The following is a 144,179-nucleotide window of genomic DNA, read 5'->3' as shown; positions in this document are numbered from 1 at the left end:
GGTTTTGCTGTTGTAGACGAGTTGCTGTCATTTTAGTCTTGAAGAAGCTTCGATGTGATCACTGCTCATTCAATTTTCTTTTTGTTCCTATTCTTGTACAGGCTTGGGGAAAATTCGGATTAAAATGGACAAAAGTAGCTACCGTGCCGCAATGTATACCATGCTTGTCGAACGTTTGCTGAACGGCAGTGTTTCTTATATCCGTTCACGTGTGGTACGTTGACGACATGCCGCTGCAGCATCTACCTTCTGTGCTCTTTAATTTCGGGGCTGCACTCGCCACGAAACTCGCGAGCGACAGCGCGAAACCAGGCAAAAGCCGCCCGCCGCCGCTGAAGCAGACGCGGAGCGAACAGTGAGCAGGTCGCGCCCCTTGCGGTGGCGGAGAGCGTAACTCAAGGAAAAAAGTTCCCATTGTTCCCGCGGTGATTGAGAAGGCCGTAAGAAAGAGCGCGCGCTCTCTCCCTCGAGACCGGCCGTGGTTCAGCATGATGCCGGAGTTCAGTTTCATGGGAGACGTATGGGCGCAACGTCTACACTCACTGCAACATTCACAATATGCCCGAACTCTCCTTGATATAAAAATAAATTATGAAAAACTAAGCTTTCATGCCGGAAATGCTTGCATATTGATATCGGATCGATTCGAGAACTGTTCAGCAAGCTTTTTATCAGCTGACCTAAACAATCTTGAACATAAGAGGCAGTTAGTACATTTTAGATCTTTCTAAGGAAGCAGCTGGCGGAGACAAACGAAGAGCTATATGCCATACCATACCATACCATACCATACCATACCATACCCGCCGGAGTGGCGCAGTGGTTAGTGCGTTCGACTGCTGTGCCCAGTGTTGCGGGGTCGAATCCCGGCCATGGGGGATGCTTTTCGATGGAGGCGAAAAGCTATACGAATGTGTGTTGTGCGATGTCAGTGCACGTTAAAGAGCCCGGACGGGCCACTTTTCGATGGAGGCGAAAAGCAAGGCGCCCGTGTGCTGTGCGATGTCAGTGCACGTTAAAGAACCCCAGGTGGTCGAAATCTCCGGAGCCCTCCACTACGGCGTCTCTCATAGTGTGGGTAGCTTTGGGACGTTAAACACCTCAAACCATACCATACAAGAAAAAAAACTTAGGGGCTACTTAGGCTACGCAGTTAAAGACAATGCCGTATAACGAATCATAGCGTCCCTCGCGCTGTGACCCTTGTCTTCTTAATCCTTTGTTTGCACACCCATACTTCCTGAGCGAAGCGTAAGTAAATGCCTCCAGGGCACACCAGGTCAAACAGCACAGCTAATTCACTAGGTCCGCATTGAATCAGTTCGAGCCGACGAGCTATTAAACAAAAGAAAAGGCTATTGTGGCCTATGGGCAGCTAACCTGTCTCGCAAGCCGTTAGCCCTCGGTTAAAATCCCACAGCTCCCCTCAATTCTTTCCACTTGAATTACTTCTTTTCACTTGACTACAAGAATGAGTTCCCTGAGAATTTCGGAGCGATCAATAATTTTTTAACGTATTTCTGACTTTTATAATCATTTCCTTCCATCAAAATTTCTCGCTCAGGTCCATCAACGCTGACAATAAACAAAAAGCTCCAAAAGAAATAAAATATAGATTGCAATGTATCCCCAGTGAAATCATAGCAAGTTGCTCAAATATAATTGCGCAGTACTGGTTCAATTATCGAGTTGACGAAGCTGCTTGGTAATGTCTGCAGGAATGCAAAAATGCAAATTCTCTGGTTACGCCTGCTAGCGTCTGAAGAAAACGAGTGAACGACGTCATAGCACACCACCAATAGCTGCGCCTCACACAGCAGGCGCTAGCCTCAAAGGCACATTGTGACCAACTGATGTCAAAGTGAAACTACGTAGAATTGTGAGGTCGGAGTTCCAGAAGATATATGGCCCTAAAAGGCGACTGACTGCTGTAGTACTGAACGATGAAGTCTATCATTGAGTACTCTCTAGAATGACAGCACTTGGTGACAACAGAACAGTCAGTCACGCGTCGAGCGACAGAATATGGCACAAGCAACGTGTCACTGTTCCAGGTTACCCACGTCATACTACCCATTTGCAGAAGTCAGAATGTATAGTATAAAAAGAAATTGCGAAACTTCTATACAACGAAGAGGATCTTGAGTGTTAGATAATGCATGGTCTGCAGTGAAGTGGGAAATGCAGAACATGAAGCCATTACGAACCATAAGCATCTGGCGATTTCATTAGATAGTTCACCTTGAGTACATACTGTCACCTTCGCGTTTACAATACACTGCGTTCTGAATGTCGGCGTCCAAAAAGAAGAAAAAAAAAAAAAAGAAAGGTAAGACTACGGAGATGCACGTATCAATTATAATAGAGTCCTGGTTGCCTTTGAGAGTTACTTCCAGCAACGTTTAAAAATGTCGAAAGTCTACGGAAAGTGCATGACCACGATCAGGCTATGAACAACTCATAACAGTTTCGTCTACATATTCGACAGACTTGATCAGCGACACTGCATTGAATGTCCAATCAAATTACAGTAAGGGTGCCTATTATGCCCGGGTTTCGCGCGCATGACCAGCCTAAAGGGCGAGGGCCACACGAGCGCGACAACGTTTCATTGCAGAAGGTTACAAAATGAACTCTCACAAGTAAGCATGGGTCGGCGATGTCGGCATTTGAGTGTCACCACGGTATACGTCATCACTCACATTAAAGAGCTCTTTGCTAACCTGATATTGGTTTACAGTGCAGACAGACAAACACAGGAAGGAACGAAGTGACAGGCCATAGCGCACTATTCGGTCATTTTGTTCCTTCCTGTGTTTGTCTGTCTGCGCTGTAAACCAATTTCAATAATGCACCAACCTGCAAAAAACGTTCTTACTTTGCTAATTACCAATGTAAAATAAACGTCACAGCGCAGAGTATGGCTGCACTGCTAAAAAATCGTACCAAAAAAGTTTTCCATGAAGCTACGTACTCTACAGTACGGCAGCTACCATTACCACCACTCCAACTATACTTCTACCGTTATCGCGTAACTACTTTCCAGCTAGCAAGCTCGAAAACATCATGTCCAACAGTTACTACTTAGATAAGCAACCGTACTCATTTTTTCCCTCTTTTTGTTGTTACTTTCACATTCTTTTTGTTACACTGAACGCACGCGCCCAAAAGTGTACAGGCACACAAAGAATTTCTGAAATTCTTCCGATTTTAATGTTCTGCGAGCGAATGGAAAGGGAGAGATAAAGAAGGGTGAAAAAAAAATAAAGAAACAGGCTTGCGAAGAGCGGAACTCGATAAACAGGGCTGCAAAGCCACATGTGTCGCCGAAAGAGGAAGGCATATAGCGAATCACAGTCGCGCGGGTTTTATGGCATCACATGGGCACGTGTATGCCTATATATATGTACATTGTTCAGTCGCGTCCTTGCCCCGTTTTTACTTCGTTCAAAATCACAGGTTCTCGCCCAATAGTTCTTCTATATGCAACTAGTGTAGCGAAACCTCTTGATCGATGTTTCTTTATTGGGCATTTTTTTTTTTACAAAGTCATTAATATTAGTGGCGTAGTTCCAGACGCCAGGAAACGGGTGAATTATGTTGACTAGTCCCCGCAAACCTCCCCATTTCATGCTCCTACCTTGCTCTCCGACGTCCCATAAGATGCGCCTCCTTTCTCTTCAAATCCATCGCGTTACCCTCAAGGGGTCCTATAGGTTATATTGTCATGTAGTGGTGACAAGGCCGTAGACACCAAAAGAAGACACAGGCTTGATGGTACTAAAATTAACTCTTTATTGGGCTGACTTGCGCCCGCAAAAGAACTAAGCAACTCGGCGGCGGCGATAGCAACAAACGTGCTGGTCGATCGTCGAACAAAGAATGCCCGTCACACTCGTCAACGTTCAATTTAAAGGCTGCCCAGGACAATCTAGATAACGTCGCAAACTGCTACTAGCACAACCTGGAACATTGTACAAACATACGCGAGTGATCGGAATCTTCGAGACAGATCTCGGCGCATCTTGCCAGACAACGAAACTGATAAAGGTGCGCCTCGCGACATCGAGCATTAACAAACAAAGAATACAGAACTGATACGCGAGCCAGAATCCGAGTGATAAAGCCGCATGCCGGCGGCTGCCAAAAAAACAACAGACAGTTTTGTAGGTTTCGCGGCGTCACTTCCCCCTTAAAGAAACATCGCCTCGATGTTCCAAAATAAGCAAAGCAACCTAAATAGAAACATTACAAGGTTTTAAACACCACGGATTCTTTAACGCGCGTAATAAAGCTTCAGACGAACAAATTGTACGATTTTTGGGCGCGCGCGTCGCCGTTGTGATGCTGTCGTACTGTCGGAATAGACTTCATAGTCCAGTTGTCCGACGCGGCGAAGGATGGGCCCAGGAGCCGTTCTCGTCCAGAAGTGTGCCGGACTGGAGAAGGTTATCGCCTATGCTAGCCGTTCCCTGAAAGCTGAATCCAATTATTCGACGATGGAGAAAGAATGTCTTGCCATTATTTGGGCCACATCAGAATTTCGCCCATATTTATACAGACGACCATTCAGGGTTGTGAGCGATCACAATGCTCTCTGCTGGCTCGCCAACTTAAAAGATTCCTCCGGCCGCCTTGCGCAATGGAGCCTGCATCTTCAAGAAGCGACAAATCACGTGGGAATTCCGGAATAGACAGACGACCATTGACAACTGCCTAATGTCGCAGGGAATTTATAGCAAGCTCTCAAAAATGGAAATAGACGAAGAAGGGAAGTGTAGCCTGGGAGGTGATCATAAACGTATTAGTCCGCAGAAGGGGCCCTGGATGAAAAGAGAAATTAAGCATAGACAAAAAGTAAACGCAAAATTAAACGACGATCAAATAGCGCAAATAGCAGCAGGTATAGATGAAGCAATAGAGAAACGCTCCATAGAAGGCTGGGCTTATGACCAGGTAGAACTACACATAAGAACAAAAATTAAGGAGGTTTAAAGCAACAAACCGCTGGAATGGAAAGAGAAAGCCATGGAGCTGGTGCAATGAGGAAATCAGGGAAGCCATTGAGCAACGACGGGCAACTTCAAGGGAACGCCAACAGGCAAAGAAAGCACAGATGTATCAGGAGGAAATAGACCAAAAATTGGAATCGTATCGACTAAAGAAGCTTGATGTACAGGCCCTCGTCCAAAGTGAAATAAAGCAGTCCACCGATCGCTGGATGGATGAAACCCAAGATGCCACTAAAGGAGGACCAAGAAAATTCTGAAACCATATAAGCTGGCTAGGTAAAAGAAAGCAGGAACGGATTGAAGATGATGAAGGAAATTGTTTAAAGGGAGACAACGCAGTGAACTACATTATATCAGTTATAGCCGAGTCATTTAAGAACGACGATAGGGTAATATCCGCAAATCAGCGAGCAACCCAAGATAGCAGGATACAAAGCATTAGAACTTGCCAATCTAAACTGGAAAAAGGCGGAAATAAATATTCATAAAAGCACATTCATAGATATGGATGAAATTCCGATCAAGCTGATTATTGAACTTGGTCCAAAAAAATAAAGAAACGTTGTTGGAAGCTTTGGAAATGGTCATCACGAACAAGCAAATTCCGGACAACTGGCGGCAGAGCAAAATGAATTTGATTTATAAAGGGAAAGGAAATATGATGCACATAAAATCTTACAGGCCGATTACGATAACATCTGTTATATACAGGTTGGCCGTGCAGGCGGTGAAATTAAAGATGCAATCATGGGCAGAAAGTAAGAAGATACTCGAAGAACTTCAGAACGAGTTTACATAGACGCTTAGATGATAGCCTGTTCGGGCTTACCCAATGCATCGAAAGCTAGAGCTGAAAACAAACCTTTGTATTTAGCCTTTCTGGACATAAACCGGGCGTACAACAACGTAACCAGGGAACTCCTGTGGAACATACTAAAAGAAGTAGGTATTCGTTATGAGATAACAGATTTCCCACAGGAAATAGACCGAGATAACAAAGTAGAACTACATGGGAAGGGATAAGAAGTACGGACGCTGTCAAGTCAAGCTATGCAAAGGATTAAGACGAGGTTGCCCTCGATCACTGCTGCTGTTCATGCTTTATATGATAAATATGGAACGGGGGCTACAAGAAATAATCTAGGTTTTAACCTGTCATATAGATTAGACGGAAGGATCGTAGAGCAGCGCCTCCCCGGTTTAGTGTATGCAGACGATATTGTGCTGTTAGCAGGCAGCCAGGAAGACTTGCAAATTCTAGTTAAGTATTGCGGGGACGAAGGGCACACTTTAGGCTTCTGTTTTAGCGCATTTAAGTCGGGTCTGATGATTTTCAACGGCTCAACTGATCTGGGTCTTAAAATACAAGGCCATGAAATACCCAGAGTGGCAGAATATAAATATCTCGGTGTATGGGTAAACGAAGAATCGACATACATTGAAAAGCATGAGCAATCACGTAGGGCAAAAGGGCGAAGAGATTCCGGGATAATGAAGCATAGGGAATTATGGGGATACAACAGGTATCATATGCTGAAGGGTATTTGGAAAGGAATTATGGTGCCCGGGCTTACTTTCGGAAATGCAGTACTGTGCTTAAAAGCAAAGGTACAGTCGACATTATAAATAAATCAAAGAGCCGTCGGACGATTGGCACTGGGTGCCCACAGCAAAACCACAAATGAGGTGGTACAGGGAGATATGGGCTGGGCATCTTTCGAAGCACAGGAATATCAGCGTAAAATATTATATGAGTAACGCCTGAGGGAAATTTGACAGTAACAGGTGGGCAGCTAAAGTATTTAAGTACCTATACCTAAAAAGTTTTGACTCACAATGGAGGAATATAATTAGAAAACTAACCAGTACGTATGCTGGTCAGTGTCACAAGGACAAATAAATAAAGAGCGTTAAGCAACACGTGATAAACACAGACGGTAAAAATTGGATAAATTCGATGGAAAAGAAACAGAGTGTGGAATTATACCGAAAGTGGAAAAGGCAGATCAGGAAGGAAGCTTTGTTTGATAACTCACGAGGCAGTGCCCTACTTTTTGAAGCTAGATCAAGGGGCCTTAGAGCACGCAGCTACAAAAAAAAAAAAAAAAAAAAAATAATAATAACAATGAAGATGACGCATGTGCTGTATGTGGTAACTCCAGTGAAACAATTAACCATATCATACTCGAATGTAATGGTATCCATCCGGAAGATGATGCAGGCGCAGTCACTGTTCCTGAAGCTATGGGGTTTAGAGATGCCAGTGGCCGGGTGAATAAACCGGCGGTGGAAGCTAGCAAGAAACGATTGGAAGATTGGTGGCTTAAAAGCAGAAAAGTGACATAATGTTGGTAATGTAGAAATAAAAATTCAATAAATGAAATGGTGGTATAGTTAACTGATCTGAAACAATATTCAAAATATAGGAAAAAAAAAAAACGAGCAAGATAGCAACTGCTACCACCCCGTTTTAAAGGGGACGCTTCTATATTCCATCCATCCCTCGTTGGGAAGTGGCGAGGGAGTGGATGGCGCGTGGAGGAGAAGGTGGACAGGTATTGGAATGAGAAAGTGGATCAAAAATGGCAATGGGCAGCCCTCTATAACTCGGGTGCAGATGGCAGTGACTATGCAGCCAAGATTACAGAGGCGGGGCTTTCCTCACAGCTATACTTCAGGCATATCTGGCCTCAGTTGCGGTTTCGGTTGCAGTTATGACTTTATGTTGAAATACTATAGTTTTCGACTCGCCAACTACATAGAAGTGTGTTCTTCTACCTCCCTGAAAGCCTAAGTGAACGCAAATTCGCGACTAATCAATTGTCCACGCGGCGTACGTTGTCAAAACAAGCGCATTGCGAAAGCGTACATGCAGAAACCGAACGGTGGGAAGACGATAGACGGGCGCATGTACCCTTCGCGGAACTCCTCACAGGCAGCGCAGCCATCGGCATGTGCATGACGTATTGCACCAACGTTAAATGGCCCTGTGTTGAAGCTTACTGGTCGGTATTCTAATTTTAATGTAATAATAACGTTAACAATTTCATGATGGTATAATATTCCAAAGCGCACGACCCGCGCTCTCGTTCTAGTCGCCATTCGAGCAATCCTGTTCTAGTAATCTTGTCAGACTTACCCCTCAACACCTCATGTAATAAATACCCTTCACCCCTGCGGTCTTTGAGGAATGAAAAAAAAAAAAAAAATAAGCAAATAAATTTATGGAGGGACTATGTTTGGCTGAGCAGTGAGCTAGTAAATGTCGGCTCTGTAGATTTGGCTGCATTGTCACACGCTTGCCGACTGCTACTTCTAGGCTATGAAATCTGGGATCAGTATAGCTCCGCCGCGGTCTCCTAGGGGCGGCCGGAAGTGCAGCGATCCTCCTTGCGCAATAAAAAAGGCAATATTTTTGAAATATATTCCCTCTCGGACTAAGCAGCTACCTGTCTGTCCCCTGTGTTCTTGCTGCGCTATGGAATATAACTAAGCAGCTAGTTTGCCATCTCTCGTGAACTACAAAAACTGCGTTGTGTTTGTGTATCGATCGCACGCGGAAAGTGCCCACACTCAGTGCCGCTGAGTTCTCACTGGTTATTTTATTTGTCTTTTGGCCTGCTGGTCGGCTTTTGCTGGGAGAATGTGCATGAAAGATTAAAAAAAAAAATATTTTGACCTACAGGTCCATATAGATATAACCGACCGTGGCGCTTTTTCGCCGGGCTGTCATGCGACTGTTAAGAACAAAAATCACCATCAGAATCAATTTTGCTTCTCGCTTACTACCCGCGATTCTTGCTCCTGATGCAGCTTAAAGCCGTAAGTAAACAAAGATGGAGAAATAGTTAAAGCCAACATTCGAGCGTATATATGCACGGCCAAGAACGTGCAGAGAAAGCAATGAGAAGCGAGGCGGCCGCAGAGTGGGCCGATTTCGCAACGCCTTTTATCGGCGCTGCATTGCAATCAGTCCCGGAGCGACGGCACGCTTTTCCGCGCTTGTGTCGCTTCCCGTTGCGCGGGGCCCTTCCGGGGTGTTCTCGGAGCTGCCCTGTAGGCGCACGTGCCAATACTAGCGATACCGGGACCCTAGAGAGGCGGTGGTCGCACTCGAGTGAACATCGACGGCTTTTATGTAGGCGCTGCCTTATCGTGGGCCAGGCCTCTCGGCGACGCCGGCAAGAGGAGTAGATACAGATTAGCCGGGTTAAAAAACGCACGTACCATGACAAGTGCGGCACATTGCATAAGAAAAGGGGCAACTTGTACATGTCTGCGGAAGCTAGGAACGCATTTGAAAGTGTTTCTATTTTTTCGTGATCATTGGTGCTGTTTAGATACCGAAATTATTGCGTCAATCCCCCTACACAGAAGACCAAAATACAATGGCAAATTCCACTGAACATTCCAATCAACGATCCGGAGCACTTTCCAAACCCACGAACAAACAAGACGTCTAGGGAGTCTGGGGACCCTATACCGTCAAGGTCTGATCAGAATTCAAGGACTGAATAAAAAAAGGACGATTGAAACAGGTGTTCCGTTTCATTGGGCAAGAAAACTTGTTCCGGGTCGCTGATTGCGACCGGCCGTAAAGTATCTTTTTCGGCAAGAAAAACAAAAAAAGGGCAGTACTCCAGTACTTCATAACTGTATGCCATTGGTTTCAAGGACTCTTGTCTCCTTTCGCGCGTATTCTGATGAGCCCTTCTTTCTCTTTATTTCAGTACACTGCGTAAAGCATGGCGATTCTGCATGTGCATTAAGTGCACTAAGGTGTGCTATATAATATAAGCGGGAGCGAGAACGCCCGCCAAGAATGATTATTAGCTTCAACATAATAACCGAGCAACGCGAAAAAAAATAAGTAAATTTCCATTTTCGCCATGGTCTAACTGCAATAAATCAAGTGTGAAAAGCTGGCAAACACATTCGACAAAGTAATATAAATGCGCGATCGAAATTTGAAAATAAGCCATTTTATGTCTACGCATAAAATATTTAAGACTGCGAGCACATGCTCGGGCACAGACAAAATATATTGCGAAAATCAATCATTTCATTAGACGTTGATGTGGTAATACCATATATATCGAGATAGTGATATTTTAGGCTGTTTTTCAGGCGCTACGTCTCAAGCAGCTGGTGCATGACGTAGCTGGGAAGTACTAAATTGTGAAATGCGGTTTGTGCTACGGTTTGTAGATTTTAGATTAGTTTGCAGCCAGGAATAGAAAACAATGACGTTAGTACCATCCCCGTCATATGGGACACGCATGAGATTACGGAGTTCAGAAGAAACATAAAAAAGAAATTGAAAAAGAAGGATTCTGATGCCATTTTTTCTCTTCTTTTCTTGAAGTTGCATGTTTACTAACACCACGTTAAATAATGACGCTAGTGCTGTTATCATCATATGTGATATGCAGGGGATTAAGCAGTTAAGAACAAGCATAAAAATTTCAAAAAGGAGGGTTATGAGACAGCTGGACATTCTGATGCCCTTTTATCTCATCTATTCTTGAAGTTGTATGTTTACTAACACTGTTGTTAAATAATGACGCTAGTGCTGTTATTGTCATATGTGATACGCAGGGGACTAAGCAGTTAAGAACAAACATAAAAAAAAAAGTTGAAAAGGGAGGATTATGAGACAGCTGGAAATTCTGATGCCCTTTTTTCTCATCTATTCTTGAAGTTGTACGTTTACTAACACTATTGTTAAATAATGACGCTAGTGCTGTTATCGTCATAAGTGATACGAAGGGGATTACGCAGTCAAGAACAAACAAACATTTTAAAAGAAGGTGTTGGAGGCAGTTGTGAATTCGGATGGCCTTTCTTTCCCCTTACAATATTTTGAAGGTAAATGAGTATACCTAGCGTATAGTTGTTCTTCTATGCCACGTTTTCTTGTTTTGTTTTTTCCCTCTTAGCAGCAGCTGTCCGGACTGGTCCACTTATTCACATGACTGGCTGCCAGTTGGCAGCATTAACTTTTGCAGATCTTAGACAGCTTTGGAACAGGTTTAAAGATTATTGGCATAGCGGAGTATAGTAACAGCAGCGCGGGCGTACATCGAACCAGTCCAGTGGCAACCGCACATGACCAGCACCATAGCCTTCTTTATACACAGTACGCCTCAGCGCGTCCACCTGGCCTCACGAGGTATGCAGTTCGCCACGGCCACATCAACCATGCCTTTCTATACAATGGATGGTTCGTAGTCTGTATACGATTTAACGTCCCAAAGCGACTCATGCTACGATGGACGCCGTATAGTGTCGCCATGGAGGACCCCTGAAATTTCGACCACCTGGTGTTCTCACATTGCACATCTCCATCGAAAAGTGGCCGCCACGGCCGGGATTTGATCCCGCGTCCTTGTGCTCAGCAGCCGAGCGCCCTAACCACTGAGTCAACGCAGCGGGCTTCCCGTCCAATATGCTTTTGAATTCAATTCTATTCAGTCTTTTTATGCAGTTATATACTGGGACGTTCTGCGGGCCAAAATGGTCCGAATGGGGCCTTCAGCAACTCACTGAGATGCAATAGCCCCGCGGGCATCGCTATAATTGCTCGTTGGACTATCGCGTGCACTTATACTGCAAGCAAGCGCTTATTCGCAGCCATCACGATTCACGTTCAATCGCATTGTTGCATCATAGATCGCGATTAGGTATACAACGATATGAACCGCAATGGAATGACAATAGGTCAAATCCATTAGTTGCAGGGCCACCTTTGAGGAATACTCGCCGCTGCCGGAAGCCCCGAGTTCTTTCCGTCAAAGTTTCTTACACACAGCATAGTAGACGCGACTCCACAGTGAGGATGTGTAGCCTGCATTTGCAGCCTACCTTCCATAAACACCCTGCCTCCTCCAGGCACTCGGTCGACGGTTTACCGCAACAACACCGTTCCGGACTGCGCGCCACACGCGTGTACGGGTACGAACAGATGGCCACTAACGGGCGGCGCGGATAGATGCACGCCGGGTTGCTGCAGTGGCCACCGAGCGCAGGGTTGCTATTTTGGGCCCTCGAAAGCAGAGCACTCGGAAGAAGCAGGAGCTGTTTATGAAGTGACCGCGGGGAGCGCGCCCACGGCCCAGGCCAGGAAACGCGCGCTGACCGCGAGCGGAACAGCCACTGAGAATGCAGTGTGTGGAATAAGGGCGGTCGTCGCCCTTAACGCGCTCCTGTCAATGCCGTGCACTTACCTCTCTTCAAGCTGTCCACGTGATGTAATTGAAAGAGACCGTACGGAGAAATTTAAATTAGCCTTATCGGTTGATCACCACGTAACAATGATAAGGAGGCTGCGTTAGCATGAAATTGATCTTTTATGACCTGAGAGAAAAAAAAAAAAAACTAAAACATGATACATAGCTGTCGTCATCATGGGCAGTTTTCACGGGCAAAATGCAGAAGCGTGGTTCCTTTTGGGCGCAGGTATCTTAGGCTAGACCTTACTGTCATCCACTTTCAACCAGTGCATGATCAAATAGTCCTTGACTCACTGGAAGTCATCATCAATGTAAGAAGTTTTAAATGAGTGGTGAAAAAAAAAAAAAAAAACTCGCTTCAAACTTCTGATTTCTTAACAATAAATGCACCTTTCGCTGCCGAGCGAGCGTCAGCGGAATCCGAAAAAAAAAAAAGAAAAAAAGAAACGTTAGCAGAGCAATGACGAAAAGCGTTCGGCTCGCACTTGGATATGTGAGAGGGGGGAGGGGGGGGGGGGGCAAGGTTTTGAGATGAATACACGCGTGGTGACCTCGCGCTCCGCCTCGTTCGATCCCGCTTTGCATTGTCGAAAATATATAGGTTATAAATTACCAATATATGCAACAGTAAGGAATTCTCGGTTCAAGCCGAAAAACGCCGATAAATTTACGCCAAAAATATTTTTCTTCAGGCTTCGTTTTATTTGAAAAGAATCAGCATTGTTGACGTGCATTGCACAACGCACATCTGGCTGGGTGTTCAGTACCGGCCACCAGCCCTGAATTACAGGAGAAAATTCAGAGTTATGGAGCCAGGAAAACGTCGAGGTAACAGTATCTGCAATTTAGTGCCATGGTTGTGGGCTTTAAGACATTGACCCGCGAACGCAGGCACGTCATTGTGGAATTGGAAGGCACCCCTTCGTACAGCCATCTGTTCAGACTCGTATAGGGCTGTCGCTTCGATAAGGTTTTTTCCGCTACATGTAAGGACAGTGACAACTTTGGAACTGTCCATGGTTTCAGAAGTTGTCAGTGTTCCTACATGCAGAAATAACAAGTATGCAGTACTAATAAGCAACCGCCTGCACGAAACAATGCACGAAAGGCACGTGGAACACATGATGCGCGGCACTCTGGGTCCACGTAATACAGCGCAGTCAGAACATATGACATCGGAATTCATAACTGGACTTCACAATTCATAACCAACTTCGACATTTTTACTTCTTGTTAAGACTGCGTACGACTTCCTCCCGCAATGATTGCTTTCCATCTGCATGTTAATCACTGGCGCACGCTAGCCGTTCATTCTAAAAGCGAAAGTCCAAGACAAACTTAGCTCCATGTCGCTTTTGGCGTAAAACACCGGGATATCATGCAATGTACATTTCACCGAAATAAAACAAAACCCTAGAAAATATTTTCCGAAAAGCTGAAGCTGGGCTTTGAAATCCACGGCGAAAAAAGGAAATAATAACCTGCCAGACTTTAAAAAATTAAGAACCAAACGGTACAACGCTAAGGCACAAGGTATAATTTGCGGCGCGCATGCATTCCTGGAGTATATTACATAGTCCCGTGTATAACAGCAGCGCAAAATGCGTTCTCGTTACGAGTTATTTATTTTAAAACCACAGACAAGGCTGAGCATGATGTCCCGACCATGCATTCGATCCCGTTGTTACCAACAGACTAATTCAACATAAGGAACAGGAATCCTCACTTTTCTTTATCTCTAATGGCATTTAAAGAAGCGCGTCCAGTAACTGAGCTTGTGTTGTGTGTAAAGGTGAAGGAAGAGGAGAAGGCAGGGCTCATGGCGTATTCCAATCAGTGATCCGGAACAAGTTTTCTTGCTCCCCGGAACCGAGGAGTGTGCTTCAATGGGCGATTTGGATTCAGATCCTGAGCTCTGCTTTGGTCACGAATTTGTGGTCTCCCCAACATTTTTTTTTTTTTTTTTTCTCAGCGTATTCGGATAGCTACTGAGTCTGCGCCGGATCGCCGATTGGAATTCGACAATAGCCAAAGGCGAATGCCAACCAATAAGAGGCCCGGTGAAAATTGAGTGCTTCATCCACTATCAACGGTCGGTGATCCGTGTCGTGCTGCTGGGGCTACGTCGACCCGGCCTTCACTTGGTAGCGTGCAGAGACTCGGGTTGAAGAAGGACTGAATCTTCGAAGTTGGTAAAATATGTACAAGCAGGTTTACTGGCACTTTGAGAAAACGTATTTACAAGAATATTTACATGAAGAAGAAGGGTACATCAGCAAAATGACAAGCGTTAAGAGTTCATAGAGAGAAGCGACTGGATGAGCCGTTTACCCAGGGCCCAGAGCGACATTTCGTGCTCTGCAGCGTCCTTAAAAACCCCCTATGTCCAGCCCCTCTCTGAAGATGCTGACCAACCAAATCCAGGGCACGCCCCTCAGGTATCGGCATCCAATCGAACACATCACTGCACTGATGGTCTGAAGCACTGACTGGTCCGGCATTCATTCGTTGGGCGTGATCACTTGTTGGCGGGAAAAGCTTGGGAACGGCGAGGAGAGGAGGTACATTTCTATTCTTCAGCAAAGAAACCACAGGCTGGTTCTGGGGGTTTTACTTCTCAGAAACCCGAGTGCACGTGGCGCCGCATAGGGCTCCCAACATGGTCCCTTTTCGACAATTGCAAATCTTTCCTGCATTCCCGGGAAATCACTTAATGGCCGTATGAGTCATGCTCTTCTCTTGTCCTGCACGTCAGCGGACATGTCACTCTGTCGTCTCCTTTGGATAGGAGGCATTCATCACTGGAGGATAGCACTTCTCGACTGGAAGGGTGAACAAAAGAAAGCACTTCCTGCTATTTCCCGCAGGGGGACGTTTCTTTGTGTTTTTCCAGACGTTCTCTTGACAGGGCCAATTTGGCATTTGCAGGTTGTCCACAAAGCAAAACATGCTTACAAAACAGGATTCCTGGAAACAGGCTCACTTAGAGCCAATGGACCATCACCACATATTCACAAAACTTTTCCATGCCCACAGGCGAACAATAGAGCGCGCAAATGCGGATGCTTGGTCGTAACAGCCTCCTCCCCCGCCAGAAGAGACTCGGAGGGCAGCAGCCGCAGCTGCTGCATGAAGAGACGACTTAATGGCCTGCACGTGAACGCTTGAAGCTCGCTGTTGCATGTCGCGTTGTCTTGATTGTTGTAGGCCAAATTGCTTGAGCTAACTGAAACTCAACCACATGTCGAAGCAAGCACTCGGCTCCCGTCTGAAGAGACCAGGTCAAAAGAAAACTGCCATTGTTGTTCGAGAAAAGCCCACTCTCAAGACGTTCAGGACCCACGTATGCCTCGAAAACCAAACGTGCTGCTTTACATAGTCATCTATATTCAAGCGCACGAAAAAAAAAAAAAAAAAACCTGATTATCAATTTGGATACATGGTGAGGAACATCTCGGACCGCTTAGAAAGAGCGGCTAAGCGCGTCCGCATTCCCATTTAACTTCCCCTTTTTGTATCTTATTTCAAAATTGTACTGCTGTAATATCAAGCTCCACCTAAGAAGGCGACTGTTCTTCGATGTCGCAGTTTGCAGCCAAGCCAGGGGACAATGGTCCGTCTCTACGGTGAATTTGGCCCCTCCAAGATAGCACTGCAATTTTTGAATGGCCCATACAATGCAAGCGCATTCCTTCTCTGACGCGCAATAAGCCCTCTCTCTAGAACTCAGTTTTCTGCTCAAGTAGAGCACGGGGTGCTCATTACCGTCGTCATCTCTCTGGCAGAGAACAGCACCTAACCCTCGATCACTGGCATCACACTGGACCGTGAATTCTCGGCCATAGTCTGGAGCTCGCAATACCGGACGGCTAATCAGCACAGCCTTCAGGTTTACGAAGGAGGCTTCCTTTTGTTCGTCCCAGACTACATTTGTCGGTTCTGTCTTGCGGAGAGCGTCGGTCAGAGGGCTAGCCAAAGCTGAATAGTTAGGGATGTAGTGATTGTAGTACCCAGTCAGACCCAGGAATGCTCGAATTTCCGTCTTCGTGCTCGGCCGCGGGTAGTCTGCTACCGCAGAAATCTTAATCTCGCTGGGTTTCCTGAAACCTTGACCTACATTGTGACCCAAGTAGTCCACGGTCGCCCTTGCCAGGCAACATTTCTCGGCCTTTACGGTTAGTCCAGCTTGACGCAAAAGGCTCAGTACAGCTCTTAGATGTACCATATGGTCCGCCCATGAGTCGGAAAAAACCGCAATGTCGTCTAAATAAGGCACCGCGAATGTTTCACACCCCTTTAAAACCCTATCCATGAGTCGGGAAAAACAAAATGGAGCATTTTTGAGCCCGAAACTCATCATTGTTGGCTGGTAGCTGCCCGTCGGAGTGACGAAAGCCGCGTATCTGCTGGCGCGTTCAGTGAGCGGTACTTGCCAGTATCCTCGAGTAAGGTCCAGCGTAGTCACATATGCCGCTCTACTGACCTGTTCTACTCTCTCCTCAATATTCGGAATAGGATACACTTGATCCCTGGTGAGAGAATTTAGCTTTCGGTAGTCTACCACAGGCCTAGGGTCTTTACCTGGAGCTTCTACTAAGATCATAGGCGAAGCATAATCGCTTTCCGAGGGTTTTATTACTCCCAATTCCAGCATGCGAGTTACTTCCCTATCCAGAATTTCTCTTTGCCTTGGAGAAAATCGGTAGCACCTTGATCGCACTGGCACGTCTGAAGTCAGCTCAATATCGTGCTCAGTCAAATCAGTTCTGCCTGGCCTGTCCACGAAGCAGGCCTCAAACTCTGTTATTATCTCGCCCAGATCGGACAGCTGGGATTTCTTTAGTTCTCCTCTCTGCTCCGTCTTTTTGAGAAGCTCCTGAGCGTTGCTTCCTTTTCCGCTGAGGCAAATCAAGTTGTCCCCCATCTCCTCGGGAAGGTTTAACGTTAGATTTACCACGGCTTCCCTCTGCACATAAGGCTTCATAAGATTGCAATGATAAATGCGCACTTCTTTACGCCTACCGGGAATTTTCACTGCGTAGTTAGTGTTAGAAAGCTTTGCAACGACTTCAGCCGGTCCTTCCCACTGTACTTCGAGCTTATTCTGCCTTGAACTTCTCAGCAACATCACCTGGTCCCCGATACAAAACGTCCTTTGACGGGCTGACTTATCATAGTACACCTTGGAACGAGCCTGGGCTGACTTCATGCTGGCCTCAACGAGTTCCTTAGTGTTATGTAAGCGATTCAAGAGGTTCAGAATGAATTCTACTACTGTTGGGTCTTCTCCGCGCCCCTCCCAGGCTTCGCGCACCATTCGCAAAGGTGAGCGCAGTGACCTTCCGTACACCAACTCGGCTGGGCTAAATCCAGTGGATTCGTGCGGCACTGACCGCAAAGCGAAAAGCGCTGCAGGCAGGCAGGTATCCCATTCGCGCTTGTTTTCATAGCACAGTCCCCTCAGGACTCGTTTGAGAACAGAGTGCCATCTTTCTACGCTGTTGCTCTGCGGATGATGGATCGAGCTATGCACTACCTTAATGCCGCATCGCTCGAGAAATGAGGTGGTGAGGACACTCGTGAAAACGCTACCCTGATCACTTTGTACCTCGGAAGGGAATCCAACTCGTGCAAACACTGACAGCAGCGAATCCACTACACTCTCGGACGTCACCTCGCGCAGCGGAACAGCCTCTGGAAACTTTGTGGCTGGGCATAACATAGTGAGGATATAACGGTACCCTGACTCGGTCACAGGAAGTGGCCCAACTATATCTATTACTAACCGGTGAAACGGCTCGGTAATGATTGGTACTAACACCATCGGAGCTTTCCACTTATCTTGCGCCTTTCCAACCCGCTGGCACGTGTCGCATGACCGTACAAAATTTTCCGTGTCCTTAAAACATCCAGGCCAATAGTATTCTTGCAACAGCCTCTGCTTTGTTTTCTTTATTCCAAGGTGACATGACCACGAGCTGCCATGGGAAAGTCGCAGTAAGTCTCCGCGGTACTTTTGGGGAACGACTAATTGGTCCCGCTCTACTCCGCGCTTATCCTTGAATAAGCGATACAGCACTCCCTTTCTCATCTCGAAAGAAATATTGTTTGCTGTCTTAGTGGCGCGGTGGCGCTCCCTTATCTCCTGTATATTGGGATCATTGGCTTGCTCTATAGCTAAGTCCTCTCGGGTTCCACTTAAAAGTCTCGTGAGATTACTAGACACTGGCGGCAAGAGGTTACTCTCAAGAACGTCCTCATTCCGCGTCTCATCAAGCTCACTTTCAAGTTGACTTATCTGAGATGCCTCGCTCTCAAAGTTTTCTGACCTGCTATCTTCCGCATTTACCATTGTTTTAACTGCCGTTTCCTCCGCTGTGGATTTTTCTGGAATGAGCAGTGTAGCTAGTTCTCGCGCCTTTGAACGTGTTAAGGCTTGCACAACTCTGTCTCCGAAAAGGATGCCCCTCTTTCGCAGCAGCATGTCCGATTTGTTGGAGAACAAATACGGATAGCACTTAGGAAGCTTTCCTGAAACGGCAGCCTCGGTTGTTAATTCGCCGAAAGGGCCCTCGATGACCACGTTCGCGATCGGCAAGCACACACTCTGTTCCTCAACTACCTGTCGGATCCATGCACACTGTCCTGTATAGTCGGAAGGCGATACATACGCCGGATGGACAACATCCATCGTTGCGGCCGAATCGCGCAGTACCTTGCAAGGCTTCCCGTTGACTACTAGGTCATGCAGGTAGGGTTCTAAAAGCTGCATATTTTCATCGCAGTCCCTGACATACGAGAAAGCAATCTTTTCTTTCCGGCAGTTGACGGCAATGTGACCCTGCTCATTACACCTAAAGCATGTGAGCGGCTTCCTAGCCTCAAGCTTATTCTTTGTGTTCTGCACGTTGGTCACTTCCCCACTTTTCTCACTGCCGTCCTTTCTAGGGAATTTGCCTGAAGAAACCTTCATTTCTTCGTTTCCAACTCTAGCAAAGTGCCTTTCCTGACGGTTTTTCATACTGAACTTGGGATTGCGGGGCCTATCCACTGCTGGGTTGCTGAATTGTCGGCGCGAAGCATACTCCTCAATAAGTTCGGCAGCTTCAGTTGCCGACTTAATTTCGCCTCGGTCCTGTAACCAATTTCTTTCTTTTTCTGGGAGGCAGTTATAAAACTGCTCCAAAAGAATTTGCTCGACTACAGCGTCCCTATCACTGTAGGAATCTGTGCTCTTTAGCCACTCGCCCAAATTAACTCTTAAATTGTACAGGAATTCAGGGTAACTCTCGTCCCTGGACTTAGTAGCTTTCCGAAAACGTTGTCTGAACGCCTCGGCGCTAAGCCTATACTTTCTCAGAAGGCAAGCTTTGACCTTCTCGTAGTTGTCCGCGTCCTCCTTGCTTAGCCGCGCGACAACCTCCGCTGCCTCGCAGGGCAGAACCGTCAATAATCTCTGAGACCAAGTGTCTCGCTGGAAGGACAGTTTTTCGCAGGTTCGCTCAAAGTTAGCCAGATACAGACCGATATCCCCTGATATCACATATGGCTGCATGTACTTTGACATCTTGAAATCTGCCTCCTTGTTGAGAAGAGGTACCGCTAGCTGGGGACAATTGCCCGACCTCTTGCTCAACTCTAGTTCTAATTTCCGGAGCTCAATTTCTTGGTCCAGCTTTTTTGCTTCTCTTTCACGCTTCTTTTCCTCTTTTTCCCACTCACGTTCGCGCTCCCTTTCCTCTTTTTCCCTCTCAAGTTCACGCTCACGCCTCTTTTCCTCTTTTTCCCGCTCTTTCTGCTCTTTTTCCCGCTCCTTCTGCTGTCTGAGCTGTTCCTTTTTTTGACCGATGAGGTTCCATGCTTCACTGAGCTCCTCATCATCGGCTCCCAAATCTGTGATTGCCTTTATAATCAAAGGTTTTCGTGCCAAACCACTTGTATCAATTCCCAATTCCTCACACAATTGCAACAGTTCCGGTTTCTGCAGCTTTTGTAGGTCCATGATCGCTCCGAGTGTCGGCTACTTCCAAAACAACAGTGCAAACTACCAAACCTAAAGGCGTTTCCACACTCTCTTTACCAGTTCTAAAATCTAACCCTGTTCTAGAACCTGGTCCACATCAGAAGAAAAGCCAAGCACTCACCCACACATGCGATCGATGTTCCGAGCTGCCCTCTTGTTGGCCGATTGTTGCTCCTGCTTGTTGCTTGAGATGCCACCTCCGATCACAAGGTGTTGTGGCTTGTAGCTTCAGATCCACCTCCAATCACCAGATGTTGTGGCTTGTAGATTCAGATCCCACCGCTGCCACCAGTTGTCGTGCTGCTGGGGCTACGTCGACCCGGCCTTCACTTGGTAGCGTGCAGAGACTCGGGTTGAAGAAGGACTGAATCTTCGAAGTTGGTAAAATATGTACAAGCAGGTTTACTGGCACTTTGAGAAAACGTATTTACAAGAATATTTACATGAAGAAGAAGGGTACATCAGCAAAATGACAAGCGTTAAGAGTTCATAGAGAGAAGCGACTGGATGAGCCGTTTACCCAGGGCCCAGAGCGACATTTCGTGCTCTGCAGCGTCCTTAAAAACCCCCTATGTCCAGCCCCTCTCTGAAGATGCTGACCAACCAAATCCAGGGCACGCCCCTCAGGTATCGGCATCCAATCGAACACATCACTGCACTGATGGTCTGAAGCACTGACTGGTCCGGCATTCATTCGTTGGGCGTGATCACTTGTTGGCGGGAAAAGCTTGGGAACGGCGAGGAGAGGAGGTACATTTCTATTCTTCAGCAAAGAAACCACAGGCTGGTTCTGGGGGTTTTACTTCTCAGAAACCCGAGTGCACGTGGCGCCGCATAGGGCTCCCAACATGGTCCCTTTTCGACAATTGCAAATCTTTCCTGCATTCCCGGGAAATCACTTAATGGCCGTATGAGTCATGCTCTTCTCTTGTCCTGCACGTCAGCGGACATGTCACTCTGTCGTCTCCTTTGGATAGGAGGCATTCATCACTGGAGGATAGCACTTCTCGACTGGAAGGGTGAACAAAAGAAAGCACTTCCTGCTATTTCCCGCAGGGGGACGTTTCTTTGTGTTTTTCCAGACGTTCTCTTGACAGGGCCAATTTGGCATTTGCAGGTTGTCCACAAAGCAAAACATGCTTACAAAACAGGATTCCTGGAAACAGGCTCACTTAGAGCCAATGGACCATCACCACATATTCACAAAACTTTTCCATGCCCACAGGCGAACAATAGAGCGCGCAAATGCGGATGCTTGGTCGTAACATCCGGCCAGACCGAGTGAAGTCAGGCACTCTACGAAAAGGGAGAGTGCGGAAAATAGTATGAGGCCACGACAGCGTTGTATTAATCTGGAACAAGCTCTGCGGATGCTCCGATTTCCAGATAGATGGGACAGAGAGCTTTAACACGACAGCCGAAGTTACAGACCAGCTGTTGATGAACCAAGGCCTTTTGAACGACATGCTAGCGCCGAGGAGGAAAATGAGAGAATACGCGAAATGGGCGACGAGGAAAGTGCCGGGCACAGAAGTAAACTGCTATTCCCGGAGTGATTAAACGAGCTGCAGCGCGGATGCCGCGGGTTATTAACTATAACCGAAGCAAATTCCTTTAAGCGTCGCAATAACAGCGCGTGGCTAGGAAAAGCTCACGCGGAAAACAGGTTGGAATTCTCGAATGAAGTTGTCTGAATGGCGATCGCAGTCGAGTGAATGAAAACTGCACGTGCGGTGCTCACGATTTAAGCTATGCCAATACACGACTCAAACTTGAAAATGAAACGTGGCATAAAGACTGCGCAGACAGCTTTGAAAGCGCTCACAGGTGATGTGGCATTGTGATCGCTCGCAATGGGAACTCGGCAAGACAAAATCAGAAAATTGATAGGCATGAGTCACGTGACCGCGTATTGTTTCCGCGCAGCACTCATCGTAATAAAAGACATAGTGCAGAACATCTACCTTCTTCCTTTTCCGTGGCGTGAGCACCTGTTTTTTAAAATCTTTCGCAACAATTCCCCGTCAGCCCAGCCACACGCAGTGAGGAGGTCGTACTTAGTAACGTTAAAAGCAGAAATTAGAAAAGAAAACGCGCTATACAGACGATGCTCTGCCAAACTGCGCAATGCCCTCAATCATGCGAGTAATCATGGAGTCGTGTCATGTCACCGTTATGTCATGTCGGCCTCGTGTACGCTGTGCAGAGGCCGGACAAACGAGCGGTTGTTGTATGTAACAGCGCTGCCTCAATGCGGAATTCCGACAATAAATCATACGGCTGAGTCATGCGGCTTTTAGGTGCGTCACTGCACCGCTCGAACAGTCAACAGTGAGGGCACTTCCTTTCTCTCTTTTGACCGCCTCTCCCAGCGCTGCGCAGCTGCGAATAGCTGATCGCGCAGCTGTTCGCACGACCGTTTCGACCACGTTTCGACAGTCTCGGCAGGATAGCGGCATTTCCAGCTCCGCCGTGTATGCCGCGCTTACACGGGCGAAGTCAGCCGAGTATCTCAGAAGCACAGTGCGAGTGACATCCCTGGTTCTGTTCCCCTATGCGACCAAAAACATCCATTCTGTTATATATACCACGCAACTAAGAAAAGAGGGCAAAAGTCAATGGCCTTCCCCTTTCATCCGCAGTTGTGCTTTCACTCAGTCACAACCAGCGCTCTTAAAGTAGCTTTATCTAGAGGAATTACCAGTACGCACGCGTAATCATCACCCAATGGCGCGATCGACGCTGCTGATGATGATGATGATAATAATAATAATAACAATAATAATAATTGGTTCATGGGAAAGGAAAGGCGCAGTAACTATAACACTTGTTCGCTAGAAATGCAAATTACAATAATTCTCCGTGGACACCTGATACGCGCCGTAAGGGACGGGTGGAAGATGGTAAAGAAAGGAAGAAAGAAAGAGAAAGAAAGAAAGGGTGTTCCCCGTGCAAACACCGCAGCCCTGATACTCCTCTCTCACTGGAACGAGGCAGCAAGCAACTGCACCGGTGACGAAAATAGCCCCGCGTGCAAGCCCTGGCTGCTGCTTCGAGGAAAACACTGCTGCAGGTGTGTGGTGAACGTGCCGCACCGCAGTGGATTTTACGACAGGCAGAGGGGGCTCGATGACGTCATTCCCAAGTAGTAGGGGGCCTCCTAAATCGGTGGAAATTAAAGTTTTATTCAATCAATCAATCAATCAATCTCTTGCGCACAGTGGCCAGTAAGGGTCACAAACACCTCAAATAAGTGTAAAATAGCTTCTTCTTATTTTTTTTTTCATCTATCTCTTGCGCGACTCCGACATTGACGACTGCTGCCACATCTTTTATATATATATATATTTTTTTTGACGGACCTATAGGAGGTGTGTGTGTGTGTGTGTGTGTGTGTGTGTGTGTGTGTGTGTGTGTGTGTGTGTGTGTGTGTGTGTGTGTGTGTGTGTGTGTGTGTGTGTGTGTGTGTGTGTTTGGTTGGTTCATAGGAAGGGAAGGGCGCAGTATCTGTCACACTTGCTCTGTGGACACCTGAACCGCGCCGTAAGGGAAGGGATGAAGGTGGGAGTGAAGGTGGATAGAGAGAAAGGCGAGCCGTAGTGGAGGGCTACGGAGTAATTTCGACCACCTGGGGATCTTTAACGTGCGCTGACATCGCACAGCACACGACGCCTCTTCGTTTCGCCTCTACCGAAACGCAGCCGCCGTGGTCGGGTTCGAACCCGGGAACTCCGGCACAGTAGTCGGGCGTCTTACCACTGCACCACCCCGGCGGGGAGTTTTTTGAGTATGCTGCTTCCGTGAAGCTGGGATCACCCAAGGCAAGTCTGTCTCCTCGCTTTCTCTTTCAGCATGAAGAAGGGCGGAAGCACTTTTCTACCTTCTCAACGAACAACATGGTCCGCGTGCACAAACAGCAACTGACAAGCCCCCCCTCCCCTCCCGCATCTCTTCTCGTGACCTGGGCCATGCAAAACCTGAAACGATCCACGAAACACAAGAGCAAGATCTCTGTTCTCCAACCACCATATTAAACACTTTTTCTACATTCTATCTGTTCAGTCATAAGATATAATGTAACGAACTCACACATCTTAGTAAACGATATATCGAAGCAGTAGCCTCCATGCGCACCTTCGTTCCTCTTTTTCGGTGCAAGGTCAGAATCCTAAGAAACTCTCGCGAGAAATCGCGCACATATCTCACATCTGGGCGAAAACTCGTCGGGGTGTCTCCCTGTTCGCGGGTGCGAACGCAGGGCGGGAAGGGATCACGTTCGTGCCGAGCAGTTCATTTGAGCCGTCAGTTGCTGCAGCTGCATCATGCACGGGGGCACGATGTTATCTTGGTACGGCGCGCAGTGCGCGCGTGAGTCTCGGCACGCCAGCGAGCGCAGGGAAAGCAGCGCGGGGCCGACCACTGCCGCGTCTGCCGCAGGGGGCACACGCACCGTCCGTCCTGGCACGACCTCGACGGTTGGCTCGCTTCAATGCCGAGCTTTCGCCCTGTGCAGACGAACAAGAGAACGCCATCGCATCGGCGTGGTGTTTCGACGCAACACCAGGAGGTCGTTCTTTCGAAAAAGAAACTAAGGACGTTGGGAACTTCAAAGATGCTTTGCAGTGCCTTGTTTCTGGATAGAAGCTGACAGTGTACTTCTCACCTCTGAGAAACAGTGCAGCAAAGCGATGTAAAACGATATGCACTGCAATGCACAGAAGCAATCCTGGCGTCCTGACAAGTAAGATTGTACGCTAGAAGGACATTGATCGAAAGCTTGGGAGCACCTGGCACTTCGTCGTCGCGTCACAGTTGAGAACAATGCCCCCGCCTAATCGCGAGCCATATATTCAGCGTCATTCTATGCTTCAGCGTTTTTTAAATGTCTGCCTCAAACAAGACTTCCACATGAGTCCGGAGCAATGAGCCTTTATCATTTGACAACCAGACTAAGTCCTCAAAATATTTCCCGTGCCTGATTAATAACTTCATTGGAAACTCCCCATGTCATGAACGAGCACGTCGTTCCACAGCTACTCCGGTGCTGTGTGGGTGAATAAACAGCGCATTCTTTCTTTTTAAATTATCCCAGCCAAACACGACAGGCAAGGCACGCCAGTTGGGGAAGTAGGAACCCTGCCACTCATCTTTACAGCTCCATTTTCCTAAGAGTATGCCGAACGTTATCTAATATTCTGGGCACCAACGTTGATACGTTTTCGGCTGATTCTCCATAGCAAGGGCAGCAAATGGAAGTGCTAGAAGCCTGTTTCCGAGCTGAGTTCCGACAACCAGCGTCGCGTGACGCTCGAGTACTTTTCCTCGCCTCGGTCACGACCTCCGAGGTGTGCGGAAAGAGGGAAGAGGAAGAGCTGCTGCTGCACACGTTGCGCTGCATGCCTGTTCGGGCAACTACTCTTACACCGTGGTTCGGGCTGATCCTCCTCGGCGGCGGCCGGTTTCCGGAGGAGGGCAGTGCGTCCTTGACCTAGTGCTTCCTCTCCCAGCCGGCAAAAACGGGCTGAGGAGAAAGCGAGCGCCAGAAGTGGACACGTCACGGAACAGCTCCAGGGCAATGAGTACACAGAGATCTTTAAAAAGGTTTATATAACAGACACACATTTCGGGGCGTGCGTGCCCGCATCCGCATTGGGAGGAGGAATAAACAAGTTTGTTGTCGATGCATTGTGAAGGGCTTTTCCGTCTGTTGAACGCAGCTCGCGCCCTGGATATATTAAAGAGCAGACTAGTCATCACAAGCAGCACTTGCCCACATGTCCCATGCAGGTACGGCAGGTTGTCCAGGAGGGAGACAGGAAGAAGACAGAGAAGGGAAAAAGAAAATAACAGTAGCGAACGATGAAGGAATTGGCAACTTCGATAGAATGCTGGGTGGAGGAGCATTTTTCTGCCGCTGCTACATCCAGCGTTTCGGGAGTGAATCCTCAATATTAGGTTCCCTTTTTTTCTCTCTGCTTCGGATTCGGTCGATGCAAAGGCAGTTCGTGTCGCATGCGTTTCAACGGTGTGTGCTTCGAAGGCAATTGCCATTTGAATGTATACCAGTTTAACACTGGTGTAACCTAGTGTCGGCTGGCGCGGCGTTCACGCTTGTGATCGAGAATCAGGATGATCGATTCCACGAAAGTTTAGGAGAGTCACCGCTTTCATAGCGTGGAATGATTCTTAACTGCATCCCGAGGTCAGTACACTAAACGCTACCAGTGCTCACTTTGCGCTCCTTTCATGAGAAATATGAAACGCGGTGAACGAATAATTTGAAGCACCCTCCGGGTTTCACTTGATAGTTCCAGTTTAAATTTTTACTAGCGCTTCTAAAACGGCCCGCAATGACGACAAGCGGCATTTTATTTCGCAAAGCACGAGGGACAAGCTTCACAGCCAAGACAACAGCTGACTGGATTCATTTTCTAGCGGTATATAAAAAGACACAAGCGAAGACGACACTCACGAACAACCGCCGGTTCGTGAGTGTGGCCTTCGTTTGAGTCTGTTTTTATATAATGCTAGACAAATGATTTCACCAAGCTGTTACTAGCCCAACTTGAAGTTTTAACAACAGCCGAGTTCGCTAAGTTTCATAAAACCCGGAAGCTGCGTACTTACCTTCGCGGCTGGGAGCGTTCCGCCCAGGCCACAGCCGAAGAAGCGACGCTCAGAAACTGCTACCTGTTGCTGACGCCGTATACGCACATACATCTATGCGCGTGATACCGGAACACACTGATTGATTGATTCATTCATTTATTGGTTGATTCATAATCTACAAGAATTGACCCGTAGGCAGAGCTAAGACATGTTTACTGACCTACGACCAGTGATATTGGCCGAGGTAAGGTTACCAAGGTTTCAGGAGCTTAAGGACAGCTCGGAGGAGATAACCATGAAGTGATAACAATGTGCAAAAAAAAAAAAAAAATGTGGGGTTTAAGCATGGCTTGAACTGAGTGGTAGAGCGAAAGCTGAGAGTGATAGCCTCTTTAACACCCGCTTTTCAAACCGTATGAACGAGACTGCGTAACGTGAATGCAAGGGTCCTGGCAGTCTGATTATGATGATCACCTCCCATATGAAAGGAGAAGCCCGAGTTGGCAGCTCCTGCCGAACGTAACGTCAGGTAACCCTACATCCTGTCAGTGTGCGACCGTGTCAGCTGCCAGATACTGTCTGCCAACTCTTTGAGGCACCTCTTTCAAGCTCCGGCTCAAGGGTAGAGTAGTGTAAGCTTTCGCTACAAAATTCCATTTGATGGTTTCGGCATACCTGCTGAGATTGTGTCGGGCCGGAATCCACAAGAATGGGATCATTTACGAACTTTCAGTTTGCAACATACGAGGTTTTGTAGCGCTTTCTTCTTCTACTACTTCGTCTGCCACGGTAACACGATGCTACGCCGACGGCTTGAAAACCTATAGCGCAGTATACCTTTCGCTACAAAATTGTCGAACTCGACTCGCCTTGACATCGATGCGTGGGACCAGTAGAATCATGCTGGTCCACGACGGATTGCATACAAGCGCATGGTAGCTGCAGACACTTTCAAGATGACGTGACGATGTTGTCATCATCTACGCAAACGTATAGAGCTCATTTCTAACCGACACCATATCATATTTTTCAGCTTTCTCTAGTCCACTTGGTTACCTTAATCACAAAGGGTATTTCAAAGAGTAACGCCCTCATTAGAGGGTATTATGTCGCGCTAATATAGGAAGGCGAGCCGGTGGGTGTTCGTCGACCCCTGCCTTTCTCAGTTCGAGGGTGTCAACTTAAAATAATATATACTAGAGACAAAACAAAAAGAAAGGACGCAAGAGAGAAAGATCAAAAGGCAAGGCACGCAGCAGAGACGGAAAAGTTTGCGGTTAATTAAATGTTAGCTATAGTTTCGGCAAAGTTCCGATGTTCGCTTGGGCAAAATAATGACACCGTTAGAGTTCCGAAGGGACTTAGCGGCTCCTTCCATTCAATGATCCGGAGCAAGTTTTCGCGGTCCAGGAAATCAAAGAGCTAGTTTCAATGGGCGATTAGGACTCAGATCCTAAGTTCTGACCGCGACTTTGTAATGCGCGGTAGAGATGTGCACGGGCTCGAGCAGGCCCAAAAGCCCCTACACGGCCTGGCCGACGGGCCGGGCCGATCGGAAACCCTTCCGCAGGATCGGGCACATTACTCGCGAGTACGTACATGCAACTTTTGCGAACGCGCCAATATGACCACGGTTCGCTAGGCGTCTCGAGCTCACATTGTTTTCAACCGCCCACCGCACGCGAAAGCGCCCGTTATTTTCGGATGTCGATCCTCCTTAGATTTCACCACTCGTCAGCGCCGTGAACGGATCTAGTCTCAACAATCAGGCAGAAGGACTTCTTGTGGGCTATTGCGTTTCAACTTTTACGTCTTCTTCTTCGATGACACGCGTACAGGTGCAAATGTTTAGGTACCCGTTTCTGGATTGGCGATATATATGGCCTCTCGTGCGACTCTGTTGGCTTGCTCCAGGCCTCGACATAGCGTCGGTATGTTGTTGCGACTGTAGAAAGAAGGAAAAGAAAACGCACGGGCCTGCTACTGGCTCTGTAGCTGAGCCAACTCCGCTGCCTCGTGTGGATAAAGAGAAAATAGAGAAAAAATAAAAAAGAAGCGGAAGAGAAAGACGCACGCCGCAACAGCCGTCGTCCACCACCTAAGCGGTGGCGGGTGCAATGACGGCCTACAACAGATAAAAGCTTCGCCTTTAAGAATGGAACGCGATAGCGCTATCGCGCCCCGTTCGCACCATCTACTCATTTGCTTGTCGCGCTTTTTGGTATACTCATTTTTATTTATTAATCCTTCCGGGACGTAGAAACGCTGCCAGCCACCTTGCGGAAAGGCGCGGACCTCAAGTTGCAGTCGTAGTTCGTCGGCAACATCGTTGCCGATCCGAGCCGGCGCGATGAAGATCTCGGAGGCAGTGCGCTGTCTGTCTTATTCCGTGCGCCACACGCATGATTGCGCTACGCGCACGCCAAGCGAAGAGGAAGTACAGCGGAAAAGTAATTTACCACTCGCTTAACTGCGTGTTCTGTAATTCTGTAATTTACATGCTCATAATTATTATTATATGCCACAATACACTTCTCTAAGGGACATTTCTGAGACAACAACGCAATCAATAGACGCGCCTTTCTCCATTTTAAACCATCTAGCTGGCGCGGCAGAGTGGTTAGCGTGCTCGTCTCGCACCCCAGAGGCCCATGTTCAATTCCTCAGGTCGGGGATGTTTCCTACTCGTTTTTATTCATTAATGCTTTTGGGACTTTTCGCTCACGCCCAACGCCGTACGACGCGGGACGGCGGCCGCCGACGACGACACCGGCTTTTTGCGACACGGGGCCCTTAACGCTACCGCGTTAAAAATACGGTGGCAGACTAGCCTCCGCCGCAAGCGGCGGTGACCTACCTGTCCCAGCCCCATTGGGCCAGGAACAGCCACCCTTCACCACCTCGCGTCGGTAGAAGCGACACACAGCACCTAGTCAAGGCATCCGCGGTGCGTCTTACCGGAGCCATAGAAGGCACACGCTGAACAAGACGAGCCCACCGAGTGCTTGGCCACAGAATCAACCCGTTGTTTACAGTAGGGCCAGCGCGCTTTTGAAGAAGCAAGGAAGCTGTGAATCTAAAACTTGCTCTCCCCTCCCTCCCTTCTTGCGAAAAAAGTATTAGTCATTCCAGCCATCAGAGCAGCGAAATAAACTTCACCGCTGTCGGATTCATGATCCAGGAGTGCCACAAATGCCTCAAGCGTTCATCAATGCATAACTTATTTTTGTACAATAACGTAGAAAAATCATTCTGTGTGGGTAACGTGCCTGCATATATTTTACAAATTTGTCACCTTAAACGCGATAACTGAACATTTCAACATATTAAATACTCATTTTTCTGAAATTATTCCTTTCTGCATAATCAGTTCTACTGCAATTATAACAAGTCGGGCCGGGCTCAGGCACTTTCAGTTCCGGGCCGGGCTCGGTCTGAAAGAAAGGACCCGGATCGTGCTCGGGCTAAGAATTTCGGCCCGTTCACAGCTCTATAGTGTGCAGTACCTAGAATCCCTAGGCCTCTTCTCATTTGCGAACTTGGAGCGCTCCAGATCACACTGAAATTCGCTATTATGAACTTACAAAAAATGATTGAGGACAAAAATGTAGATTGGTTCTCAGGAAAGGAAAGACGCAGTATCTGTAGCTCGGCGGACACCTGACCCGCGCCGTAAGGGGAAGTGAAAGAACAAAGCGATCGCGTGGTGGTGGGCTCAGGAATAACTTCAACCCCCTGGGGATCCTTAACGCGTACTGACATCGCACAGCACACGGACACCTTTGTGTTTCGCCTACATCGAGACGCAGCTGCCGCGGTCGAGTTCGAACTCGAGTACTACGGTTCAGTAGTCGAACGTTTTAACCACTGAGTCACAGCGGCGGGTCAAAAGACTGCGGAAGAGACTCGATCCGAACAACTCTCTGACCATGCAATGCGAAGCGCAGCTGTGAAAAAACCTGCCGTCTTCGCCCATCCCATATTGTTAATTATTTCGAGTCTAAATGATGTTTCCGCCATGCGAGCCTGTTGGGAACAGGCGCAGAGTACGAACGCACAGTCAAACTGACAACGCATGGACATAACCAAAATGAGCCTCCGAAAGCAGCGACCGGAAATTTTCATCGCGTACGTAAGACACACATTTCCATTTGGTCTCCCTTACTTTCCTCATTCATTCCCGCCTGCTGTGTCTCTGCCGAGCACGCCAACTTCGGTCGTCCAGGCACTACTTCTTCTATAATAGACTGCCTCGTTTCCGGATGTCCTTCCATTCATTTAACTGCCATGCTACCAAGGAAGACATCCTTTCGCTGCTGCATGCTATCCTTCTCTCTGCACACCAAAGGGCACGAATCACAGCGCACTACATACTAGCTACTAGTAAATTCGCCTGTCCTCCAAATCGCAAGTGGTGGAAACCTAAAAAAATAAAAAATAAATTAAAAAAAAAAAAGACTGCGTGGGTTGACTACCGCTGCCTTCACTCGTCGTGTGCATGCTTCAACTCTGGCATCGACAGACAATTCACATACTGATATATATCCAAATACCTACGAGGTTTCGTCTCAACCGTGTCTTCTTTGCCATACACTGACAGTGCAGCCCTGCTTCATAGCCGATATCATTTGAGTGCAGTGCTGCATATCGTGCGATCGCAGCTTGCAGAACGGGTATACAGTAAACGTTAGTCAATTCCCAGTCGCTCTGCATCTTGTCCACATCCCTTCTGAATTAAGGCGGCGGCGAGCACTGTCTTGTCTATTGAATTAAAGTGACTGCTTTACTTATTATGCAGCCCTTTTTTTCTTTTTTTACTTTGCCGTATTGTTCTGGTTAGTTGTTATTCTAGGGTTTCTTTTTTCTATGCTCTAACCGACACTGCCTCAATCTCTGTGATGGCTGGTTTTTTTGTTAGTTTTTTTCTGCTTTTAAGCCAACGGCACTCCAACTCCAATCCTCTCTTGCTCATCCCCAATGCTGACGAGATAAATTTTGCTCGCACTGAAAACCAGAGCTTGTGGACGGATCAACACGTCCTCCTTAATTAACAACGCCAACTTTCAAGACTGCTTACTAGAGCAAATTAGTGGCTAATTGCAACTACGTGCTGCTACTATGTAATATGCGCTTACTGTCCACTTGAAGGTATGAGGCGGTTGCATAAGATTTTTCAACTATCACACACAAAACGAGCGATTTTTAGCGATGCATGGGTAACGTGCCCTGCTTGCAATTTAAAGGGCAACGGTTCAATTCCCGTTCGACCGCTTTTTTCTTTTCCGCGAGAGTGTTTTAGAGCGGCGTGATATCTACTGTTCGCACTGCAACTCCCAAGGTCATTAACTTGCGCGTTTGATCTTGGGCCCAGAGATGCTGTAGAGGAGGGCTGCGGAAATTTCGACCCCTTGGGTTCAAGGTCACTCACATGCGCGTTTCACTTTCAGCCGATAGACGCCGCAGTGCTCCCAAGGTCATTCACCTGTGTGTTTACCCTTGAGCCGATAGACGCCGCAGTGGAGGGCTCCGGATATGTCGACCACTTGGGGTTCTTTAACGCGCACTATGCTGAGGTGCGTGCCGATACTAGTGCGTCAAAGTTTCGGGATAGACAGATAGATGTGTGTCCATGCTTAACAGAGCTTGCTTACGCTCTGATATCTAGAAGCCAGAATAAACCTGAGCGGTTTTCTTTGACGAGAAGGCACTTCTCACAATGGTTGAATGACATCACGCCCACTGACGGCTTCCCGGTGATGCTCAAACAGGGAACTCTGTTATGACGCTAAGGTTGTTTTGCTAAAGCGCGTTCTAACGCTATCGCATTAATAAAAGGGCAGCCCAATCTAGTATAATTATCATAAAGCCTTTCCTTCAGGATTTCGCTTCTTCCGGCTCTGCATTCACATATTAGAGAGATTTAGCTTGCCGGACACGTAATGACGTAGACCGGTTTGCCAAGCCCCTCCTGCGCATTGACAGGGTGAGTGCGATCTCGGCCACTGCGCCTGCTTGGCAGGGGTACGGTAAACCGATATACGTCTACGTCAGTACGTCTCCGGCAAGCTAAATGCTATGTTACCCATTGCGTTCTGTCTCCATTAAGTAGTCCCGGTTTCTCGACCTTGTTTCTGTTCTTCGTAACTTCCGATTCCTGTCCTTAGTCATTTTCCTCCCAACTCCCTACGCTTAGCTTTTCCCCCAACGCGTGTCCACATTTTGACATTTAGTGCGTGTGCACCAAGCGGCTTTCCAATTACCGCTGGAGAGATCATTGCACTTGCGCCACCGACCGGACAGCAGAACGGAGGACGCGGGCACATAACGCGGGTGAGAGAAGGCGACTGTCCGGAGGAGCCAGCCTCCTCTTCCGGCGATACCGATGCGGCGGCGCAACCGTGCAACGAGACGGCGAGCACGCCTTGACCGGCCAAGCGCCCTCGACACAGTGGCCCTGAAAAGGAGGCCGACAGACGGCAGAGCAGACGCCGACGGCAGCAGCACAGCAGCGCGCCGCCGCGCGATATTGATTCGGTGTCCTTGGCAGTGAAAACGGCCTCCCTCGCCTTTCGCCTCTTCCGCTCGCCTCAGGGAATATTTTTCCCCGCCCTGGGGACTTTCGCGCCGATCTCTGGCCGTACAGTGCTTGGAACTTGTGCTCGGCCGACTGCTCCAGTTGCGTTCTTTGTTGACAAGCGAAGTACTTCACTTGCCTCTTGAAAGTGGCGCCAACAGGTATCTGACGCCCGGAGAAGCTGACATTACGCGCAAACAAACGGACTGCTCATTTTATGACCTGCGCTGATAACGTGGGCATAAACAGGAGGCTGTGCCTCTAACTGCGATCAACCCTAAGCTACTCGCAGAAAGGTGTACTACAAACAGAATACACCGCAGACGGGCACTTCACATGCAGTAAACGATGCCGAAGTTCCCGAAATACCCATATGAAACAGGCAGCGCGACGCTATTACATCTTGTTTTCTTCATGAAGTCCCCCAGTGATAACTTCCTATGTTGACGAAAACGCTCCACGGTATCCAAACAAGTCGCCCTTTTATTTGTTCTGCGCATTCAACAAAAGCGTTCATGGTAAGATGTCCCCGTTTTGCTTATACTCTCCAATACGACGCAGTTGTGTCTTCTCTCTAACAAGGTAGTCGGCTGTTTGACCCCTACATCAATGCCAGCACAACGAGCAACCGCTGTGACAGCACCGACGAATAGAAACAAAAACAACAGTTCCAAACACAAGGGTATGTTTTTATTGGGCAATTAATTTACGCTCTTATGACTGGCCCTTACAGGAAGGGCGTAAAAATGTTTCTCTTTTGCCCTAGCTGCCGGAATGCCTTTTTAATGTCCAAGGCGCAGATGCTATCTCGCCAACAGCGAAACAAAAGCCATACGAGCACATGAGCAAGGCAGTATAAAGGCCGCTTTTAACATGTCAACGACACGTGTACATAGTGAAATGAAACACGAATCGCACTAGAGGGTGAATGGCCTCACGTGATTAAGTCGATTTTAAGTCCCTGTTTGTTTTCTTGTTTTATTTCCAACCTAGCGCACCGACAATGCCACGCTCTTGCGCCCGCAAGGCTCGATGAGAGTCCGCACGGCAGCATTCCAACAGAGTGCGCTGTATACACTCAGCGTGCGAAACATCCAATACAAATGAGAAAAGCCGGTCAAGCAGCCAATGACGTCGGACGCAGGGAGTTCGACTTGAACGGGCGCTTTAGCGATTTCGACGAACTCGGCCGGCGCCCGCAGCCCTAGCCAAGAATGACTGGCGCCTTTTCGTTCGCATGAAAAACCACAAAACATTTTTCACTCTGCGCTATCTGCGGCACCGATACAAAAACAAAACATCACTCGTTACTGTTGAATGGCATTTAGCAAGGAGTGCAAAAGGGGTTTTCTTTTTTTCTTCAGTGTACAAACAGGAATAGGAAACTTGACGGGTGTGGATGATTCATTTGCGAAAAACACGAAGCAACAATGGTACTGACGGAAACCAACACTGAAAGGTGGAGGTGGGGGGGAGTCAACTTTAACAATGGATAACAGGCGTACGCTGTACAACTCGGGCGCCAAGAAAAACAGAGAAACAAAAGAAAGGGGCCCACGGAGCATTTTACTCTCACTGGCGGGGAAAACGTACGAAGAAACGCATAAACAGACAGCTAGTAGCTGATGCCTTACTAGCATCTTACCGAAGCAGCGATTGACCAGAACGAACAATGCAGCGCGCATCGGTCGTACATAATTAGGGGGAAGGGAGACAAGAATATATCATCACAAAAATAGAGACACTGAAAAAGTGAAAGCGAGGAAAAGGCGACTGCCCAGAATGCTATTTTCAATCGGCACACACACACTGAATATCACGAGCAACGTGATACAATCAGCACCACTGAACACCTAATAGCTACAGCAAGCAGTGTTTCACTCTGCTCGCCAGTTCCCAACGTAGCGGAAGCTTTTATTGCATAACCTGCTCCCGTGAACCGCATTTTAACGAATAGTATTACAAACTCGAAACGGCCGGCGCACCAAATTACGACGACAAAGTTGGCTGGCACCGACTATTTCGCTAGCGTGGTGAACACGCCTGGACAACATCGAGAGATTGCATCTTTGCAAAGCGCGAACATCACACAAGTGGCAGGGGCGACGGCCCGACCAGAGATCTCAGAAAGAAGTGCGCTCGCACCATCACGCTCGGACAGAGAACGGGCGTCTTTGAAAGCGGACGCAAATTTAACAGTCTCTCTCTCGCATGATTTACATGTAGTGGGCGCAGCTTCCAAACTTAGAAAAACTTCAGTCATTCCTTACGGGTGACCGTTTACGAATCAATCTGTTTCACCGGAGCGCGTCTGTGGGGTCAATGACCTCCCCAGAATGACCGAGACATGTCTCGAGCCGATTAGTGCGGCACCCTTCTGACTAAGCAAGTCTCCAGAAGTCATTGAGCGCTATTGGCTGATGAAAGGATGGGACAGAGTATGCATGACAGGAGACGTTCGTAGAGATGCGGGGCTGGCGCCAAAAATAACCGAGTGGTCAATGTCACAAAAATCCAGAACTTCATAACTACACCGGGACATAACTATCGCATGCCAGCGAGCACACTCACTTGGCGGGCTTGCTCACAACGAACCCAAAGGTGGGTCATTGGTTAATTGTGCGTTTTAATGGATCGATGTGAGCAGCCAGGAATCATCACATGCGCATGAAGAAAATGCATGAATGTGAGGGGGGGAAAAAAAAGACAACGGGCGCTTATTCTCAAACAAACGAAACGACTGCGTTATGTACACAACAGAGAGCAAACGCGAAGCACCACGGCAACAAACATACTTAAAGATGGCATGATGTTGTAAGGAGTGATGAATGATAGCTTTTTGTACTTGTCCAAAAACCCACAAAATTGAAAGCCGCTGGTTTCTTTTTGCGGCGACACACACAATAAGAAAACAAGAAATTGAACGGTTCCCGCGCCCGGTTTGGCTAGACGGTTGGCTTACTCGCCCGGCGAGTATCTGAGTGCACAAGACCGCAGCACCTACGGCTTAGTAAAAAAATATGCTTAAGGTTTGGGGCCCTCCCTTCAACACTCGCTACCAGAGCGAAGACACACACAACAAACTATGAAAACTGTGGGAAGAAATGTGAACGAGTCAACGAAGTATAAACTATGAAAGGCACCGAGAAAACAGAACAAAAAAAAAAAAAAAAAAAAAAAAGGAGGGGGGCGGGGAGCAAAAAAGAACGATACGGCTGAACTAGATCCCTGCCGGCGAGTGCTGCTGCCGCAAGTTGAGGAGCGGCGCGAGTGACCTTGAAAAGCCATACCGGCTTTCCGGGACGCCCTTTCGCCGGCGACAAACGCAATAAACACGGCACCGGCGCTCGCGGCTAAGAGAAACGAACAAAAACAAAGCAAAACCGCACATCACGGCTCGGGATGAAACGAGAACAAAAAACGTCTTTCTTGTCATTACCTGGCAATGGGCTGCCGCCCACAACACGGGAAGTCCCTTCATACCCTGGCGTAAGTGTTCAGCGGCTTGACAAAATGGTAGTCTCTGGTGCCGCAGTGGGCGCAGCAGATGCTGTGGCTGTAGTCGCTGAAGTACGGCAGCGATCGGTCAGCCGTGATGACTGGCTCGCGGCAGTTAGTGCAGCGCAGGCGCTCCTCGCAGCACGGTGTGGCAGCGAAGATGTCGTACGCATACATAGTGCCCAGGATGAGATGTCGACCGCTCCAACGCTGGCCGCAGCCGCGGCATGCAAGACGCACCTGCCAACCCTCGAGGCACGTCATGCACACGGCGTTCAGATACTGGGGACGCTCGTCGATGCGCACCTGCACCGCACCCGGATTGTGCTGCCGCGGCGACAGGAACAGCGTGCCGTCGACGAGCGGATAGCGGTCGAAAACGTTCATCATGGCCTGGCAGACGATGCAAGGTATGCGTGACATCTTGTTGGCGCTCAGCGTAGACAGGATGAAACAGCGGATGTCATCGCTGCCGCCTTCGTCTTCCATTTTGATGTTATACGCGTTGATCTTGTGCCGTGGCAGGGTGTTGAACGACGAGTAGTCCTGGCGGCGCGAGAAAAGACCACCGGAACCGTGCCGCTCGCGGTCCGGGAAGAATGCGGTCGCGCCACGCTTGGCGTGCGTCGGCGACGGCGGGAACTCGGACGACGAGCTCGGCGGACTGCCCCCAGAGCCCGTGCTCGACATGCTCGAGCTCCGTAGCCGCGTGACGGGCAAACCACCGCTCTGCGGCGGCTTGGCCGTACTGTTAAGCGCCAGCGAGGGCTTGTCGTTACCCTTCTTGCGCCGCTGTTTCTTTTTCTTGTCGTCTCGCGCGGCCGGAGGGATCCAGTCGAGATCTTTGCGCAAGTGTCCCTTGCCGCAGCGGCAACCACACGCTTTGTAAGCCAAGTCGTAGCCTTTCTTGGTCCAGAGGTTCTGCAGGCGTTGTTTCTCGCTCCACGAACGCGCGCGTCCCGTCGAGCGCAGGAACGAGAGCACCGAGCTCTCCCACTCTTCAAAGCACGCCTTGTGCATAAACTGGCTTTGCGAGCACTGCTCGTTGTTGCATATCACCTTGACGGTGTTGTTCAGGTCGTCCATGTGAATCGGCTCGTTGAGATGACAGCCCGTTGGCACACAGCAAGCAGACACCAAGTTCTCCATGACTGCTGGGAAGCGGGCGGGGTGATACTGCGGCGCGTGCTCGTCCGCCGGCCGGACTCGATTCTCGCGGTGCTGCGGCATCCTCGGCGCCTTCCTCCCTCCGCACATCCACGAGGCTGTTGCGGGCAGCGCTCACATCCAACCTGCCTCGGCGGCTGCTGCTGGCTGACTAGACGCAAACACTCGGGCGATACCGACCAAGTGGCCAAGACGCTCCTCGTGAGTCGCCTTGCAAACAAACGCGAGTGCTGTCGCAGGGAAACTTTCCCAGCGGCGTGGTCGGCGTGCAGGGGCGGGGCCTTGACTGGCAGCGCTTTGCCGCCGCCCATTGGTGCAATCGTGCGACGCGCGATTTTCCCCTCTCCCATTGGAACCGGCCCGCCGCGATGGAGGGCGCCGACTATAGCGCCGAGAAGCCCCTGACGGCGAGCGCTGCGCCCAGCTTACGTCGCTAGCGTCAACGTTTTGAAGCTTTGTTTCTTTGTTTGCAGCACCGGCGTAACTCTCTCGGGAGGTTACTCTCCGGCTCCCAGTCCCAGACCTGCCATGCTGGGTCACTGTGGCGAATGTCATTGGAAATCCGCGAGGTTCTTTCCGCTTTCCTCAGCCTCCGCCGAGGCTTCGATTTCCCTTGCTCGCAATGAAACTAGAATTGCGTCACATCTCTCGTGCGGGAAGCCGATGGCTTGTTCAATAAATTTTTGTGTGTGTGCATGCTCTCTTCGCACGATAACTCTAACTGAATAGCCACGTGTAAATCTCGTCTCTCCGCGCACAGTACGTACCCAGCGAATGCAGACGATTCCTTCGGCGCGCCCGCGATCCGACCGAGAGTGCCCCTCTCGTGAATGTAAACTTGGGGCGCGTTATGTGCGAGGGGTGGGTCCCCGTCGACGTGGTCGTAGTAGTACGCGGAGAGCGGCACTCGCGAAACGATATTATCGCTCTGCGGTGGCCTTGAACAAGCCGGGCCGCTGTAAACATTGTGAGGCGCGTCCATTGCCGCATCGAGGGATGGTTGTGCGGGTTGTGCGATGTGCTGGGAGCTGGCGATTGGGAGATAAACAGTTCCTGTCGCTTGCGCAACACCGCTCTATCTGTCCGAGCTTCCGCGCACGGAAAAACAAGACCCCACCGATTGGAGGGCATGTTTTTGGAAAGTGGAGCGTGTTTGTGTCTGTGGTTAACTCCGAAAATAACGCTGTGCGGTCGTTGGAGCCGGCAGATGGGAAGACGCCGACCGCGTGTTGAATAAACCGACCGCAGAGAGGCGTCCCTGACCGTGAAAAACAGTGGCGATCGATGCAGCAGAGCTTTTGTAGGTTAGGTAACCACGCCGTACGGTCGTTGGAAAGGGTACTGACGTGCGTGAATACATGGAGGCGTGAGCTGGCGCTGCACGTGGCGTCCCACTTCACCATGTGCCATCTCAAGAGAAAAATTATGTAGCAACTTGTGATGTGCCACACATGCGAGCAAAGCTTTATGGGGCTGAGGTCAATTACATGCGCGGTTCGCTAGTGAATAAACTGCAGCTATTAAGACTTTAACACGAACACCTACACATTTTTCAGAGCTGCCACTCGACGGTATATTACTACGTTGCATAGGATGTTGAAAGGTAACATTACATGTTTTTGAATGTCTTGACCATGCACAACGCTCAAATTTATACGTGTACGTGCGAGGAAATACGACACGGAAAATAATCATTACATTGGGTACACAAGCGTTACTCGCACCTTCTCAGCGGAAAGAACTCTGAGCAACGTGTACAAACTGCTGTTTTCATCACGCTTCCAACTTTACCAATCCATAGCAGACAGCTACTCTGTAGGACGTAACGACAAATACATGCATCCAGCCTAGCACAATCAGCTGCACTCCCAACACTGCGTTAACTCGTCGCCACAGTCGTGTTTTCACCACGGCGACTACGTTTACACCTAGCGCCTACATCAGAAGCGAGCGAAGTCGTCCCGCCATCTAGTGGAGCGCTTAAACACGATGCGTAAAACGGCGCCAATTTTGATTTCCCTTTGAGCGTACTAGTCGCCGTCAGCGACGAATCCTGGGCCGAGAGGTGCGTTACCCCGAACTAAGGTCGGCTCGCAAGAAAGACCCCACGTACAGAGAAATTACGAATTGGTACAAAAAACAACTGACTGAAATATCCAGAACCCCACCCTACACTCAGCAAATCACAACAATCACTACTCAGAAAACAGCAGGGAAATACGTGCTTTAATCCACATAAATTAGCACAATGGTATCCAGGCGAATACAGCCCCTCATGTTCCCTTTGCGGTAATCAGAGGGCAGATCTAGAGCACATCATGTTTAAATGTGATACTAATCAACCACCGGAGGGCCTGCAGATTACCGATTCGGAACAGTGGGAGGCCGCATTGCTTAGATCTGATCCAAGCCGGCAACACGCCATCACGACCTGGGCCAAGGAGGTCGTCGAGCGCCATCGAGCGACGACCACCCCTAGGGCGGCTTGAGGAGAAGCGTCCTCTCACGAAGAAAGAACACGCTAACTTCTCCTCCTCCTGACTGACTGACTGAAAAACTTTATTGAGCAGAGATAAGGAAGAGGAGGAATTGATGAGGAGGAAAGGCAGGGAGGTTAACCGGTAAAGGAACTGGTTTGCTACCCTGCACTGGGGGAGAGGGGTAGGTGGGTATAAAAGTTCTGGGTGAGAGAGGGCTGGGTGAAAACAGTAAGTCACATCACGTCACAGTCATATCACGTAACAAAAAATCATAGCCTTTCGATCAGTCCTGTGCTTTCCATAAAGCGGAGCAGTGCCTGGGAGGCCTTCACCGCCGGCGATCGCCGTGGTCAGGGACCTAGGACCTTAATTTCAGTCAGTAGCCGTCCATATAGACGCTCCAGCGCACGGCATAGACACTGTCTTTCCTCACAAATAATGTGGCCTATAGTCTCGTCGCACCCGCAGTTTGTACATGCAAGGCTATTTGCCATACCTATCACAAAAGAATAAGAGTGTGTAAATGCTGCACCAACCCACAGGCAGCACAGCAAAGTTTCTTCACATCGGGGTAGGCCAGGTGGAAGCCGAAGCAGAGATAAGGGAGGGGGATGTGTAGGTGGGGTCCCTAGTCCGGGACTCCAACTGCTGCCGCTGCTATGCGCGCGAGTGTCACGAGGGCTCGTTGGGCCTCTAGTTCAGAGCTGGATAGAGCAGCCTCCCACCCCTCAATTGTTGGCACTGCATTTGAGTCATCAGGTGGATTGTGTGGGCAGGTCCACACCATGTGATGCACGCCTGCCTTCTCCCCGCAATATTTACATTTGGGGTCGCAAAACCCGGGGTGTATTGTGTTTAAATGGGCATTGTGCGCTATATGTACCAGTCTGTGGAACGGAAGGGTGGCAGTTCCTGGCCCCACGGGGCTGGGACGGTAGGTCAATGCCGCTCGCGGCGGGGGCTAGCCAGTCACCAAATTTTATCTGTTGTAGGCCGTCATTGCACCCGCCACTGCTTCGGTGGTGGACGACGGCTGTTGTTGCGGCGAGCGTCTTTCTCTCCCTCTTCTTTTTCTTTCTTTTCTACTTTCCTTCTTCTGTCCGCATGAGGCAGCGGAGGTGGCTCAGCTACAGAGCCAGCAGCGGGCCCGTGCATTTTCTTTTCCTTCGTCCTCCAGTCGCAACAACAACCAGTACCGCGCCGGACAGGGAGGAAGGTAGGAGTGAAAGTGGAGAGAAAGAAGTACCATAGCGGAGGGCTACGGAGCAATTTCGACCACCGGGGATCTTTAACGTGCACTGACATCGCACAGCACACGGACGCTTCGTCAGTTCGCCTCCATCTAAACGCAGCCGCCGGCGGTCGGGATCGAACTCGGGTTCTCCGGGGCACAGTAGTCGGACATCTTAACCACTGCACCACCGCGGCGCGGATCATCTGCATTTTGCCTTTTCTGGCGGAATAAATGTTTTGCATTCTCAAAAACAACAAAAAAAAAATCCCGTGGTTTAGCTTGTGATTAAACCTGGAGTTACGCAAGAGCAATCAGCATGGCTACGCTTAGGTTCGGCTTCTAAGTAAAGACATGGCTTTTACACATAGTAGTTTACTCTATGGTTTCAGCTTTATTTATGACATAGGGGAATCCCTTCACGTATGAGCCTTGCCTCTCGTCGTTGGCCATTCTCATTCGGGTGTAGATCACTTCTAGTGGTATGACATCGTCTCTACGTCGAACTCCGGGGCACACCGCCGTCACAGTGTTCGAACGAACCTTCTGTCCTAGCAACTCGCTGTCGTCGTTTGCCTCTACCAACTACCGAGTATCTGTCTTCTTCTTCTTCTTCTTTCTTCGCTCTTCAGGCAGGGACAGTGAAATGGCGAGACTGTGGCCAATGTAGCTCTCGCTACAAAATCATCGTAGCCTCCAGGCACTGTCAGATACGCGTGCGGCGGCATGCATGTGGTTGTTTTTGCGTGCTAGCGTATACCCCTCGTTTCGCCGAAAAGCCGCGGTCGCAGCCATAGAAGGCGGTCGGAAAAAAACACTGAATGGTCGACTGAGTGATGACGTCGCAACCACGTGACCTGGCGCGCGGGAATATACGTACCCCACGTTCAAGTAAAGCTTACGAATTTGGGGAGGGCCCAAATAAAACTAAATGAAAAGACGGTATTCAAGGCGCTATCGCGTCTACTCTTAAGATGAAGCTCAAGCGTACACATATTTTTTAAGAGCGTAAGCTCTTCTCACGTTAGGCGATTTTTGTCGGTTTGTACGGGGCTCCATGGATGGATGGAAAAACTTTATTTTCGTCAGAGAGCATGTATGGATGAATCTGTGTTAGATGGCCATCAACCCATGGCTGACGGCGACCTGGGTGGCCCACTCCACGGCCCTGGTCTTGACGACCGGGTCTGAGCTGGCCAACACGGCCTCCCACTGCTCGAGGGAAGGATCACGCATAATATCCGCCGGTGGCGGTGCTACGCTACAGCTCCATAATATGTGGTCATAGGTTGCCAATTCCTGACACCATTTGCACTCCGGCTGAATGTCCGGGTAGATTTTGCTCAATACGTATGGGTTGAAGAAACATCTATAGTCTGCAATCGTCGCCAGACGCATTCCTGCGCCTTCACCAATTGCTTGTCCGGGGGTGGGTAAATCCTCCGCTCAAGTTTGAAATGATTAGTAATGTCATGAAAGGATACCAGCCCATCTCTCGTGGACCTTCCCGGAACGTCCGGCTCACCTACTCGGCTGACGAAACCTCGAGCATTCATGTGAGCCGTCTCGTTCCCAGGATTCCCAAAGTGTGCTGGTACCCATACAATTTCCGCCTCCGTAGTCCCTCGCCCCGTGGCCCAATTCAGCAATTGCGCCGCTGTGACAGATATTCTGCCCCTCGCCAAATTTTGGATGGCTGTTTTGGAATCGCTGAAGATCAAGTCAGCATTACTACTAGTAATAGCTAGTGCTATCGCCGCTTCCTCTGCAGTTTCTGGGGAGCGGGTTTTGACTGATCCGGAGGCGATCAAGCGTCCCCGCCCGTCCACCACCGCAATTGCAAATGCGTCCTTGTCCTTATACTCGGCGACATCTACATAGACTGCCCCGTTGTACTTCCCGTACTTAACATGTAGAGCTTTGGCTCTTGCCTTCCTGCGGTCCTCTCCAAATTTCTCGGTCCGAAGCAGTGTTCATCATGGTTAAGTTAAATTGGTTCACAGGAAGGGAAAGGCGCAGTAACTGTCACACTTGCTCTGTGGACACCCGAACCGCGCCGTAAGGGAAGGGAGGAGGATGGGAATGAAAGTGGAAAGAGAGAAAGAGGAGCCGTAGTGGAGGGCTACGGAGTAATTTCGACCACCTGGGGATCTTTAACGTGCGCTGACATCGCACAGCACACGACGCCTCTTCGTTTCGCCTCCATCGAAATTCATCATGGTGGTGTGCCACATTAGCAATCCAAGATGGCGTCCACCCTAAGGTCCAAGGTTCTGGAGGATGCTAAACGGTTCGTTTCGTTAATGCACCGAAAATTGCTAGTCGAGTCGAGCAAAATGTGTGACGTAGTCGTACCGACAACCTATGGGGTGTAACTTTCGGTGGCCGTGTTGATAAATTGTTAAATTGGTTTAGATAAGGAAAGGGATTGGGCACATGCATCTGTCAAACTTCCCGGTGGATATTTGAACCGCGCCGTAAGGGAAGGGAGATAGATGGAAGCACGGTGCAATAGTATATTATTCTTACACCGTGGATGGAAGTCAAAGAAGAAATAGAAAGAGGTGCCATAGTGGAGAGCTCCGGAATAATTTCGACCGCGCGCCTGGAGATCTTTAACGTGCATTGACACCGCTGGCATCGCACAGCACACAAGCTCATTTGCGTTTCGCCTCCATATTAAAACGTGGCCGCCGCTGTCAGGGTCGAACCCGAGTACTCTGGTTCAGTAGCCGAGCGCCTTAACCATCGAGCCACCGTGGCGGGCATGGAGGGTAAACCAATAGCAGCAGGAGGACGCGGGTGGTGCAAAACGAATCATCGTTACGTGTTCAACATGTTGATGCCCGAATGTGGAACCTGAGAGCGAAATTCAAACGTGCCTACCACTCAGTGGGAAAACTCTTTGGACAGCTATGTTGTTGTTGTGGCTGTAGGAAGAAGGAAAAGCAAATGCACGGGCCTGCTACTGGCTCTGTAGCTGAGCCACCTCCGCTGCCTGATTTATTTATAGGAAGGGAAAGGCGCGGTAACTATCTCACTTGTTTTTTCTGTGGACACCGCTACCGCGCCGTAAGGGAAGGAAGGAAGATGGGAGTGAAAGTCGAAAGAGAGAAAGAGGAGCCGTAGTGGAGGGCTACGGAGTAATTTCGACCACCTGGGGATCTTTAACGTGCGCTGACATCGCGCAGCACACGACGTCTCTTCGTTTCGCCTCCATCGAAACGCAGCCGCCGGGGTCGGGTTCGAACCCGGGTACTCCGGCACAGTAGTCGGGCGTCTTCGCCACCTCCGCTGCCTCGTGCAGACAGAAGAGAAAATAGAGAAGAAAGAAAAAGAACAGGGAGAGAAAGACGCGCGCTATAAGTTATTTGGACAACAACAACAACAGCAAAAGCCGTCGTCCACCACCGTAGCGGTGGCGGGTGCAATGACGGCCTACAACAGACAAAAATTCGGTGGCAGGCTAGCCCCCGCCGCAAGCGGCGGTGACCTACCTGTCCCAGCCCCATCAGGGGAGTCTCTTCAATTGTACACCCATTGATGAGGCCCGCAAAATTGTATATTAATGTAAATATGTCATTAGGCTAAAATTGTGACCCCATGGACAGTGGCAAAGAGACCGGAGTGTTGTCTGACGATTAGTTTTGTTCGAATGCGTAAAAGTGCATTTCTAAATTTACTCTCATTTTTATAGGGGAGTCGCACCATCGACCTTTGGTGTCCGAAATGGTCAAGATTTGCGTTTGCTGGAGGATGGTACCAAAAGATTTGTCTCCGCGAGATCTAAGCGAGATGAGATAGCGATAAATAACAGACAACACTAGCATTTCAACGCTTCTCGGCGGTGGATGCATTTTTAGTGCCGCAGTAATGCTACCCACATTCTCGCAAAAAAAAAAAAAAAAAAAAAAAAACGATGTATGAAGCCAGTTTGACCTTTGACCTTCCCGAGGGACTTGTTCACAGAAACAAACATGATAGATGCTGCTCCTTTCCTGTGAACCAGTTATAGAACACCGGTGAACTTTGATGCGTTCAATGGAACGTTTGTTGTGTTCGACAAGGGGCGCGCGATGTACCGTGTGCAGCAGCAACGCTCAGACTTTCGTACAAAGAGTAATTAGTATTCAACTCCATCGCTAAAATTTACGAGAACACTGCAGAATCTGCACTGAAGGAATGCATAAGCCTGACCGTTGCTGTGTTGTCCGCGGGATGTGTCAACGGGATTCCACGAGTCATATATACTGCGCCTTTTCTTTCCTGCAAATCGCTTATAGCACGCCAATGAACTTTGATGCGTCCAACGGAACGATGGTTGTGTTCGACAAGGGGCGCGCGATGTAGCATGTGCAGTAGCGACGCTCAGGCCTTCGCATTTCTCCACTGCAAATTCTATAGGGCATAAGCCTGACCGTTGCTGTGTTGTCCGCGGGATGTGTCAACGGGATTCCGCGAGTCACATATACTGCGCCTTTTCTTTCCTGCAAATCGCTTATAGCACGCCAGTGAACTTTGATGCGTCCAACGGAACGATGGTTGTGTTCGACAAGGGGCGCGCGCGATGTACCATGTGCAGCAGCAACGCTCATGGCTTCGCATTTCTCCACTGCGAATTCGGCAGGGCTCTCGGAATTTTTCAGACTTCACTTGGTTAATTACCTCCCTTTACACACTTTCTAACCATACCCACCATTTGTGCACGCAAATCACGCCCTTTCCCGTTCGTTCATTTAAAAATTCCAAATTTCCCGCCACCGAAAATTAGGCCTACGTCACCAGTAATCGAGTACCACGTGACCTCATTTGGACATTGTCATTACCCCTCCCGGCTATTTAGACGTCTGATTGGCGTAATTGGATTAATTATTTGTCTAATTAACCCACATGCACCAAATTATTTCACCACCGAGATTTTTTGACCCTCTAATGCAATGATTCTTTTTCCTATAAATCGTTTCGTTCGAACGTTATCATGATAACAATTTTGGTGATACGAAACTGTCGACATACCTACTAGTGCTTACGCATTTATAGAAGCATTGCTTTAAGGAGATCGTATTTGTGAAGTATACATGTAATGTGTGATCTGGAAGCATGGCCGCCTGATTAACACAGCAAAATAACGCTTAATAATTGAGACACAGTGAACACAATCCTGTCAAAACGCCCTGCTGCTCCACGATATTCCGTGATTAACTGTATTTGTTTTTATTAAAAACTTAAAAAAGGGAATTGCGCTAAAAAAGACACGGACGAGAAGAGGACATGGACGGAAAATGCTTTTTTCACCAGTGAAAGTTGTCGGCTGGAGACTTTGCACGGTATTTCCCCATTGTTTTTGTCCAGCCTTGGAGCTGAGCGGCCAGAGACACTCGTGGTGCAAGGACGCGGCCGGGTATTTTTTCTTCCATCTGTTGTGTATTGCTGTCGACTTTTTATTCTTGCCGGTCTCAGGTTGTAGAATCGTTTTAACAACTCCTTTTAAATATTGAGAAGGTTTATCCCGGTTAAACCTAGTTATCCGAGCGTTGCTAAACTTGGCTACAAATCATCCTGACGCCCTCGCCGAAGCGTTGCCGAACTCCGACCGGCCCGCACCTCATTCATGGGGAGACTGAGCAACCAAGCGCCAGGGAAGCAGTTGTTCAATCCCCGCCTGTCACTTGGTCAAGTGCATGTTAAAGAACCGTGGCCGAATTTTGCGGAGCTCTCCACTACGGTGTCTCTTGGCTGAAGGTCAAACTCGCGGTGATGACACATGACCTTGGGAGTTGCAATGCGAAAATGAAAGCTCACCATCGGCGCTCTACGATCACGGTGAAATTTTCGAAACAGTAAATAAGTGCATTGATCACCGCTGGCAATAAGATGTAAATTTACACATCTTAAGCAAAATGTTCCCGAACCAATACAGGAACATTTGTCCATGGTGCGGTGCTATACCCTCCCTATATCACATCACTTGGGAATGCGATAGAAAAAAGCATTCCACAAACTAGAAAATCCGAGTGCGGAACAGTGGGAGAGTATGCTCTCCAGCGGTAACCCATTCCTCCAACGAGGATTGGTCATCCATGCCCAGTGAGCAGCAAAACTCAGTGGTGCTCTGGAATAGGGGTGCCAACCTTGTGAGACGGAGCCAAGCCATCGACGAAAAGATGGAAGAACTCCGTCGGCAATAATATCGAAAGTAGAGCAATAAAAATTATCCTATCCTATCCTATCCTGTCCTATCCTATCCTACTATCCTATCCTACTTGGTCTTCTTATTGGAAGAGCCGAGTGGCCGTCAGAATTACACATACATAAATGAATTAAAGTGGTAGACTTTGCATTTAGAAACATGGTAGCATTATCTGATGTGTGGTCTTCATTCCTTTAATGGTTTTAATTTGTATATAACTGTTTGTTAGATGCCTTTGTGAAGACGGTGAGCTCTTTTGACAAATCCTGCAAGAAAGCAGAAAAGGGCTCCCAAATATACCACAAAACTGTGTGATATATTTAATTCTAACTGAGGCTTGATATGTTGATATCACACATACAAAAAAAAAAGAAACATGTAATACTGTCTGTTGAGGTAGCTTTATATTTACCCCCCCCCCTCCCCTCCCCTCCCCTCTTTTTTTGGTTCAAATGAGGCCTGCGGACACTAACTCTTGATTAGTAATGAGGCCCTGCCCTAAGGCAGTACACTTCAATATCAGTGTCATTTTGATAGCTATGGCTGTGGCACAGGACTGATGTCTTCTATACACTTCTTATTATTAATCTCTAACCCAAGTGGTAGCTTGTACTATGGGGGCAAAAGTATCTGGACCGTACGTCAGGGGGTTTTGGTCTGGATCGCGATGTAAACGAATTATCACCTTATTTCTCTAGCACACATGAATTTTAAAGTTCAGCTTTCACATCGACAAGTATGGTCCGAGACTCCTGGTCGATGCGAAAGTTATGCGCTTTGATTGCAGTTTGCGTGGTCCACACACTTTTGTCCCCGATATTACAAAGGGCCAAATTACCAAATTATGGGCCATCCTTGGACAGGGGCAGATCAGGCGGCCTCCACTACCCTCCCATTTAAATCTGCCCTGCTTTTACAGTGTTTCTTGCAAACAGCTAGGTTAGCAGCATTTTTTTTCTTTCCGTCGGGCCCGTCGGGTATGAACAGTTTTCATCTTGAAGACCTAGAGGTCAAACTTCTTTGTTAAGCCTGGTGGTCGTCATGTGACCTTGGTGCATATTCACGTAGGCCAACAAGTGGCCCGTGACCACTGGTCACGTGAGGTGACGTCAATGTGACGTAGAAGTAGAGGGTGCTAGAGTGGTGATATGTGTGTAAATAGGAGCCCCCGGGCCTGCCAGCTAGGTTACAACACTGCGCGAGATGGAAGACGAACAGCGCGAAGAAGGCACGTCGGAATGAGACCCTGAAAAGGTGGCGTGTCGATAGAAGAGACTGATGAAGAACGGGCTTTGCGTTGGGAGAAACGCACAGTGTGTTTAATCCAAGCTTGGCAATGAGCGTACATGAAGCTTTCGCTTCCCTCCAGAGTTAACCAAAGTTAAGCCACCATTTTATAATTTGTGGTACGTATTGAGAAATCCATGCATGCATGCACAACTGATTGCCAAAATTATGCAACCGTATTTCGGTAGCTATTCAACATTCATACTGCATATACTCCCGGTAATATCAGGATATGTTATGGTTGTCAGCTTTCTTTTTGTGTTTTGTGTAATTGGAAGCCTTGCTATTGCAATGCCACATATAGCTCTATATGTGACATTACAAATAGAGTGCGCACTGTGGGTAAACAAATAGCTTTGCTTTTAACTCTCGTAGAACCATGAAAACTGCACAATTACTGCAACGGGCCATGCTTCCACATTGGGCTTTAGCCACATGTTAGATCTCTATCTTTATCCTGGTGCTGCGGCTTGCATATTATCAGTTACACTAACATAAGTTACTTCCTCACAGCTGCTCTAACGAGACGCTTTCCTGCTAGCCTACATGTTGATGTCGGTATGTCCCCGACACTCCCCGAGAGTGTCTTCGTAAAGGGTACATGGAAACCAGCAAAACGTTGTGCAGTTTACAGAATAAAAAGGTGACAATTTTAAATGGTGTTATTATTGATCCCTTATTTTCAGAGCTGGAACAATGACTTTAGAAATTTGCCTGTGAAGCCACTTGAAATGCAGGTTTCTGCCACCAATGCGTGCACGCCTGTGTATGTGCTTTAAGTTAATGTATATATATATATATATATATATATATATATATATATATATACACACAGGATCCGCTACGCTTAGTTCCTTTGCATGTGCACTTCACGTCTTGGTCATTGCTGAGGGCTGATATCAGCAAATATAACATGCTATGTTTGGTCTGAGGGACATGTTGAAAAAGACGACATAAAACATTAAAATGAATCCATGTTCTGGTCAAATTACGTATGTATATTTTCATATTCTTCATGGGTTTTGCTGCAGTATATGACCTTTCTATATATATATGGATGCGAGAACATAACGTAATTGGCCGCTTAAAAAATATACAGCAAGTATATACGCTTCATTTAAAGAAGGCTGTGGCTAAAGGTACGTCCGACGGACCCGATCAGTGGTCTTAAAGGTACGTCCGACGGACCCGGTGCGTTTTTCTTCGGGATCCGTCGGACGGATCCGGGAAATATTTTTCAGAGGTACGGCGGACGGACCCGATCGGTAGTGTTCTTCCGACGGACCCAACGCATTTTTCTCCGATATGGGCCTTGGGATCCGTCGGGAAAGCCGGACGGATCCGAGATCCCCAGATGTGGTTGTAGCAACATGGTAGCCATATGTAGCCAAATCGAAGTTGGTATGAGGTGTACGCATGGTGTACATACGTACGAGGTGCAAGAAGTATGTATACATACTGCATGCGTGAAATGTGAAATTACAAAGAATAGTACAGTGGCAAGAATAGTGCCTAGAATGGGTGATATACTACGTGATGGCATGATGATAGGTTTAAGTGAGTTGGACCGCGGCAGGGTGGCAAGCACGACCAGAGCGCAAGCGCATGTAATCGCGGTGTTGACGGCCAGCCCGCGGCCCGCACGCCCGCTCATTTGGTCCTCGTTATCATGTGTATTAACGTCTACGACGGTCGTTATGTAATTATGTAGTTTTGATTCTTCAAAGTTTCCTCACTTCCATATGTGATGAGATGCGTCACGTAACGCATCGCTTTCTGCTCGCATTGAGGTTTGGTGCTGCAAGTTCTACGTAGTACAAGCGGCGCTGAAAAAGCTGGGCACCGCCGGCGTGTCTCTAGCCCAAGCATCGCGTCATTCGTGTTTGTTGTACAACTGGAGGTGTGGTTTGTGCTTACCGTGAGATGCTGTGATTACGGATTACGTCCTACTAGAGTGCTGTGTGAGACTACGAAGAGTGCTGTGATGAGTGCGCCGATGCCCGGACGGACATCAGTGTGTCCGTTTATGATCGGCGATGTTGCACATGCATGTCAGTGTTTATTAGGTGCAGTAGTAATTTATTTACACGCGCTCTGCAACAGTCAGACGAAAATAAGTCATCGACAATTTGTTAGCCTGTACTACAGAGCTCAAAACTCGGAAAATGGGAATGCACATGATGCAGTTTTCGCATGTTGGAGTGGACCGAAAAATAAGTGCCCAGCCCACACCGCCGGAATGCGCATTCCTACAGGTGAAATGGTTCAGGTTTCTGTAAAATAGCTGCCTGGCACAGCACCTTTCGAAATTTTCAGGCTTTGTACTATTGTTGAAGGCCACTTTATCATTAATAAAGGAACGAATATGCTTTATGTGTTAATGACTAGTGTTTTTTCAACATATTATGTTCATTTTTTTTCGCTTTTCCTTAATTTCCTTTGTTTTTCATGCTAGAAAAACACAAATAGTACACTTTTAAACTTGTCAGTCCAAAGCTGAACATGAATATCTGCCATGCATGTGACAGCTTTAATGCTAGAAAGGTTGACATGTATAGCATGTACGTACACGCTGCGACATCTTAGTGGCACGTTCGGCTACTTGCCCCAAGGTCGTGATGTTTAATACCAGTGATGGCAGTCGCACTTTGGTGCAGGTGAAATGCAAATGCTTCTGTTTTCTGCAAGATGTCAATGCAAAGTACAAAGCCTGGGCAGTCAAATTAGTCTGGAGCTCTCCACTACGGTATTCTTCATAGCTACATATGTCACTTCAGGATGTGAAACCCTACATGCCACAGGTAGGCTGCATTGTTTTTTAGATTTTGTAACCTCTCATCTATGTTTTGCAACATTTGGCTAATTTTAGTTCCCAAACAGTTGCTAAAGATGAAACTGAAGCAGTTCTTGGCATGGTTTGCTGCTTAGATTAATTTTCTAATTGCAGTTCTTTGAAACTTGCATCAATGCTGGACAGTTCAAATAGCAAGCAGTTGAATTACAGAAATGATGTGGATCATGCATTTCAGTTCTGACAAGTGGAGAGTAATGGTCCCCTCCTTGCATGCATAGGTGCCTTTAGACAAATACATACTCGGGTGTGTGATTGTGACGCATATCAAGGGTCAACAGAAAGCCATGTGGAGCCAGTGTGATATTCTTCATGAAGGCTAAAGTAAAATTGTACAACAGCTGCTGTACCATGCAGAAAAAAATTGATCATTTAGTGTATGATTAACTGACCATGAATAGCATCTTACTCAGAGTATGATGTGATATATATCTGGTTTAGCATCCCAAAATAACTACGGCTATGAGGAACACAATAGTTGAGGGCTCCGGTATAATTTCGACCACCTGGGGTCCTTTTACATGCACTGACACCGCACGGTGCATGACAGCCTATTGTTTCGCCTCTATTGAAATGCCTCTGCTGTGGCTGGAACCAAATCTGCATCTTTGGGTTCAGCAGCCAAGCACTCTAACTACTGAGCCAGCACAACGGGGGCCAAGTATCAAAATGCATGCCATTACATTTCCTTCTAGCCTGTGGTTTTCTTCACAGAACTAATGTATACAAGAAAAAGTAAATAGCAATAAAACATTAGTTTTATTGCACATTATATTCACATTTCAGCAAACATTCTCTAGGAAAAAATTTCTCATAATGTTTGCATGGAAACCATGAACATCTTACAAAAACAAAACAATGCACTTACTCCACTCCAATTATTAATGGGCAAGGTTGCATCTATGCTACTACACTGCACTTATCACAAAACCACAAGCCCCATCTGCTTTGGCCAATCACTTGATGAAACTAACGGAGACAGATGTCGCACACCACAGACTGGTCGTCTCGCAACATATCTCTGCATATGTTACATTTCAATTTCATGCCTTTCCACTTAGCTTCAACTGTTGCCAGCATTACTAGTTACCCATCTTTTCTGAAATTCCTTTTTTACGCTGTTGGGATCAGCATCCTTGTTAACGATGGTCTCTGGAATTTTCGATGCTATCATTTTCACATCTTCCTCATCTGGAAGAACGAAGGAAATGACAAGCGTTGAGCAGAAAAAAAATTAGGGAGACTCCTAATCTCCACCTTTAAAGGTATGGTGTGCCAGCATTAATGGTTCTTGTCTGCAGATCCCACTGTGGATTCCCGTTAATTTACATGCCCTTTGCTACAAACATAATTACTAATTCCTTAATTCATGTCTCTGTTATCTCAGATATACTCATTAGCATACGGTCGTAGGCTGCCCTGTTAGGTGATAGACAACCTGGCATAGACCTCTGTAAGCCTCAACCTTTCTTAATTGGAGCTGAAACGTCGCAGAACATATTTCAAATATAACTTTGTAAGCTTGACTTTACAGCTCCTGCCATGTCGTGTGGCCTCGTGACATTTGGCTCGTGGCACTTTTGGCTTGTGCACAGGGGTCATCTGTTAAATACTGGTTAACATGCATGACAAATACATTTTCACACAAACTGGTGGCAAATGGTCAAGTGGTGCACTGCAGATTCTGAAATGTATACCTAATATGCATGCAAGGATCGCACCATCACATAACATGATCAAGAGTTCTATCAGTACCTGTAGTTACATAGCATTTCAATGCCCATTAAAGGACCACCTCAGACAATGGTTGTTGTTACCACAAGACCTATTCTAGCAGCGTACTGACAGCATTCCACTGAGCGATGGACATGTATATGCACACCCTAGATAGCTCATGATTGTGGATCTCATTTATTTCTACGACTTCCAAGGAGTTCCTGTCGTCAGAAACTCTACACTTTATGAAATCGGGACAGTTGTCTTGAAAGGTGATGAAAAGAAATAACTAGGTTACCTTGACGCAATGCTAAATTACAGAGGGTGACTATGCTGCATGAAGATACCAAGAAGCTTGTACAAAGAAAAGTGAGAGTGAAATGGCAGGATTTTTGAAACAATGAAATAAACTACAAACTATACTTGTCAAACCTGTCATTAAGGAATGGAAATCATGCAGTAATCAAAAACACAACATAGAGGCCATTTTAGGTCATCTTCACAAAACGCATATCCACACTCACACACACAGCTTCATACTTATGAAAGAGGACAAACCAATATGCAAGGAGTGTGAAGATGAACTAACAATAAACCATATCTTACACGTGCGCCAGAGTCGAGAAAATAAGAAGAAACATTTTGTACAATTTTGCAACAGATCCTTTTCCATACCAGCATGATTCTAGGAGAGACGTGAAAATTTCCTGCATTTTTGGTTTCCTAAAATGTTCCTAAACAAGCTACATCCTAAAGAACATTTTAGTCATTACACACAAAATAAATACATTACACCTTGTTCTTGGTGCATGGCAGCATTAGTTGCTTATGCACCATAAAAATCAATACAATGCTGTAAGGTATACCTTGATTAGCTATGTTATATGAGACAAGCTTTCGGTCTGGTGTGGTCCTTATTCACGTGACAGCGCTGTCATGAGGGTCTATGTCCCAGCGATCGGAAAGTGACCTATTCCAATAATTCTACAAACTGAAGACGATTCTACAGATTTCTAAAGACTGGAGTGCTCAACTGTTTTATCAACGTCCGCCTGCTTTGACAGCCTGGAGTGAAACTGTTGAAGAGAATACATTTTTTAACATTTAACGCGTTTCTGAAGGCGTTGCTTTCAATTACGGGGCCCACAAAAAGCAGCTGAATGTCAAACGCCGCCTAGGTAGGCTTTCTAGCAAGACAGCGGTGTAGCGTGGAAAATCGCTCCGCCGGTCCATCGCTGGCGCAGCTGACTTGACAGGCGAACTGTTCAAACTTACAGCTACTGACCACACCTGAAACACTGAATTGCGCATGATCAAGGCAGAATTTCTCTAGCACTGGTAGCTATCGATTTCACGCCCAATATTGTGAAAATCTGTCCTCTCTTCGATCATTGATACGTCCACGGTTGAACATTTATGCGCCTCGGGGTAGGCCAGCCGTTGGAATATGGATGCGTGGTTGTAGCAACGATCACTTGCGTGGCGCACTCTGCAAAATTCCAAGAGTCAGCTTCTGCAACGAAATGTGCAGCGCACATTTTCTAACGCGTACCCAAGTCCGCCGATGCATGCATATCGATCCCGATCGTTTCAAAGCTGCGCGGCCGTTCAGTCGGGTCATGCTAACCTCGAGCATGCGGGGGTTTAAACTACATGTACGCAAAATTCAACGACAAGAAAAAGATGCAGGCTAAGCACAAAGAACATTGCTGTTCACATGGAAATCGGGTCATTCGCGCTTCCGTCTTTCCGGTTGTGCACTCTTGCGGTGCGGTGCAGTAGGTCTTCGCCTCGACGAGTCGATGTGCAGCTCGCCGCAGTAGCAGCGCAGGCCTCTAGTAGATTCGGCATGTCTTCTGCCACGACTCTGAGGTAGAATTTAAACGAAGAATTTAGCTAGAAACATCCTGTTTCCTCGGTCTGCATGTGAGGAACAAGCATAATGCCATTTCACATACATACTTTGGACTGCTGAATGTTCTGCACGGCGAGGTGCGTGTGTGTTGTGCCAGCGCTAGATCTTCGGAGGTCGATGCACGACCTAAGACAGCGTAAATGCTAGGAATAGCTCGCTCGCATTACGGGCAGATCGAGGTGATAGTTTAGTGCGAAGCGAAAGCTGCTCGTGAATGTGCGTATCTCGATGCCAGCTGGTGGAGCTGGTGCAGTACGTAGCATCGCCTGCAGCTATGTGCGTGACAGCGATGCTTGCCGTACACAACCCTAAGTGAAGACCGTATTCTATGTTAGAACGGATGCACTCTTCGTAGCACCTCATCGAGAGTCCGGCTAGCTGATATCATAGAGGATAAGATCATTCACGCGTAGCAAGCGGAATGTGGCCGCGTTCGACGTGCATATAGCCATGAGCCTGTATATCGACGTCCGCCGTATCTTTACAAGAATCGAATGGATACGTCGGACGTACCTTTAGACACTTCGTTTAAAGAAACATTTTATTGGACTCGACGTTTCGATTCGGGAGACCGATCTTTTTCAAGAGTCTACACACACACACACAAATATATATATATATATATATATATATATATATATATATCGGGTTTTGAATATTTGGGGGCTGGGTTTTAAAAAAATCCTATGCAAAATCTACAACCCCATTCGAGCTGAAATTACGTTCACAAAGTAGCAAAATATGGTCTAAGTTATCTGATAAGTGATTGAACATCGGTACTTGCCTAGATTTTCCGGAATCGACGGAATATTGCTCTCGGCGGCGTGCACAAATTTCGCAGAAGCGAGTCGAGAAGCTGCGGTGACATGGTGCGCCATCTGTCGAGCGGCGAGGTAACCGCCATCTCCGGCAAGGCCATTGGTGCCGTTGGCGCGCTTGCTTCGAAGGTGCAGATCGTCTGCTCGTTTAAAGTAATACCACAAGGAAGAGTCACCGCTTCTCTTACTAAAAACAGTAGTGGAAATGCTACATCAGCAGCATTAGAAACAAAAATAAATATTAACTCGTCGCTTGCTCTTCCGCTACGATTCCGGTGCCGTCAATATCTGGTCCAATCTGGCTGATCATTTTCTGTGGTTCAACGTCCGCAAGCTGCTCATGGGATATGAAAGAGATCGTAGTGAAAACACCCGAGACTGTAACACGCACTTACATCGAACAGTACTCAGGCGTTCACGTCGAAGTGCTTGCTGTGATTTATACATCAAAATGTCCTCCGGCGGCGTCAATACATCTTTGCAATCTTTCTTCATATTCTTTGAAGACAGATGCCCTCATGCGCTCCGTGATGTCTGCACAAGCAGCCTCAATTTGCTGCTTCAGCTCTGAACAACTGTGAAGTCGGCCTCGGCGGTACACGCGGCTTTTTAGATAGCCCCATAAAAAAAAAATCGCATGGAGTTAGGTCAGGTGAACGGGGCGGCCATGGCATGTTGGACGAGCCTCGACCCATCCACATGTTTGGAAATGTTGCATCCAGCCAGTTGCGGACACTTCTGGCGTAATGAGCAGGAGCTCCGTCCTGCTGAAATATGCAGATTTCTTTCTGCATATGTGTTGCTTCCAACTCTGGCAGAATCTTCTGCTGCAGCATTTCCAAATATGATTCGGCAGTCACGTTGTCCTCAAAATAAAAAGGCCCAACGAGCCCCTCGCGCCACAATCCACACCAAACCATGATATGTGGGGTCTTGTCGTTTGTGGAATAAAAACGAGGATTGTCTTTTGCCCAAAACCGAGTGTTCTGCTTGTTGATTTTTCCATCCAGGTGAAAAATGGATTCATCAGTGAATAATAAAAAGTTCAGATGTCCCCGGTCTTGAGTTATCCTTCGTTGTTCCGAGTGGCAGAATTGAAGCCGACGGTCTCTGTCGTCTTCTGAAAGCGCTTGTACAGTTTGCATCTTGTACGGATAGAAGCCCTTGCGTTTCATCGCGCGACTTACCGTTGACGGGCTCACTCCGAACAACAGCGCAGCGCGCGTACAGGACATCTGAGGGTCCGACGAAAATGCACCCTCAAGGGCATCAGCAATACTGCGATGTGTTCCCCCTTTATCCCTTCTTTCTTTCTTTTTAAGACAGCCTCTTTCTTCGAACATTTTCTTCCATCTTAGCAGTGACCTTTCACAAGGAGGACGACGGCGAAATTTTACCTTGAATTTCGTGCGTACGCAGTGAACTGACCCGGATTCAACAAGCCATGACACAGCTGCCGCCTTTTCTATCGCTGAAAATGAACGCATATCACTGCAGCACACAATGCATTATAGGGCGAACACACAAAAAATTTCGATCTTTCCTCGGGATCAGAACAGAGCAAGAGTCGTCAGAACAGACCAACAGTCAAAAGCAGACGGCACCGGAATCGTAGCGGAAGAGCAAGCGACGAGATAATATTTATTTTTGTTTCTAATGCTGCTGATGTAGCATTTCCACTACTGTTTTTAGTAAGAAAAGCGGTGACTCTTCCTTGTGGTATTACTTTAAACGAGCAGACGATCTGCACCTTCGAAGCAAGCGCGCCAACGGCACCAATGGCCTTGCCGGAGATGGCGGTTACCTCGCCGCTCGACAGATGGCGCACCATGTCACCGCAGCTTCTCGACTCGCTTCTGCGAAATTTGTGCACGCCGCCGAGAGCAATATTCCGTCGATTCCGGAAAATCTAGGCAAGTACCGATGTTCAATCACTTATCAGATAACTTAGACCATATTTTGCTACTTTGTGAACGTAATTTCAGCTCGAATGGGGTTGTAGATTTTGCATAGGATTTTTTTAAAGCCCAGCCCCCAAATATTCAAGACCCGATATATATATTTATATATATATATATATATATATATATATATATATATATATATATATATATATATATATATATATATATATATATATATGACCTTTCTGAATAGAGATGTACACGTGCAGTGCCATCTGGAAAAAGCAATTGAGGGGTACTGGCAGTTGCCCTTGGATCTAATCAAAGTTCAGCATAGATAACTTGAATTTCATTTTCCATTCTTTTTCAGGAGACCAGCCTGCTTTGTCCAGCCTGCAAGACCAGCAACGGTTGATTGAGCGAGTGTGCAGGATACTAGCGGCTCCCGGCATCCCGGCCTGAGGAGGCTGCCCGCAGAGGACTCGATCATCTCCTCACCAGTTCCCAAATATTAGGTTTCAATAAATACATTTTTCTCCTCCCCCTCTCCCAGGGAAGAGCATGGCCAAGAATATTTAAAAAAATTATTCAAGTAGATTCTCAGTGCTCTGTTGGCCTCCTTTTTACCATGTCATTCTGTCTATTTTTGCGTGGAGTAAAAACGTGGATATTTTTTTTAGTGCAGGCTGTTTATGCAAGCTTTACAACAAAGCCTAAAAATAATCGAAAATTCTGTTTTTACAACCCCGCATGTTTGCATTTTTCAAAGACAGTGCGTTTTTGTAAAGCTCAGCTATCATATAGGTGCCTCTTGGATGAAAGTTAATTGCACACTGCTGTTCAGTGTTTTGTTGTGTTAATGAAAGTTAAAGCAGACAAAGATTCTGTTGTACTCTTTCACGACAAAGGCATTGAGTACTAGTATGTGACTGAAATTTCCGTGGCACATGCTTGCTGAGCTTTACACGAATGTTATTGGCAAGATTTTACGCCAATAGCGCCCTGCGAGCAAGTTCCGGGAAACGTCCGAATGTCCGCCACCGGATGTCCAACGGACGTCCGTGAGACGTGATCCGGAGCCACAAACGATAGTCCAAACGACGTCCGCGGTACGTATGTCGAACATAAGTGGATTTCCGTTGGACGTCCAAACATCCGAAAAAGGACGTCCGTCGGTCGTCCGTCGTACATCAATAGCCGTTCGGGGAAAGTGCGTAAACGTCTGTAAATAAAAGTGGTTCGAAATAAAGTAGCAGTACGTACAGTTTACGAAGATATTGGTATTTGTGTGGAAACATGGGTGGAACTCAGTTTGTGCTAATGGGTGCATATTCTGTATGGTGAAAAACCCAATCATTGTCAGGTTAACAGTTTGAGGTCTGACAATATGTTCAAACATCGTTGGGCTTAAGAAAAACCGACGTAAATAATGATACGAAACACAAGAGCGCAAACTATCAATTGAAATTTTATTGCGGTGAACACACATATATAGCATTACACATAAAAAACATACAAAAAACCGACAAGTCGGCAAAGTAGCTATTGTATCAAGGATGAACGTGATATGTCTGTCACAAAAAAAAAATTGTCTCCTTTTTCTTATTATTTTCCCAAAAATTCCTTATTTCGATAGGGTGACTGAAGGGTCGCTTACACATGTCCCATTCCCGGATTCTATACAGTGGGCCTCCCACAGTTCTCTTGTTAGCTTATCGTCCCCGAGAATGCTGGAAATCGCCACTTTTTGAGCGGGCGTTGGTTTCGATTTCAGAACCTTATGGTTGTAGCAGAAGGTAAAGTGTGTGAAGCTGGCGAGTCGTCCTCAAGGAGGATGAGAGAAATATTTCTGAATGCTTGTTCATAACATCTTAGAGCTGTAAATAACAAATGCAAATGAAAAAAATTTTCGTAGCCACCAGTGAGGATTGAACTCACGACCCCTGGTTTACAAGACCAGTGCTCTAACCACTGAGCTATGATGGCAGGCGCGTGAGGCAAGCGGATACAGGCTATTATAAACTAAATGCAGCGAAATGTGCATGATTTCTTTTGTGTTTCGGAGCACAATATCTGCTACAAGGTCTTTTGATTAGCGTCTAAACTATCTATTGTTAATCATTTAGTCACCCATTGTTGTACAAAGCGCCATATCATACTGCAGTCCAGTTTGACTACGCTCTTTGTTGTGTCTTGGTTTGACTGCACCGTGACCACCACCACCACCACCACCGCGCGCATGCCGATGACGGCTGTTGCGGTGTTTCGCCGCTGAAACTTCAACATCCGTGGTGAACTACGATTTATGGCGCAACTGTAAGCTAAGTGATGGCCTCGCGCAGAAAGACCACAATTCCGAAACGATTTGAACCACGTACTGACAACGACGGTGTGCAATTTGGGCAGAGCTCTACTGGAGAAGCACTTCCAAGCGACGACATCATTGGCGACTTTGAAGATGTTCCTCCTGTACAGAGTTTACCGAAAAGACGGAAAAGTAAGTTCATTTTCTTGTCGATGTTTTCGTGTATTCAGTAGTTTATTGCATATAATGTTACACTAACGGAAGCTACTTGCTATGAGAACGTTGTGTTGCAGTTTACTTTCTCTGAAACTACAGTTTAGCGTTCGCACTCTCTTTGTCACACTTTTGCTGCAGCCTCTCAACTATTATTCCCTTGTAATTTAGATGTGTGTTGTGAATGTCATATGCAAACTGTGTAGCCTCCGGTGGTGCTGTCATTGAACAACGTGCAATTCATTTTCTTTGTTCATCATGCCATGTTAGTATCAATTAAAACTGGTGTCAAATTCTCAATTGATGAGCTCCGAGCTCCGACATTTAATATTTATCAGTGTGTGTCAACTTACGCGAAGCAAAGTGAACGTTCTCGCGAAAGTGCTTGTAGCCGGCCGCATTTTTCCACTAAATTTAATCGGAGGACGTTTTCTTTCAGGCAAGGGCTGGAAATCGCCTTCCGATGTAAAACTGGAGGAGATTCTGGAAAACTACAATTCCGTGCTGCAAGTTGATCATCAGCATATAAATGCAGAGCACACTTTGTTTTGCCTTGGACGCTTGGATTTGACAGCACACACTGCTCTCGAGATTGGTGGTGGAATGCTTGAGAGCGCGTTGAGGAGCAGCCATAAACTTTACATTGGATGCAACGATGAGCAATCTGATTGCCATATTGTTTACAACCTGAATGGCCAGGTATGACATGTGCTCATTTCTTGCTTTTATCAAATATTTTTTGCCTAGAATGAAGGAGGCAACTTGTGCTTGGCTCCATTTCGTTGTCCCGCTTCTCAAATTGTAGCCTGATTGTGCATGACATGCAATGATCTGGAGATTGCAATAATATAACTGGGTGCACGTAGTGCAGTGCAGGACTTTGATAGAAGCGAGCCTTCTGTCAACAGTGGGGAGTGCTGTTTTCTCTTTCAGCTCATGCTCCTCTTGGCTTATTGGTTATTTTGAGATTCACATTTTCTCTGAGTAAATAAAATGTTATTTATATGGTGCTGCATAGAAACATATGCAGAGTGTAGGCACATAAGTGTGAAGTTGTGATTTTAGAACTGTTGGAATTGCGCTTCATGGTGGAGAATCGACAATAGCATAGGGTATGTCTAATAGGACCTGTGTGCATTAGCTCCATTGTTTTAAACAGCTTTTCTTTGTGCACCTTATAATATGTGTCAGTGTCATATGATTTCAGTTCATGCACTGCTTGCCTTATTGCTTCATTCATCTGACAAGCCTTATCAAATTCAGGAGTTCACACACCTAAGGGGCACTGAGGACAGTTCCATAGAAATATTTTCCTAAATAAAAATTGGTTCTGGTTATGTTGACAGTTGTCCAGCAGGAAAAGCACAGATACTGCAGACATAAGTGGAGTTAAAAAGCTTTTCACTAATCTGATCTAATTTGTGGATATTTTATTTATTCATTTATTTGACATATTTTCCAGGCCCGAAAGAAAGAAGGAAGAAAGAAAGTTTGTTTTTTCATAAAAAAACGGCTATTACGTAAATCATACAGAAGGAGGTCCCAGAGCTCAAGGCTGTGTCGGTACCTCCTATAGATGAATGTATAAACTTATGAACAATATTATTGGTACAGCAAACACAGTCAAAAGAGGCAAAACCGGCATACACAATATGGTAAAAAGAAAAAAAAGTAAGAATGCAATACAAGTTCAAAAATTTCATGCGTGGCTGGTATTGTTAAAATAAAGTACTTGAAGATTATATACAATTTGATACATCATCCCAACAGACAAAACACTCATGAATGAAATGTGAACAAACCGGTATACAAAGTGAAAAACTTGTTTGAAAGTTGTGTTACACTGTTGCGATAGTACGGATAACAGCTGTTGTTTAAAACCGGACAGAGATGGGGATTGTTTGACATGAGAAGGGAGGTTATTCCAAATTTGTAAAGAAGCAAAAAGAGTCATGGGCTTGCTGTAGTTTGTTCAAACGGTTGGTAATAGAAAATTGTTGTCCTTAGCAAATATTGTCCGATTATTATTGGTGAGGGCCTTTGAGGGGATATGGTGTTGTGCACAGCTTTATAAAGTAGTATTGCGAGACTAAAGATAATCAGTGAAGCGATCGGTAAAATTTTGTGATCACGAAAAAGTGATAGTGCATCGCTCAGGTATGAACTGTAGGTTATTATACGTATGGCCTGATTTTGAAGATGTTTCAGTTGATATAAATGGGATAGGTAAGTGTTTCCCCATGAAGTGATGCAGTAATTAAAATGACTATAAATGAATGTGTAGTAAAGAGATATTAAAGTGTCACGGTTGAAAAAGGGACGCGCTTTTAGTAGTGCTCTGATGCCAAAACCACATTCTTGTTTCAAGTTAGGAATGTGCTTATTGTATTTAAGGTTAGCGTCCAGAGTAACGCCAAGAAAGGTGCAATGTTCTGAAAGTTCAATGCAATGGGAATTAAAAGAAAGTGATGGGATGTGTATGGGAGCCTTGCAATCAGAGCTGAATACCATGAATGTTGTCTTAGAAGGGTTGATCTGCAAGCAGTTACAATGACACCAGTGTAAAATATTATTGAGATCTGCAGTGAGCATAGATGCTAATGAGTGATTGATTTATCAGTTGCTAATATAGTAGTATCATCGGGAAACGGTTCTGATTTAGCAAGACAACTAGGTAGATTTCATTTCATTTTTTCATTTTATTACCCTTTTACACAGGGGGGCAGAAGTCATCAAAACATGGTCAAAACATTACATAGTGTCATCACATATTAACAATACAAGGAAAATAAGGGAAGTTGGGATATACACAATTAACAAAAAATTAACAAACAATATTACATATGGGCAACACGAGCACAAGTCGGAGAAGAACAAAAGTAAACCAACGTAAAAACTTGAAAGAGGCGCAGCTCTCAGTTTGTTCTGCATTTTTGACTAAGCAAGCAATAGCGTTTCCAAAGCTTCTCTAAATTTTTCATGGTTCGTGAGGCAAACAATTTCTTTATTTAGATCGTGCCATTCACTAATTGCCTGATGAAGGAATGAAAACTGTAACAAGTTTGTTCGCGCAAAAGAAGGTTCTACTTTGTGATCATGGTCGCGGCGAGGAAAGGTTTGAGGGGCCGGTTTTATTTTCTCGATGCTGTAATTTTTAGGGTTATAGTAAAGCTTGTGGAAAAATATTAGGCGATTAATTTTTCACCTAGTCTCTAAAAGCTTGTGACCTAACTCTTGCTTAATTAAAGAAATGCTGGAATACGAGGAATAGTTGCATGCAATAAAACACGCAGCTTTGTTTTGCAGAGATTCAAGTTTAGCTATTAGGTATGATTGATGAGGGTTCCAGATAATTGAGGCATATTCGAGTTTCGGCCATATGATTGTGTTGTAAACAAGAAGTTTAGTGTCTTTGTTGCAATGACGTAATGACCTTCGCTTGAAACCCAGGGTTTTGTCATTAAGAATGCATTACAGAAAAAAGTGCAAGCTAAAGAAACAGTGCACAAATAAGTCATACATTCAAAATATGGCAGAAAATATAGTTCGGTTGAAATTTTTAACGTCTGTGATGGCTTTACTGAAAATGAAGGGTGGCTATCATTTCAAATCAAATCAATCAAATCAAATTTATTTACCAACAAGTGGATGGTCGCCTAGGCTTGACAAAGGCCCGGGAAACCCGTACACAACATAGCAGGAGCAAACAGTAAATTCCAGAAGTTGATTATACAATACGACCATGACATCCAAAAGGGTTATACAATGCATACGTCACTGCAGCATGATATGAAAACAAAACAATAAAGTTTATCAATAATAAAATCAATGGAAAAAGCTCAACAAGGCAGAAAGTTCGTAAAGGCGAGTATATTATTTAAAGTAAGAACACATGTATGGGTAGATTATATTTGCACAAAGTATGTTCTCAACTGCTTAGGACTAAAACCAACAGTGTCTTTATATTTGTTTATATTTGTTGTAAGTGAATGATGGTGTATATAGGGCAGCCCACGCTCCATGCTCGAAAGTCTGTGTTCATGCAAGTATTTTACTGCGAAATTGGCAGGTGATGGGGTCACTTGCATTTAATTCTTTGGTCTTTTCTAATATCAAAACTGTTTTTCTGAGGGTAGTCTCTTTGTAATTATAATATGGCATCTTATCTATACAGGTCAACTCCTGTTTGTCCCAAGTATTTCTCTAAAAGGAGTAAGGTCACCCAAGTTTCCAGTGCTTAATATTTTTTCTTTTAGTATTCTTGGAAACGGAAGAACTGGACAGCGGAATGCTTTAAATAATTTATTATGGCAGTGCTCTGTGCAAATAATTTTTGTTTGTTTGCTTCAGTTTCTTATTCCATTAATAAAGGGTGCACTAAACTAGCAAGCGTGGTTATCTGTAGTGAATTGTAAATATTCCAAATTTTCGAACAGAAAATTAAGTATTATTGTATTTGATTTGCTTATTGACTCAAATAGCACATGTCGGAAATTGTTCGAAAAAATTGAATTTGTTTGTAAAATTACAAATAATATGCTCATAGTTCGAATAGGGCACACAATAGCTTGAGGAAATGTATAGCGTGAACGGAGAGGACGGACGAAGAAGTACACAACACAAGCGCTTGTGTTGTGTACCTCTTCGTCCGTCGTCTCCATTCAGGTTTTATACTTCCTCAAGATGAACATAACCCAACCAGCCTGACATGCCATAGTCCATAGTTTCCTGGACAATTGTTTCAAAGCATATGCTCAAAAGAGAGGTCAGAAGTGTGACACGATCCATATGTCTGGCGGCACAAACAATGCTTATACATATGGCCTTCAAAATGTGTTGATGCAACGGGGTTCAGGTAAGCATTATTTTGTGCATATCATCATCAGTAAGAAAACATAATTTTACTATTTTGCACGTAATGGTGCTCATAGAGTTCACGTTGCTTGTTCCCTAGTGAACACCAATGTTGTGCCTTTTAATGCTGCAGCTTAAGTACCATCACCTATAGTGGCACTGCAAGTACTTTGCTCTTTTGGCATGACAATTAATTTTTTGCATATATTAGTAAAAGCAGCAAATAATAACAGAGATATTCAGTTTATATTTGATTTGATGCTTTCACTGTCTGGTTCTTATTTGATTCAATAATTAACTATGCTATTTGTATTAAGTTCAGTTTTGGAAAGACACAATTTGCTCATCTTTAGTTATCTGGTAAAACAGTTGGAGACTTATCTTTGCAATTCCATTAATCATGTTCTCTTTCATTCTTTGCAGTGGCTGTTATTGAGTGGAACAATGGCCATCGCTAAGGAGCTGCAAGATATTCTGTCGAATAGAAGATATGCCTGGCTTACCTTGGCTGAAGTGGTGGACATGCACATTGTGTTAGATGTATTGCTTCCACCATCCAGCGTGTTCCGTATTTCCCACCCCGGTGACACACCACGCAACTCCGTCTTCTTTGAAATGCAGGCTCTTGTTCATCATTTCTTTGGAATCACTCACACTACAAGTATGTCAAATGCCATGCTGGCTCATAATGGAGGCTGTATTGATAGTGTAAAAATAGTGTACTCTATTAGAGGGACCCTGAAACTAACCGTTCAGTTTCTTGCATTGTTTCTTGGGTCCTCGATCATATGAATCTATGCATGCCTCAACATCGATAACTTTTTTTTTCACCCACTTTGTTTAAGATGCAGCCATACTGTCCTTTCTTATAGCTAGGGGTTGGAGTTTTCATTTTCATTTGGGAGGGCTTTGAAAGTGAAAATTAGTTAACATCAGCACCTGTTTGGTGCCTTCACCTTCCAACTGTGGTAGGTGGTGGTTCAGTGGAATTCCCTCTCTGCCAATCCGCCTTTTTCTCAAGGCTGCTCTGCGCATGTGCGCCCCTTCCTTGGTTGAAAACGAACCACCAGCCCCAGCTTCACATGCGCAGTTCTTGGTCTCCCCGATCATGACAGCTAGAGCTTATTTTAGGGGCCATGCGCAGTTCGTATTCGTCACACGCATATGCGACAAATTGCAGTAGCTGTCAAACACACACATTGCCATTTCTCGGACGGCTTTGTCTCCCAAGGATACCTTCAACCAGTAGCAGACGAATTTTCTACCACTCCCTATGGGCACTAAACCTTGGGAAAAAGGCGGATTGTGGCCACTTGGCGCAGTCGGCAGATGGCACAGCAATTGGTTGTGCAGGTGTGACTGCGCGGGTAGCTTTGTATTTACAGGGTACAAAACTCAAGCAAATATGCATTGCTCGCACGTGAGTGTCCAGGCTAAACTAAAAAATCAGTCAAAAGCCATTTAGAGCCTATTTTGGCTTCTTAGTGAGCACAAGCAGTGCATTTACCCATAACTTATGCACAAACTGTCGTACTACTTGGGAGCTGTTCTTGGAAAAGGAAGTGCTATCAACAATGAAAAAATGGTAATGGAGGTGAAATGAGCCATCAGAAAAAAATGATGCATGTGTAAGTTAACATTTCAAAACTGGGTGTCCACAAAACAAGTGTGACAGATACTGCACCTTTCCTTTCCTGTGAGCCAGTTATTTTATAATTATTGAAATTTTAGTTTTTAAGTTTTCCTATGGCTTGACACTAGAGCAAGGAATTGCATGTTCTGGGTTCTTGCAGCAGCGATGAAACTTTTGCTGAACTGTAGGGATGGTTAGAATGTGTAGAATGTGGCACTGTTTTCATGACACTTCTGCACAATTTTAAGTCGGTGTCCTTAAATGCAATGGAGAAACCCACTCAACCAAACAAGTGACCTCACCGTGTGATGACAGCAAACAAACAGCGCTTCCTTAGCAAACGACACTAATGCAAAACCTCTCAAAATATGGACCGTAGCAGGCTGTCTAGGCAGTTCAAGCATTTTGTCCCGCCACTGGCTTCTGTAATTTGTCAATTTTCTTCTTTGGCTGTGTTTAACTCCTGTCTAATAGCAAGCCATTGCTTGCCTCTTAAAGGTACAGACGTTTTTGGTTTTGCGAAATTTCGAAAATGGAATTCAGCATATTGTTGTCCATTTTTCTTGTTTTAATCTGAAAAAAACCAACTTGTGCTTATAGGAGACTCACTGTGCAGCCAATGATTGTGAACTGAATTTTTTGCGGTACTTCCCTGATGGGGCTGGGACAGGTGGGTCACCACCGCTTGTGGCGGGGGCTAGCCTGCCACAGAATTTTTATCTGTTGTAGACTGTCATTGCACCCGCCACCGTTTTGGTGGTGGACGACGGCTGTTGTTGCGGCGTGCATCTTTCTCTCCCTCTTCCTTTTCTTTCTTCTCTATTTTCTCTTCTGTCTGCACGAGGCAGTGAAGGTCGCTCAGCTATGGAGCCAGTAGCAGGCCTATGCATTTTCTTTTCCTTCTTCCTACAGCCATAGCAACAACAACTACTGAATTTTGGCTTTTTTTTTTTTTTTGAGGGGCTGTACATTCACATGTATTTCAAGTAAGACTGAAAGTATGCAGAGATATTCTGGGTTCCTTGGCACTTTTTTAAAGCTGTGGGGTTCCCTTAGGCTAAAGAAATTGAATACCCTGCTCTGTTGCCTTAGTGGAAAGTTTGAATGGTGTCTCAAGCATATGTATATGTATAGCTATATGTTATGCCTTATAACCTAGAGTGTACATTCAGTCTTGTACAACACATTCACAATGTGCTATATTGTAGTGATTCAGATTGATGCAAATGTCAAACAGTGAAAATTTCTTCTTGAATGCTTGTTTAGTTTTCTACTTTTGTCTTGAGTGGCTGGGATACTGGCAAAACTTTTTTTCTCAGAACCATGTTATTTATATCTGAAATGTTTTCATTGTGATTGCTCGTTTATGAATGTCTCATTCTATTTGTCGTTATGACTTCACTTTGGGTGCTGGCAGAGAGCAGAAGAAGAACGGTAGATGCATGTATGCCGAATTAATGAAAAGATAGATAAGCATGAGTAAGATTCATTTCTACTAAAAGAAAAATTAAACCTTGGCACTGAAGTTTATGTCATAGGTTCAAGCTGCAAAAATGTGATGTTGGCAGCGCATAGGGCAACACTTGTGCAGTCGTCCACAAGCCTGTCTAGAGTGCTTGAACGGCATGTCGGGCAGTACACCTGCATCATTTATGAGTGGCCCAGGGCTCAAAACAAGACCTTATCATGGAGGTACACCCACAGATCATATTAAACTTTTCATGGCTTTGAGAACTTTATTGGGCCTTCCAGGCTTAGGTGACGGCTTTAAATACGTAATAGGATTGTGCAGGGTTGCAATACTCGAAGCAGCTTATGCTGTGTAATGTTCAATAAAGCTTGCCATTCCAGTGCTCTAGATGAGTGTATGGATGACTGCTCGAATAGAAACCTTTCCCTACATTTTTCTGTGTTTTAATGTTGCCTGTTGGGTGATGTATGGACTAATAGTACAATGGTGGCCTATACTTCATCTCGCAGGTTGTTTGTAGCGCTGTGGAAGCTACAGCTCTCTAGTCCAATCAGGGCGGCAGGAACACAGCTAATACTAGTCTGTCAGGTGTTTGAACAGCGTTGAACTGTTTGTGAAACAACTGCTGCAGTATATGGAAAATTATTTCCAGATATTCATTTTTTACAATGCTAGCAAGTGTTTAACTCACTGGTTAAATTGGAAGAGAAACTTCGTACTAAAACAGCACTGTCAAAGACTGTTTCTAAGTCCGTCTGGAAAACTGCTGGGTACAAGCATTTTCCATGCCTGATGCTCAGCTTCTTTAGGGTGCAGTGTTTTCAAACACGTCTTTGATAGCACTTCGTGCAGACCAGACATGTTACTCGGAGTACCCTTTGGCCAAGTTGCCTTTTTGAGATATAAGTCAAGCCATCATAATTATTGAGTGAAAAGAGTTGTGTGTATTCATTACAGACGACATTCAACAAAGGAAAGGATGAGAACGAGAAAAGGCACACAATTAAAATGCTGTATATATCAAGTCAAATCTTTCTCGATTGGTTTCATCTTGAACACTGCCAAGCAGAATCTTAGTTTTGAGTGTGATGGTCTTTGTTTTGTGTGTGCCTGTATTTAGAGACTCTTCTTGTGATGGTAAGCATGCCACATATGGTAACAACAACAAATTAGTCACATGATTGATGTAAATGTCTTATTATCTTCAACAGGGCAACTAGAGACCCAGCAATTTCAAAGACAGGACTTTGACCTACTGTACACAAGGGTTGCTGCTGCTCAATCTTCGCAAGCAACTACAGGTGAAGACGACGTGTTGTGTGGTGCTGATGTGCAGCATCCGATGCTGATACCGACGCTACGACCCTACCAGCGAGAGGTGGTGAAATGGATGTTGAGGAGAGAACTGCAATCACATTCTGAGGTTACCGTTGACAACTTTCTTTACACTCGGCTGGCCGATAGGCATGGGAAGGTTCTCTACTACAACAAATATGGAGGCTTGTAAGTGTGGCTTTTTCCCTTTAGAATAATTTTTTGTGTCTTGTTGGTTCTGTTTGAAGCGGGAACCTGGTTTCATTGGGTTGGTGGAAAATGCATTCTTATCTGATGAGAACAAGAGAGACTTTCTTTTTGTCGTGGCAAAAAATAGAAACTTTGTTCTTTTTTTTTTTTTTTTTTTTCATGAATAGCTTGTGACCTGTCAATAATGGAAATTTAAAATTCTGCTCTAACTTGTGGGTGAAAATTTTTGTCTATAGTAATTTTTGGAAAGGGACAACTGCTGTGCATTCCTCTTGATGAATTTGGTTGTGCTGCGCCTAATCCGCAGTGGGTTACAAGATAAGAAATTCAGTTGTAATAAGAAAGATTACATGTGTGAAAGTGTGAGACTTGTCTAGAATCCTTCAGGGTTTTTCAGTTGTTTCTGAAATGTTTGGTTGGTTTGGTTTGTAGGGTTTAATATCCCGAAGTGACTCAGGCTGTGAGAGACGCAGATTTCCCGAAAAGGGTGAACAGATTTGTCTATTCGGTAGGTCATGCCGTCACGTAGCATTCAAGCTGACTTTTTTTCGTCTGCGTGCAGCGGAGAATATACAGACCTATTCGAAAGCTGCCATGTGGTTTGACGCAGCTATATGAAATCGCCATTCTTCTGGTGGTGTACAGAAACTGAACCGCTTAGTGATGTCATAATGAAAAGAGATGGCGGGGCATGTGTTACTTGCACCTTGCAAGTCAATTGTGTCCTGAGAGCTTATATTCTGCTTCTTTATATCTGGTAGTGTTATAACCTTCACACAGCAGTAGATTAAGTAGCCCAGAAAGCTGCTTTACTAGAATATCATTGAGTGATGTGTTGGTGTAGATGCATTGCAAACAGTTTTTTACAGCATTGGCTATACGCCCGGGTGTCCACAAACGCATGGGATAAGCACGGGCGCAGAGCAGTTGCAGGAAACTTTTAAGCCTTCTCTGCAGTTCATGTGAACCTGTGATCTAGCATCAAGGTGGCATCGTCCTTGTTACAGTCAGTTCTGTATGGCGCATTGCAGCCCATAAATGTGCTGTCACATGTTCGCTTGTTACCTCTCCAAAGATGGGGCTTCCCTACCATTGTAACGGTCTACCTTCATGTCGATTGACATATGTAACATGCCTTAGACAGCTTTATTTTGTGGCTCCTAGGGTGGGGTTCGTTGCCTCAATTCCTGATGTGTTGGTCTAGTGTTTTCGGAGTTAGAGCCAACTGTGTGCTGGGCTTTGGTGTCACGCACTGTGCTAGCTTTCACTGTACGCTTTAACAACTAGCAGTTCACACATTTGGTGCTGCTCATGAAGGTTAACGGGACACTTTCCATTTTTTGCTGTTAGTAAAAATTTGATTGTTTGGGTGCTTGGTTTTGTACATGTTCATTCGGCAGGAAAAAAAAAAAAAAACATATTTATTGGTCGGGAAATTTTGAGTTTTGAATGGAACATTTTTCCTCGTCACTCAATTCAAGCGTGTGCCCTGAAAATGATGTTGAGAACATTGTGGACTCTGTGATCACCACGTTTAGCCGCAAAGGCCCGTGGGGGAAAAAATAAATAAATAAATTAATAAAAAAAAACATGCATTTATTATTTATTTTAAGTGGGAGTAGCCTCTGTCACTAGTAATCGTAGAGTGGTTTACTGCAATGTTGCAGCTTTGTAGGGGAGAAGGTTGACTTAGTGCGCACAGCCAGACCTGGCGGCATTCTGGCCGATGAAATGGGACTTGGCAAGACAGTGGAGGTTCTGGCCTGCATCCTTCACCACCCGATGCCCAGTTTCAATCCAGCTTCGGTGAGTGTGAAGCTCAGAAACTTGGGCTAAACTCTCAGAATCTGTTTCTAGGATGCTGTGCATTGTTGTTTTTGTGGGTGTTATTGGCTGTGATCTTAACCGGCTAAGCCCGGGAGAAGGCTGTTTCAGTGATTTCAAGTCGCGCTGCTTAGTGCTTACTGTTGTACAGTCACTGTTACGAGCACTAGCCAGAAGCGTGTAATCGCCGCCAGCTAAGATTAAGCAGAGAAGTATGAACAGTGGCTGCCATCAGTGGGTCTTTGATGGATGATGCATTTTAGTGGGGTGTTAGCCATGGTGCATGCATGCATGCACAGGATGGTCATTTTAGTCTACATATTGTGTTGGTGGTTAATTTTCTCAAGAGTGTTTTGGGAGTCATGGAGCTTCTAGATGCAATACGCACAGTCTTATAAAAAGTATTAATGCGGTAACGCTAAAGACTCCATTCTTGGCACTGTGAGTGAAAAGTCATGAGCATGTCTCTGGCAGGTGGTAGTTGGCAGGTGACATGACTGAGCACTGATTGGTGAGTTATGTGATGCTGTGAGACCACAAGACATGATTGAGTTGGCAGGAACTGCCAATATCTAGTAACTCCTTTGAGTAGTGAGTCAAATCATCCGTGACCTTTGGTTCCCTAGTCAAACAGGCTAGTTGTATGCTGCGCAGGCATGTTCATACAGCTCAGTTAAAGCAGGACTATCTGTGTCGGGTGGCCTTTCACATAATGTGGTAGCTTACAACTGCATGCCTCCAAATCCCTAAACATCCTAAAAGTCCTTTCACGCAAACATTGGGGATCTGATAGGGCATGCCTTTTGCATATATATCGCTTCGTTGTGCGCTCCTCCTTGGACTATGCAAGCATAGTTTATGGAGCAGCTAGGCAATCATATTTAAAGAAATTAGACCCAGTGCATAACTTAGGCCTCCGCCTTGCTTGTGGTGCATACAGAACATCTCCTGTGCATAGCCTCTATGTTGAAACTAACGAGCCTTCTCTGAAAGATAGACGAGCTTTACTTACATGCGCATATGTCCTCAAAATAAGGACACGGAAAAAACACATCTGTTACCCGATTGTCACAACTTGCCCCTCCCGAACAATATTCTCAAATAAGCCTCAGACAACAAGACCATTGATAATGCGATTTGAAGACATTTGCCGTGAGCTCCATATTCTGGACACCTTGCCTGATGTCGCTCAAGAAAATGGGCCCCTGGCCCCATGGTACAACTTTCCAACAGTCTGTGACCTCACTCTTACACAGTTCAAAAAGAGCGAAACTCCTACAGAACATATATTACAAGAATATCACGCACTAAAAGAGAAATACAGCAAATGCACAGAGTTTTACACAGACGGATCAAAAACTGCCTCCTATGTGGGCTGCGCTGTAGTGGATCGGAACTCCGAAAAAATTATTCGACTTCCTCAATGTGCATCAGTATTTGCAGCCGAGTGTTATGCTATCCGGGTAGCTGTAGCAAAAATTGTGTACGAGGGTACTGAGAACAGTGTTATCTATACAGATTCACTGAGTGTGCTCACAGCTCTAAACTCCAGAAATGCAGTCATGCCATTACTCGGTAACATAATACACGATGTAATAAAGATATCAGCCCAAGGACATAACATAATATTCTGTTGGGTTCCAAGCCACATGGGCATTGAAGGAAATGAGAGAGCGGACGTGTGTGCTGCTCAGGCAGGCAGGAAAGAAATAGAGAAAATAAACATACCTTATAAGGATTGCATAAAGTTAATTAAACGAAAACAAAAGGATATATGGCAGTCTATATGGAATAACCAGGAAAGTAATAAATTGCACCTCGTAAAGCCTATAATAGAAGAATGGGAAACAAGCACTCATCAGGAACGCTTCATGGAGGTTACAGTATGCCGTCTGCGTATCGGGCACACACATCTCACGCATAATTTTTTACTAATGAAACAAGATAAGCCTACGTGTGGAGAATGCGGAGAAGTACTCACAGTCAACCACATCCTGATTGCATGCCCAAAACTAGAGACACTACGGAGAAAGCATTTCACTATTTTTTATGATCATGCCATCCCTTTCCATCCCAAATTACTTTTAGGAGAAAGAGCAATAATAAACTTAACATGTGTTCTTAGTTTTTTAAAAGAAGCAGACGTTCTGAATAAACTGTAAACTTAAACGAACCTTCTTCCCCTTTTCAAATAAGAACAGATTTTAACCTTGCTCTTGGCGCATGATAGCCTCAGTTGCTTATGCGCCATAAAACCCCAATACAATACAATACAATACAACTGCATGCCAGTGGGTATTATGAGGCAACAGTGGCACAAACTAAGGGATTAAAGATTAAGCAAGCAATAAACTGCAGGTGTTCAAATGAGATTTTCAAATGGGAGTCGCAGATAGGAGCTGCGCGTCGTACAGATGAAGCCTAAGTGTCGCAGAAATCATTTTTCTTTTAGTTACTAGCTACACTCAAGGCTGTTGCTATTCAAGCAAGCTATTTAGTTACGTATTAATAATAAAGGACAAAGCTCATGCAAAACATTTTTAAAATCTGACTAATAAAACTTGCAAATGTCAGCTTTATGCTACATATTAAAGCAAGAACCAAAGAATGGTTATGTCGGGCTACTCATACAGTTGTCGCTAAGGATGATGGTGGTGTGACCCAGCTATACTGCTAACCCAACAAAACTGAAGTGGCACCTTGGGGTAATGTGCATGACATGGCAAAGAGGTACTATGTCCTGTCTTTTCCTCATTGTGTCTTCACCAGCAAGACTGATTTATCCTCAGAATGCTGAGCTAGCATCTCCTGCTTTGTGCCTCCTCCTTTCTATTGTAGATTGAGGCCTGTGGCCGCAGCAATGTGCCACCACGAAGCATTGCATCTCCTCGCCATGCTGAGGCTGCGGTAACCTTCTTCCCTAAGCTTTTTTTCCAGCATAGGGCTGTTGCAATGCATAGGGTTTCTGCAATGCGCCGACAGCGCAGCACCCTCTTGTATTGGACTATGATGCACCTCATCCGCTTCCACTGCATTTTAGTTGAAAAGCCTCGCACCCTCTCTCTGTGCTGCACATCTGTTAAAGTTTTTTACCCATCCTGTAGCTTCTGCCGTGTTTTACATCTCCTCTCTGCACCTTCACTAGAGGGTCAAGAGACTGTTCCTTGTCTGTTTATTTCCTGTCACCTGTTGCAAATAACCAGAGATAGGCTTATTTAGAACCATGGTGTGTAGACTTCAGTAACTGCAGCAGAGTCAGAGAAATTAGTGGCTCGGCCAAAAATTTAAATGTGTCCCCTAAGGCTCAAATAGCAAGAGGACGCCTCTAAAGAAGTGCTCTCCATTTTTGGGGCTAAGACGCTTGTCATTTTGGTGCAGGCTCAAGCGAGTGACACAGAAGAGTATGAGTTGTCTGATGAGGATCACTCCTTGGCGGAGGACTTGGCTGACCTCCCTCAAGGCACCCGGGTGGATTGCCTGTGTGGTGGCCTCGCAGAGGGTACAGGTATTGAGGAGGTGGTGCGCTGCCCTCGATGTGGGGCTTACTACCACTTGGACTGCACTGCAAGTGGCGGCCTGGCCCCAGGCACTAGGTATCTCTGCCCACACTGCTGGGTGGACCCTGCAAAGGTGGGTGGCGAGAAACGTTTGGTTAAATATATTTGTCTGTCGGTCACAAGGAGACCAAGTGTTGCGGAAACTGTTCCATTCGGCGCATGCACCAACCACACTGTGAGGAATCAGATGAAGGAGGGTGTGAAAGAAGGGAAAGAAGTAGGTGCACCGCAACGGAGGGCACAAAATTTTTTTTGACAATGTGGGGCACTTTTATGTGCGTTTTTATCACACCGCTCACGTGCCCATTTCACATTCATCGAAGTGCAGCAGCTGCAGCTTAGATCAGATCCTTGCTGCATTGTTGTTTCAGAGTTTTTCAGTTCTGTTTGACTTGGTGTGAATTTGGGATCTAGCCGCACATTTTTCTGATGCGAAAATATTTCCGATTTGGTGATGTGTTCTAGCTATTCTTCTCATATTGTGCATGCATAGGCTCCTAGGGGAAGAAATTGACATGTAAAAGGGCTTATTCTGGTTAAATTATTCAATTCAGATTTTTTTTTTTTCAAAACCTGTGTAAATGGGTTGTAGAGCAAGGTGGATGTCGCATGCACTATAGAACATAATGATTAGGTAGCTAATTTTCTAAAATTAACTAATCAGCTTTTTAATTCTTGATTTGGAAAAGCAATATATTATATAAAAAAATTGAAAATCGTCAATATCAAAAGGCAATCCTTTTTTTTTTTAAATTGTCTTAGTCGCCGAGTGGCTCGAAATATCGAACGTCAAAAATACACATCTGAAAGTTTGTTGAATTTGCCTTCATGCATTGCACATATATAAAATGGTGTTTGTATTTTTTTATGCATCAAGTACACCGTTTATATATTTATATTCGATGATGTAGGAAGTTAACATAATTATGTTGAGAATACTACCCAAGGCGAGGCCATTTTATAGACAAGGTCAGTTGTTGGGCGAGTTGGTGACGATGTTCCATATCTACAGCGCGATAAACGGGACAAGAGAACACAATAACGACAAACACAGCGCTGACTGACAACTGATTTTTTATTGCTTGTCCAGTCGGTATATATACCCCACTGGAAGGCAGAGATAGAAATCAAGACACACAGATCATGAGAACACATAAAATTCACACTACTACAGGGTCGCATCAACATTCGCATTCGAGATAAGCTGTTTCTTTTTCTGATAATGCCACAGATGGTGCACTTATACAACTTTCCGAGAGCCTCGCTGTCATTTGTGCTTCCACCACCTCTCTAGTCAACTGGTCACGATGGCTTCCTAAAATCATACACTCATTGTACAAAGGTTGGCAGGCACTCCTATCGTCACCTTCGTCACCTTCCTTGCAGCTGCTGCAGTGCTTAGCCACGTGACCGGTAATAGGGACATGCGTAACATTATAATAATGTTCTTTTAATCTTTCGTTAAGACATCGGCCAGTCTGGCCGATGTAACTCTTCCCACATGATAGCGGCAGGGAATAGATTACACCTTCCTGGCACTTCACAAATTTTTTGGCGTGTCTTTTTCTGCAGCCGCTTGGTTCATCGTTAACCAAATTAACTTTTTTTACCAGTTTCGAGAGTCGGTTAGGAGCCGAAAAGACAACGTCGACTCCGGCATGCTTGCCAATCTTTCTCAGGTTATGTGATACCTGATGCATATATGGCACCACAGCAAACTTCATCTTCTTTTTATCTGGTCTTTTCCCGCCTTTCATAAAAAGAAGATGAAGTTTGCTGTGGTGCCATATATGCATCAGGTATCACATAACCTGAGAAAGATTGGCAAGCATGCCGGAGTCGACGTTGTCTTTTCGGCTCCTAACCGACTCTCGAAACTGGTAAAAAAAGTTAATTTGGCTAACGATGAACCAAGCGGCTGCAGAAAAAGACACGCCAAAAAATTTGTGAAGTGCCAGGAAGGTGTAATCTATTCCCTGCCGCTATCATGTGGGAAGAGTTACATCGGCCAGACTGGCCGATGTCTTAACGAAAGATTAAAAGAACATTATTATAATGTTACGCATGTCCCTATTACCGGTCACGTGGCTAAGCACTGCAGCAGCTGCAAGGAAGGTGACGAAGGTGACGATAGGAGTGCCTGCCAACCTTTGTACAATGAATGTATGATTTTAGGAAGCCATCGTGACCAGTTGACTAGAGAGGTGGTGGAAGCACAAATGATAGCGAGGCTCTCGGAAAGTTGTATAAGTGCACCATCTGTGGCATTATCAGAAAAAGAAACAGCTTATCTCGAATGCGAATGTTGATGCGACCCTGTAGTAGTGTGAATTTTATGTGTTCTCATGATCTGTGTGTCTTGATTTCTATCTCTGCCTTCCAGTGGGGTATATATACCGACTGGACAAGCAATAAAAAATCAGTTGTCAGTCAGCGCTGTGTTTGTCGTTATTGTGTTCTCTTGTCCCGTTTATCGCGCTGTAGATATGGAGCCATTTTATAAATGTGCAATTTAAAAAGTGGACTTAACTTGAATGTTTATGGCCTTAAATTTGCATTATAATGTTACCCCTTAAAATAAAAAAATGTGCAGCAAAGTGAAAAGGCTGCCATGCTGTGATCCTTGGAGTGCCTAATTCCTTGAGAGAGAGTCTCTCCCGCTCTACTCTCTCTCTCTCTAGAGAGAGGGAGTGATGGGTGGGGGAGAAAGAAGAAAGGGGATGGAGGGGAGGAGGAGGAGGAGGAGAGAGGGTATCACTAACTGCAAATATCGGTCACTGTATACCAGAACCTCACCGATATCCTGCGGAATATCACGGACACATCTCGCACACTTTCTGCAGGTGCCACTCATGAACTGTTAAAGGCTTTGAACTTTAAAAAGTGGGTTAGTTAATTTTAGTAACTTATTCGTCTAATCACTACCACCACCTTGTCATGCAATCCACCTGAACAGACTGCATGAGCGTATCTTTCACAGCTTCTGAAAACAATTATGTAGAATATTTTGAAACACCCTGTAAAAAGTCCCCCCCTGTACCTCATTCTTAAATGAATTTGGCACTTTTTTGAGCGGCTCTGAGTTGGTGTGCTTCTTTTTGCATGCATATTGTGTCTACCCATGTATTACCCGTCCCTGTGTGCGACCTGCACCGTTTGTTTGGACCTTTCAAACAGGGAAAACCTTCCTCATGCCATTCAAGACTTCCTTGCAGGGAGCACCAATACGTACAGGTTTGTTCAAAAGTTCCCAGGCCTCAGTGCCTGCTTTTTAGCAATATAGTTGGGCAGTTGCGGCTCCCTCAAAGCCCAAATTCTTTCTTGATCCAAGAAGGTATGAGAATCCACCTTCTTCACAAAATGTGGCGCCCTCTGGGAGTGGTTGAACAGTCGTCTGCTACTGGTTGAAAACGCCCTTGGCGCCAGCGAAATGACGGTGTGTGTTCTGGACAGCTACCGCCGTCTGTCGCATACGCCTGTCAAGAATATTAACTACACATGGCCTTTGAGATCAGTTACGGCTGCATAGATCAAGGAGGCCAGGAACTGCGCATGTGCAGCTTGGGCTGGTGGTTTGTTTTCAACCAGGGGAGGCGCGCATGCGCAGAGCGGCCTTGTGAAAAAGGCGGATTATCGTTCTCACCTCTTAGAAGAGCCTTGCAAGCTTTATTGGCATCATGAGCGCCAGGATATACCCCTGAGAAGCAGGCGCTATGTCCTGGGAACTTTTGACTAACCCTGTGCCTTTTGTATCGAGCATGCAGTGGTCATTTTTTTGTCAAAAGTGTGTTTTTTTTGTAATGCTCTCTGCAATATTCAGTTCATGACTGCATTTGCTGCAGTATTCGATCCACGACCACATTCAGTTGTCACTGTTGCTGCTTTTTTTTTTATATATATATAAATTCACCTTCGGTGTTGAAAATTATAATTTTGTGTTCATTCAGGTTCTTGGTAATGAAACAGTGCGTGAAATGCATTGTGTTTGCTGGGTAAAAAGTTAATGCTCCTCCTGAATACAAGCCTGAATAGCTTGCATTCACTATTATTAGCCAATTACAATGGGGACTTGCTGATGTTGTGTGCAAAGGCACGATGCATTTTCGTGAAATTAATTGCTACTCTGAAAGCAACACATAGACCTTGCCTCCTTTTTTCAGTTGCATTTCCTTTCGAACTTTGGTGCGGCCAGTGCATGCTCATTAGCGATATTGGCCAGGAAGGCATGGAGGATAAAACACTTAACTCACTCAAGCTCCTTTGAAAGTTGTTGGCGTTCTTTGAGGCAAGAAAAAAAATCCTCATCTTGATTTTCTGAACACAGTTTGAGAGTGCACCTAATAGTTGGGACATTTAGTGGCTTTGTGGCCTGAATTGCAGCAGCGGACTTTTTTCTTGTTTGTTGATCATGTATGCTTTTTCAAACCCGTTAAAATGACAAATTACATGCCAATGTACAAATAATATACAAATTCAGAACATTAGCAGAGCAAAGATTTATGAAAATATGTGAAAATTTTAGTGCTAGACTAGGGTGTTAAATCAGATGCTACATGATGACACTTTTTATGTTCGGCTAGTTTGGTCACATACCTTCTAGCTGTTCATAGACAGTGAACTTTTTAAACTTTGTAGTTGCGCTATCTATGAGCAAGAACTAGCCTGATAGTATAAGGGTGAAAATTGAAACACGCATTGCACTTTTTTAACGTGCATAAGGATGCATAAAAAATTTTATGTCAAGGATAGTTTACATGCAGCATTAGACAGCTGTCTCTGTAGCTCAGTGGTAGAGCACTGGGCGCAAAATTCGAAACTCGTGGGCTCAACGTGTCAATGTCCGTGAAAGAATGCATGGGGTATTAGGCTTATTTAATTTCTCCGTTATAAATTATTACTTCACACTGATAAAAAATTTTAAAATTTTCTATTCATCTGTTAATCTTCGTTAAGCATTTGTCTAACCAATTGCAGCAGCAGTTTTATGACCAGCAAGGCTCGCATGACCCACTTCTCTGTCTTTGTTCCAATCATCCTATGTGAGCCATATTTAATTTGACTGCTTAGCTATGTTTTTTATGCTGCTTGCAAGCGTAGATGCATCACACTGGCTTCCACTAACCTTCACTCTTCATGGCAAAGTTGAGGTGTTCATTGTCAATGTCTCACAAACGTTCTTTCCCCAGGAGAAGATGAGAGTGAAAACAACTCTCATTGTGTCACCACAAAGCATCAGCTTCCAGTGGCTGCAGGAGATTGAACGACACCAGAGAGATGATGTGCTGCACATCATGGAGTACAAGGGTGTACAGAAAGATGGTTTTGTCTCCCCACTGACTTTCGCCAAATATGATATTGTACTGACCACCTACGAAGTGCTTACGAAGGAGGCCAACTTTGCTGATCTGCCGCACTCCAATAGTAAGTTTGCGCTGAGCATGTATAGTTTGGCTTTTCGGATGACAAATATTGTGAGAGGCTGGTACATACTAGATGTTTTAGCTAACACCTCACTGAGCTGATCTCTTTTACCCGAGTCAAGCATCTATGCCTTGCGATAAAAATTTCCTCGTCATATAAAGAATGCAGCAAATGCGTACAGGTAATTGGCTGGCATCTTTCATTGTGCCAGTTTTGAAATTTGCACAGACTCCATTTTTCAAAATCTGACATGCTATATTTGTTTCGAAAATTGAAAGTCTACGTATTGTAGTGTTGGTCGAATATTTAGGGGAAACGTCAATGTGGACCCGGATCAGGACAAATTTTTCTTTAAGTACGAAGTTTCTAAGAAAGCTGTACAGCTTTCCTTTGTAGCCATATGGCTGCGCTTGGGTGGATGGCAATGAGTAATTACACCTTATTACAAATTGCTCCACCTTGGGGGTTTCCTCTAAATAGTCGACCAACACCATTCCCACTTCGAGTTATTGATCAATTCGCTCTCGCCCTACCATCTGATCTGCTGACTGTCCTGGTGGTTAGCTCAGTTGGTAGGGCAGTTGGTAGAGTGACTTCTCCGGAAAGGCGGTGGTCCCGGGTTCAATCCCCGGATGAAGACGAATGTTTCTTTAACTACGAAGTTTCTGAGAAAGCTCTTTGTAGCTGTATGGCTGTGCGGGGGTGGATACCAATGAGTAATTACTGCCATATTGTAGTGTCACATGTGACAATAAACTCAGCCTCCCTGGATTGCTCGCATGTGCGGGGTGCCGCTGATAACTTGTACTTGTTGGACATAAGGTATACCTGCCAGCTGGCCTCAACTGGCTACGAAAGGTCCAGTGACTTTGATGGGGTTTCTGAAGCTATGTTGCTGAAAAACTGTGGGTGAGTATGTAATTTACACCTGTGCACTGTTTTTTCTGGCAACTCTGATGCAAGTAATTACTGACAGATGTTTGCATTATGGTGCATAATGTGAGGGTCCAGTGCTAGGCGTTACTCTGTGCTGTGAACACCCCATCTTCCCCCAGTCTACACCCACTTTCTACACCCACTGCCAGTCAGTGCACTCTTGCGATGTTCCGTGACACTCCTCTTCCATCTCCCTCTAACCCTTCTTCTGTCCCTCCATTCTCTTCTTGCTGCCATCGCTCCATGGATGTCTACGCTGACTTAGTTGGTTCAGTGGTTTGTAGCTACTGCAGTGAAACAGCTAAGGCTTCTTCTCTTAGGCACAGATTGCCGTTCGTTCCGCAACCCACGCAAGTTCATGCCGCCACCATGCCCCCTGACTGCTCTCCACTGGTGGCGTCTCTGCCTTGATGAGGCCCAGATGGTCGAGGCCACAAACACCCGGTCAGCCCGTATGGCCCTCAAGCTGACAGCTGTCAACAACTGGTGTGTCACGGGGACTCCCATCCAGAGGAGCCTGCATGGTGAGATGACCAGCGTGGCAGTGCAGTGCAGGTCCATTTGGAGTATGGGGCAAGTCCGAAGAGATGATTGAAAGTATGTAGTTTATTAGGATTTCATAGTATTCATCCAGATGTTAATTCCTGCAAGGTCAGCATACCTGAGCCACTAGGGTTCAAAGAATGAAGGTAAGCTGAGTGCGTTTATATAGAGGTTAAAATAAAACTGTTGAAAGATTGAGGGCTTACAGTTGGGGGAAGGGCCATAAAGATAGGTTTTTAAGAATCAAGTTCAGCATGTCCTAAGAGTTATTGGGATCCGTATTTGAAAGAAAGGCAAATTTCATGATTGTACTAGTTGGTGTTAAGGACCTCAAGTTTAAAAGAGGATCAAATGATGCCCTATGTGCATGACCCCACAGGTGGTAGTCACAGTCTTGCCATGTGCCACCAGCCAGAGTTGTAACCGGTGGGCATGTGGTTGCAATCCACTCCTCTCAAGAAATGGGTATAGTATTGGAGATGGCAATATGGTTGGGGATTGCCTGGCAATGCCAGACCATGTGGAACATTGTGGAGCAGTCCCTGACATGTGGGCTCTGCCAAGGGTTGGTTAGACGTAGGAGAGGAAGAGGGTTTGCACCCATCTCTGGTTTGTAGCTATCCCCAAGCTATGGCCTCTTAGAGAGAGCCGGGTTTCACTGGCATTCAATTTCGACCTGTGTGTGGCTATGTACTCACACTTCGTGAGTGCAGCAGTTTCTCAAATTACTGCCTGGAAAGAAGAGCAAATGAGGCTTTCCTGTGGCTGATATATCACCTTGTGGTCTTGCAGCCAAGAGATGAAGGGGTGTGGTCTTGGTGCAGGCAACCTTCCGCTTGCTTTAAAGGAATTCCTAGCCTTCACCATCATTTGGTTTGGGGGGGCGGATTTAACGTCCCAAAGCAACTCGGGCTATGAGAGATGTAGTGGAGGGCTCAGTAGTGGCCATTGTGCTGATGGGTGAGGCACAACTGTAACATAGTAGAGCACTGTAGGGCTTAGCCTTGAGGAGCTTATAGTTGGAATGTTCCAGTGAGTGCGTGCGAAATGTCGCCAGGGGCTGGCAGCAACTGCAACCCTGTGAGGCTGGCCGTCTAGACGCTCTTGTGGGAACCGAGCAGAGGCTGCAGATAGAGGCTCATAGCGAGCGGCATTAGGAGCTGTCGGAAAGCATGTCCACTTTCTGTGCGTGCTCAAAGAAGAGGCTCGGTAAAATGTGTAATCGCTGGCTCCACCCTGTCTGCATATTGGTTGTCTGTGTCGGCTATGCTGCCACACTCTGCACCGAGAACTTTGCTCTGCATTGTTTCTTTTGGGCCTTTGAGGAGTCTCGTGCACTGCTGTGGTGTCTGTAGGAAGGCTGTAGGAACGGCGCAGCACACAGAACGGTCGCGAAGCATGGGCTCCACGTGTGCGGTGACAAAACGGGTGAGAGAGAAGTGCGCAGCAAGCGGCTCACACAATTAGTGGTCAACCCACCCTTCACCAGACACTCAGAGAGACAGACCAATGGATGCCGTCTTGGGTACTGACATCACCATCCAGGATCGGTGGCTAGAGTAAAGAGTAGGAAAACTGGCTTTTCAAGGGGAGCATGAGAGAGCTTTGATTTGTGTTTGCTGCTTTCCGGCACATGCCCCCTCGCTGTAGTATTTTTCAGAGACTGTCTTCGATACCTGATCGAAGCTTTGGGCTTGTTTGTTTGAAATGCTATACTCTAGTCAGTGGCTCTTTATTTGAAATATCTGAAAGTTTGAGTTACTGAATGTTCCTGAAAAGCTGCTGAAAACTGTTATCAGTTATTCGTTGTAATGAAGGTTTGGAGTATGTTTGTCTAATATGTCTAAATAATGGCGGCTAAATTCTGTTATTCGTTAAAGGGTCTCTCCCTCCTTCTATGAAAAAAAAAAAAAAAAGGAAAACCTCGTAGCTTATAGATATTTGGACTCTACCTGACATAGGTGCGTCATACTTTTGAAGTGTTGGACCTATCCAAGAGTCGAACATTAAATTGTTCTTGCATCATAGAGAATATTAAAAAGAATGATACACCTAAAAAGAAAAAGTTATAGAAATAGTAACGTTTTCTTCACAGAGGTGACAAACACTAAAGAAGTTAAAAGGTATGTTTTCTGCCGCAAGGATCTGTGCGTAATATCAGTAAACATCAAAATGTTATATGCTTAATATTTCCAGTTACTTGAAAAAATTCAGCCCATAGTAAAATTGCACCAACAGGCACTCGACTACTGTGCCCAAAAAAGTTGACACCCTGCTATGGGGGTTATTCCTGTATGAACGCTCCAACGTGGAAGTCCCCTTCTAGCCCCAGCGTACCAGCCCCAACAGAGCTGTGACCCGTAACCGGTGGTGCGAGAAATCGCCACTGCGGCAGGTTCGGGCCAGAGAGGACAAACACCGGGTTACATACTTGAACAGGCTTTATTCTGCCCGAGTACACGGCAGAATGCAGCCCTCAAATATAACCGCTGTAGCGGTCGAACGTCCTGTTCGCGTACGAGGGTGAAATAAACCTACCGGAAGGGGAAACACATGTGAAAAGATGAGTGAGGAACGTTCTGCTAACCTGGCGTGGCTTCGCGCTCGCAACTCGCTGCAGTAAGTGCGTACGATGACCAGGTGATTGAGGCGGCGGCAGCGGTCTCCCTGGCAGAAAGTGGCTTTACTGTGGCTTTTAATCTTTATCCCAAGGATGCAAGATCTAATCCTGGCCTCGGCGGCCGCTTTTCGATGGAGGCGAAAAGCAAGGCACCCGTGTGCTGTGCAATGTCAGTGCACGTTAAATAACCCCAGGTGGTCGAAATTTCCGGAGTCCTCGACTGCTGTGTTTCTCATAGCCTGAGTCGCTTTATGACATTAAACCCCTCAAACCATACCATACAAGAAAAAAATTTTGGGGCCACTTAGGCTACGCAGGAAAAATCAGTTGGTGACTGTGCAGCATTCAGTTGGCTTTTTTGAATGTTTTAATCGAAGTTTACTATCACCATAGCACATTTGAGCCCTTTCTCTGTTTTCGGCGAAGCCTTACTGCACTTGTGAAGTTCGCAGTAGATCTACTATGCTCTGTTTCATTTTGGAGTTTTCAAAATGAGTGTGGTGGCGAGAAAGACTGCCTAACCCTATGGGGCGGCATGCATTGTCCCAGTTCTTTAACAGTTCACGATGCATATATATTTTTTCTCTTTGCCATGCAGATCTGTATGGCTTGCTCTTGTTTCTCGATGAGAAGCCATATGATGTTAAGCTGTGGTGGAACGAGTGCCTTCTGCTGCCCTATTGCCGTGGAGACACAGAGCCACTTGTGAACGTGCTATCAAAGTGTTTCATGAGGACCATGAAGAAAAATGTCCTCGACCAGGTGAGCAGCGCACTTTCCAGAGCTTTTTACGGTGTGAGCGACGTGGCATTCTCGTTCAGGTTCATCACTATGGAGGAAAAACATTGGTTATGTAGTGCAGCATTTTTTTACTGTGCTTCTTTATCAAGCAGAGTCGAAGCGCATTCCTGGAAGTTTCATTAGGGGGTAGATGCTATTCTAACACGCGAGGTGGATATGACGGTGGCAGTAATGCCGCAACTGTCGCGCGAGCCTTTTTATTTTGAATGTTGTAGGGGGTCGTGAAAATGCACTTTTCACCTCACTTCTAACGATTTGCAAGGAGAACATTAATAGGCACATATATGCACATACAGAAACACGCATTTTTACAGGTCGAAGGGAGCGCTTGCTTGTCTTAGCAATTTATGTGCTCTGTTAATTTTCACATTAACAGTCCAGACCTTTATTCTTCTTCCAGAAATGTTAGACGTGTTCGTTTCTTCATTCATCATCATCAGGCTAGCTACATTCATTGTTATTTCTTCGTTAGTGCTCCTTAAGAAATTTCTTGAGGTTCCTTTTATACTTGTACTTGTAGAAATAAACATTTTAATTCTTTCCCTCGTAGGCTTTTCAAATGATTCTTTACTGAACCTTTTGTCGCATTATAAAGTGATACTCTGGCCGAAGCATGAGCTTGTGAATTTAGGAGGTATGGTGTCATGAATGCTAGTGATGTTCCTGGATGTCTTTTCTGAAGCATCTATGAAGCACAAACTCTTGCGCAAAAGTTGTCCTTGTGAGAGCCAGGAGCATGTAGCATGGAATTTTCTCATCTTGAAGCAGGAATGCATTTAACGCCTACTACTTTGTCTAACTATGTACAGCCGCCCAAATCTTTAACTGACATGCGTGACGGCCGTATTTTGTGTGCGCCTGCGCCTTAAGACAGATAAAACTTGTCATAATGTCGAGATTAAGCAAGGGCTTGGTGAGCGTTTGCTTATACTTGGACATTTAGCAGGTTAACTCCTCTGTAGTGCTCAGAATCACAGAAAATGCGGCCGTCATGCACGCCTGTGACTTTGGATGGCTGTGCAAGATTTGGGTGGCTGTGCATACATACATTTTTCTCCATCCATCCACCTGTCTGTATAATTCACAAAACTACTGAAAATAAACTATACCTGAAAGAATTTCAGGTGTTATTATGCGAGCCGCCTTTAGGTGTGCCACTGTAAGAGTGTGAGATGCATTAAAGGGGTGGAGATGAACTTTTTCCAGCATATTTTTGATTTGGGATGATGCGAGAAACGTTCATAAGCATGACCCATCACATAGAATTTGCCTGCTCTTAACAAATATATTATAATTGAGTTTCTTCTGCTGCATTGCTTCAGTAGCTGAGCTGTAGTTGGGACATCACGAGTAGGTATAAGGTCACGTCAAGCATACAAAAACTGCAATATAACCGCTAAGTTTCATTGTTATCCATTTCAACTCTTACATTAAACCTGTTAAGCTAGAATAACAGCTTGCGAACAAGCAGATGCCTTCAGCTACTCAAGCTTGCTTTTGTTTGCAGGTCTGATTTTCTAACCCTGCAAGAGCTGATAAACCTTTACAGCATGCCCCTGCCCAGACGGGAGGAAGTATGCATGCAAAAAAACTTTCTGGTGCTCTTCAGAATGGCAGGGAAGTGTGCAGCAAAGTAACCAGTTGCATTAAAGTCAGAGTGCTGGTCCAAAGTGCAGCGAATTCACATGGGGGCTTGGAGAGTCAGGTAGACGGGGCTGGCACCAGGCATTGCGACAACGCCTGTTCTCTCCATGAACATGAACACAGTTGACGTTGACAGCATATCTTGGCAGAGCAGAACCAACCAACTTCGTCTTTCAATCCGGGCATGGGGCATCCATCTGGCAACAGTATTTTACTCGTGGGATGAAATTTCAAAATTGGGTATCTTTTCTTCATTTACTCGATGATTTCGTTTTTAAACATAGTTTTCGGGCACGACAAACAATGGCGTATGGTGTTACTTTGTTTTTCATTGTATGTAAATGACATTGCTGCGTAAGATGCACCAATGAAAAACTGAAGAAAAGAAGCGGTAAGTAAATACAGTAGAATCTCGATAAACGGAACCTCAAGGGACCGGGAAAATATGTTCCGTTTATCAGGAGTTTCGTTTAAAGAGAGAATAGGTTCAGCATTGCGCAATCCACTTCCGCGTAAACACTACGCAGCTGGCGCACGCGCGCGCAGTTGGCAGTCTCAGCGGATCTCAATTTGCGAAATCTAGGTAATAAGGAGAACGGTACATTATGAGAACAAACTTTATTAGAGAAAAATAAGCAGTGAATTTTTGTTCCAGTAGTACTAGTACTGAAATTTAAAAAAAAATGTCAAAAGAGTGGGAATTACCACTTATTGGCTAGTGAAAAAGGATTCCTGAAGAATTCCTGAAGAATTCTTGTTAGGCTCTTTTTGGGGACGGCGTACTTCGTCGCTAGCGCCGTTTTCGTGAAGCCACCACTCTCGAAGTCGTTGATGATCTCCATCTTCCTTTCCAACGCAAGTGCATTGTGCGGTCGTTTTTGCGCTGCCATCGGACCGAACAAAAGCTCTAGGGCTCTAGGGCTTAGGCCTAACTGAACACAACCGCCATGAACGCGAGTGAGCGATGCGGAGGGCAGTGTACGAGCAAACCGGAAACCGCCGGAGACGGAAACCGGAGTGGTGACGCGGGGAGGAGAAGGAGGGGAGCATTGATGCGTACCGCGATGGCACTGCGGTTGTCCAACTAGTTGCGGTTTCGAGTTTTTCGGTTCCGTTAACACGGTGGTCGCAAAATTTGAGTTCCGATTAACGCGATTTTTTTTACATTGGCTTAATACAAAACCAACCAATCGCGAGGCGTTTGTTCCGTTTAAGCGGTAGTTCCGTTTAACCGATTTCCGTTTATCGAGATTCTACTGTACCCGAAAATACTCTATTAAGTTTCTGAAATTTATTCACTTATCTTTGCGCGGCTTATTTTGAGCCGAGTTTTCTGGTTGAAATCCTATTTGTGAGAATGTGCAGTTATGTTAGACCATTATTATCCGCGTTGACTTTTTCCTGGGAGTACTTGAAGACAATAGAGATGTGGCTGACAGTCACTTTAAAATCTTGGCATTCTTATCTGCAGTTACTTTTTTCTACCATTCACAAGTTAGATTACATTGAATCTGCCTAAGCTTTTCAGATTTTGAGAAGTGTAGTTTAACGAAACTTGTAGCTGGGATAGTTGGTTAGCGCTTGAATAAAACTTTTCTTCAACCTCTCAGTACAGGTAAAAGTGACAAATAGAAATGGTGAAGAGAGCATGGGACGAGCACTACAAGCAAAATAGCTTGAGCTGTTGAACGTATGCCAGCTATGTGAATATGACCCTTTGAATGGCACATTTAACCGGTGCCCAAGAATACTGTTGGGATTTTAACAATGTCAGCTTTCTCAGTGTTAACCTTGGTATTCTTAGTCTGTAGGTGCAGGCAGTGCTGAATGTGTATTGCAATGATGTTCACAGAGCTCCTTTGTTCTCTCAATGTGTTTAGAACCAAAAGCTTTGGAAGGAAAGGGTGATCAGTCATGTTATATATTTGCTCTTACCTAATACAAATGCTCTGCTGTGTTAGCAGAGATCTATCGCAAAGTGGTGTTCACAGAAATGTTGTGACTGCTTGTTTCAGATTGATGTTCCACCTCAAGAAGACGTCTTTCACACTCTCGAATTCTGTGCCGTGGAAGAGGTCTTTTACCAACGCCAAGCCGACCGATGTGCCTCCCAGTTCATGGCGCAGATTCACAAGTTTCCTGATCACAATGCCAGGATTGAGAAACTGGACAGACATTCAGTTGCACAGGTGCGTAGAAAGAGTGATTGAGATGGGGCCTTCTTTGTCAACTTTTCAGATCTTCAGATATGATTACAAAGCTGAAACACTTTGCAGCAGTCAAGAGCGCAGTCGTGCATGGCACACAAAAATTTATCTGCTGCATGCCTTTCCGAAGTATTTCAGACAGTGAGCACTATATGGCATATGGCAGTATCTTTTCTTTCGCTATGCTTGAGTCCTTGCCATGTTTGGTTACAATCAATTGAAACTTCACATTGGCCGGGTTTGCTTTCACCGAAAAACAGTTTTCGCAAAAGTTCGGCTAGCAGATTGAAGGGTAAAAGCAGACATCTCAAAACAAGAAATTGTCCCGGTTAGCAAGTGTTAGTTTGCAGTGCATGTGGTGGGCATTTGTGTCACTCACAGTACATGATTAAATGTGCTCCCACTTGCCGTGGCTTCTACAAGTAGCGGCAAGCCACCAGTGTTAGTTTGCAGTGCATGTGGTGGGCATTTGTGTCACTCACAGTACATGAATAAATGTGTGCCCTCTTGCCGTGGCTTCTACAAGTAGCGGCAAACCACCAAAAATGCCAGAACTTTCGAGTGCGTCCTTTTCTATGTCGTACCCAGCTGTTTGGTAATGACCGACCTCTTCAGTTTTGGTTTGTGGTGGTCCTTGTGGGCGATTTTTGACTCTCACTTCTGTTATGAATGAACATCAGCTTCTCTTTTTAGTGCTTTTTCTCAACCTACTACTACAAAGGAGGCCTTTGTTGAAATGAAATTTTTTTTGCATTTGGCCTTTAATTAGGATAAAACGAGTCCCATGCAGCGCTACGACAGTGCACATGATTGTGCTGATCTCAAGACAGTAGCAGTGCTGCCACATTGACTGCAGCTGCTCAAAAGCTTTAGTATGTACAGCTTCCAAATTGATTTTGTTTTTTAGTAACTTCCCAGCAGCGTTTACCAGGTATTTCTTCAGCACCCCATGCAGGACCAGGGTTTTGTCACGTCAGTAGAACAGTTGCAGACAGGTGGACAGCGCTCTGCATGCATGCGCATATTCTCGTCCGCGTCGTCGCTGACATCCTGCATAGGGTGCTGAACGACCCATCTTTGGTGCTGCTCTGATATTGATAAAAAATTTGGAGAGCTGAACCTGTGGGATAGAGGCAGTTGAAGGCATCCACTCTTACCCACATGTCCCCCCTCTCAGGCTGCCTGTCTGTCATTGCCTTGGGAAATGAACTGTGACCACACCTCGTGTGAGGTATAGAGTGGTGCAGAGTAGGGTTGGGCCTGTCGAGATCATGCCAACTGCAAGCTAATGGCCCTTTTTTCACCTTTCGGGTTTTCATAACCCAGATTTTGAGTTTTCCCGAATTTTTCTTGGAATATCCTTCAAACTAAGTGATTATGTACAAATACATAGAACCTGCTGAAGTTTTCGTGTGATGGAATGTTTTCAAATTTTCTCTTTACAATTTTTATGAGACACGCAAGTTTGAGCTTATGGAGGTCTACTGTAGGCATGGAGGAAGGAAACAACTTAGGAGAGGCCCTCGCCATTCCCAATGCATTGGAGAAAGTGTTGCGGAAGTGACGTCAAAATTTAGGGTTAGCCAAGTCGGGCCATTAGCAACGGCGACGCTGCTGCTATGAAAACTCGGGCCACTAGCAACAGCGTTGCTAAGGGCCCTAGGTATGTGAGTGTCGCGGAGAAAGAGAATGCGAAGGGTAAAGGAGGAGGAGAGACGTTGCAGCGTCTGGTCGCGGCGCGGCCGTGCCGGCTTCAAAAAAATGACGTCAGGGCCTCTTCTAAGTTCTTTCTTTCCTCCATGACTGTAGGTCTCTTCGATTTGGCTTGCACTGGCTGCACTAGTTCTGAAAAGTGCTGCAGCGGTGCCAGGTGATCACGTGAGCGTGCAATGCAGTTCCGACACTGGCGTGCGATGGCAGCTGCCAAAACAAGCGCATTAGTGTAGGACATTGCAACCTAGAAGACGTGTGCGCGCAGTATACATTTTAATTTCATGTATCGCATGCTATAACATGATCACATCCAATTTCGAAGCCAGCTGCCGTAGGCCTACTGCACTCGATTGGAAAGTGACGACGATCAACTATGGCGACAGTGACGTTGACTGCGACCAATTAAATGACCAACATATGCGCGGCGTCATGATCGTTACATCGGTCTGCGAAGATGCCATTCGACCATGCACCTGGGTACGAGAGAATTAACGTTGTAAGCAGTTGCCACGAGTATTAGTTTACATAAGACTGCCTAACGAGACGCCTGCTTAAGGAATTTCGGTCTGTGTCTAAAAGCGCTGTTGCTGAAAAGACGCACATACCTCATTGCGCGGTGTGTACGCTCTCAGACGTCTATGTACTCCGTGGGCAACAAGCTTGACGTTGCAGAGTCTCTGCACACACTATCGTCTGGATTGGGTCTCTCCGCACACTTGACAAGATTGATCTATCGCAACTGATTTCTGTTCGCAGCTACCAGTCTTCTTACTGTCAAGACCAGTGCCACACAACACTATACAGAAAAAACAAATTCTACACAGGACAAACGCGCGAGGGTGCTGTATCGCGGCCACATACTGCTACATATGTGGCCACAACTACATATTAATACCGCTCCTGACCACCAACAAAATGCTAATCACTAGCATGCGGCCAACTACCCTGTATACACAGCCATTCGCGGATTCGTTAGAAACAAACCATTCAGGTTCTGAAGGTGACGGACTTTACAAAGCTCTGCAGAATGATGCACAGCGTTGTCTGCTCTTGGCAGAGCGGCGCGTATGTCATGCTGCACTTTTTTCTGCATCTCCTCTGGAGTGAGTGCAGGATGGGCGAGAACTCGTGCAGAACTAGTCCTGCACTTTGACAAAACGAGGAGAGAAGTGCAGACGGCGTGCGGGGTGCCGGCAAACTGGAGGGGACGGTGCTGCACTGCTTGAACTAGTGCAGCTGGTGCAGCCAAATCGAAGAGACCTTGCATTTGCTGTGCTATTTTTGGACTGATGCAATTTTCACTTTCATATTACTGAAGGCTTGAGTTGCGGTTTTTGTAGGTTCCATGCTGTATATTGTGCCAAAATGCCCACCACTGCATGTATTATTGCTTTTATGACCTGTTTCTTTTTTTTTTTGATGATTTGCAGTTACTGCAGCCACTTGTTCAATTGCGTCAGGCATGTTGCCACCCACGTGTCGTCCGTGGCGCCTTTTTGGCCATGAGGACAGAGTGAGTACGCTGACTGTGAAAGTCTCCTGGATTAAGTTTAGGTGGATTGAAATGTGGTCTGTTCCAAAATTGTCTACTTTGCAGCCCGGGTAACCATTAAGCTCATCAAGGAGGCATGCTGTAGCAGATATGTGATGCTTAAAAAAGTGATTTTTAAAAGGTGCTTAAGAAAGTTTAATAGGCTCTTCAAGTCAATCTTAATTAAAAGTGAGCCTTTATGTATGTTGTTACATGCTAGCGGGGACGGGACGCTGAAGTGGGGAACAGGCGAATGTGACGTCAATCCCGTAACGCCGGCCGGTCATCTAGGCCGGCCGCGCGATTTGCACGTTTGCTTCACTCCATCCCGTGCTTTAGTGATCGACGGATTAGCGCAATCTACTGCTGGTGCCGTTTGTTTTCTCCATTTCGGTCGTTCTGTGCTGAAGGTTTTGCATGTTCAAAGATTCCACAGGTCAACCAGCAGATACGTAGCTGTTGCGTAGTGGTACGCCACACACTTTGACACCCTCTTACTATTGAGCCTCTTTTGCTCAGTTGTAAAATAAACGGCATTCGATGTTCGAAAAATATTTTGCTCGTTTTATTAGAAAACAAACATTCTTGTGAGTACATGAAGTGACTAGTGGCTATCAGTACAGCTTTCCGTTGTGCGAGCGATGGTGGTCTAGGTGACGTGATGCTTTATAGTTTCCCAGAGGATAAACTTTAGGCGCAGTGGGTCTCTGTCATAAAAAGGAAAAATTTCCTGCCTTTGGAATTGGCTGTGTTTCGCACTGATGATTTTTGTGCCGATGACGATAATCAAATCTTGGCAGCGATTGCGGCAACTTGGGATTCCAATGAAATCAGTACGGCTTAAGTCCGGTGCCGTTCTGTCATTGTTCCCGCACCTAATTAGGTTGATACCATTTTTGCACGTCCGGCTTCCCCGTTGTTACAGAATACGAAACTTTAAACACGATTTGCGGCTACGTCAATGATTACTAATTAGGTACTGGAAGCAAAATGCGTGATTGGTAGAACGAAGCTGCATTTGCAGTAGTCTTTATCTGGAATGCCGTGCTGCTCGTGCGGCAACGGCGCATTCGCGCATCATCTGAAGGCAGCACTGCCTCCTCATGTCACGCCGGCCGCATCTTCCGCAAGCTGTCCGTGGATCATTTGCGCTAGTGTCAAGAAAGCGTGCTCAAATTTATTGCTATAACGGAATGTGAAAAATTAACCCTTATTGACGATTGCTGATCCGTACCGAGATGCTGGTAGGAGCGATAACTGCGATACAAATAAGTTTCTCTTCACAGCTGTGTAGCAGCAGTCGTCGGCGCATCGTGGCTGATCCGATCTTGTATACATTAGAGAGATTTAGCACACCGTGATCCGCGATCCGCTACCGTGACCCGCCACCGCACGTTCCATTGCGCATGCCCAGATCACTTTGATGCCGATAGATGGCGCCACATACTTGACGTCGGCACATTGACCTGCCGCATTGGAACCAATCAGCTTGTGCGCCCCGCCCACGAGCGGTACAGGGTCACGGTGGCGGATCGCGGATCACGGTATGCTAAATCTCTCTATTAGCTCTTCTGCTAAGGCGGCGCCGTAAATAAGGATATCTTCATTTTGTGTGAGACAAAGTGATTTACAGTAGGCAGTTCTATGAGTAGCCTATTTACTACAGCGCTGCTCAATCTCCAACTGTCGTCTGCTGTGGCGCCGATGCGTAATAATGTAGGCCTAGCAACGACCAGGGAGTGCACTCGGCCAGAGCGCCCGTCTGCTGTGCTCTCTGTCGGCACCGTTCCAGTATGCTCGCTTCATCTGCCGCTGAAGATGCTGCGAATTTGTCTGATTTCATGATGTGGCTGAAGCCTGACCAGTTTTGGCGTTGTGTTTAACAGCGCACCGCGCAAACTAAGCTGCAAAGACTGGATGGGCTGCAGCTGCAGTACACGTGCATTTGTCATTGCGCCATTTTATTTATTTATTTTGGATACCTCAAGGGCCCTTGGTTGAGGGCTTTACATGAGGGGTGGGCAAACAACCTGGTGTTAATAAAACAATGTCTCTATGGCTTTCTTGAAATGGTCCGGGCTTGTATGAAGGATGGCACTTGTGGGAAGATTGTTCCAGTCACAAGCTGTTTGAACAAAGAAGGAGTGAAGATGGGTGACGGTGCAAGCAGGTGGAGGGTAAACGGCCTTATGGTGGCTTGTGCGGGCTGAAAAACGATGAGCAGGCTGAATATTAAAGTTATAAGGAAAATTGTGAAACGTTTTCTAGTACAAAGTCTTGCAACAATACGGCGTTGTTGAGATACTCGGAAGCTGTATAAATGTGCTGTGGACTAGGATTGCTTGCTATACAATGCTTATTCTGTTGGTTACTACTGAAACATGATTTAGTATGTAAAGGGTAGCTGTTAAAGCAGGCCAGCTGGTGCGCTTTTCGCACTCGGGTGCCGATTTCCGACTCATGCAAATGTGTTGACTTCGCTTTCGCTGTCGACGTACTTGACAGCGTCTTTCGTGGCACTGTTTTTTTGAAACTGCTGGGTGCTCGAACATGTACGGTAAGTATCCAAGTTGTTTTGCTTTGTTCAAATAATTAACAACATTTTAAATTGAGCTCCCAAATCCCCTGAAGTAACGAGCACGCAACAACATCGCCAGCGCTAGCCTGGCATTCCGAGAATGACGTCAAGGTTGGCGCGGTCAATTATGGACAGCAGCGGCATTTGTTCGGAGGGCGAATCCGCTGGTGCTTGTTGTAAAAACTGCTGTTTGTGTTCATTTCTGCCGTTTTTAAGCACGTTACTCTTGCTCAGCGGGCAAAAAACTATAAAATGCTACATCGAACTCATTGTTTCAGCTGCCCTTTAATGACTGTTTCGTTTTGCTAGGACAAAATTCAATGTGCACGTGCAAGAATCGATCATTGAGAACTCGGCAAAAAAATGTGGACTACACTTTATAGCACACCACCAGTTCCTTATTATCAGCACGTTGCTCATGAAAGGAGCATGTAGCTTCACCTCAGGAAAACTCGGGGGAAGCATGAACAAAAAGTGCGGAAAGTTTTTTGCATTGGTGCTGGCATCATTTTAGCCAGAGGAGTGCACTTTGTCTGTCTTCCTTTTTCTTTACCATAAGAGAAATAAAAAAGGGGCCTGACATGGCTGCTCTGTAATCAATTGTTCAAATTTATATTACACTTTTGGGCTTAAAATAATGACTGTTGGAAGCCAATACAGACTGTGCTTTGCCATAGTCCTATTTCGGGACTGGTAGTTCATGTGCCTCGCCAATTTTTTTTATTGTGCACAGTTCCCTTTCCATGGAGGAACTGCTGACATTGCTGATCAAGAAGACGAAAGTGGAATGTGAGGAAGCTCATCGACGTATGGTGTCAGCAATGAATGGTAATTCTGTTGTGGCATCTGCCAGAATGAACTTTTTGTGGTCCTTTTACTTGGTTTTATGTAGTCAAAATAAATAAATGACAGGGATGCTAGCTGCACTTCAAAACACACTGAGGGGGAACCTTATCAAATTTACAGTGTCTCAGGTCTGCTGCTTCTTGGCACTTCTTACATTTTCTATTGTATTGTTCTCCGGCCTGCACTTACCCAGTCTCAGCCCCAGAGAGCACGAAACGCTTTTGAAGGCCGAGATGTCTGGACTTGCTGGATACCAAAAACATCTGAGTATCGTCAAGTTCACGGTGTCAGCAGAAAGCACTCCTATGTGTGTGTGTGGCACGATTGACGAGCCACAGTCTCAACTGATGGGTAGAGAATGCTACTTATGGAACTTATAAATTCTGTAGTGATATTTCTTATAGTACTGGTTATGCAGCCTAGCGTCTTGGTATGCTCTCGAAAGGAACATACTGAAAGGGGTTTCAAGTCATCAAGTGTGCTCCATAAATGAAGATGTGTTTTTTTCCACTCTGTAACCCTCCTGCTGTAGCGCCCTCGGGCTAAGCGGGGTAATCATTGAATAAAGAAATAAAGAAAGGGGTGTCAGGTACTTTGCTTTGCTTTCTCCGAAGCATGACCACAGAGTGCATAAAAGCATATAATCAAAACCTGCAGGCAGCAGCAGGTGATTGATACGAGATGCTTTCTCAATCAGTGGGAGTAGTCATAAATTATATATATTTGAAATCGAGATGCAAGCTAAGGTTATCGACACTACCACCTGATTTTTCTGATAATGCAGTCGGCTCGGCAATTGTGGACAGAAATGTTTTAAACTTGCTACCTGCACTTCTCATTCAACACTTTAGGAGCCGCAAAGAAGGGCCTTATTTTGGTCAGGCACATTTGTATCATAGCATGCATTGTAAAAAAAATGTTATGTTATTCATAACTGAGGGAGCCTAGCCGATAATTCACATCATCGAAGTGTTGGTGTTCTGATGTCCGTTATTTTATTCGATGGCATTATTACATTCCCAGGAGAGGTAGAATACTCGTAGAACTTCTGTCATCACCCTCCAATGAGGGCTGCTTACTTGTTGCTGGTAGTTTGGACATCTTGGTACCAGCTGTATCTTGGGGTTGTTTGCTGAGCTTCCAGGCTGGGTCAAGGACGTATTCAGCGAGTAGTCTTCAGGCAGAAAATGCAGACGACACTCTTGTGCATACGGTGATACCGTGCCTTTCACCTTTCATAGTGGCGTAGCATTCGACCAGGTGGTCCGTCGTAGCTTTATGATCTGGGGGCACTGTGCTGCTGTCTTTGATTTTCTCCCCTGGACTACCCAGAACTACTCGGTGCCCTTGTCCATCATTCGGTTTGCCAGGGAAACTTCAGTTATTGATTTACTGTTCGGAAATGTATTCTTTTTGGCGATTTTGGTTGGACTCGATTGAGCAGGGAACAGACTCGCGACCTTATGCTCCCAGCTGTTCAGTTTTCTTTTCCTTCATCAGGTAATCATTTCCCAGAGATATGCAATGTTTGATTTTTGCGTAGATATTTCGTTTAAATGCGTTAAACTTTTTTTTTTTTTGCACGATTTTTCTGTTTTGCTACATGGCGAGGCTGCACCCACTGCTTTTTTCAGGGATGGCAAGCATTCACATTATCCGCGAGGAATTGAAGGAGGCTGCCGACACGTACAGACAAGTGCTATGGTCGGCCAAGGACCACAGCAAAGATATCAAGACGGATCGCCTGCAGCAATTGCATGCTCTGCACAACCTGGCACTACTGCTAGAGGTACACCAGACCTCACGAGAAGCAAGCGAGGCATCGTCCACGGCGGGCAGCGGTTGCACAGCACACGATGAAGGGAGCAAGGGGAGTGTTATACTGGAAAGTGAAGTGCCTCACGCAATGGTTGGCAGCGGCCGCAGCGACGCTTCAAATCCAACATCAAACTGTGATGAGAACTCTGGAGGCTTTTATTACAGAAGTATGGTTTCGGGTAGCACTAAGGTGCATTGTGATCCTGTAAATATGTCACCAAATAGTGTTGTCGATGTTGGTACTCGTGGTTCAGCAGCGGATGCCATTCCCCAGGATGGCACTTTGCAAACTGCAGTTGAAGGAGCAAGAAAGCCAGCCGAGGGGACGAGGCCAGCTGTGGGTAAGCAAAAAGTTTGTTACATTCCACAAGCTCCAAATGACGACAGGCTGCTTGAGGAAGCCGCTAAGCTGCGAGAGTCTTACCTTGAAGGATACCTGACTCCGATTCGTACCGCTCAAGAGCAGCTCTCCGAGGCATTGCAAGGTGTCAAAGAAACAATAAAAAAGTTGTCGCTTCCAGCTGCTCGACCATGGTGGCACGTTCTCCTGGATGCAAGCTTGGAAAAGAGTAGGGACGAGTGGCTTGTTGCAAGAGTGAAGGATGACCTTCAAGCAAGAATGTCGACTGTAGAGAGCTCGAGCCTTAGTGACACGTAGGTACTCTTGAAAAAATTTCCCTGGCGGTCTGCCTTCAAATAAGTAATGCTTTAGGCTGCTTTTGGCCTTTACAATTCCATCCTTTTTTTTATATATGGCAAGCAACTGTGCCTGAAAAACCTGATTGCTCTTTCTTCTTTTTAAATGTTCTTTGTTACTGCTAATCTAAATTGTTTTTGAAAGGGAATCTGTCATAATGTTAATTATTAGCTTCTTTCTTCTTTTTTTTAATTGGTTGGTTCCTTTTATGATTACTGCAGATGCCCTACACTTTTCATCTTTCTTTGCTGTTTAAAGAAAACATTCTTTTGCAGGTACAGAATATGCAGATGTCTGGTTGCCGCATTAACTTGTTGCATATTACTTCATTCATGAACATATAATGTGATGTCAAACATGACCGCCTTGCTTTATGCTTGTTGCCCCGAATGCCACACTGTTTTAAGGTTCAGCGATGTTCGTGGATTGATGTATGTGATTTCCACACGGCTCTCGCGGTTGGAGGTGGCTAGAAAAGACCTGCAGGGCGCCGTGGACTGCCTTTTTGCCAACCCGTCTACTGAGGAAGTCATGTCAGCCGTTGAGTGCCATCTCAGGCCTAGCAAGAAAAGAAGGAACAAGTGAGTAAAAGGATGTGCTTTTAATCGGTGCATTTAATTTTTCCTTTATGCATAATTTCAACTGCAGTCTGATGACTTTTTTAATTAAAAAAAAATAAGGCACATTGATTTTATCTTTCTCGTGCTGTTGTTGCATTGATTTTACTGCAGTTCTTAACTATCGGTACTTCTATACTGTCAGGCATCAGGGTTGTCTATATATAAATAAAGAAATACTTTCTGCCTAACTTCTACGGATTATATATATGTACAGTCGTGAGCAAAAGAGGAGAGACCACGCTAACTGCTTAGATTGCTTTTTTGATGTATAAAAAGATGTGCCAGAGAAAATTGCTTGGCCAAGAAGGCAAGTATATTATGCATGGTACCTAATGCACTTCTCAGAAATAACTGTTTCACTGTCAGAAAAAGCTGGCGGGTAGTTTTCTCAAATTGCATGGTCTCTCCACTTTTGCTCATGACTGTAAATATATTTTTTTCCCCACGGAATTGCCTTCCTGCCACCATCTTGGATGGTGCATATTTTGAGGATGCCATTCAGAGAACACTTTTTAAACCTTTTTATTAGTTTGCATAACCCTTTTCTTTTTCAGTTTTTAAATTCCACTCAATTCTGTATTGCATTCAGTCCTGGAAAGAAAATAAGTGAGCGAAGAAATACATTGATGACCTGGTTGCAGGGCGACATTCAAATGCAGTGCAAAACTCTTCATTGCTAATTAGAGTTTATGTAAATGAAAAATAAGTGAATAGCCGTGGACACTCTCGAGATGAGGTTCAAATCAAGAGTTGCATGTTGAAACTCTTTGTTGTTTTGTGCAGATGCAAGTACTGCGTAGTGCACGAGCTCTTCAACATGTATGAAAACCATCTGTTTTGCTTCACTGAGGGTGCTGCGCATGAGGAAGCACAAGACATGGAAGAAGCGCTTTTAGGCTCGCTCCGTCGTGGGAACTGGGGTGACAGTGAATTAGAGAAAATCATCAAGAGCCTCAGCAAGAATTCATTCATCTCAGGCATGTCTCTTGGTTCGCATGAGCACTGCATTGTTATTTATCTCTTCACTAGCCCTTTAAATCTTGATGTTTATTAACAAAACACGTTGCTAGGCTAGTTGGTGAAGCATGGTTATGTAACAAGTTATTCTGTGCTATTTAAATGACACGGACACAGGATGGGCGCAGACTTTGACTAATTTTATTGAAGCAGACACTTATATATAATCAATGAGTGACCGAGAGTGCATGCGTCTAGGAAATTCCTCGCTAGAATAAGAAGAGCAGACTACATTCAACCGTCTATTTAATAATCTGTATTCGCTGTCTCGCAGAGAGAGTGAGATGTGGGGCTGATGCACGTGTCGCCCCTTTCCTTGATAAAAAATGCTTCCGACAATTCGTGCGCTAATCCGTTCTAACTTCTGCGCAGAATTTTGATGTCCTCAGGTCATGGCTCACAGTGCTGGCTGTGTCATCTTTGAAAGAGTGGCAATTGGCGGGTAGATTCTCGCAGATGTCCGACACACTACCAAGTGAGCATTCATGTAAGATCATGGTATGTTTGCTCACACAGCGGCCAGATATACTTTGCCACATTTTAGGGGGAATTTCGTAAACCACACCCGTGGCACACTGTAGTTACGGCTTGGTGTGCTTCATCTCGCAGCCTGACCTCTCAGGGCTGCCATTGCTGACCTTGGGGCACATCTTAGCCAATTTATTTGGCACCGAGAAGACCAGTGGTGCGCCATACTTGTTGCCAACCTTTTTCAGGTTGTGGTGATACTCTGTAGGGTATCACCACTGGCCTGGCACTGCTACGTTGTTGTCTCAGTGCTTTCTTTGGCCTCCCTTTCATCTTCTGCAAGAGTGCCTCGGCCACTGCTGTCAACGTGATGAGGGAACCCTGCTTTGCGCAGTCTAGCAACCTCACCCTAAAAGCCCACCTGCATCATATGACTATGCGACACCTTACTTACATAGGGTGTCCTACAACCTTGAAAAGGGTTGGCAAGAAGTATGGTGTGCCGCTGGTCTTCTCGGCGCCAAGTAAATTCGCTAAGATGGGCCCCAAGGTCAGCAGTGGCGGCCCTGAGAGGTCAGGCTGCGAGATGAAGCACAGCAAGCCGTATATGCAGTGTGTCACGGGTGTGGATTATGAAATCACCCCTAAAATTTGGCAAAGTATATCTGGCCGCTGTGTGAACAAACGTACCAGGGAGCATGAACGTTCACTTGGTAATGTGTCTGACATATACGAGAATCTACCCGCCCATTGCTGCTCTTGCAAAGATCACAACTGTCAGCACTGTTAGCCATGACTTGAGGACATCGAAGTTCTGCGCATAGTAAGGACGGATTAGTACGCAAATTGTCAGAAGCGTTTTTTATCAAGGAAAGGGGCGACATGTGTATCAGCACCATATCTCACTCTCCCTGCAAGACAGCGAATACAGATTATTGAATAGACGGTTGAATGTAGTCTGCTCTTCTTAATCTAACAAGAAATTTTCTACACGCATGCGCTCTCGGTTACTCATTGATTATGTATAAATTTGGGATGTGTCTGTTTCAATGAAATTAGTTGGAGCCTGTGCCCATCTTGTGTATTTCTTCCTGTGTCCGTGTCGTTTACGTAGTGCAGAATAACTTGTTACGAAACATTCTTGTATGTGCATTTAAATTGTTTGCTTTTGGTTTTGGATAATTCTGGTATGTAATGTGCCTGGATTATAATACTTTTGACAGGAATGAATCAGAATATGCGTAATTGAGATCCTGAAAGCAATGTTCAGCAGTGTTGTTGGTACATGAAAAGCCAGGAGGAGCTGCACAGTTAATCATCCGGAAGGCTGGAAGTCTTTTCTGTGCTGTCCTGGCCATTCCTCACCAAAGTCCAAAAATTTGAAGATTTTTTCTTTAATAGATCGTAATTCATTGTGGAAAGGACTAGCCTTACATAGCTATTTTGTGAGCATGATCTATCATGAGACATGCTTTGATCTATCGCGAGACATGCTTTTTGTTCCTTCACTCGATTCCACAGCGTTGGCGTACACGACTGGACAGTGAGGCAGATAGTCTGGCTTTTAAGCTATGCTACATATGCAGTGTTGCTTTTGGAGTGCAGCTCTGAGGCCCCCATTGCAGGGCTGAATAGCGTACCTTAGTGTAATCGGAAGAGTTAATGAGGAGCACAGTGGAGGATGAAAACATGGTGATAATGAAGAGAGCACAGCGGAGGTTGAAAGTATGGTAGTAGTGGAGAGAGCACAAGGAGAAAAGGGAAGGAGGAGCTAGTGGGAAAATAGTGAGGAGAAAAGCGAAGACAAGAGTACAGTAGTGGTTGGTGAGTGATGTTTCGCTCTCTTTATGGGCCTGCTGCAGCTGTCGTGATGAGTGTCAGCCGAGTATAGCATCAGGGGCAAGTTGCAGATTCTGCACTTGTCCCAAGCCGAGGCCAAACACCACAGCTCTTCAGCATTGCGCATTTCATGTACGATCACCTGGGCTTCAAATTCAATACATCAACTGCTACACAGCAATTTCACATTACCAAGCATAGTAATTGACCTGTGAATTTTTTTTTTTTACACATTTAGCACATCGTAAAAGGTTTTTTCGAGTTCTTGTATCTTTATGTGATTTGCAGAGGTTTTAGAATGTTAGCTCAAGGGCCCTCAGTCTGACAATTAGCCATTGTTTGTGTGTTTGTGCAAAGGTCTACCACTGAATGAGATCACCATGCCACCGCTGCAGCCGAATGCCCAGCATGTTTGACTGCCACTCTCTTGCGCTGTACATTGCATGTCGTCGTCTTCAACTTCCGTCTTTGTGCAGTTAATCCAGAATGCACCGCTATCACATTGCCCTCTTAAGAATGCGTTGAAGAGTTGCAAAATATGTAGTGCATTGCCACTAAGGTCCTCAATAACTGATTTTACCTGTCTTTGTCTGAAGCTTGACTTCAGGCAAAGATGAACCGAAACTGAAGCGAAACGTAATAAGCTAGCGCACATCCTTCCCATTTTGCCAACTAAGCTGTAACTCCTGTTGCGTGAGCTCAGATTCAAGAGCTGTTACATATCTGGCCCCTGTGCTTTATGATTGAAATATCTTACCTCTCCTTCTTGTGTTAGATGATAAAACCGTGTGTGGGGATGGCCAGGTGCACGTCCAACTCTTTGCTGCCTGGAAAAAGGAATTTCGGGTAAGTAGCCTCTTCAGGTGACGACAGAAAGTGCGATACTTTGTTGATGCTCACTGCAGAGCGTAGCAAAAGTCTATGTAATTGATACAACTCAATTTTCAATGGCAGTTCACTTGAGCATCAGTGAGCAGCTTTAACTAGCAGTGCCATCGGTCGTTGAGCTCTCGGTAGCAGTTCAGTGTAACGGAGATTAGCAGTTCTAGCTGCATGGAGCCAGCTGTCAAGAAGGCAACTGTTGCAGCATGCAACGGTGCACTGTGTAAAGTCTTTCTGGCTGTATTTTCTCAAACCACAACAAATGGTTGCTCGCCTAGCTGGTCAAAATCCAGATGTGAAACTTTTTCCTTTTTTTATGCGTCATAGAGCACTGAAAACTTTGGCCAAGCACTGAAGCCAAACATGCCTCTAATTGATTGTCTTGGCTCTGCGTTCATTAGTGGCATGCACAAAGCTCAGACTTGGGGCAGGAATTGCACCACAGTGAATTATAATATGAACTGAGTGTTTGTGAAGCACAGTAAAAAAATGCAGAGGTACTGTTTTTGTTCATTAGTGGGCCACTTGTTGCATAGTCAAGAGGTTGAGCAGAGTAGCTTGAAAAATACCTGCTACATTCGAATACTATTCAGTTTGGCAGCAGTTGGAAAGTTGATCTGTCAATTAGTTGAACTCTGTTGCACGTGGCCATTGCAGAAGGGTCATTAGATTGCTTTATGAGCAACAACATTTCAGAAAATTTGCTTCTCCTTTCTATTGAAACTGCCACTATTGTGTTAGGTCGGTAATTTTAGGGGGTACTACTATTTGTACATTCAGTCAAAGAGCTTTTATTGTGGTAGTATTGGAGTCCACATTCCCAGAAAAAGCTGGCTCTGTTTTGTGTCACAAAATTTTCTGATTAGTTAGAGAGGTCATGTGGTCTTGCGATGTCTCACACTCTGTTGACCAATCAGCACTGAGCCAGACGAAGTGACCTATCGTTGTCATCAATCTCATGACCAATTAGAGGCTTTCTTAGCCAAGATGGCACATGCTCTAGCAGGTGACAGTCCACATTATGAACTCTGAAAAAAAAAAAAAAGCGGCGATGTCTTGCGTCTGAGATTTCTTCGATTGGTCGAGAGCGGTCACGTGATGTTCCCACACCAGTGCTTGGACAGGTCACATATGACTTTGTGACATCATCAACCTCTTGACTAATCGCGGAACTGCATAGCCAGATTTGCAGGTTTCATTTGGCAGGTGACATGGCAGGGTTCTGCAGGGTTATGATGTCATCCGCAGGGCCGCAGCATGGGCCAAACTATGTTACAGAGGAGTCCTCTGAAGAAAAGCACTTTTGCTGAAAAGAAAATTAAATTAATTGGAAAAGGTTATAAAAAAAAGATACGAAGAATGGCAGGAATTTTCACAAATAGTAAAGTAGCAGAACTGCAGATTCTAACACTATCATGTTCCATACTTAAGGTACTTTACGATACCCTAAGTGTGCCCTTAAGTTTTCTTTTAGTTTGTTTTTGTCGTCTAGAAGACATTACATAGCCCTTCTATGTGAAAATGCAAGAGTTGCCTGAGCTGAATAAGAGGCATTATGTGCTTGAGTCTTCTGGCTCATGGTATCGAATGTAACAAGCATGAAACGAGAGTGCATATTATAAGGGACGCAATAGGGGCCAAATTTGCCGTGAGCTGTTTTGTCAAATTAAGGATTCCTCCAGGCAGTTACTGTTTTCAGAGCAATTGTGATTTGTTCGTTTAGATGTAAGTATCTCTTTAAAGCCTGTCTTGTTGTTAAGATGGTCTCCACATATTTGTACGTGGAGGTTGTTATTTGTACAGCACATCGTTCCATATATGTCACATTGCTAAATGCTGAGCTTGCTTTCACCTGTGGGAAATTAGCAGCAGTTTTCTGTACTCGAGTAACATTTCTGTTTCTCTTGTGTTCTTTTGAAAGCAACCTTGAAACTTTTGAAACTTCGTTGTGTCCAGGCTATGCGAGCAGTCTACATGAACATCAGAGACTTTGTGGGAGCCCTGGATGAACTTGAGATGGCGACTGTGCGTTTGGAAGTCCAAGCACCTGAGCCCGGCAAGGAGAAAGACACAAAACCTCTGCCTGTCAATGTCCTCAGGCCTTGGGAGGTACCACATGTCTTTTGTGTAAAAACTCACTTGAGAAGACTTGCCTCGACTGTGCCTCAAAGTCTCTTTTTTAAAAAAGATGGCCTACTTATTCTTTCTTGCTGGTGTCTAAGTGGGTGGGATATGTTCTTGAGTGCTATACCTAGGGTATCTCAACAGTGCTATAATACTCACGGATTCTGTAAGCTGCCTTTGTGGGTTCCACGAGCACTCGCACAGGCCTGTCCCTCCTTTTCTGTGCACTTCTGTGGATGGGTGCCTATCAGAAGCAGTACTTTGTTCACTAAACTCATATCACAGCCTTGGCTCTTTTTAACAGTGTTGTCGGTGCAGTCTGCAGCATAGACCTTGGCAGCATGCCAAAATGCTGTGCACCAGTAATGGCGCTATGTATAGTATGTTTTAGTAAGGGCGTGCGAATGTTCGAAATTTCGAATGTGAATCGAATATGTTTGTTATTCGGTTTGTATTCATATTCTAAGCACTGATATTCAGAATTCTCGAATTCAAATATTTGAAAATTACCGAGTACATCGAAAATTTTCAAATTTATTTCGTGGTGATTTTCACTGGTTGCTCCAGAGCACGCTTTCTTGCCCCGGGATGACGATTTCGAAGTCCACTGGTCGACCGGGATAGGTTGCGCATATTCCGCTGGTCGGCTGGTTGGCTGGAACAAATCAGGGCACTCTAGCTCGATTTGCCGACCAGAGTTGAATCTCGCCGGAAGTTCTAGCAATGAGGTCGTCACTTCTGGAATTTTTTGGCTGTTTTAGCGATATCGGCAGAGGGCACTGGGCATCACCGTTTTTTTTTTTTTTTTGCGCTAAAATGTTGATGTGCGTCTATTGAAAAAATTGGCTGTGGTTTAGCTCTGGTTAAACCTGGTTGTGTTGCGGAAGCAACGGTTGCTTGGCTACGCTTATAATCCGCTTTGCGGTAGCTTGGTTGTGGTTTAATTTATCGACGTTGACAGACAAAGTATAGCTTATGTAGCTTGTTTATTAATCCCAATGAGTACGCTCTTGTGGTCGGTAAGATAGTGTGACTTCTTGAGTTTCCTCGGCAAGACGTTTCTGCCTAGTTGCATTCCAACACTCCTGTTTGGTAAGCCTAGGCTCTGCAGAAGAGGACTCACTGGGAACTCGAACAGCTAGCCTCAGAGTTGTCACACTCAGAAGTAGAAGCGGAGCGCTTAGCTGCGTACCTCTCGCAGCGTTTCTGCAATTTGGCGGCATGTTCTTTGTCGGTTTCATGTGCGCGTTGCTCCTTCCGCTTCTCAGCCTGTCTCCTGGCCTTTTGATCAACCGAGCCTAAGCGCACTGGTATATACCCCACGGCAGCACACCCTCTCCACACGGAGCGAGCGCAGCTGCAAGAGAGGAGCGAACGTGCGTTATGGCGCTGATAGGTGACAGAGGAGCAGCTGCTAGACACGGCGGCGGCACGAGGCCTTGGTAACTACCGCGCAGTGGTGCGACGTGGCTACCGCGAAGAAACGGTCTTGCATGCGTAGTGTTGCTTCCGCAAAAAAACACCTACAGCGTTAAAATTATGCGAAAGAAAGTTTATCATCTGCAACAATTTCGCCGCTGGGATGTGACTTCAACTTGCGGAACTGGCTCAGCATTTACTTCCTCCGCGCGCTCTGCACGTTCCGCTGGTCGACCTAGGGTGATTCGCTCTGTAGCGGTTTAGGTCGCTCTATTCCGGTTCGGGCGCCCAGCTCCAATCGACCAGTGCAAATTGCCATCAGTTTAACACTGCATTGCTTGCTTCACCACAATGTTTGACTATGTGGACTGTGCAGTGAAGTATTCTCAAAACTTGACAGGGTCGTTTTGTGCAGGTGGCCTTCCCAACAGTGTGCGCAAAGCAGAGTTTTTGACGAAATCAGGAGAAAAAAATTCATTCTCAGTTTGGTTTCATTTCAAATGCAGACAGTTTTTGTGCAGGTGTTTATCAGATAAAATTAGTGTGATTCAAACAGTTTTCGCCAGCCTTTTTAGGCCCATTCGATAATTCGTGGTTTCGGTTAATTTGGACATTTTTTCTGGTTCTTTGAGGGCCGAATCAACTAAAGTTTACAGTATTCAGCAGCGATTTGACAGCTCCGCCTTATTTCATGCAAGTTCTTCCTGTACAAAAACTGGTACACAAAACACTATAAAATATATACTGGATTTTTCAGTAGGGTATACACCTCTGTGCAGTTCTAGCTTAATTTTATTTGCAAATGCCATGTGAATTCTGAAATACAGAAGACAAAACGTTTGCTGTTTTTTTTTTTTTTAATTTTAACTTTTTTTTTTTTTTCTTTTTTTTTTTTTTTTACTGTTGAGATATTATGTATGATATCAAAATCAATGGCTATAATGTCAAAGTTAATCTAGGTCATGTGAGGGATGGAAAAACTGCTTCTTCACTCTTGATTCTTGTTCTTGAGACAGGCTGAATGTAATGATGTAGAGAATTAAAATGATGCAGGAGTGATTGTAGTATTGTAAACTTTCATTACTTACGTGACCTAGACTTCACTTTGATGTCATAGCCATCACGTAGCTGTTGAAACATAAAGCATTATAGATGAGAAAGAAATTTAATTACATATTAATTAGTGTCTCTGCGCAGAAACCATGAGGTGATCCATGTATCAGTAACAAGACAAATGCACCCAAAGTTTGGTTTCTGTGCTCTTTCAAGAATAGAGTTAATAAATTCTGCAAACTTATTCACATTGCCATGTCATCCATAGTACAGTTAAACCTAGTTACAAGAGACACTTAAGGGGCCTGCAAAAGATGCCTTTTGTAACCAAGGTCTCTTGTAACCAAAACTTCTTACCAACTCGTATGTGCGGCAGTTTAGATTCCCTCAGCTAAATTTTGTTCCATATCAGTGTCCTGTTTTGTAGCAATATATCAGGAACCAAGAAGGAGTGCCTCCTCCTGACTGGGAGGTCAAACTGTCCCCACTGTTTCAGCCACTGTCGTCACATTCCTGTGTGATGAAACTACAGGAACATTTTGATTTTCCATTTAAGAGAAGGCACTCCTTCCCGGCTCTTGACGTATTGCTACAAAAAAGGACACTGATATATGGAACAGAACTTAGATAAAGAAACCTAAACTGCCGCACATACAAGTTGGTACGAGTCAGCTGCATTGCATGAGCATACCTTGGTTAATTGTGTCTCTTATAAATGGTGAAGAAGTTACTTTAGGGACCTGCAAAAGTTGCCTTTAGTAACAGTGTTTTTCTTGTAACCATGTCTCTTGTATGCAATGCTGTTAACATGGCAAGCATAGGGAAACCAACCTAACCATTTTCAAGTGTCTCTTATAACCGAGTGTCTCTTGTAACCATGTCTCTTGTAACGAGATTTTACTTACTCAGTGTAGAATTATGTTTAAGGGATGGTATCCTTAAACATTTCCAGGTAGTTTTATTTGTTATTCCAATAACAGAGCGTTTATTTTAGCAGCCTAGTCAATACGTTTTGATGCCATTTTGGGCGAGGCTCTTTTCTGCCATTTTTTGCTAGCTCTTGCTATACCATGTTTGTTTATATCTGTCTATTGTTGAACTGCATTGCAGGCAGGTTCATGCTTGCTAATTAATCGCAACACTGGCAAATTTCTCTTGATTTTCTTTTCTTTCTTTTTTTACTTTGCTCAGGTGCCAGAACAGTGGGCAAAGTATTGCTATGAAAAGGACCTGTACAAAAATGACCTCAGGAAAAAGTTGGGCCAGTTTTATTACCTGCAAAATCTTGAAAAGGTAATGCAAATCAAAATCATGCTTTGGTTTTACCATGCCATGGTGCTCTTCTTGTAAGAATATATGTATTTAGGTGTTGGCACTCTGCCCGACAGCGTGACCACAGGTTGTTCGCCACCCTGTACGCTTCTTTCGATCTCAGACAGATGGCGCCATTGCCCGTCAAGCCACCGCAAAGCAGCAGTGGTTGTACTGCAGGTGTTGTCGGATAAGTCAATGCCACAGCATGTGTATGTGCGTGTTTAATACTTTCCTGTCCATGCCTATTCCCATCGATAGCCTGCTATCGATGGCTTCAAAGCCTCACTTTCCCGGTTTCCAAGCCTCCCCTGGACAGCTAGAACCACCCACTGGGTAACAAGAATATATTCTCTCTGTTTCTGTTCTCAGTTTTGTTTTTATGCTGCATGGTAAGATTTAAAACAAGCCTTCAGAGTGAGGTCAGGTGATGAGCGCTCATTGTTTACATCATAATGACGATGTCGCACGCCACTGCTTTGACTAGCAGCATGTTTGATGCATCTATGTTTTTTGGACGATGACAGCAGAGGGGACACTGGGGACAACTTGGATTTGTCAATTTTAGCCCACCAGCTGGCATCCGCCAACAAGTTTGTTTCTCAGGATCGTTTCACTATCCTAAGATATCCTTCAAGTCCAAAAGTTCACAATTCCTACCTGCGGGTGTAAACATCTTTTGGGAGGGACCACTTGCTGGTGACTGCAAAGAGAGTCGTGTTTCTCGCTACGGCAACACCAGGTGTTAGCCTTGGCATTATACTTTCTCTTCTGGCATAATATTGAATAGTACATAGGAATTGCATTTTTTTCACATAACTCAAGAAGTCCTGTATATAAAATATTGATTTTCACTGGTGTAACGCACAAATCCCTCCAGGGCAAAACATATATTCTAACTCCCTTTTATGTTTTAGCTGTGTGAAAATACACTGATATCAGATATTAATCATTTTTTTTCCTTCATGGTTACAAGTTTTGGGGAGGAATTTTTTTTATATCCTCTTGAATAAAAATGACGATTGAGACTAACACTGTTTTGAAGAGAATTTTCTTTTCTAAGACAGGATACTAAGGCCTTTTTTTATCAAGCATACGCTATAATTAAATGCAAGAAAGTATTAGCCACACCACCCATAAACTACCACTTTTGTGTAAGCAGGAAAGTGTGATAAGGCACAGAAAAGTTGTGACTGCTCTCGACATCAGTCTTTTTTATTGCGAAAGTGTTACTTCGCTATGTTCACAGATTTCTGTCCGCAGGTCGCGTCCGCAGACCGCCTCCGCAGTTGTTGCGAGTAATTGAGAAGTGGTAGAGGTTAATGAGTGGTTTCAATTGATAGAGGGTGATGTAATGTTTTGTCTGAAATACTAATTAGGCCAATAAGGTAATTAGGTAATTAATTAGAGGCAGAACATGTAAAATCATGTCTGCAGTAGTTGTGAGTAATTGAGAAGTCATAGAAGTTAATGAGCAGTGTCAATCGATAGAGGGTGACGTAATGTTGTGTGCGAAACGTAATTAGGGGAATAAGTTAATTAGGTAATTAATTAGAAGCAAAAAATTAAAAAGTAAAGGCAAAAATGGTCTCATTAGCCAATGGCTTGGCACCACATTTGAATGTATCAAATACTAAAATAGTTTTAAATCTGTCAATTATGGTGACGTCAAGGATGTGACGTCACGCAACCTGAAGTCGAGCCAAAAAGGGGCATAGGAAGGGATTGGCGCGCAATTTGAAAGTACCGAAGACTAAAATGGGTAAACAAGAAGTGAATTAATGTAACATCATGCAACCGGAAGTAGAGCCAAAAAAGGCCATAGGAAGGGATTGGCGCGCAGTTTGAAAGTACCAAAGACTAAAATGAATAAACAAGAAGTGAATTAATGTGACGTAGAGGATGTGACGTCACGCAACCGGAAGTAGAGCCGAAGAAGAGCATAAGAAGGGATTGGCGTGCAATTTGAAAGTACCAATGACTAAAATGGGTAAACAAGAATTAAGCAACTAGAAGCAACCAGAAGCAACCATCAGCAGCATCCGTGCTTTCACGTTACTCCAATGCAGATTCTGCAGTGCTCTATAATTTTTAGGCTGTTTTGCTTGTTCAAGTGATGCATGAATGGGTAGAACTACTACAGGGACACAGTCTTTTTATCTTCGGAACTTGTTATCGAAATGCTCATATTGCAAAGATTTTTTTGGGGGGTTGAGGGTTTATCCGTGTGACTGTTGAGCACATGGTAAACTATACCATTTCTTAAATATAAATGGATGAGAGAGCCTGCCTGTACGTACAAACACTCCTTCGGCAGTGTAGTGCACTGAATTTGAAAAGCAGCTCTCAGTGCACAGTACGTGAACCTTAAATATAAATGGATGAGAGAGCCTGCCTGTACGTACAAACACTCCTTCGGCAGTGTAGTGCACTGAATTTGAAAAGCAGCTCTCAGTGCACAGTATGTGAACCTTAAATATAAATGGATGAGAGAGCCTGCCTGTACGTACAAACACTCCTTCGGCAGTGTAGTGCACTGAATTTGAAAAGCAGCTCTCAGTGCACAGTACGTGAACCTAATGTTAACACAACATAATGCCCTCTGTCAGCACACACGCACAAAAAGAGAATAGATAACCACAGTTTGAAGTGCCACTGGAACAGAGCATAACGCTTCGCATAGTATAGTCTACTGCTTTGCATCATCTGCAGCTTCACACTGCTATTGACACAAAGCATAAGCCCATACTGCAGCACCACGGTACCATACCCACACCGCTGCGATTAGTGCATGTGCTAGAGCGCAAACAACATCTGTACGCAATATCCACTTTAGCTGGTGGTAAGCTGCAACACCTGTATATTAATGCGACATCGTTAAGGGTCCTGCTGTACAGAAAACTTGCTGTCAGCGGCAGATGAAAAATTCGGAAATCGTAACCACACCACCGCCGAGCCTCTATTTCTGTTGAAACTGTAAAAGGGGCTAATTTAGAAGAAATCTCAAGCAAATGCTGGGTATGTGAAGTTAAGAATAAATAGTATACGACAGTCATAGAGTTCCAGCAATGGGATACGTATCATACTCAGTGCCATGGCAATCGCACAGGCAGTATTGGTGGTACGGAGGTGGTCACACTGTTTTGTATGATTGAGAATTTTGAGACAGTGCATGGCTTCAGGTACTATATCGTATGTCTGGCAGTTTTGGATAGAAATGTGATGTGAACTAATATTTGCCTTATTTTTGAAGCACATATGAGCGAACTCAAGTCGAGCTTTCACATTCATAAGTATGATCTGAAACTATTGGCCGATAAGAAAGCTGCATGCTTTGATTGTTGATAGCACATTCTAGGGACTTTTCTCCTCGACAGTATATAGACATTAATGAAAACGGTGACTCTTGTCTGTCGAGGACACGTGCGGGCAGAACAGTGTGCATGCTGAAGGAGAATAGAGCATGTACAAAAGGGCACTGGACGCGGTTTGGAGAAATTGAAATACACAGTGTAGGTATTGAGAGAGACAGGAGTGTTCAATAGGTGTCCTGATCGATGGACTGTAGAGCTACTGTAGCATTGCCATTATGTCAAATGTGAAAAATTTGCAATGCAGCAAGTCACACTAGCAAACTTGTTTTTCCGCAGCTCTACCGATGGAACTCCTAGACAAGGCCTGTGCCTTTGCAGTCTTAAATTTACTCATTAGGGTTTAAGCATACTCCATCAGACGGCAACAAAGTAGTCCGCCCAATTATTTTGTATATGAACAGTTATTCTTGAAGGTTGCCTATTTAAGCTAAGGGGCTAGCATTGTCAAGGGGAACAAAGCGCGTGTTAATCTCTTCGTGCACAGAAGAGCTTTATCTTTGTGAACAATATATAAACAAGCTATTCTGTCTTGAAATTCTTTTCAAAAGCTATAACTACAGTGCTGAATTACCAGCCAATGTAAGTAAACATTATTCATAGCTGACAAATGCGTAATCTAATGAAATTACAGCAATGTCATCCTATTTGCTAGACAAGACAACAAAAACATCATTTGTGTCTAAGAAGAGGGTCGTTGTGCTACTTGTACTGATCGCATGCATGCACTATATTTGTAGTTTTCGTATGACGTCACAGTTGCTATCTTAGTATGTAAAGCCTAGCTTCCACTGTAAACGTAGCAGTAGGTGGCAATTGGTGGGTCATAAAAATGTAAAGATTTCGCTGTATTCCCAGTCTAAGAGATGGCTGCAGTATGACATTGTTGCACATGATGTATATGTGTAGTGCATAGAATGTGCTTTACTCTTGCTGGCGCAGGCTGGCAGCCATAAGAATGGCGCGAGCAACAGTGAACTTTGCCCCATCTGCCGGAATGCACTGGGCACAAGTTGGAGTGTGATGCAGTGCGGCCACAGCTACTGCCTGGAATGCATACGAACAGTCTGTAACACTCCGTCGCACGTGCGCCAAAACAAGGTGCTTTGCGCCATCTGTAGACGTGACTGTGCAGCGGGAGACATCTATTATGTAGACGTCGCTGCAAAGGCCCAGCAGTCCAGGTTCACCATCAAGGTAGGCCTTGTTTCCTTTGCTGTTGGGGTGTGAGAGTCTGTGTTCTTGTGTATGCAGTGCATGTTTGTGTGTGAAATGCATGGTTACTCGTGGCATTTCATTACCAGGGAGTCAAGGAAGGCTGGGCAAACATGCGGTAAAACAGCTATGGTAGTCCACATTTACCATCAAAGTGGTCATGTTCTTCATGCCGTCACGGCGGCAGTCAGTGATGTTCTTATGCATGTAGTGTGGTGTGGCATGTGTGAATCAGATTGGTGCCATTCCTGTTTACTGCCAATATGTATGGTGCATTGAAAAAGTGGAGGAAGCCTGTGAAAATGAGTTGAGAAATATCTCACTGATCATAGTCCTCCACGGGAGAAATTCCTTCTGTGGTGGATAGGCCACCACGGGAGAATTCAGCCACAAATGGTATCATATAGGGAGCGCAGTTCCCCCTTTGTTATTTACTGCATGCTGATTCAGAATAATTAGGCATGGGAATTAATGGAAAAGATGCTTATCTACGTTTTATTTTGTAATGATTTTGTCCTGTTCAAGGTCAGAGGGTGTGAATGCGGGGATGATGCTGTTCTTGTCTCTGTCTTCAGCTGCCATATTCTGCTTTGGCATTATCCAGTCGATGCCATATTGTTGACATATTCCTGTATTTTGCTTCCCGGGCGAGCAGACATGTCACAAGGCAAAGCTTTTAATATGTATGTCTAAAACGGACAATTCGTACATTTGTGGTGAAGTGTTTGGGAGCTACCTCAAGACGACTCTAGTGCAGTGTAGTCTAATGATGGCAAAGCATGACTTTGTCGAGCGAAAGTTCCTTTTTTGTGCTGCTATGGTAAACTGCTCTCAACTTCTGCATCCCTTGACCCTAGAAAGAATAATTGAAAGCATTATGCATCTGTGCCACGAGGCTGTTTCATCCTGCTGTCACAGAACACGTGCCTTCAGTATCGTTGGCAGTAAGCACTTAAAAGGCTTCTCGACTTTTTCGTAACTCTTCACCGATCAACATTTTACTTTCAAAGAAGCTTCTCCCATTTTTGAGAGTGTTGGATGTCGTCATCCAGGTATAGCTTATTAGTGAAGAGGATCGCGTCACCTTTTTTTTCTTTACAGCTCAGAAATATGACTCAGTGGGGTTGTACCAAGCTGGAATGCAATCTGTGTAGTTTGAGCAGGTGGAATACATTGTGCATGAATGGGAAGGGATTAGTGTGAATTGCTGTCAGAAATTGCCAAAATTAAGTTTTGTATCTTTCAGGAAGTTCTAAAGTGTTAATATCATCTGCTTCTCGTGGTGTGTGTGATTGTCTCGGATAGATAAGCCTTCTGCTTCAGTCCCTGTTGAGATCCTTTAAGATGACGGTGACGGCTTGAAATAGTAACTGTGATTGGTGTTCATCTACAGGGTAGCCACAGCACCAAGGTTGGTGGCATTTTGGAGGCCGTTCTAGAGATCAGGGCAGACGAGCCCGGCGTGAAGATTCTCATGTTCTCCAGCGTAAGTTGTCAAAGCCCCATTCTTAGTGAGCTGACCCATTTTGAAATCTGCAGCATACCTTGCAGCCTGTCTTTAGATTCTATGAGATATGTGACGTGCGGCTGCTCTCACCTTCCACATTGCAATTAGTGTTGAAGGAAGCTGGTTAATATGGTAAAATGTACACAACAGAAATAGGAGGAAAAACAAATTATGGGTTGTGGGGTGGGAGAGTGTTCAAGTATTCAGGCAGCAGTGTGTGGGATGATGCATGAAAGAAAGTGGGCATACTTGATACGCAATAATGGCTGCAGATGGTCATGATAGCGTGTTGGGTCGCATGGTCGATAGCTAAGGATAGGGGGACGCATTCCGCTTCCCCAGGGTTTTGAGGGCACAGGGCCATCACCACTTTTGCATGTGGCATATATGTAACAGTATGCAGAGTTAAAAAGTTAGAGGAAGGATAGTTTTGCTTAGATCAATCTGTAGTCCCACTTGTAACTCAGAAATGCTGCAAGGTAGATATAGATAGTCCTGCTCATACCTTTGGAAGGTAATTCTTTAAAATAAGCCATTTATATGAATGTTAGCTTGTGTACGTTGACAGTTCACATAATGTTTAGTCACTAGACTATTTGTGGCACAAAGCACACATGCTTCATACTATATGGCTTCTTGAAACCAGTTACATGAAGTCATATTCAAGACAATGGGGGTGCTGGACTTCGACATACATTGAACACTTTTGTCTTTGTAATTAGATAAAATCAGATTGTTTCCTATGAACTGCACAGTAATATGTATGTCTGTAGTTTGATTGCCATATAAATTAGGAATTTAAACCATTTAATCTATTTCAGAGAATTCATAGTTAACAAATTTGCTGTGTTCCAGGGTACAGTAAAAGCAGTTTAGGTTCAGTTCACCTCTAGTGCTTTGTTCATATGTGGTATCTTGGTTATGGTTCTTAAACCTCTGCTCAGTCTATGAGCTGTCGTATACAGTAGTCAAGTTTAGCATCACTTGAGCCTGTAAAATGAGGAAGTGAAGGAACACTTGAGAGTTTTCAAAGCTCATTGGGACAAAATTGGAAACTGCAAGGACTGGGTTGTATATTTCAATGCTTCCACCTTATTGAGGCCGGCTCTTTCACCTATATTTAGTTATCAGCAGAATATGTGGTTTGTGTGTGCGTGCGTGCGTGTGCCTGTGCGTATATGTACGTGTGAATATTTTGATCTATTACTTTCCTTCTTTAACTGTTTTCTAGTGGCCTAAAGTACTAGATCTCTTGAAGAGAGCTTTGGAAGAGAATGATGTGTCGTGCATCTCGCTTAATGTAGGATCCACCTTCAAGGTACGTGTACCAGCCAAATTCTGTGCTTCTTTTGGCCTTTGATTCTCTTGGGAGGTGGAAATAGAGCCTCTACCCTTATCAGGAAAACATACCTCGACGTTTTTGCTGCTTTGATCTGCTTTCTGTTGCTTGGTTGAGACTGTTTCATCGTTACAAAATAAACATCTTGCCACAAGTTTTACCATGCCACCACTGCTACAAAAAGTTATGCTAATCGCAGTCCTTGGCAGATGGTGAGTGGGCCTGTACACCTGAAAATGCAGACATGGAGGGTCTCACGTGTAATGTCCTCCTATTTTCATTCAGGAATGCACTTCCAGCGAAATGGAAATATATTAGGTTAGCGCAGCAGTTTCCAGCGGCCCCTCCTTGTACTAAACTGTTGTATGTTGTAACGTGCTAGTTTTAAACACATTTGTTTTGAGAGAAGTCTAACAAGACATGTTTCAGAGTGCACCACAGGAAATCAGAAACGGCAAGTTCTGGCAATAGACTAAAGTCATTGCACACGTTGACATTCTGATGAGGTTTTCAAGACTACCAGCATCATGGAGCTTGTAGAAATAACATGCACAGCGAGTATAGTAAGGTCAGTTTATTGGCCCCTTTCTCCTATCACTGGGATGAAGGGCACCCACTTCCAGCTTTTACAGGTGTTGTAAGCTTTGACCACTAATGAAAGAGAACTCCCTATTCAGCTGCCTGTCTTGGTGTCGCATTAAATAGTGCAGTAATGGTGCTTTTGCTCCCTCTTTGTTCAGAATAACCTGGCACTGTTCAAGCATGAAAAGTCCATCACAGTGCTGCTGTTACCGATGAGGTTGGGGGCCAAGGGCCTCAACCTGATTGAAGCCACACACGTGTTCCTAGTCGAGCCCATTCTCAACCTCGGTGATGAGCTGCAGGCTATTGGCCGCGTCCATCGCATTGGACAGACACGGTGAGGATTAAGTGACCTTGGCCAGGGCATGATGTTCCCCCCTTGTTCATGCTCGGTTTCTTTGAAAAGACACAAAAGACAAACTGAAGCTAGCCTAAATCAGTCAACTACCTCGTTCTGACAACAAAAAGGCTATTTTGACACCAAATGAGGCTCATATGCTGTGAGAGACTGAGAAAAAATTAGAACAACAGGTGTTGTTATTACAGGCTTTCCCCTCGAGTGACTGCGAATGACATGAATAATATTTTTTTTTTCTTTGGTGATCTCCGAGGCTAGACCTCACTTTCACACACACATCCGCTAGTCAGCAATCATGGAATCTATAACTCTCTCTCTTGGTGACATCATTCACATCCCGACCTTCAGTTGAACAGTAAGAAAAGAAACATGCCATTTTCAGTTGCAAATTTTTCAAGAATAAATATTATCTTTTACAACTGATCAGTCAATGTCAGCAGACGTTCCATAGCATTGAGGCAAACAAATGCATTTTACTGAGAGCAGAAATTGAATGGGGTTTTCTGCAGTGTGCTTTTAAAGAATGTCTTGTCTTGCACCCAGTGCTGATTTTACCATTTTAGACCCCTTCACTGAGTGTGGACTAATTTTTTCGCAGTACTAATGATGTGCCTATGTTGAGAGGCAAACTTTGTCAGCTTTTTGGCTCAAGCAGAACAGAGCACTGGGCTAGTACTTTGTGTGCCTGTTTACTGTTTCTCCTATATACGGGGACAGACGACACCATCTTTTGCTCTGAGCCACTTGAGTCATCCAATTCTACTTATCTTGCAAGTTTAGGTGAAGATTGTGTAAAAAAGAATATTTGGCTCTAAACGATAGGGCTCTGTTCAAACATATGGAAAGCTCAGAAATGCTCCCATTAGGAGTGCACGTTGCTGGACGATTTGGTTGTACATGTGTAAAGAAAAAAACAAGGGCGGATGAATACACCAGTCCTTGTGCTCTTCCCTTCTGTATCGTTATTTCTTCATTTCCCTTGCGCATGCTTCTATTAGGCAGCCAATACACTTTCTCAATTCAAACATTTCATATTGCTTAAAACTGTGAACTTCAAATGATTTCAAAGCTTCAATTTTGCAGTGATTCTGTATTTGATAACCAGTATGGATATCAATATCCTATTAGTATAGGTGTGGGGAGGCTCAAAGCAGACAGTGCTGTTAAATTTCGCTGTAGATAAAATCACTATATTGCAGATGCATGTTTAGCAAAGCTATTGATTTCGAGGCATTAATTGCACAGATAGAGTAAAATTCTCAATTTCAATCCATACCATAAGTTGCACTTCTGCTTAACATTTTATATTATACAGTTATGTGGCTATTGCGAAACTCTTCCTTGTGCTTCTGAACAGTCGAAACCTGTGCCTTCATGTAATCACTGACTGTACTTGTATGAAGTCCTGAATTACATTGTCTAGTCTTCTCATATGTGCTCCGCCACTGCAGTGAAACTTGGTCAGTTAGCGTTGCATGGATGACTCACTGTTGGTGAGCATGAACCTTTCAAGCAGTAGAAATTAAACTGTGGCATATTGTTATGTGGCATGTATTATCTACCCAGTGAATGAGGACAGTTTTAATTTTCAGTCTTTTCTTTATTCTTACTATTCCCACCTTAGTATCAGTTTCTTCTTGGCAGCTAACACCTGTCTGCTAGTTGCCCTTTTTTTGCACTGGCAATTTCTGCATAGAAAAGGTAAACAGGTGCTCTGAGAGCCCAAATAATGACTAATTCTAAACCTGCTAACTAAAGGACATGTTTCTTTCATTCTTCCAGTCATGGTTAATATAAAGTATGGCTATACTAATAGGATAAAACTTAAAAAGAAAACAGCTGTTGGTAGCAATGATATGTGGTGTATCATAACTCTTTTGACTAGTCACAACAGTAAGAAAAATAAGCTTTTGGATGTTTGACTGTGGGAAACGAACCATAGGCATCAAAATTCTGACACTCCTAATCTTGTCTTGTGGTTACCTTCTTGGTTAGGTAATAAGAGAAACTTTAACAGCATACTAGTTTTTGTCAGCAACGAACTCTATGTGGCAGTGCTTGCAGGCTTAATTTATGTCTGCCTTTAGCTGGAAATTGATATATTTCTGTGCCTTGCATTTGTGAGCTTTGTGTTTTGTGACTTGAAATTATTCTGTAATATATTTCTGGAGTTCTGATTATTTAGTCACAGGCAATTTATCATGTGGAAATTCTGTGCAATGTTTCTTTTTTTTGTACATAGGTTTTATGAACTCGTGAAGTTTTTGCTGTTTTTGTATTCCGGGTCTCTTCAATGTTTAACTCTTCAATAACAGTTATTGAGAGGCAAAATTCTCTTTTAACTGGAACTAGGGAAAAGTACAACTAGAAGCCCACTGGACAAGCTTTTTAATCTAGTGCACTGTTCTGAACAGTGCTACCAAGCTGCTGACTCAACGTAACTGGAATGAGTTCCTGGATGTACAACTTTTCAGATTTTATTTTTTGTTTTTATTTGCGTTTGAAGCTAGATTTGCTTATGCCAATAAAAGTAAAATAACCAAAAGCAACTTGCCGCAGTGCTTTACTTTTGTTTTTTGTTAGCAGACTTCAGTATCCTTGGATGATGCCAAATTTTGAAGTAGTGGAAATATCTCCACCTTCAGTGACATACGACTTCATTTTTGCAAAAAAAAGGTGCAGTTTATCTTTCTCGCTATGCTGAGAATGATTTCTTTGTGCTGGTATGTTTTCATATGTCAGGAATTTTTCTGGCTACTTATCACAAGGCTTATGTCAATACAGACGGAAGCCAGTGTAGTTTGGAGATATGATCATAGTTTGTTTGATAAGGTTATACAAATTTTGCACTCTTCAACAATTCGCTATAAATTGGGCCACTAATTATGCAGATAATAATGATGCTTTTTCTCATTGCTCTGTCCTTGCACAGAAAAACATATGTGCATCGCTTCATGGTGAAGAATACGATCGAAGAGCGTATTGTTGACTTCTTGAAATCATCACAAACATCAGAGAGTGACTTGCACGATGACGAAAAGATGACCATCAACGACTTGAAGGACCTGTTCAAGTGAATGATGTGCTGCTCACATTCCTAGAACTCTTGCATTTCTCTCATCATTTTTATATTGTACCATAAGAGTCATCTTGGTCTTAGATTTTATTCATTCATTCATGTCATGCATTCGGTGATTACGCGAGGAGTGACAATAGGGGTCGATCGTTCAATACTCAGCATAGCTGGGAATTGAATGTAGAGAATGAAACAAAGGCATGTAAACAGATAGCAGCAACAAAACATGTTTACTTATTCAAAAAGGCAAATACAGAAGTTTTTAGCGAAGAGTAATTTAAATTGCAGAAGACAATGCCACAAGTGAAAACCATATCGATTAGCTACACGATACCAACTATGAATAATGGGTCAAGGTTACTCAAACTGAGCTTGCTCTGCAATGCGCTGGTTTTCTCCCTTAATGGAGAAACAACCTTATGTGCATTCTAAGGAAGAAAGAACTGCCTCGTAAAGTGGGGCAGGGACTCCAAATTTCCCACCAGCATCAAAGGAGGAGGACAAATTTTGCTTGCAGTGGCTTGTCAACAAGGCAGGAGAGGGAAAACGCTCGGAGACGAGACGAAGAGGAGCCCAGCGGAATGACTTGATCGCAGTGGTTGTAGCTCTGCTGTCAATATTTTCAAAAACATTTTGCAGCTGCATTTTGGTCATGATGCCCCATGGTCACCGGTGTAGACATTGTTTTCGATTGGTGGGCAGTCAGTGGTCATTTAAGCAATGGTTTCGGAACAGTAGTTTCAACATGGAAGTACGAGTCCTATTAGTTATAATCATAAAGAAGGTACAGAACAGGAGTGTACTGACAGTTGACCATAGAGTGCCGTGGCAGTCTGTCCCCAAAGATGACACAGATGGTGTGGCCCTGGAAGGCAACACTCGTTTCAGAGATCTTTTGATTCTCTCGTAATCACCGAATGTGTGACAGTTCAAGTTCAAATTTTAATTTCAGATATTGTACACATATTGTAATTAGAAGTTGTGGGCTGTCAAATTTCAGCTCACATTTTTGCCAAGTTGTAAGTTCTTCTAAAATAAATGTTTTTTTTTTTTTTAACCGTTTCTCGAGTTCACTCACAGAGTCCGCTCCAGGTAGACTGGTTTCAAGGTTGCCTGGTAAGTCATGGCACCCCTGCTAAAAAAAATCCGTAGGTGTGTGCTGTAAGCTAGTAAATGATTGTTGGTTGGTTCACAGGAAGGGAAAGGCGCAGTATCTGTCACACTTGCTCTGTGGACACCTGAACTGCGCCGTAAGGGAAGGGAGGAAGGTGGGAGTGAAAGTGGAAAGAGAGAAAGGGAGCCGTAGTGGAGGGCTACGGAGTAATTTCGACCACCTGGGGATCTTTAACGTGCGCGACATCGCACAGCACACGGACGCCACTTCGTTTCGCCTCCATCGAAACGCAGCCGCCGAGGTCGGGTTCGAACCCGGGAACTCCGGCACAGTAGTCAGGCGTCTTACCACTGCGCCACCCCGGCGGGGCAGAAAATTAATTTGGGAAAGAAGACTGGAAGTGTTGGGTGCATAGCTAAAAACGACACTCAGTGTGACCTGCAGTACATGTAAGGTGGCATGGGTTCCTTTCATGATTGCTGCATATAACAATGCACAATGCTTTTAACATTGCCAATGTTGCATGCCACATCTAGCGCACTTATACGTAACGGAGAAAATACGAGAAGAGGTTAGCATGATGGTTCCAATTTCCACATCCCCCCACCTCTTTTTTTTTTTCATGACCAATGGCACCTTTCCGCTAAAGCCAAGAAAAAAGCTCTGAAAAATGGAAGTAACTGCCACCTACAGTTCTTGCAAACAGTGGTTAGCCTGTAGGTAAAGTACTAGAAGTGGTAGGGTGTTGATGTGTGGGTGACTGATGGTTGTTGCAGTGCACTTAGTGCTCAGTGGTAAAAAACCAAATGCCTTTTAATCCTTCTTGGCCTACGGGCCTAGGGTGGGAAACTTTTCTGCAGCACACATTGTTGAAAGTGCTCTACAGTTTGTGTTAAATTTTGCCAGGCTGTAAATATTTAAAAAGTTTGCTTGCATTTAATATCATCGATTCGGTTGGAGGGGTACAAATGAAAATAAACAAATAAAACACCATGCAGCATCACTCCATACTGTTTGTCATTGTGTCGGCGTATTGGGCTCTCTTGTGGTGTGTGGAAAGAAGAAAAATTTAAATGTATCAATTCGAGCAACGTACATGAGATGATGACGACATGCGAGACATGCAATCTAGAGTGATATTTAGTCATGCGTTGTTAACAGCATGGATACTTCAGTTCCCAAACAAAATTTATGCATAAAGTGATTAATCCATACGAACAAATTGCAAATAAAAAGTTCTCAGAAAAAAATGTGATGCCTGAGGTCTACTTCTCTGCAGAGCAGTGTCCGGAAAAGTTAATTAGACATGGTTTTCAGAGGTCCAAGTCCATTATCCTAGTTGCCACATTGTCTGAAATAATGTGGTGCAGCTTGGTGCCAAGGATGGTAACTACTGACATCAGTCTTTTGATTAGGACATGTAATGTCATGATGCGTACAACATGCAGACATATTCATACAAATCTCCATGCCAGGAACCACTGGGTGAACCGTGCCATTAATGTCTAGCCGAAAGACCTAATGCCCATCATAAAACGTGGCAGAGGTTTAAGGACTCGTTAACATCCACCCAAGCACAGCTGTACAGCTACAAAGGAATGCTATACGGCTTACACAGAAACTTCAGAGTTGAAGAAAAATTAATTCTTGTCCGCGGTTTGTCCTAGGCCAAGTGCACTCCCTTGAGGCGCCCCAAAATTGACTGCAAGACTGTCCAACACTTCTTTCTTAATCTAAACATAATGATTATAGTTAATTAAATAGTCTGAAGTTCAGAAAAACAGAAACTTCACTTCTGTGTCATGGAACTATGAGACCCTAGGGGAGTAAATGTACTGGAACTCGAAAAGGCACTTAAAGGTAGGCATTCAAATGTTGCACCATATTAGTTTGTGATCAGCTATCTTTGGATATCCGAGACAACGATCTTTCTTCCTCTTACATAATTCCAGTTCCTTTCTGATGCATTCTTTGTAAAGTTTGGAACTGAAATGGTAATTTTTGGAATCGCCGACTGAGTATGCAAGACAAGCACAAGCACGGAACTGCAAGATCTCGCAATAATGTGTTGACAGCCACCAACAAGCGCCGTTGTGTGGAGCCACTCCGACGTTTGAAATTCTAAGATGGCCTGCCGTCGATACAACTCGGAGAGCATCATCTGGGCTCCTGGCCACCATTGTCCATGAGGCAACGAGGCCGCTGATGCGGCTGGCCGAGCGCTTACACACTTGACTCCTCATCCTAGCTGTCCCGGCTCGGAGGCTCATCAACCGCTTCTGCGGTTCCGAGAAATAACCATTACTGCTACAGCTACCACCTCTACCTGCCCAGAAGAAAATCTTAACTGGTTTAAGGAACACATTCCCAGTTGATCCCAGTTACGGATCCATTGCTATCCAACTGGGAAGCAACTGGCATGAACTGGAAATTTGTTCCTTAAACCAACTGGGCCAGTTAGGATTTTCGCCTGGGTGGCCTTTGTCAAGGGGCTAAATAAGGCAGAGGAGCGAACTCCGCGGCGTCTGGAGACAGGAACTCCTCTGTCCTGCCGTACTTAAACAGTGTGATCCCAACACCAATGGGCGTTGCCCGCACTGTGGAGAGACCTGTGATACCTATCACATGGTGTGGGATTGTGCTTAGAATCCTGACGTTCTTCCTACCCCTATCCGAGAGGCATGGACACATGGGTGACTGCGCTCCTCAATTGCTCCAGGCCCAAAGGGCTCTAGCAAGACGGGCGCGAGAGGGGGCCTAATCGTGCGGTGTCCCGACTGATGCCGACCATGCAGAGGGTCTTCAGACTCCCAAACTCTTTTTGAGCATTAAAAAGTTATCATCTCTGACGATTAGCAAATGGAGTGCGGCACCACGCGGCAAACTAACGCATTGTGCCGCGACGCATTCAACGTTGCAGGTAATGAACGCGCTTCAAGAGAGGGGCAACTTGCTTCTGCAACCACTCCTACCGTTTATCTCCTGTCGCGCGGCTCGTTCAGGAACAGCTCATGGTCTGAGCGCTGATCTAACGCCAACACGATGTTGGACGGGGAAATACGAACCGTGTCTAGGGAACGATCTTGTACAGTTTGAAGTTTAGCAGCGTTGGTGTGTGTCGAAATTTCGTGCGCGTTACGCGTTCTAATTGTTGAGTGATTTTCGTCGGCAAGTGTCTGTCACTAATTGACAAGCGATCGAGTGCCCTTTGCATCTATGCATTCCACCTGCTTGGCGTTTTTGGCGAGGAACGTCGCTGGCAGCGAAAGAAACCGTAAGCGTTAGGCCTATTTTGGCGCCAAGTGAAGGTACCGGTAGCCGTGTGTGGTGTCATTGGTGTGTGTTTTAGAGGATATGAAAGCGAAGAAAAGTAGAAAGTGTGCCTTCTGCCGCTCTGGGAAGGACGACGCGGGACCTGACCAGCTAGGGCAGTGTGCGCTTAGGAATGCGATTAAGAACGGCGGTGATGGCGAGCTCGGGCCTGGGCTTCTTCCTTCTGCTACGAATGTACTTTAGTAGAGCACTACATGAGTCTTGTTCTGAGGCCCGAGACTCTGAGCCCGCAGCAGGTCCTGCTACACAATTGGTAACTGGTATAAGCGCTAAGATCGCAATTACGTATTAAAAAAAAAAAGGAGGGGGGGGGGGGGGGGGGGGGCTGGTAAAGGCAAGGAAAGATCAGCGACCTCACCCGCTCGGCTTCCCCATGAGAGATTCTTTTTCCCTCTTTGCGGTTGACGATTTCTTTCGAAACCGTAGCAGCGACATCTTTTTTATTATTATTTTTTTTAATGGCGTTACAATGAATTCGAAACGAAAAAGCACGTGTCATTGCGTAGAAAAGACGCGAAATGGCCTAAGGTAATATATACACTTCCCAATGGCATTTTCTGTAGAGTGAAGGTAGAGTACAAGAAATCTAGAACACACAGTGAAAATGTATTTTTTTGATAGCTGAAGGGCACACCATAATATACGATCTCGGAGCAGACGCGGCCGTCCGATGAGCGAAATATCCCTGCAATGCTACTTGACGTAAAATTCAAATGCAAGTAATTCGTAGAGGTGGTCTTTATGAGTATTCGAGCCAGATTTGAAAGCTTTATGTGGAGCTAGTAATTTGCAAATAATTTTTAAGATGTGGCCAAGTAATTGGCTTTGGACGGGCAGAAATGACAAACTGAGAAGGGAGCAAGAAACCATTTAGGAGGTGAAACTCCCGTCAGCGTGAGCGAGCGCGGGCGACCAGATAAGGTAGCGCCGACAACACCGAGCATGACGCGGCCGTATGCAGTGGCGGCGGTATTCGCCGCGAGATCGACCTAGAGGTGGCGCCACCGTCACTCCGGCAGTGTGGATCGGCAGCCGGCGGCGCTCGCAGAAACGCACGCTGCGTAGGTCTGCTTCCGAGTTTACGGCGGGTTTGTTGGCGATGAAAACTTGTCTTCTGCAGTATTTCTGCAATATTGCAGAAAAAATCCAAGCATTTCGCCAATGCAGCAGAAGAAGAGCGGATTTTAGGAAAGCAAAGCACGCAACCACCAGAATTCTAGATTTACTTTGCACGTTTCTTGCGCTGTACCGCGCTCACGCGCCTAATACTTGGGCCTGCCTAATGACAGCTTTGTTTTTCTTATCGACTTTTAAACAGTTTGCTCGTGTCTCATGCGAGTGAGACCGGCGAATTTAGTGTCAAGCCCACGCAAACAGAAAGCCTGGTTCATTATATCGTACTTGACTCGAGCATTAAGCAGGTTAAATGTAGCATTGGCAGCGCACTGCATGGCGAGTTGCTTTAGACTGAGTGCACATCAACTCTGGCCCCAGACAACCACGCATAAGTATTCCCCAAAAATGAGATCACGCCGACACTATACAGGAAACCTCGCCGCACAGGAAAGCTGGTTGTTCACGTGTACAGCGCTGAGTGGATTGAATTTGCCGAGATGCTTTTTGAGGCCACTGTCATAGAATGTGATAGTGTATTACTGCATGCGCCACTAACTGTAAATGATTTCCTGAAACCGAGGAAAGTATAAGGGATTTCTGATGTGTGTGATGTTAATATATGACGGTAAACTAGTAGTGTATTTTGTCTTGCAATGCGAATACATTTCACCGTGTGAGAGAACTTTGACACGCTTGACAGAATTTACAATAATCAGCGAATAATTTTCAGTAACCTTAAAGTGCAAGCTACGAATTACTCGCTGCAAAGACATTGTTATAAACTGCGCATTGGCACTGTCACATTCTGGGAAGCAATTTTACAGGCTGAAAATTTCTTTATCACTAATTATTTAGCAGTGACTAAATCTTATGCAAAGTAAAATATTAGGGTTGCTTCCAAAGCAGATGCCGGATATAACACTATTCCGAAAGAAATGGAGGTCATCTTATCATGCGCGACTATAAAAATGTATTTATTCCCGAACTAAACACTGATATTTAAGCCCGCATGAAGCTGTTTTACTCCCCTTGTCAGAAACGACGAGTTTTCTCGGAAGACAGCACTTGGGCCAAAAGGGATTATAATGATTATAATAGGCTACCAGTAAAGTACATTAATCTAGGTGTATTATGTAATATTTAGGGTAACAACTAGGTGCAGGGAATAGGTTTCCCAAGCATTCGAGCATTTCTCTAAAGCAAAATGTGCTCACTAAAACTTTTACGGATGCACAGAAGCCTTCAACAAAAAAAAAAAAAGAAAGAAATGCATATTGGCCCGGGTTTAACGCATGAAAGCGGCATCGGCTATGAGGGATGATTGCAGAGGCTGGTTTTGGTGTCGGTGTTTTTTTTTTTTTTTCATTATTAACACCACATTTAACACGTCGGATTGTTTATTGTGCAGTCAAGTCCCACAGCAGAGGAGCGCCTTTCGAAACGGTTGTGATTGAATCCCCCGTTCTCGAAATCAGCAGTCGAGCGCCCTTACCATTGAGACACCGCGATAGAGGTTTAAAAGCAAAAAAAAAAAAAAAAAACAAAAACAATGCACTCACACAACTCTATCGTGCATACAGACGGCATAGTAGGCATAGAGTGGTCGGTTCAAACTGCATTCTGCTATATGAAGCAGTCTGCGGTGGCATATGTTTTAGTAGCTGCGGTATTCCAAACAGAAACGGGAATATGCGATTTCTGAGCGTTTGCATTAACTTTTATTGACGGCAACGACCTGTTTTGCTTTCACACGGCGGTAGCGACAGTACCACTTCGTTTGAGACATTGCATGTCAAAGGATCTCAAGCGCCGAAGACCGCGATGGATGATGTCCTTATCCAAGCATGACATACTCGATGCGGACAAGTACATATATATTTTTAATGAAGCGTGGGGTAATAGACTGTTCATATCTATTTTGCAAGAGGCATATAGGTAAGCAAAAGCTCACAGGAACCACGAAACAAACAAAAACAGTCCTGTACACGCCGCATGCGCGCGCGTAAATCACTGCGGGCTGGCACGCGACGCGAAAACGCATCCACACTGAGTAGGTTTCGCCGCTGAGCCGCAAGGTGGCGACTCTGCTCGATCTCGAGGCCAATAGCGGCGGCATGCGGCACGTCGTCGAAGACGCAGCGACAAAAAAGAAACCTGGACTGGTTGCTTTGGCAACCAAAACGGCGGGCCAGCATGATAGTGGCGCTGCGGGTTCGTGACCTTTTCTGGTCGTCGCAAACAGCGTAGTTTCCACTCCTAAAGGTTTCTTGCTCCGTGGAAGGGATAGATAGCTAGGTGTATGAGGTGGCGGTAGGCTGGAGTGGGAAATGGGCCAGTCTGAAATTGACTGCATAGATCTTGCGATAACGAAAGGTTTTGCTGTGTGCCGGAAGATACACAAGGCGACCAAGGTGAATGGTGACGTATGTCCTGAAAGGAGAGGAGGCGGCCCCCGCACAGTAAGCGGGGCCACGTGGCCGAAGGTGGACTACATTGCCTTGCGACCGGACAGTAAAATCTCGAGCGCAAGCGTGAGCCAGCTCGTTACCATCTAGGCCCGCGTGTGCGGTTGACCAAAGATGGATGATAGAATGGGTTAAAGGGTGTTTTAGGAGGAGAGACAGGGCAGGGCGGAATGTCCGACCCGCGCAGAAATTATGGATAGCTGATTTAGAATCGATAACAATTGTGGTAATATCGAGAGTGGTCAGAGCAAGAGCGAGGGCTGCCTCTTCCGCCTTCTCTGAAGAGGAGGCGTAAGGCGGCCGTTCGAGTCAACGGTTGACAAGGCATAGGAAAGGCCGGAGTAATATTCCGCCACATCGACATAGAACATGTCCTTGACATTGGAAAGTTGTCTTTGAAGGGCTTCCGCTCGTTTTTGACGTCGTTGTGGGTAGTGAAGACGGCGCACATTCGTATCGGTGTAGGCGGAATTTGTAGGTGTTGACGGATATGATAGGGGACGGTGTACGCTATAGCTTTGACACGAGCATATTTATTGACATTTTGTGCACGCAGTGGGCCAAAAAGGCACACGGAAACCACCCCACTTAAAAACAAGGACTCCCACGCGCGCGGTCACGAGCGCATACAAGGAAGGGAATAAACTTTTCTTGAACTACAATGATAAAACTGATAAAAATCTACAATGTTTTCAAGTAGTCTTCCCTTGGTCATTTCGAGAGGATGTGCATTCGTAAAAGTTCAAAATTGTTCTCTCGTACTTGCATTAAAGTGCGCGTGCTTTTTTTTTTTTCTTGGTGTCCATTTTTTCTTTTTCAGCAGTTTAAGCAGACGTGGTTGCTTCGTTCAATTATGATCTTGGTCTGGGCTAGTTGGTTCATAACTATCACGAAATAAACACAGCGCGAAGAAACAGGACACAGGAAGAAGACACATACAAGACGGGACAGCGCCAGTCCCGTCTAGTATGCGTCTTCTTCCTGTGTCCTGTTTCTTCGCGCTGTGTTTATTTCGTGGTGGTTGCTTCGACGTGCCTATACTCATATTCCTCCTTTTGCGTATCTTTTACCTCCCTTCTGCCTGCACGCGGCTATGATATATATAGCATGCCCAGATGCTCACAGCTAGTAGACGTTTTTTGTGATGTGGTCGGACTGACAGCAATATGCGCTCAAATGAGGTGACTGGCTGACTGAAAAACTTTTTTGAGCAGAGATAAGGGAGCTACATGTGTAGATGGGGTCCCTAGTCCGGGACTCCAGCGGCTGCGGCTGCTATCCGCGCGCGTGTCACGAGGGCCCGTTGGTCCTCTAGTCCAGAGCTGGATAGGTTAACCTCCCACCCCTCAATAGTTAGCATTTGGGACATCAGGTGGATTATGTGGGCATGTCCACACCATGTGGGGCAGGCCTGCCTTCTCCCCGCAATATTTACATTTGGGGTCGCAGAACATGGGGTGTATTGTGTTTTGTGTTCAAACGGGCTGGTGTATTATATGTACGTATACCTGTCTGTAGGCGTCGCCATCTGACTTCCTCCGCTTTAGAGGGCCGGGGGGGGGGGGGGGGGGGGGGGGGGTTCTGTGAGAGAGTCTGCAGTGCTGCAACCTCTCCGCATACATTGCCAGAGGGCCGGAATAGGGGGGTGTGGAGGATGGAGGGGTCGAGTCCCGGGCGAAGAGCGCTCGGGCAGCGGCATGGCCGCGCTCGTTCCCTTCCACGGCTTGATTTCCCAATGTCCAGACGAGGCACATTTGTCTTGTTCGGGATGTCCATGATTCTGGCAGTCTGGGGACATATTCTTCTTTTGATGTAGTTGCGGTAGGCAGCCATAGAATCTGTGATAATATAGGAGCAGGTGGCATGCGTGACAGCTAAAGCAATGACCACCTGCAAAAGAAGCTTCCGCCGTTGCTTTCGCAGTGCTAAACCACAACTAATTTTATAATTTGTGGTTTTGATCAGTGGGAAATTAGTAGTGTGCGTGGGCTCAGTTGTGAGACTTCACATATTTAAATAACTCTTCTTGTAGATGTCTATAAGACGTGCTGTGCACAGCAGGATCACTGGTGCAACCAGCTTGCCGAATCGTAACGCGTGATTTGATCGCAGTAGGAGCACAGACACGAGCTTGATCACTCGGCTGCTCAAGCGAGCGCGAGCATTGCACGGGCATACCGGGAATATTACACTTTTGCTCTACGCCGTATTCGTTTTAAGACCGTGTTTTTTCCAAGCGCTTTTCCAAACACCGCACTCTCATCAAAGCAGAGGGCGCCCTATGCGAGGTCTTTTTGCGTTTGTCGAGTCCACGACATACGTTGAACTTTGAGCTATATAGTCACAGCATCTGTGGATTATTTCTCCGCATCATAGACGGTCCAGCACAGTTCCCTTGTCCGCAACAGGAGGGAAGCATGGAAACCGAATCCGTAGTTACATGCTATTCAAAGCTATTAACCGACACCGCACAAGACTTTCATTGCTAGTGCTATGTTGCTGTGCATTTGAATATCACCATGACTATTTGTCCACCAAAAAGAAAAGTAATGCTTGTGAATGCACTTCCGCATATTTAATTAGTGATAAATTATATAATATTCGGAATGCTTTCAGGGTACTGACTGGTACTCAATTTGAAATCAGTTTCAAACGTTAAATTATAATATTCGAAAGCAGTGTTCTAATATTCAGATTTATTCAACGCACCTTCGGAGAGCAGCATTTCCCGTTACTTGGGGGGAGGGAGGGGGGGGGGGGGGAGGGCGGTGAGCCAAGAACTACTGCGTGCGGTGTAAGCTATAGAGCAAGGTATACAGTACATGGACTTCGCAGTGTTGTTCGATATTGACCGGTGATGCGCACTGTCATTAGAGCATTCAGCACATATTAGCGACAGATATGAAATTGCTTTCAGCAGCCCTGCATTACATTACAGAAACAGAACTCGCAATGAATTTGAGGAACATGTCGCCTGCTGGTGCCATAGCTCGCGCTCATGCGTGCCTCGCCGGCATGTTGAGGAATATACCAGACTAACCACGCTTGGCTGAACACGAGCTCGTCTTGAAGTGCGGACAAAGCCGCGTAGGGCAAAAGCCGTCGGGATTCCAATTTCTCAACGCCTCCTCTGTCCGCGAAATAAATTGCCCTCTCCGTTTCGGCTCCCCCGCCTCCTTTCGCATTTAGAAGTCACACCTTGGATAACCTGCGGCGTTATTTAGTCGGCGGCGTCGCACGCGGGGGTCGCGTCGGCAGCAGCAGCAGCAGCAGCAGCAGCAGCCGGTGTACTTCTGCTGCTGCGATGCCCCAAGGCATCGTCGGCCACTCGCGCTGCGGGCCGTTTTTCAGGCGCGCGGTTCTCGTTTTCTCGCGCGCCATGTACGTCGTCGTCCGCTGGGACCGGCTGCCATGTGTTGCCGCCAGCTCGTTACTGGGTTTAATTAGCCCGAGACAAAACAGCCATCCGTCACCGGCCCAATCAGCGAGAGAGGAGGACGCGACACGTGACCGCCCTCCTCCTCCTCCTTGTTTTTGGGGGCTGGGCGAAGCAGCGACGTGGAAGGGTAGCAACAAGTGATGCATCTTCCTTTTTAATCTCTTGATATGGGTGTGTTTGTGTTTTGACGAAAAAAAAAATGTTGTCGAGAATTAGCAATACATTATTTCTTCTTATTTGCGATCGTGGCGAGCTTAAGATATGGTGCCTCGGCTACCACTACTCATTTATGTAGAACAACCGTAATTGTGTATTATGGTGTGACCGCGGACTAGTGATTGCAATGGCAATCCGCTCCAGCTGCTTTTCACTTCTATGTACTCCGTGCTTGTTTCCTTTCTTTCCTTCTTTCTTTCTTCGTTTTCAGTTGCGGCGCAATGAGGCTTAACTTGGTGCTGCCAGTGAACTCATGGGCTCCTTGCTCCATGAGCATGCGGGCTCATGGCGGCCGCGTTTCGATAGAGGCGAAATGCAAAAAGGCGCCCATGTGCTGTGCGCTGCCAGAGCACGTATAGTTTGCATCATTCTCTCCTCGATCCTCTCCCTTTGACTCCCTGTACTCGACTGCCGATATCGAGGACGCTGGTTCGATCCACGCTATCTGCGGCGCCCACTTTTCGATGGAGACGAAGAGCTCTGCAATAGCTACAAGTGGTAGAAATTTCCCGAGTCCTCCTCTGCGGTGAGCCTCATAGGCTAAGTAGATTTGGCACGTTAAACTCCTAAAACCTAAACTGCTACCTTTCCGTCATTTCCATCAGGACGCGGTTCGGGTGTCCGTCGAAAACTCAGATATTAATCACGCCGTTTTCTTCCGTCGGCGGGTCGATATATTAGCCTGCTATAAAATCTCGCATCCACCAAGCCTAACAAACCAAATCGACATATCTCGACAAATGCTAAACTGCACTGACATCGCAACGCGACCGAACTGACGTCGCAACGTGACCCTTGCAACGCGACCGAAGGCAGACGCAGATCTAGATCATCGTTTTGTAAATGAGAATACGTCTATCACTCGTATATCCGCTATAAAGATGGTGTGTCCTTCGACAACCCATGCCACACACTGTATACAGTCCTATCACCATACCAACCTTCTTACGTCGGCAAGCCTCAATTCCACAGACAGCACCACAACAAAATACGCGATCTCACTAGTGACAACGGCCACAGCGGATTTCATCATGAGTATGTCAACATTCCCAAGCCGCTGGGCAGGTTTCAGACCGAATAACTTCCTCAAAAGGCCCTCTAATGGCCCTCACCTAATATGCATATCAAACTCATCTAGACACCAGGGCACTCGGGAGTAGCGGGAAATCAGGTAGCACATTGTCCGAACATGTACGAACCGGACAGACCTCCACCGAGCCCAGTTATTCCACCACTGGGTTCTGTGGAATAATGCTCTTGATGATAGAAATGGCTTTTTTTACGCTGTCTGCGGTGCAGGTTTGAATTTTGTGCGTTTATATGCCTTCACAAAAGTAATGAACCCAAATTATTTGGTATTTTTTATTACTATTGTGTAGAGAAAGACTGCAACTTCTAATCATTCATGCCGCGGTTTATGCTGTACGCCGGGGCGAGAGGGAATTATATCAACCTTGTCGCAGAGGGTTATATTGGTGTCATTCAGAGGGTATAATTGTACTTTCCATTATGTGTAGATTGGCATGTGACGGTCGCCGAATGACAGATCGGGCGCTGACTGACTCGATCCCCACAAAACAAACAACACTCATGTTATGCAAGCTTATAACGGTCTCCCGGCTTTTAAGCTGCTGACGACAGCAACGCCACAAACCAATAAAGATTTCTCGAATATTGTGGTGAGAGCATAGCTCATAGTGGAATAGACATCAACGCAACCAACAGCTTTTTACGCACGGCTGGGCTGGAGAGGACTGACATGCTCTCCGATTCTTCCAGTCATCCTGCCATGGATTACAAAAACTGAGAACAATCTTAATGTCGAAGCGTTAGTAGCAGCACCTGCCAGCTTGGCGATGCAGCGAATCGATGAGCCTATAGGGTTACCCCTCGTGGAGGAGTGCTTTCGTACTAAAATACTTTTGTTTTCATTCGCAAAATATTTACGTCTCTAAAAAAACACCGAATAATGTCCATTTTCAGGAGATCAAAACATAAAACTCTAACACATGTGTGCGTCGTACTGCGATGAACAGCTTTCTTTCGTCGGTGTTTTGTTTTTGCCCGAAAACTGCGAAGATTTTTGGACGTGGTCCCCAAAATTCGAAACCCGAGTGTGGAGCAATGTGAGACTGCTGTCCAGTGACCTCTGCGAAGACCAGCAAGGTCTTGTACAGCGAGCTCAACGGGCGGCAGTGGCCAGCGGAGCCCTGGACTGAGGGCAGCCGACCATTGGGTAGAAGTGGACGAGGTCGATGGAGAAGACTCCTGGGGATGCAACAAGGAGACACCTCTGAAGACGACCCACAAACCGCCAAATAAAGTTTTTCCTTCCTTCCTTCCTTCCTTCCTTCCTTCCTTCCTTCCTTCCTTCCTTCCTTCTCGAAAGATCAGGACCTACTGGACTCTGCTGGCCACCTCCGTCGCGGTGACGCTATGGTTAGGGCGCTCGACTGCAGTATGCCCAAGGACGCGAGACCGAATCCCGACCGCCGCGGTCGCTTTTCGATGGAGGCAGGAAGCTAGGCGTCCGTGTGCTTTGCGATCATCACTGAACGTTAAAGAACCCCAGGTGTTGGAAATTTCCGGAGCCCTCCACAATGGCGTCTCTCATAGCGTGAGTTACTTTGGAACGTAATAAACCCCGCAAACCACAAACCAAACAGCCTCTGCTAGCCGACGCTCACCCTCGCCGTGAGCGTCGGAGAGATTCACACCGGCCATACGCGCATGCAAAACCGAGCATCAGGGGCGCACGCGAGAGGGCAGCTGGTGTCCGCGGCGTTGAAAAAATATGGGCACCGGACGTTGATAGGTGGCCGAGGTGGCGATCCCCGCGAGGCAGAAGAAGACCCGCGTTGCTCTCTAGCCGCATGATGTATCGCCCACTCAACGCGGTAACGACGACTCGTTTTCGCGCATATGCAAGCCTGCTGCCCGCGCGTTTCTCATTGACGCGCGCGCGCGTGCTGTTTTCTTTCTGTAAACCGGACCGAGAAAGGGCGACGCCTTCCCTTCACGCGCCGGGCTCGTCTGGCTGGCCCGATGATGACCCTTGTTAGCCGCTGTCTCCCGACGGCGCTGCCAAGAGAAGTTCAGTTGCGTGCAACGGACGCCGATAGTCTAGAGCGAGCTGTTCCCCCTCCCTCTATATATTTTAATCGCTGCTCACAGCCACTTTTGTCAAGTGTGGACACTACAAACGCGCTTGCCGGTTTGGAATGTCGCTATGTCCGCCGTCTTTTGCATGTGCCAGAAGCTAGGAAGATATAAGAACGGCTACGGTGCGGTCGAATCGGGAGTTTGTCATTTCGTTTCTCTTGTGACAGGGTAACGTTGCCGCCCTCTTTTTCTTCGAGTGCGCTGTACGTAACTCACTAAGCGCTCCGAGCGAGACTCTACACACGTGTGTTGCCGGCCGATAGGCCTGGGCAGCGGGAGCACGCCCCGAAACGCGCGCGTGAGTGCGGCTTGCTGCGAAGGCGCCAAGATTCACACCGTCCTCTCACTGGGGCCGCAGCCTCTTGTGCCGTCATTATTTTACTTTGGGGTCCCGCGCCGAGCGGTGCATGCCTGGAGGTGGCTGTGAGGCGGGGAGGGGGGCTCAATTTGGCGATTATACCGGGACGTGCTGCCGCCGATGAGCCCGGAGGAAGTTGGCAATCGAGCGCAGTTAACGCCTGCACTTGGCCGCTCGAAATTCGCCGCCGCCGCCGCCGCCTCCGGTCGGTCTCCTTTTTTATATTCCGCTTTGCCGCGCAAATGGCTTCGTGCTTTCTTTCACATCGTTTTTTTCTTCTTTTTTTTTTTCTCGGCATCGCCCGCCCCGCGTTCCGCGTTCTTCGCGCTATCCTTGGCTGAATCGTCGTCTGGCTCGGGTGTTCGCGGAACGGCACGCCGCCGGTGTGAACAGCCACTATGGCCATTGAGAAAACCGCGGGAGTCCGGCCGGCGGAGAGGCTGGAGAGGAAGTCTGACTGCCGCCGCGCCTCCGGGTGGCGGCGTGCCGGGCGACCTGCTGGCGTCTTCCCTGTGCACCTGTCATCCCCGGGAGTGCACGCACGCGTTCGGCCTCCTCATCGCGGGGTTTCTGCAGCGCCCAAGGGGCGGCCCCCATCGCCGGTCTGCTGCTTGTTTGCCGCCGTTTTGTCGACGCCGCTTATCGATGACCTTATAATGCTAGCTTGCCGCGCCCAACCCTGCAGCTTCCAGGTGTCGTGGGCCGTGGCAACAAGTTATGCGCGCACCACTTCCCCACCACCTTTCTTGGCTCAGTCTTCCTCCTCCTACTACCTCTCCGACCCCCCCTCCCCTTGGACGTAAAACTCCGTTCGTTCGTTTTAACTAAGGAGCAGCACCAAAATGTACGCATGTAAAGGCCGGAACGGTCATCAAGCGTTCGTCATGTGCGTAGTTTCTCGACCTGCCCCGATTTTTTATACGCATTGAAACGTTCTCAAGCTTCCGCGTATATCTCCGTGGTAACTATGATCAACTTTGCGACAGCGACTACACCTGTCACATTGCGCTTGCGGACAAACTAAAAGGAGCGCAAATAAAAATTCAGGCGTACAGGGAGGGGCCTCCGAAGTTCTCGAAATGTTATGAAGGAGTCGCTGAAATCAAGGAATCGGCGAAATTATGCATTCTGAAGCATCCCGGCAGTTGCGCAAGGTATATCTGATCTGATTTCTCCTCGCAATATGCCTATGACAGAAGAAACTAACGTTCTGACGCCGTCGGCCAGACTTTATCGAAGACGGCTGAGACAGCCCACAGAGGCCTTTCTTCAGTGCGGCTAATACTCTCGGTACGGGGGCCGAAGAAAGGAACCGTTACGTGGAGGGCGCAAACAATTCGCCTCGTTCACGTACTAGTATTAGTGCGACGTAATAAATGCGCTGATAAATAGCGTCGAATGCATATTTTCACCTCATATATGATACAAGAAAAGCGAGGGAGCTCAAGGCAAGCATATACTGATGCGCAGAGCAGCCCTTATCCAGTTAAATATTTTCATATTTCACGGCATTTCATTTCAACTTTTCTGTTGTTTTTTTTGCGTCACTATCCACTAATTGCGGTAACAGGAAGCTTATGATTCTGCTGGCAGGCTTTGAAAATTACACTTGAGCCTCAGTAACAACCGTTTGTGCAATTTGAATAAAGATAAAACATATGTATAGCATCTGGGGGAACATGATATTCACAGAGAGGAAAATTAATTTACAGCGTTTGGTCGTTACAAGCGCTGTCATGAGAAAAAAAAAATTGTGTAGAGGACAGACTAGAAAGGCAAAGGAATTTTTCCTGTAAGTAATGAGTTGGGTATCGCATTTCAAAGAAACATTTTCTTCTTTAAGTGCAGTTCATTTTCATTCTTAGATTGGGAAGGTTTACGCATATACCTCGCATTCTCGAGTTTTCAGTAACTGAATGTTCTGGTTATACAAAAATTAACAGAAAAGCTACATTAGTGAAAAGAATGAATGTGCTGATTGTTATACTTAATGCTCGATTGTTATAAGCGCAAGTTCTGGTCGACTTTCTTGGTGTTAATTTATTGCTCACTGAAGCGTTATTTTTTGTTTCCGGCATAAGATCGAGTGTCATCCACTTTTACATCAAGCGTTCGGCAGTACTGAACAAGAGTGTTAATCGGGTGATGATTTCTGGAGATATTTGGGCAAGCTTGACATTGTGATCAAAATTAAATAATTTTCACTCTCTCTGATACAAATATTAATGAGTTGCATAAGAGCAGCTGTAATTATCAAAATAGTGCATCATGATAGGCTGGCGAATATTTGGTTTTGAGTGTATTTGTGATAGCTTCTGCCACAACCAGGCACCGTGCTATCTATGATCTTGCGCTTTCGAAAATGGGTAATATTCGAGAGTGGGAAACAGAGAATATGTTCGAGTGATCAGCAGCTTATGATTCGGCAGATTTAGAAAGACGCATTACTTTCGTGTCTTAATGGTGAAACCTCGTCAGGAAAATAGGAGGGACATTTCTTCGCCAGTAAGGCGCCACTTTCAAAGATTTATCGTTAGTTTGCGGTCAGAGGATTAACTTTTATTATTTTTTTCACCCCTATCAATCTGTTCAGGAGTGCGTCACCGTCGAGAATTGACAAGCTTCAAGTTTTCCACCATGCAGGCTCACGTTGCATTTACAACGATATCTGTTAAATTAATTTCTTAACGTGCGTTCTTTGTGTGGTTTGCCTGTATACCTTGGCTCATTGAGAGAGATGCTCAAGCTTCATCAGCGAGTATCCTGGAGGTCATTAACCCTTTCAAAAGCTCTGTTCACTTCTATGTACTAGGTTGCGACTACGTATACTCGGACACAACTCCAGATCAAATCACCTCGAAGGAAGCTCTCCATCTAATGGCGTTTCATTTAACCGGCCCATTTCACAGCGACACGTGCGAGTCACCTGCGATTCCAATCGAAGAAGTTGAGCAGCACACCATCAAGCTCCATGAAAGCAGTGTTCATTTCCTGAAACGCTGCAAGATCTCTCCACTGTGGCGTGTTTCCAACTATAATAACTATCATGTGTGTGTTTTCAGTTACAAAAAAAAAAATGAATTAGCTCTCTTGAGACCTGGGCATGCTATTTGGAGTGAAAAATATTTTTGAATCAAAAATGAAGCTTTGTTGCCGAAAGGGCGAAGTTATGTCCTGAGCAGCCCGAAAGAGCACGGCGCAAATGACCGGTGTTTCTGATTATATAAACTCTGTTCCTCTCCACCAGTCTGTCCCTTCTCTCCGTGTGTAATTTTCGTGCTTGTAAAATCGTTCATGCGGACATTGCAACGTATGCACACCAGACTATAGCTGTATTTGAGTGTTTTCGTGCGTACAAAAAAGATGCTTAGTTGTGGCATGCATTTTTGCTGCCTGAACAACTCTGCCAGCGAACAGATCGTGCAGAGCAAGTTTATGAGCAGTCAATTTATTCCTTTGTTGCCTCATAAAGCCCGAGTTCGGTGGTCGTAAAAACATGCAGGCTGACGTTAACGCATGCCCTGGCTTTTTCTGTGTTTCGACTCGTGGGCCTACGTTATAGCTCACAACGCTGTCGACTGCAGAGCGCGATGTGCGAAAGGGAATGTGAAATAAGCGCTTGTCGACTTTTTATGTGCACCAATTTTGTCCATATACGGATGCATGAGGTCTGAACACCTCGCTGCTTACACATGATCCTATCGGATGGCTGTGGTGGATTATCCACAAGGCCTATACCGACTGTAGCATTGTTTTAGCATTATGCACGAGTTACCTTCGTGGTACCCACTGCCGCCTAATTCTACATCTCGCGACCTTTACTGATCTGTTCCTTAATTTTGAATTGTTTGAAAGAAAGGCGTTGCATGGGCTCCGTTCCTCGTCACGTACGTACCAACTAAGTTTTTGCTATCCAGCGAATAAGGAGATGGCAGGAAGACATGCACAGTCTTTGTCAAAAGTGTAGAGTCCAGTGGGTCTGCTTTTGAGCCACTTCGTGAAGCTTAGTGTTCCGAATCTCTTGAAGCCAAGATTTTTTGCTCTCTACCCCTGTCCAGGTGGAAGGAAGGACCTCCACTAATGTTAAATAGGCGCCACTGCACGGCTCAGAAGCCGACCCCATGGTTTCTGCACTTTTGACAAGGGCTGTACAATAGCTCTATTCAGTGCCAGCGGCTACATCGCAAAAAACGTGTTCTTTTTTTTTTTTTTTTTTAAGTTCATTTCGTTTAACACACTCATTTAACACGCGGAATTATTCAGGTCCGCATTTGCACTTTGTGGCTTTACGAAACAAGAATGTTCTGTGTCGCTTCGTATCAGTATAATACATTGCAAGCAACGTATTCCCGTCAGTCAGCCTTATCTCATTTTCGCGGCTCGGAAGTCAGCACATCATCGGTGTGAGCGTTTTGCAGTAGAAGTTAATGGTTAACTTTGCCCTGTTCTGTCTGACGCGGAGGCAGAATTTCCATCCAGTTTCAGGGCAGAACAAATGCTGTGTTTCAAAGCCTTAACAGACCTGCATAGCAAGTGACTGTTCTCAACAAACTGGATTTTTTCCCTTTCTGCTTCCTTTGTTATCCGTTTCTTTTTTTTTTTTTTTTTAGCTTTTTTATCTACTCAGGTTTAACATATCAACGTTTGAATCGTTAGTGTCAGTAAAACCCACTAAACATTCATGCCCCTTTTATTGCGTGAATGTCTTGAGCGTTTGAGTACTATGCAATTTCAGCATGAAGTATGAAAACGAAGCTGGTCTGAAAGGCATTAACTGTTGCATTCCTATCACTGCGATTGCCGCGACTAATTTCTATGCAATTTGTTCTTTTTGTTTTACGTTTTAGAACCTGCATGGCAGGCATTTATTTTTGTTATTTCTGTCCCAGGCATCTGCCTGGGCCATCATCCTGTCATCTATTTATTTTATTTATTTATTTATCATTCCTCAAAGGTCCACGAAGGACAGTCCACGAAGGACATTACATGAGGGGTGGGCTGACAAAACGTATTAATGTGGATACAGATGATCTTCGATGGCAGATTTGAAGTGAAGTGGATTGATGATGGTTGCCACTTCGGATGGAAGGTCATTCCAATCATTGGCTGTTCTGATAAAAAAAAAAAAAAGACTGCTGATATGTTACAGTGCGAGATTGCTGAGGGTAGACTGCATTAGGGTGGGAGTTGCGGGATATTCTATGAGCGCGCGTAATGGGGGTAGCATCGTGGATGAAACTATGATAAAATCTGTGATACAGGGAAAGACGGGCAATTTTGCGACGACGTGCTAGTGTGGGAAGATGAAGCTTAGATTTTAGTGAAGAAACGCTAGTGTGATAAGAGTAGTCAGAACAAATGAATCTTGCTGCACGGTTCTGGACAGATTCGAGCGTGGTGATAAGATTAGCATAGAAAGGATCATACGCGGCACATGCAGACTCAAGTGCTGGACGCATAAAAGTTGCCACAAATTTCAGTGTGCCGCCGGTAGCGTCCAGTGCTTATTTGCTGCCTGAATTTGCGAACAAATTTTATTCTGCTAATAAATTGCTGTTCTCCTCAAGACAATTAACAGAGATAGAAGAATTTATTTTTCACCTGTCATTGGGATAAAGCCTCATCATATATATATATACACTTTTTATTTATTTATTTTTTTAACTTGAGACAAATCTTCGTTTGTCGAGTTTTTCATAATTGCTCTGTCTATAATGTTAACGTACAGAATGTGCAAATTGGTTCAAAGCAGTGCACGGTAGCCTTCCTTGCGGCTTTCTCTGTCTGTAGACTCATGACTTGCGCTAACTGGTTCCAGAGTGCATATGCGGATCAGAATAACGGGCGGTGGCATGCACAGTATATACGTGCCCTGCAGTGAAGTCACACTTCGGATATGCCTGCTAGTGCGTCTGGTTATGGATTTCAAAAGTTTTATCTCGTGAAACAGTTTACTCGTATGAATGAATGAATGAAGCCTTTATTTGAATTAAGGGATGGCTCCCGGCCATTGTTTAGGTAATTAGGGAGTTAGGAGGGATGGGAGTGTAGCTTCGTCTTCACGTTTCTTCAAGCTGTTGCTCGTTGCTTGCCATGCTGCCGATCTGCGCGTTCTAAGTCGACCTCTCTCACACTACTCGAAGCAGGCAGCTCTCACTACCATAGATGGCAATGGAATGTGGTATTGCGGTGCATGATAGAATCTGAGCTGCTAGGGTGGGCATGTCGTCATGTGGAATATGCGCAATTTTGTTTCTTCCTCGTGAAAACGATGGACATTGTCATATAAGGTGTTTTAGGTCCGCTGTGCACTGTTCCTGACAGTGGATGCATATGTTGCGTTTGAGGGAAAATCTTCTAGATTAAAATCTAAGACCTTGATTTGTTTTTTCAGCGATCTAAGGTATTTTATCAGAAGGGCCTTGATTACAAAATAGGCCTGCATCTCAAAATAAAAATATTACTTTTTTTTCACAGTTATCTCCGGAAAACTGTGTTATCTCCAGTTTCTAGCTCCACCTTGACGCTAACCATCTAACTGTGTTAATAAATACAATTAGTGAGTTTCAGTTAATTTGCTATTACAAGAGATTTTACAGCAAAGCACATCAGTCGTTGCAGAGAGTATGTTTGCTGAGATTTATTTTTCTATTTAAAAAAAAAAATATAGGGGACTCTTAAGCTCCACCTGCAAGGGTATGACGTGCATACGTTGGCGACCAGCACACATGTAAAACCTGTTGTGGCCGCGGGCAAGCCAACCCGGATTCCGTTCAGCCAAACGTCAAGCTTCGCCTGCTAGCGCTCCTTTGCAAGCATTTGTACTGCTCCGTAAGACAGCGGCGCATTGCAAAGAAACATGCATGTTGAAACGCGCCCGCGAGATCAACCTAACGCCAAGCCCACAGCGTCAATCAGCTGCGCGCCGCGGCAGATTTGAACTGATCGCTGGTTAGACCTTTCGGGCCGCCGTCAAGTGCTACCTCCGGATTAGACGACGTCCACCATAATCCGTGATGCAGATGCCACGTGGACATGTACGGCGCTGCTTATTGTTGTTGGTTGCTCCAGCCGAGGCTGGGCCAAAGCCATGGGCACGCGGAAAGTCACGTGACACCGGCGTGTGACGTACCATGATGAACGTCTTGAAGCGGGCTTTGCAACCACACGACTTAAAGTTCGTAAACGAGGTCCCCATTCTGGGAGCCGAAACGTCAAAGATAATTTGTTTTATTTTTTTACTGGTCGTCGTCACCAAGAGAACGAGGTTCGAACATTGAATTAGCGATTACTGCATATTATTTGTGTGTCGGCGAGCACATGTATTGTAACGTTTTGCTCTTGGCACGTGATATCAAAAGACCGTTTGTGTGCGTTTGTGTACGTGCGTGCGCGCGCGGGAAAATTCTATATGCGTTTCGTTTCATCTTTTTCCCTCCTCATACGATGCAGATTGCCAGATATTGTATGACGCAGACACAATAACCATCAAGTCCGGATTTCTTGGGCATTGAGGCGACTGGGGGGCGTTGTCAGGTACTCGTATGACACA

The 144,179-nt window shown here is 45.6% G+C and overlaps 2 protein-coding genes and 1 non-coding gene across 3 annotated transcripts; 1 reads left to right on the top strand and 2 right to left on the bottom strand.

Moving 5' to 3' along the window:
• Nucleotides 1-34,118: 34,118 nt before the first annotated feature.
• heca (hdc homolog, cell cycle regulator) lies at nt 34,119-38,381 on the bottom strand. The gene has a single exon (XM_084587657.1). It carries the CDS (start codon nt 38,203-38,205, stop codon nt 36,928-36,930), a length of 1,278 nt encoding a protein of 425 aa, XP_084443783.1. The 5' UTR covers nt 38,206-38,381; the 3' UTR covers nt 34,119-36,927.
• A 22,039-nt stretch (nt 38,382-60,420) lies between these two features.
• On the bottom strand, nt 60,421-60,493 carry TRNAT-UGU (transfer RNA threonine (anticodon UGU)). Its single transcript has one exon. It is a non-coding gene; the product is annotated as a tRNA-Thr (tRNA).
• A 192-nt stretch (nt 60,494-60,685) lies between these two features.
• On the top strand, nt 60,686-122,493 carry LOC146207473 (E3 ubiquitin-protein ligase SHPRH). The gene is made up of 23 exons (XM_084587645.1): nt 60,686-61,004; nt 61,465-61,724; nt 66,303-66,540; nt 70,195-70,486; nt 72,175-72,313; nt 75,710-75,961; nt 81,075-81,309; nt 82,566-82,769; nt 86,007-86,170; nt 89,869-90,042; nt 93,204-93,286; nt 96,616-96,710; nt 98,363-99,200; nt 99,651-99,824; nt 100,647-100,840; nt 103,963-104,033; nt 106,026-106,178; nt 109,857-109,958; nt 114,290-114,544; nt 115,956-116,048; nt 117,301-117,387; nt 118,149-118,327; nt 121,281-122,493. The coding sequence occupies exons 1-23, from the start codon at nt 60,836-60,838 to the stop codon at nt 121,423-121,425; spliced, it is 4,596 nt and encodes a 1,531-aa protein (XP_084443771.1). The 5' UTR covers nt 60,686-60,835; the 3' UTR covers nt 121,426-122,493.
• The last annotated feature ends 21,686 nt before the right edge of the window (nt 122,494-144,179 follow it).

Source organism: Amblyomma maculatum, chromosome 1 (assembly GCF_055883805.1).
Source record: "Amblyomma maculatum isolate TAMU_Amacu chromosome 1, ASM5588380v1, whole genome shotgun sequence".
Lineage (NCBI taxonomy): Eukaryota > Metazoa > Arthropoda > Arachnida > Ixodida > Ixodidae > Amblyomma > Amblyomma maculatum.
Note: the sequence above shows the minus strand (reverse complement) of the source record. Positions and strands in the feature narration are given on the sequence as shown.

Bases quoted from the DNA above. Each gene is read 5' to 3' on its own strand.
- heca (XM_084587657.1), bottom strand. From the start codon at position 38,205: ATGTGCGGAGGGAGGAAGGCGCCGAGGATGCCGCAGCACCGCGAGAAT.
- LOC146207473 (XM_084587645.1), top strand. From the start codon at position 60,836: ATGGCCTCGCGCAGAAAGACCACAATTCCGAAACGATTTGAACCACGT. The intron at 61,005-61,464 runs GTAAGTTCATTT...GTTTTCTTTCAG, and splicing joins TTTACCGAAAAGACGGAAAA to GCAAGGGCTGGAAATCGCCT. The intron at 99,201-99,650 runs GTAGGTACTCTT...CACTGTTTTAAG, and splicing joins AGCTCGAGCCTTAGTGACAC to GTTCAGCGATGTTCGTGGAT.